This window comes from Macrotis lagotis, chromosome 1 (genome assembly GCF_037893015.1).
Source record: "Macrotis lagotis isolate mMagLag1 chromosome 1, bilby.v1.9.chrom.fasta, whole genome shotgun sequence".
Lineage (NCBI taxonomy): Eukaryota > Metazoa > Chordata > Mammalia > Peramelemorphia > Peramelidae > Macrotis > Macrotis lagotis.
In genome coordinates, this window is record NC_133658.1 from 865,069,049 (window position 1) to 865,211,602 (window position 142,554).

The 142,554-nt window shown below is 43.2% G+C and overlaps 7 protein-coding genes across 15 annotated transcripts; 2 read left to right on the forward strand and 5 right to left on the reverse strand.

Moving 5' to 3' along the window:
• Window positions 1–16,251: 16,251 nt before the first annotated feature.
• On the reverse strand, window positions 16,252–36,308 carry CATSPER4 (cation channel sperm associated 4). Its single transcript, XM_074191632.1, has 11 exons — window positions 36,189–36,308; window positions 35,933–36,007; window positions 35,509–35,652; window positions 31,646–31,747; window positions 29,891–29,988; window positions 29,465–29,585; window positions 28,950–29,083; window positions 26,937–27,102; window positions 21,514–21,734; window positions 20,437–20,584; window positions 16,252–19,539 (listed from the first exon to the last, which is right to left on the reverse strand). Exons 1-11 carry the CDS (start codon window positions 36,255–36,257, stop codon window positions 19,498–19,500), a joined length of 1,320 nt encoding a protein of 439 aa, XP_074047733.1. The 5' UTR covers window positions 36,258–36,308; the 3' UTR covers window positions 16,252–19,497.
• Window positions 36,309–41,835: 5,527 nt separating this feature from the next.
• On the reverse strand, window positions 41,836–53,081 carry CNKSR1 (connector enhancer of kinase suppressor of Ras 1). 6 transcript variants are annotated; one of them, XM_074218040.1, is made up of 13 exons: window positions 52,968–53,081; window positions 47,917–48,074; window positions 47,083–47,264; window positions 46,470–46,554; window positions 45,327–45,368; window positions 45,082–45,201; window positions 44,238–44,297; window positions 43,969–44,037; window positions 43,413–43,514; window positions 43,272–43,333; window positions 43,102–43,178; window positions 42,648–42,778; window positions 41,836–42,176 (listed from the first exon to the last, which is right to left on the reverse strand). In XM_074218040.1, exons 1-13 carry the CDS (start codon window positions 53,017–53,019, stop codon window positions 42,123–42,125), a joined length of 1,194 nt encoding a protein of 397 aa, XP_074074141.1. In that variant the 5' UTR covers window positions 53,020–53,081; the 3' UTR covers window positions 41,836–42,122. The 6 variants fall into 6 exon arrangements, with proteins under 6 accessions (XP_074074141.1, XP_074074140.1, XP_074074139.1 ...); XM_074218039.1 differs by having other exon boundaries at window positions 44,238–44,333; XM_074218038.1 differs by having other exon boundaries at window positions 41,836–42,778.
• A 3,937-nt stretch (window positions 53,082–57,018) lies between these two features.
• Window positions 57,019–57,693, forward strand: ZNF593OS (ZNF593 opposite strand). Its single transcript, XM_074191642.1, has 2 exons — window positions 57,019–57,063; window positions 57,406–57,693. The coding sequence occupies exons 1-2, from the start codon at window positions 57,019–57,021 to the stop codon at window positions 57,550–57,552; spliced, it is 192 nt and encodes a 63-aa protein (XP_074047743.1). The 3' UTR covers window positions 57,553–57,693.
• Window positions 57,694–57,922: 229 nt separating this feature from the next.
• On the reverse strand, window positions 57,923–59,270 carry ZNF593 (zinc finger protein 593). Its single transcript, XM_074191654.1, is given in 4 exon segments — window positions 57,923–58,213; window positions 58,532–58,594; window positions 58,862–58,896; window positions 58,898–59,270. Coding segments are annotated over 4 exon segments (399 nt in total). The 5' UTR covers window positions 59,057–59,270; the 3' UTR covers window positions 57,923–58,071.
• A 4,277-nt stretch (window positions 59,271–63,547) lies between these two features.
• On the forward strand, window positions 63,548–68,554 carry C1H1orf232 (chromosome 1 C1orf232 homolog). The gene is made up of 4 exons (XM_074218043.1): window positions 63,548–63,948; window positions 66,141–66,224; window positions 66,421–66,518; window positions 67,620–68,554. The coding sequence occupies exons 1-4, from the start codon at window positions 63,865–63,867 to the stop codon at window positions 67,897–67,899; spliced, it is 546 nt and encodes a 181-aa protein (XP_074074144.1). The 5' UTR covers window positions 63,548–63,864; the 3' UTR covers window positions 67,900–68,554.
• Window positions 67,668–72,352, reverse strand: FAM110D (family with sequence similarity 110 member D). Its single transcript, XM_074218042.1, has 2 exons — window positions 72,255–72,352; window positions 67,668–69,646 (listed from the first exon to the last, which is right to left on the reverse strand). Exon 2 carries the CDS (start codon window positions 69,577–69,579, stop codon window positions 68,776–68,778), a length of 804 nt encoding a protein of 267 aa, XP_074074143.1. The 5' UTR covers window positions 69,580–69,646; window positions 72,255–72,352; the 3' UTR covers window positions 67,668–68,775.
• Window positions 72,353–112,300: 39,948 nt separating this feature from the next.
• On the reverse strand, window positions 112,301–121,425 carry PDIK1L (PDLIM1 interacting kinase 1 like). 4 transcript variants are annotated; one of them, XM_074218047.1, is made up of 3 exons: window positions 121,237–121,425; window positions 118,025–118,326; window positions 112,301–113,150 (listed from the first exon to the last, which is right to left on the reverse strand). In XM_074218047.1, exons 2-3 carry the CDS (start codon window positions 118,307–118,309, stop codon window positions 112,410–112,412), a joined length of 1,026 nt encoding a protein of 341 aa, XP_074074148.1. In that variant the 5' UTR covers window positions 118,310–118,326; window positions 121,237–121,425; the 3' UTR covers window positions 112,301–112,409. The 4 variants fall into 4 exon arrangements, with proteins under 4 accessions (XP_074074148.1, XP_074074146.1, XP_074074147.1 ...); XM_074218045.1 differs by lacking the exon at window positions 121,237–121,425 and adding an exon at window positions 120,660–120,951; XM_074218046.1 differs by lacking the exon at window positions 121,237–121,425 and adding an exon at window positions 119,642–120,198.
• Window positions 121,426–142,554: the final 21,129 nt, after the last annotated feature.

Sequence of the window (142,554 nt, forward strand, 5' to 3'; positions counted from 1 at the left end):
TTATAGCCACAGAAGAGACAGGGTGGGGACTCACAGAAAGCTTAAGTCCACATTTGCTCTCATTTCTCTTCAGCACGAAGGTGATGGCTCTCCAACCATGGATGATCTTGCTGATCCCAGTACACCCTGGAAAGAGGTCATTTCCTTGGATCCAGCCATGTGTCTCCAGGAAGCATTGACTCAGGGACACTTCCATCTCCCAGGGCTGGCAGGATAGTGCCACAGGCACATTATTTAAATCTGGAAAAGGAGGGAGGGGAAAGTTCCAGAAATCTGAGTAGGCAATGGTATTAGAAACAGTGTTAGGGGTCAGGGTTCTACCCAGATGACTGGGCAAATGCTCCTGTCAATGACACAAACTTAAGATTCTCCTAGTATAACTTGGACTTTCTGGTTCTCAATTCTTGTGTTCATGCAATGATTGGAGCCTGAGTAGATTTTCATTCATTCATTCAATAGAGGCAGTAGCTACATGGCGCCATACAAGCATGGAACATTGGATTTGGAGTCAGGAAGACCTGAGTTTAAATCCAGCTTCAGACAGTGATTTGTTGTGTGACCCTGAGTAAGTCAATTCACCTCTATCAGTTTCATTTTTTTTCAAACAAAACATGGAGATAATAAAATCTACTTTCCAAGACAACCATAACGGTAAAATGAGATACTATTTGTGAAGTGCTTTGCTGCTATTACTTCACAGCACTGGGGCAGTTACAAAATCCTTTTGAAGTTTCCAGTTGAGATCAGACAGAAAAACATAGAAAATTCTCAAAATACAACAATAAAAAAACTTGATTTCTGCTGTCATCAATAAGGGGACTCCCAATGAAGAAACCTCCTTCTTTAATAAAGCAACTCATTTGTTGCTTTGGATCTTGGAGTGTTGACTCAGGTACTGAGAATTTACATGAAGTTTTCTTGGGGATTTTTTTGGTTTTTGCTGCCCCTTACATGACTTGTTTATGGCCATATAGTCAATGTCAGAGGCAGGATTTGAACCCAACTCTTTTTCATTCTATGGTCAGTGCTCTACCACCAAAGTAGACTAGACTACCTCAGACACCTAGGGAAAGGTCTTCAGGGCTTATGGTGAGGATCAGTGTGGTACCAACACAGGGCTATATAAAACCCTTCTCTATGGAACAGCTTTTCTCCCTGCCCCAGGCATGGTCTATGGAAATTGTACTCATAACAGAAAAACTGAAGAAATTCATAGAGACAGTTGACACATGCTTCCTCCCTCACAGGCAAAAAAACTGGGGGACTACCAGGGCAGTATATTGTACAAGTTGTCAGATAAAAGTATCTGTAGTGGAAATTTCTGCTTCATGGTATTGGTCAAAGGCTACGATGTAAAGAGCATTGCTAAAACAGATTTAAAAAAGAAAGCAAATAATCCTGTTCTTCCTTTAGGGCCCAGTTCAGTACCCAGCTTCTTCATGAAACCTTGTCTAATTCTTTCATCCATCATTCTTTTTTTTTTTTTTTTTTGCAAGGCAGTGGGGTTAAGGGGCTTGCCAAGGCCACACGGCTAGGTAATTATTATTAAGTGTCTGAGACCAGATTTGAACTCAGGTACTCCTGACTCCAGGGCCGATGCTCTGTCCACTGTACCACCTAGCCGCCCTGCCTTGTCTAATTCTTAACCTTCAAAAGTGATTCATTAGGGTCCACAACCCTCTTTTAATACATCTTATCTTGGGGCAGCTAGGTGGTGTAGTGGATAAAGAACCCGCCTTGGAGTCAAGAGTACCTGGGTTCAAATGTGGTCTCAGACACTTAATAATTACCTAGCCGTGTGGCCTTGGGCAAGCCCCTTAACCCCATTGCCTTGCAAAAAAAACCTTAAAAAAAATCTCTGTGGGATTCTAGATTTCATCTTGAGGTTAAAGACTTTACTATTGGGGCACCTAGGTGGCGTAGTGGACAGAGCACCGGCCCTGGAGTCAGGAGTACCTGGGTTCAAATCCGGTCTCAGACATTTAATAATTCCCTAGCCGTGTGGACTTGGGCAAGCCACTTAACCCCGTTTGCCTTACAAAAACCTAAAAAAAAAAAAACAACAAAAAAAACCCTTTCCTATTCTGCAAAAAAAATAAGTAAATTTTTGTTGTCTGATTCTTCATGACCCCATTTGAGTTTTTCTTTTTAGGTTTTTGCAAGGTAAATGGAGTTAAGTGGCTTGCCCAAGGCCACAGGGCTAGGTAATTATTAAGTCTCTGAGACCGGATTTGAACCCAGGTACTCCTGACTCCAGGGCCAGTGTTTTATCCACTACGCCACCTAGCCACCCCTCCCATTTGAGTTTTCTTGGTAAAGATACACAATGGTTTGCCATTTCTGTCTCCAGATCATTTTACAGATCAGAAACTGAGGGTTGAGTGACACTTCCAGGGTTACAGTTAATAGGTATCTGAGGTCAAATTTGATCTCAGGTCTTCTTGGTGCACTGTCTCTGCTATGCCACTTAGCTGACAGAAATAAATAAATACCTCCATATGACAGGATGCAGGTTCTAATCCACACTTTTTTTGCTGATTCATCTGTGTACCATCCAGCAATTCCTATTGTTGACTGTTATGAAAACTTAAGGGTGAACAGAGCCTTTTCATAATTTACTCAGTTGATCCTCACCACACAGCCCAGTGGGGGAGATACTGAAGGCTATTTTACAGATTTAAAAAACAAACGTTACAGAAATTTAGAGAGATCCCAAACCCAGGTCTCTCTCAGTTCTCAATCCAACACTTTTTCTCCTTATCACACTAGGCTAGGACTAATTTGTTTATCTGTACAACAAAAGGATTAAACTATGCTCTGCTCTCCAAAATTCCTAACCAACTTTAAAATCCTGTGACCCTATGATAAATTTGTGATCAGCCCCAAAGGAGGGAACAGAATCAACATCTCAGACCCCATTTGGTTCCTTGCATCACTCACTTCAAGGGAAGATTGATGGAAAATTTTGGCTTTATTCCCCCCCCCCATGTCATCCCCAAGGGCTCTTGATTCATCCCTAATTGCCATTGGCCTCTTTCATCCCTGAATTGTTATCAAAATCCCTCTGGGAGCCTGTTGAAGCTGTTCTAGCTCCTGAGGGAGGTGTAGAGGAAAGATCACTGGTTTTGAAGGTGGGGTGGAATGCTATTTTCTGCTTTCTGCTTCCCTTCCCACTCCCTGTTTAAAGTTTTGCTCAGGTATCCACATTATCTACTAGTCTTTCCCTGAACCCTAAGCTGCAATTTCTACTGATTTCATAGTACCTTATATTCCTCATAGATGTCTGTTACTTCCTAATTTGTATCATACTCATGTTCATCTTCTCTCCCTTGTTCTTATCTCCCACTGTTTGCACATAGTAAGAACTTAATAAATGTTTAAGGAATGATGAAGTCAGGAAGCCTGAAATGGAAACCCAATCTAGCCATTTATTGAATGAAGGTGGTCTGTGGCCACAAGGTCACACACTCAAGTGCCTAACAAGCCTCAGGTTCTTCCTCTAGATAACAAGATATCTGAGATAATGGATGAAAGCACTTTGTAATTTGTGTTTGTAAAGTGCCATACAAATTTGAGTTGGTATTACTAAGAACATTAACACCAATAAAGTTATCCCCCTCTCTCTGAAAAGCAAGATGGCCATTGCTTAATCTTAAATGTACTTCTTTCAGACTTGGAAAGAGCCCTCTAATTCTGTTTATCTTCATCCTCCCTTTCATTTGAGATTTGTTCAATTTTGATTATCCAAGCCTCAAAATCATTCATCTCCACTTGGTGGAGAGGGGAGCAGGAAGGAGATTAGAAATAGTCATAGGTTCATGGACAAAAGAATCCACTCATGGCCAATTTAGAATTAACCTCATCTTGTAGCCTACTCTACCCTGAGGCAGACCCCTGCCCCACTTTTTTTTACACAGGCCCCATACTTACCTGGGTGATTATAGTGGTTGCTATTGCACATGCAGCCTCCCTCTCCAGTGGTCCTGGGGTATTCATCTGATGCACAGGGACTGCTCATTGCTGGCAAAGAGCTCCTGGCCATGGACATAAATGGGGATGAATTTGTCCCAGAGGAACCTGTACTGAGTGCTGTGGGCAATGTGGTTGTCTTTGGTGATGCCGTGGAACTTGTGATTGCTTGTGTAGTGGACCCTCCTTGGCTCTTGGACTTAGAGCTTATTGTGGCTACTGAAGAAATCATTTCCTTCCTTGAGTCTGCTGTTGCTGGGACTGTGGTTGTAGCTTTGATTTCAGACATAGTCATCATATTCAAGATTGCTCCAGTATTGGTGGTGGTTTTCCACACAGAATGTGAGGGAATACCTACTGAGGTCCCTCCTGGGGTCTTAGACATAGGGACCATCATAGATCGTGTTGCCTCAGCTGTGGAGGCAGCTGTTGTTGAGGCTATAGACACAATTGGGAATGCCCCCCCTGGGTTTTTAAACAGAGAGCTTGTTGTGGATGTTGGTTGAATCAAGATTTTTTCTGTTGTTGCAATTGTTGAGGCTGTGAGTGTAGCTTTGATCATCCCATTCACCCTATCAGAGGCCATCTTGGTGGTTAATGAATTTGTGTTCTCACCAGCTGTAGTTATAAGTGTAGCTTTTGTCTCAGACATAATATCCTCACCAGTTATTCCTCTCCCAGTTGTGTTGGCTGCTTCCATGGGTTGTGGGGATGTAGAGTGAGTAGTCACTATCTGATTTTTGAATGTAGAGTTCATTGATGGAGTCAGATCCTGCCCAGTTGTGGTGACTGCAATTGAGGGTGAGGTTGTAGTAATCCTCCCTTCTTGGGTATCAGCCATCACCCAAGTGGTTCTTCCAATGGTAGTGATCACCGTTGAGGCTGTAGCAAGAGTTATGTTTGCCCCAGGGCTGCTGGTTTGCAGAGCTGAGTTATGTGATGTTCTAGATCTAGTAGACTGACCCATTTGCTGGTCATTCTGTCCTGGAGGATAGAGACACAAATCTAACTTTATTCTCATAGCTTGGTACATGGAGGAGAAAAGAAGGGAGGAGGAAGGAGGAAGAGAAGGAAAAGAAAAATGAAGACAAGAAGGAAGAAGGGGGGGAAGGAGAAAAGATATACTCCCCAAACTAATACCTTTCTCCCTCATCTTAGCCTATAAGTCATTCATGAATGACTTATAGGATCATGGGATTTGAACTTTAAACTGGTGTGGTACTTCAACTCCCTCATTTTGTTAAGGAAGAAACTAGAACAATGAGAAAGAAATACTGACTTCTCTGGTATTTAAAAGATCTTTACAATCTTTCCATAATTATTAGACTTTCCTTCTCTTTCTGCTCTGTCAAACTGAAGCAACCTCCCATCTCTCAACCATGTGCCTTTGCTTGGACTGTCTATCCATCTGTGGAATACATTCTATCCTCATCTCCACCAGAATCTGTCTTCAAGACTTAGCTCCTGATTGATTCAGGGTGAGTATTTCTCTTTTGAGAATGTTTCTCTTCTTCCCCTTCCAGATTAAAAAAATTTTTTTGATTAACTAAAGGAGTTCATTCTTTGCCCCATTTCATTTTTACCTAGTGCTAGTCACTGAGTGGGTGTTGCCTCAAACTGTTGCTGTTTGCTTCATTCTTGAAAAGTATCATGACATCAGGAAGGTGATGCCATGACTTGCAAGTGAATTAAGTGATGTAAAGCTGTGTAGTCACCAGCCTCACTTTCTCCTCCAGAGTCATCTGGGTTCAGTGGTCAGATATAGATCAGGATAACTGAAATTGGCCCTCATGCACTGAGTAGGAGACCTTGATCTTTTTAAATTATGATCTTTAACAGCTCTTAGACTAATCTGAAACCCAGGAAAGACCTTAGCTTAAAAAGACTAAGGTCAGCCTCTGAATCCAGGGAAATGTTATTACTCTGTGACCCTTCACTTTGAGGTTCAGTTTTCTCTTTTGTCAAATGAGAGGCCTACACTCTCTAGTCTTTAAAAACCCTTATCTGATTATCTTCAGAATTCTCCATCTTTCCTGATAAAGCTGAAACAGTTAAAGGACATTACATAGCAATGCTGGGAGTAGGAAGTATGGGTATTTTAAAAGCAATGATTCACATTTCTTTGTCACTTTGTGACTTACAAAGTATTTTCCTCAAGAGGCAATTTTAGGGGCAGCTAGGTGGCATAGTGGCTAGAGTACTGGCCCTGGAGTCAAGATGACCTGAGTTCAAATCCAACCTCAGACACTTGTGGTGAGTGCAATTGAGGGTGAGATTGTGTGACCTTGGGGCAAACCTCATTGCCTTGCAAAAAAGAAAGGGGGCTAGGTGGCGAAGTGGATAAAGCAACGGCCCTGGAGTCAGGAGTACCTGGGTTCAAATCTCAGACACTTAATAATTACCTAGCTGTGTGGCCTTGGGCAAGCCACTTAACCCTGGTTGCCTTGCAAAAAAAAAAAAACCTAAAAAAAAAGGAGGAGGAAGGAGGAGGAAAGAAGAAAAGAACCTTACCAAAAAAAAAAGCAATTTTAATGTGATTATCCCCATTTTATAGATAACTTGTCCAACCAGTAACTTTTGGAGTCAAGACCTAAATTCAAGGCTTCTGTCCCCAAGGCAATCACATTTGTGGTTTTCAAAGAGAGCATGCTCTACTTTTGCTCCCCAGTGCAATTCATTTCAATGAAATAAACCTTAATTAAATGTCTACCATGTATCAGGCAATATAATAGGCAGGCATTAGACACTGCAAAGCTAATGTTTCCATCCTCCTGCCAGTCAGGGGGAATTGGAGGTCCATGCTTGGGAAGAGGGAGCAATAATATCCTGTGAGAACTTCTATAGAAGGAAGAAAAGGGATTGCATCTATCTTGAGTCCCTGGACCTCCTCTGGCCTCCACCTCCCCACTGCTGTATGGAAAGAGGGTGCTCTCAGGCTCACTAAAATCCAAAATCCAAATTAGTAAGAGAACATCCAAAATAGAGAGTCGAGTGACCATCCAAATGGTGGGAGAAGCAAATCAATTGCAAAAGGACAAAGGAAAAAAACAAGAGTCTTTCTGAGAATGTATGGCCATCAGTCTATGGTCAGATGAAGTGCCTCTGTAGGCCTCAGTTTCCCTGATGTAAAATGAGCAGCCTAAATAGACACAGAATCATGATCTTAGAGCTAAGTCATTTAGCCCAATTCACTCATTTTACCACTGAGGAAACAGACCCAACTTCAGAGGAAGGGGTTGATATACTGTGGCATAGGGAGTGGAGGAGAATGTACTCACCAGAAGTTTCAGAGGCTAGGGTCAGCTGAAGCAGCAGCAGCAGCAGCAGTGACCCCCAAAACTGTTTCTCCATTACTTGACTGGATTGGAAAGGACAGCAACTGAGTATAGAACAGGAAACTTTGGAGCACAGGGAGGGAAGCTCTACCAGCTCTTGACTCTTAAGTTTCCACTGCCTGCCCAGCCTTACACGCTCAGTCCTCCTCCAGACAGACCTTGGGATGTGCTCAGGCCCAGGAATTGGCAGAAGGGATGGGGATGGGCAAGTGGTGGCAGGTGGAATTTCCCTATCAGTGGCAAACATTGTGCATCTGGGGAGCCCCTCACCTGGTAACTACATCCCAAAGGCAGCTGTAATTGGCAGGAGGAGCCACAGCTGTGTGATCAAGGAGGCTGACATATGATCTTGATTTTCCACCCCTTAGGGTACATCAGTGCCAGAGATGCAGGAGATGTGGAGATCATTTATTCAGTGTTGAGGAGACCCTTGAAAATCATGGATCCCTTTAGAAATTTCTAGAAACCTCCTCAGAATAATGTCTTTTAAGTGCATAAAATAAAAATATAGGTACCCAAATATTTTAAAAACAGAAATTCATAAATCTTCAGGTGAAGAACCCCTGAGCTATTTCAACCTTGGAGAAGGCATTAAGACTCACCAAATCTTAGGATTCATTTAGTCCAACCCTTTCCTTATGTGACAAGATCTGAGCAAGGTCTTATGGATCCAAAGACAAAACTGAGACAATTCTTTTCCTCAGGGGGATTCCTGGGGCCATAGAAATCAGATGGTAAAAAATTTCAAAATGACTTCAGACAAGAGAAAGTGTTAATGATTAGAGTACCTTAGGGAGGATTCCTGGAGAGGGGTCACCTGAGCTAAAATTAGGAGAAAAAGATTGTGAAAGGGGAGAAAAAGAGGAAGGGTATTCCATCATGAAGGACAAAGGAATGGCCAGAGATGAGAAATTAAAATGACAAGTCTGGAAAGTAGCCAGCTGTCTAGTTTGAAACACAAGGGGTAGGAAGGGTAGGAATTAAAATATGGCTAGAAAGAGAAATTTAAGCAAGATTATAAAAGCTTTTAAAAGCTAAGCTGAGGAGTATTTTATCTTAGGAGGGGAAGGAAAGGAGAAGAATGAGTATTGATTCAGCTGAGTGCCAGGTAATGAGGTTTACAAATATTTCATTTGATCTTCACAACAACCCTGGAAGGTGCTTTATCATCCCCATTTTACAGTTGAGAAAACCGAGGCAAAGAAGTTAAATGATTTGCCTAGGATCACAGGGCTAGTTAGTGTCTGAGGTCGAATTAAGGTCTTCCTGACTCTGGTTCCAATGCTCCATCTATCATGACATCTTGCTGCTTAGGAGAAGAATTTTCAACTAGGTATTAAAGAAAACTTTCTTTTGATAAGTCAATATTGATAGAATTTGTTTCTTTAATCGTCTTATGGATTTTATTTTATGCATTTAAAATCACTTTTCTTAGAAAGGATCCATAGATCTCACCAGACTAAAGTGAATGAGGATACAAGTAAAATGAAGAATCCCTGCTCTAGGGAACTAGGGAACCACAGGACAGTAATGGAATGGTCAAACCTATCCCTTCAGAATAGGAACTGGACCTGGGAGACCATTCTTATCCTTAGAGTATAGATGAGGATAGACAAGGATGCAAGTCCAGAGAGCATAAGGTCTTTTTTGCCTCTAGCTTACCAAGCTATAGGAATTTAAGATAACTCAAGAGTCTATGGTCCTGATTGGATATTCTCTTCTCCCTACACTCTGGGCCCTCCCTCTTCTCTAGAATCTGGGTCATTTTACCTTTTCCAGTCTTGAAAAGGTCTCAGATCATAACTGCTGCCATCCAGAAGCCCCAGTTCCAAAGTCAGCTACTGCTCAGCCACATATCGGCCCTCTTGACTAGCAAAGATCTTGGTCAGATTGAGAAACATCATATACAGATTTTTGTTCCACTCCTGGTATTTCTCCTGGAGTCCTTGAGCAACAAACACCATATCAACTGTTCCTTGGCCCTTTCTAAAACCACAGTGGCTCTCAGGTAGGTGACCATCTTCCAGGAAGGTTCCATTAAGGACATCTCTGACAAGAATCTTAGCCAATTCCCTTCCTTTCTCAATGTCACTTGTGCTCCTGCCATGCCCTCTTTCAAGTTACTGCTTACCTCAAGACTTGGAATGATGATGATTTAGGGAGAAACAAAGAGATCCTGGATACCTCAGGCTTGAAGGGAAAGGAACAATGAGTACAATCAGGTGATAAGATAGTAGGGAAAACAATTAGTTACCCCTATTCCCTCTGTTGACTTTGAGACTAGAGCTTCCTGGTTACTTTGCAAAGTACCAGCAGAAAGCTGTCACTGTAGACAGACTATGGAATATGAACTATCAGATTGTGGTCACCACAAGTGGTAGAAGCCTGGACTTCACTTGCCAATCATCAGGAGCAGGGAACTAAAAACCAAGTCTATAATTGCATGCCTTCAAACAGTTCCCAGAAATCCAGATAGCAAAGATGCCAGAATGGGCTGCTCTTAACAGTTCTATTAGACTCACTACTGTTTCCCTCATTGTCCTTCAGAAGTCTTTCATTCTGAGACAGGGTCTCAGACATTGAATTTTTCCCTATAATACTTCCTGTGACACAGGACAGTATTGAGGGGACTATCCCACAGTATTCCAAGATCTAGGAAGATGTCTTGATGTCTGGGTATATCTGATTCCATGTAGGAATACTTTTTTTCCCCATTTTTTTTTTCTGTTCAGGAAACTATGTTGCCACAATTATGTCCCATGGCCTCTGAATGGGGATGGGCGGGTATTAAGGGAAGGTTTTTGTCTGAAAGAAGAGATTCCAATTGTGAGGTGAAAGCTCTAGAGTCATAGATTTAAATAATTTTAAACACTGAGCAATGTGGCATAGCATCCTTTGAATGACTTCCAAATCTGACCAACCTGGATTTTAAACTGTCCACTGCCACTACTTGAAACTATATACTCTGGTATTGGAAAGGAAGGAATAAATTGTTTGCTGTGGCCTTTTAGGATGCCCTCTCAACTAGATACCCAAATAATTCTGATTAGAGCAACTCCGATTGTGGCTCTGACAGATTGACATTTGGTGAATACATCGGATCTTGCACTCCCTCTTTGGAGTGGCGCATCACCTTGCTGGAGCTGAAACAGTGTTGTGCCTCCACTTCAGTACCTCAAGAGTCATATGCCATACACAGAGATGCATAGCATCTGGTTCTCCATTTTCCTCTTTACCACAACCTCTGTCCTCATAGGAATCCTCAAAGGGATTTCAATATAGCCACATGAATGTCAGTGTTGTATTAAGTATGCTAAAGGCTGGAGAAAGATAGGCCAAAAAATCGTCCTTATTCAAGAGGTACAGAGTCTAATGGGGAAGTCACATGTAAACCATGATGTATAAACAAAATATTTACATAATCAATTGGGGTAGTATCCAAGAGAAGGTGGGACTGGGAAAGACTTCTTGCAGAAGCTAAGAATATAGCTGGAACTTGAAGAAAGCCAAGGCAGGTAGAAGGGACAGAATTCTAGACATGGGGAAGTGTCAGGGAAAATACCAGGAGCTGAGAGTTGAAGTGTCTCATTCATGGAATAGCCAGGAGACAAATGTCATTGGACAAAGAGTGTGTCTAAGGTAGTAAAGTATAAGAAGTCTGGCAAGGTAGGAAGGGGTTGATTATTGAAGGATTTAAAATCCAAGCACAGGATAATAAGGTAATCACCTTTGATCCTAGAGGTAACAAAGAACCACTGGAATTTACAAATGGGGATGGGTGGCATGGTCAGACTTTCAGAAGATCAAATTTGACAGCCAAGTGGAGGGTGGACTGGAGGAGAGAAAGACTTGAGCCAGGCAGATCCAGCAGCAGAGTCCTGCCATAAATCTAAGTATCAGGTGATAGGGGCTGCACCAAAGTAGTGGCAGTGTCAGAGGATAGAAGGAAGATATATAAAAGGGATGTTACAAAGGTAGAAACTATAAAGCTTGCAACTGATTATGTGTTAGATGAGAGTGAGGAGTCAATACCACCTCAGTTATGAGCTTGGGTGACTAGGAGGATGGTGGTAGGCAGAGATGTAAGGTCAGAAGAGAGAGGTTAGGATAAATAGATTTGAGAAACATCAACCTTGAAATGGCCATGGAATCCATGGAAGCTGATGAAATCACCAAGGGGTGTGGTACAGAGAAAGCAGCAAAGGGCCTGGGACAGTGCCTTGGGGGATCCCTAGATGTGCATATGGTTGTGGGTGTGACCTAGGTAAAGGAGACTACCAGACAGGTGGGAAGAGAACCAAAAGTTTGTGAAAATCTAGAGAGAAGAGGATTAAGAGAACAATGTGATTGACAATGTCAAATACTGCAGAGAAGTCAAAAGGAATGAGAAATAAGAAAAGGTCATTGGATTTGGAGATTTAAAAAAATCCACTGTAACTCTGGAGAGAGTAGTTTTAGTTGAATGATAAAAGTTGGAATCTAGAAGGTAGAGGATTAGTCAAGAAGAAAGTGATGAAAAAGGAAGGGGAGGCATAGATTTTAGATGGTCTTCTCTGTCTGCACTACAGTGAGGATTCAGAGCCCTGACATTTCTCTCTTAGGCATACTGATTAATAATAATTAAAAGAAAAAATACCTTTTCATCTGGATTTTCCTAAACCTGTTGACATTAGGATAGAGAGAAAAATTCCTCTTCCCTGAACAGAAAAAGATGTTCCACTCTGTTCAAGTGTTTGACTAGTATAGGGCCAGTTTTCAGCTAAGACATCTGGGTTGCTTAAGATGTATAATTAAGAGAAAACTCCTTGTTTCAATCTTCAGATGTTCCTGGGATTCTATCTAGCCTAATGCAGGTCCTTAGATCTCTAAGCAACAGGTAGAGGTGGTCCAGCTTCTGGCCATGAAAGGCTAGGTCCAAATAATGCAACAAAGTTTACTCACAATTCCCATAATTGAATAAAGTTTTCACACAAGAAAGAAATTGGACCAAATCCACATTTGAAAAGAAAGGGAGGGGGCGGCTAGGTGTCAGTGGATAAAGCACCAGCCCTGGAGTCAGGAGTACCTGGATTCAAATCCGGTTTCAGACACTTAATAATTACCTAGCTGTGTGGTCTTGGACAAGCCACTTAACCCCATTTGCCTTGCAAAAACCTAAAAAAAAAAAGAAAGGGAACCGAGCTAGTTCCATAAATGAATCACAAGATGGAGTTAGTATGGTTCAATCAATGCCCACAATTTCCCCCTTTGATTCTTGTAGGATTCTTGTCCCATGAATCACTTAACAATACTTAAACCATTATAAGATTACAGGAATCAATTTGGAAAAAAATTTAACACATACTTTTTAAAAATTTTTATTTATTTAAGGTAATTTAAATGACTTGCCCAAGGTCACATAGGTAGGCAATTATTGTCTGAATGAACTCAGGTAACTCCAGGGTTAGTGCTCTATCCATTGTACCACATACTTTTTTTTTAATTATAAAGACTTTGAGTTTTACAATTTTTCCCCTAATCATACTTCCCTCCCCCCCACCCCCCAGAAGGCAATTTGCCAGTCTTTACCTTGTTTCTATGGTATACATTGATCCAAATTGAGTGTGAGGAGAGAGAAATCATATCCTTAAGGAAGAAACAAAGTAAAAGAGATAACAAGATCAGACAATAAGATATCAGGTTTTTTCCTAAATTAAAGGTAATAGTCCTTGGTCTTTGTTCAAATTCCACAGTTCTTTCTCTGGATACAGATGGTATTCTCCATTGCAGACAGCCCAAAATTGTCCCTGATTGTTGCACTGATGGAATGAACGAGTCCATCAAGGTTGATCATTACCCCCATGTTGCTGCCTAACACATACTTTAGTGCTAAGATGATTATAATACATAGGGAGACCATTTGGCTATGATGGCTAATATACCATTACTCTGTAGTCAAGTAAACTATCAAAAGGGATCCCTCCATATACTAAGTCTGGCTACAGATCAAATACTGGACTAATTTGAGAAGGGAGAGATTTACATGTCATCAAGATAACCAGAAAAACTCAGCAAATATAAACACTATGAATCAAAAGATCAAAACAATATGAGTATCATCAGTATTAACTAACATCAAATCTCCTTGCATCCTAGAATCATTAATCCTTAAACAGTCTGGAATAGTATCATTCTCAGGACACTTCCGAAGGGGACTCTGCTTTTTTGATTCAGTGTCACAGAGATTATTCTACGAGTAACAAAACTTGTTATAGTTTATTACTTCCTAAATTTGATTTTCCAAAAATGAATTCAAATCTTATGATACTAACAACAGAGCTAGAAGAAGTATATCAAATTAGGAACCATAATTCAGTTGAAACTTCAGAGAATTTCAATTTTTACATACTCTTTATTGTTTGTTTTGCAGATAGAATCACGTACCTAAAATGGCCCAAGGTGTCAATGGATTAAAGAAAGTATCTTAAAAAAAAAAGCAAGGGGGGTCTTTTTTGTAAAATAAACCCTTTTGTTTTTTTAAATTATCAGTTACTTTAAGATGGGAAAATAATTTCAATTTCTATACAATTATTGATGCAATTTTATATCTAAAGTCTTTAATCCAATTTCTAGAACTAAAGCCTGCATTTCATTTCTAGATACATTTGTAAGTCAATATATACATATGTATATAGTTCTTTTTGGGGGGGGTGGTTTCAAGGCAATGGAGTTAAATGGCTTGCCCAAGGCCACACAGCTAGGTATTTAAGTGTCTGAGGTTGAATTTGAACTCAGGTCCTCCTGACTCCAGGGCTGGTGCTCTAGCCACTGTGCCACCTAGCCGCCCCCAAGATGTATATAGTTCTTAAAGAAAACTGTCCTATTGTTTTCTCAAAATTTACTATTCCATTTAATTTAATTTTTGCTTTATACCTTTATCTTATTACTTTGCCTAATTTTCTTCCCCTTTAGGAGGATATTACTCCTCTATAATAATCTGATCACAAATGCAGATTAAAGTTATAAGATTTTTCATACATATGTCAATTGAACCTGAATTTCATGACCTCTAACCTGTGAGTGACTGGAGCCAAAACAGAGCACATGTGTCAGGACAAAAAGAATTTTAATTTCAAAGAGAGGAAGATGATGCCTTCAGGAAGCCCCCCACCTAAGAAAGTGGGCTTAACAAAAGCAAGTGGACTAGACTATGACATAATTGTTTTTAGGTCTTAAGTTACGATTCTCAAGGTAGGCATTTCTTGGGAACTACTGGCATTCTTGAATCCTGTAGGAAAAGTCATTGTCTCGAGTCTTGGGGGTCATAATTACTTTGTAGGGTACAGATCCAGAGTTCTATGATGGAACAGGAGTACAATACAGGAACAGGATTTGTGAACATGTGATATGCCCTCAGTGAACACCTGGTGCTAGTCCAAGTAATTTACTTTGCCGGGGGTGAGATCATTCCAGAGTACAAAGGATTATTGCAAACTCAGGGGACAGTTTGCTTGCTGGGTTTTAACTCTGGTAAACAAGGTATCTCCAAAATATTTTGACACTTCCTATTATGATAACTCAGAGATGTTCCAGTATCAATCTATTAATAGATTCGGTATTATACTTCAAAAACTTCATCTGCTCATCTACTTTGAGTATAGAAATTTGTTATAAAAGGAAAAGGAAGGACATAGTTATAACAGTATTAAGATTCATTCCTTCAAGGGCACAGACTGAATTGATGCATACTTGACATATCATAATAGGATATTTTCAAGTAAATTTAATCAAGGTAGACTGAGGTTTAGCCTCTCTAAGCAAGATAGTTTATTAACAATGATGTTTATAATTGTTAACAAAGTGAGTCACACTGGCAACCTCAGCAAAGCTCCAGAGAAGGAAGAGACCCTCTTTATTAACACATAACAAAGAAGGGGTCTTGCTTTGGAGAAAAAAAAAAATGTGTAAGTTTGGGGCAGGAATATCACAATACAATGAAAGGTGGGTTGACATTTAAGTGAGGCTAATCTGCCCCACTCTAACAATTAAGGAATGTGCATTATTTTTATGAGACCCATCTGCATCTTGTAGTCTTTACTAGGAGATCACAACTGACAGATTTGTTGTCTCCTTGGAAGAGATTTTAAAAAAAGAAAACTTCCTTAACTACACAAAGACAGGAAAAGACAGATGACGTATCTTTTTGGAGTTGATAACTTCAGAAAACTAAACAGCTATCTACGAAATATACTAGGGGATCCTGATATGAGAGCAACTTTTCTTTTAAACCAATGAGCTCCAAAACAAGGGAAAAGGAATTTGAGACTGTTTCTTGGAACCTCAACAAAAAACTTGAAAGCCTTAGGAAAAAAGAGGTGGGGACTAGATTATGAATACTAAAGGTGTCAATTTAAAAGCATACTCTTCCTCTGGTCTCATGACCCTTAAGAAATTTTAACTGAAGAGAAATAGTTTGGTGTTTTACTATTATCTGAACCCATTATTCCCTCAAAAGGAGTATTTTTTTTTGAGATTTTGCTTTTACCAGAATCCACTGTTTGCTTAAAAAGATTCTCTTAACCCATCATTCCCTTAGTATCTTTTCCCCATCAGGGTGGCGGTAAACCTTCCCTAGTAGTGTAGGAGGGTAAACCTTACCTTAGTTTGAAGAATTTGTAATTGGGGGTGGGGGGGAACTCTAGGGCAGTCTTCTACAAAGAAGTCCCATGGGGGAAAAAAGGGAGTTTTTCTGAAAGTCTGTTGATCCAGAGATCACAGTCTTGATTCAATCAAGTTTGGTTTGACTAAGTGAAATCTGAAATAACCGAATAGAGGAAATAAAAGGTTCAAATTTCCAAACATATCAATTTTTTAAGCAATGCATATCAACTGTGTAACAAATTTGGACCAGAACTTCTCATTTAAAATTTTTTTCCCACATTTTTATTTAAAGTTTTGAGTTCCAAATTCTATTTTTCCCTTCCCTTCTTCCCTCCCTGAGATGGTAAGCAATTAGATGTTATACATGTGCAATTGTGTAAAACATACAAATCACTTTGTACAAGACGACTCAAAAGAAAAAAAGTGAAAAATAACATGCTTCAGTCTGTATTCAATCATTGTCAATTCTTTCTCTGGAAGCTGAAAGTAATATTTTATCATTAATCCTTTGGAATTGTCTTGGATCATTACATTGCTGAGAATAGCTTCATGGAATAATATTGCTTTTGCTGTGTACAACATTCTTCTGGTTCTATTCACTTTACTATGCATCAGTTCATGTAAGTCAACCAGGATTCTTCAGCTTGGCACTGGACCCCAAATATGGGAGAGGACAGATTTTTTATGCATTAAGAGAAAACAGTTAATGAGATATAAACTAGGATACAAGATTAGGTTATCTGAGTTTTAAACAGGAACTTTCCAAGTTGGGAGGGCACCTGAAAACAGAAAATGATGTGTCCCATTTCTTCCCAAGTATCTGTATTCAATCAAAGGAACAGGGAATCAGTAACCTTTTGGATAGTATAGGACCAGTTTTTAAATAAGACAACTGGATTGCTTGAAATGTATAATTGTGTGGGGGGGGTTATATACAAGGAAATGGGGTTAAATGGCTTGCCCAGGGCCACACAGCTAGGTAATTATTAAGTGTCTGAGGCCAGATTTGAACTCAGGTACTCCAGGGTCGATGCTCTATCCACTGCACCACCTAGCCACCCCTGAGATGTATAATTGTGACAAAATTCCTTGCATCAATCTTCAGATCTCATTGGGTTTCTGATCAGCTTAACCTAGGATCCTTAGTTAAGGGTCTCTAATCTTAAGATAAAGGTGGTCCAGCTTCCCAGTCAAGCAAGGCTAGGTTCAAACAATGCAACAAAGTTTTCTCATAATTCTCATAACTGACTAAAGTTTTCTCACAAGACAGAAATTGGACTAGATTCATAACTGAATAGAAAGAGAATTGAGCTAGCTCCAGAATTGAATCACAAGATGAAGTTAAATATGGGTCAATCAATTCCCACACTTCAGAACACCTTTCTGTCATTCCCTATTCTCTCCTTTTGCTTTGGTCTCTAGTACAGAGATAATCAGTCTTCATCCTTACCAAGGTTAAGTCTTCTACTTGTATCCTTCATCCCATATCTATAATCTCCTCCAAGAACTTGTTACTTTGTCTACTCCCAATTCTCTCTCTCCTTATCCATTACTACTTCTCTGTTGTTTACACACATTCCCAGTTTTTCTTCATCTTAAAAAATCCTTCTTTCACCTTTCTATCTCCTCATATCACCCTATATTACTCCCCTCCCCCATTTCACAGCAAAACTCATATAAAAGCTTATTGGTTTACTTACCTCATTCATATCTCAAGCTTATGCAATTCTGATTTCTGGCCTCAGAGTGAGACTGTGGCCCTTGATCACAGGAATCACCAAAGGCATTGCTAATTTCATGGCCCTTCCCCTGCCTTCATCCCTCTTGAAATTAAACTTCTAAGGGCATAAGAGTGGCCATTAACTCCCTTACAAACAGACAAGCAGACAAAGCATCAAATGCAGGCTTTCTATAAACATAGTAGAGAACCAGGGAAAAGTCTTATATAAGAGCCCACAGGATGGCAGAAAACATACTTTCATTTTCTGGCAGTCTGCCATCTTAAGGCGCTAATACAGTAATGGAATAGTACTCTTAGAATAATACTTCTTTGGGGGCAGGTCATCATCAACAAGGTGGAAGACCCTGGGATTGCTAGAAAGGCAAACAATCTTCCATCCTTTCTGGGGACCTGCACAATCCATGGTGTCCCCTGCAGGGGAAAAGAATTAAGCGTCCCCTAGAAACAAGAGACTCTACTCTGAACTTCATAGAATTTCATAGAATCAGACATTCAGAAATGGAAAGGATTTTAAAAGTAATTTAATCTTTGTCTTCGTTTTTTTGGTTTTAAATGTTGTACTACTTTTTTTTTAATTAAACATATTACTTCCCAATGACTTCTACCTTCCTGAAGAATTCCTTTGGGTCCTAGGAAATAAAAGTCATTAGGTAAACTAACTCATCTTGACCAGAACCAAGCCAGCACACCACTTCCTTTGGTCATCTCCAAAGCATGCAAACATACTCTCTACTACCCCCATTTACCACTTCTTTTTCAGATCCAATTCCTTTATATGGATTATCTTCCCTGATTAACCTATAAACTCCCTAAAGGCTGGGACTACTGGGGTTTGTTTTGGGGTTGTTATTTTTTTGGTATTTGTAATCCCAGAGTTTAGCACATAGTAAGCATATTAAGTTTTTTTCATTCATTCATTCATTCATTCATTCATAGACTAAGCCTTCTACTTTTGCCCTGATCCCCTTCTCTCATTTGTCTCAAAGTGACAGCTGCAAGAAGAAAAACAACAGTGAGCAACCTGGAGCTGTAGTATATCTGCTGGAAAAGAATGGATAGCAATGAGATAGATCCTAATTCAGAGTTGGAAGGGACCTAGACCAATCCTTTATGTAAAGGATCGAATCCAGCCTCCTCACTTTACAGTTGAAGAAACTGAGGCCAATAAAGGTTTAAGTAACTTGCCTAAAATCCCATGGGCAGTAAGTAGCAGAACTGGGCCTTCAACCTCTAAAGCCAGCATTTTTTCCCCTCTATATGAGTCCCTCCACCTCAGACCAGGGTTTGCCCCATAGGCTGGTGAAGGGGAACAAAGGAGATAAACACTCACCTCAAAACACTGCACTTTATTCTTAATCCTATATACCCTGGTAATGTTCAGAGTCAGGCTCTGAGGTGTCCCATATGGAAGTGGATATTCACACTTCCTGGAGCCAGGTCCATCCCATAGTGCTTATCTCCCCATCTCCATCCTAAGGTAGCTGTTCTCTCCAACCCCAAAGACCTGGCTGGTCTCTCCAGATCCAAGGCCTAATCCAAGGTTCAGGATCCTTCAATGACCCTTCTCCTTGGCACCTGGGGGAATGGGTGTGGGACCCAGGTATCCTGCCCTTTCCAAATGCAGGCTTCTGTTCCCATTGGGAGCTTAGGAAGAAATTGAGTGGTGGAGCAGCAACTTCCAGGATGGGGGACTGGGGGTGGGGGTGGGGGGGTAGGAGGAGCAGGAAGGACTTTCCTTAGTCATGCCCAAGCCTAAGGCAGATCCAGGAGGTCAGATGGGAACAACTGCTCTTGTCATGGGTCCTGCCCTTTTCATCGATTCTTCTTATCATAAGTGTTGCCGGTATCTGAAATCTGACAAACCAAGAAGGGTTTGTGTGAGGATGGGTAGGTCTTCATCTTCTCTCCCCACCCTCACCTGCCTTTAGCACTGGGGCAATCACCATGACCTCCTAAAGGAGCCATAGTAGTATATTTAGTATAGGCTTTATACATTGCATCTGAGGTGCTCCTTATAGAAGTGAATAATCACACTACCTGGAGCCAAGTCCATCCCATAGTGCCTATCTCCCCATCTATCACTCCAGCCCTACAAGCCTGGCGTCACCCAGGGTGATCCTTTATTGACCCCTCTCCTTGGCCCCTGGGGGAGTGGGGGGAGTAGTGGAGCTGGAATTGGACCTCTTCCAGTGATAGTTTTTTCCCTTCAACCTGTCTTACTATATGTTCCCAGGAACTGACTTGATCTTCCTGGTAGTTCCCACCCCCTTACAAATACCATCTGACAACTAGGTTACAAGTGAGTGCTTTGAGATTGTTTGACTGAAAGCCTTCCAGTACTCCAAGGATCCAGATTATGTAACCCTGGGCAAATCAATGGAATTTTATGCCTCAGTTTCCTCATCTGTAAAATGGGAGGGGGGGGGGGGGTTGGGATCCATGGTCAAGTCTCCTTCAGCTTTCAGTCTCTGAAGCCAGTTGGGAGGTTCCCTCTTCCCCTAAAGGATCCAACACAATGTAACTGCGGCCGTGAAATGTGATGGAGAGGGGCGGCTAGGTGGCGTAGTGGATAGAGCACCGGCCTTGGAGTCAGGAGGACCTGGGTTCAAATTCGATCTCAGACACTTAATAATGACCTAGCTGTGTGGCCTTGGGCAAGCCACTTAACCCCATTTGCCTTGCAAAAAAAAACTTATAAAAAGAAAAGAAATGTGGCGGAGAGGGAAGCCCCGAGTCAGGATGCCCACCCACCTTGTCCTTGCTCAGGAGCTTGGAGAGGATGTCTTGGCTCTGCAGCGATGCAGCGCTGTTCTCGGCAGTACTGAGGTGCCGCTGCCGGTGCAGCGTCAGATCTTCTTGCTCCTGGTTGAAGCGGATGGAGCGAACTTCCTCCACAATTCTAGAAAGAGGAGGATGGTGGTGGGTGTAGGGGACGGCGATGAGACAAAAGTGCAAGAGGGAGACAGAAACTGAGGCAGTCGGGGCCCGGCCCAGCATGCTTCCGTGGCGAAGCTAGCGGGGCTTGAATAAAGGCTAGAACTAGAGGAGCCCTTCCATCGACCTTGGGCGCACCTGGCCCATGCCAGCTTCCCTCCTCACCCCCCATCAAGGAGTCTCCACCCGCTAAAGACTTGGCCCCCTCCTAGGTTGCCCACCCCCTCCTCTTCCAAAGCTTTCCCCATGACTTGCCCCTCCAAGATGAACCGTCTCAGAAAGCTCTCCTCCCAGCTGGGACCTCCCTCTCCCTTCCAGGTCCTCTCCCCCTCCGCCTCCTCCAGATCCTCTCCCCACCGTTCCCCTTTCCCCTCCAGGTCCCGGTCCCCCCTCTCCCCGCCTTTCCCCTTTCCCCTCCCCGCCGTTCCCCTTTCCCCTCCAGGTCCCGGTCCTCCCTCTCCCCGCCGTTCCCCTTTCCCCTCCAGGTCCCGGTCCCCCCTCTCCCCGCCTTTCCCCTTTCCCCTCCAGGTCCGGGTCCCCCCTCTCCCCCCTTTCCCCTCCAGGTCCCGGTCCCCCCTCTCCCCGCCTTTCCCCTTTCCCCTCCAGGTCCCGGTCCCCCCTCTCCCCGCCTTTCCCCTTTCCCCTCCAGGTCCCGGTCCCCCCTCTCCCCCCCTTTCCCCTCCAGGTCCCGGTCCCCCCTCTCCCCGCCTTTCCCCTTTCCCCTCCAGGTCCCGGTCCCCCCTCTCCCCGCCTTTCCCCTTTCCCCTCCAGGTCCCGGTCCCCCCTCTCCCCACCTTTCCCCTCCAGGTCCCGGTCCCCCCTCTCCCCGCCTTTCCCCTTTCCCCTCCAGGTCCCGGTCCCCCCTCTCCCCGCCACCACCCCGCCCCGGCCTACTTGTTGAGCTCCTCCCGGATCTCCTTGTAAGCCTGTAGGTTTTCCTGGATGGCCTCGAGCACCAGGCAGAAGTTGTCACAGGTGGCCTCGGACAGGTTCTGCATGGGCCCCCCCGACAGCGGCTCCTGCTTCTTCGACGAGCCCTTTTCCATGAGGCATTCCTTACAATGCACCAGCTGAAGCTCCGGCGTCTCCTCGTCGGCGTAGTCCTCTTTGCTCACCTAAGCACAAAGCCACCCAGCGCACATTGCTGCAGCATCCCTTTCCTCCCCAAAGCCCTGGCAAGGGAGCAGTGCACTGGGGAATTTTATCCCCATTTCAGAGGTATGGAAACAGGTGTAGGGAGGAGAGATTTGCCCTATGCCACGGGGGGGGCAGAATGGGGGGAAGCAAAATCACCTAGGCTGGAAGTCATTTACAAGAGGTCACCCTAAAACCCTATCCTCATCGAGAGTATCCCAGATTTGTGGTCATCGTGCCTTGGGATAACTGATTGTTAGGAAGTTTTTCCACTGGTTAAGTCAAATTCAACCTCTTTGTTATGTTTTTACCTATCAGGTCTAATCCACAGAGCAAAAGGAATCCCTTTTCAAAACGGTGACACTCCCAATATTTGACTACACTTATTTGTGACCCTTATAAATTTTCTCTGGATTATACCTCTGATTTCCAGTTCTTTACACCCCTCCCAGTAATCATAATGATCAAGATAGTAAGTAATAATCGCTGGCATTTAGATAGAACCTTAAGGTTTACAAAATACTTCAAAGATACTAATCTTCACATCTACCCAAGGAGGTAAGATGCTGCTACTATCCTTATTTTACAGATGAAGAGGGGGCAGCTAGGTGAAGAAGTGGATAGAGCCCTGGAGTCAGGAGGATCTGACCTCGGAAACTTAATGATTACCTAGTTGTGTGACCTTGGGCAGGTCTTTTAGCCCCATTGCCTTGCAAAAAAAACCAAAAAAAATCATTTTACAGAAGAAGGAACTGAGGCATATTGAAGTTGTGACTTGCCCAGGCACAAATATCAAACAAATGTCTAAGGCATTCAGTTCAAGTCTTCCTGTCTCCTTTGCCCAGTGCCTCTAGAAATTATAGCTATATATAACAGGATCTGGAAGGAGGAGGAGGAAAGGGGACCTGGAAGGGGCAGAAAGGCTTATAATGACTCCCTCATTACTGACCTTTCTAAAACATGGCACTCCAGTTGTGGTCTAAGCTGGCAGAAGACAAGTCATTACTGCCTTCTTCTACACTACTCTTGCTTCTATTAATATACACTGTGATTAATTACAAGTACTTTTCTCACTCATCTGCTATGTCATTCAGTTGACTAATATTGAGTTTATAACCCAGATCTTTTTCAGAAGTGCTATTTAGTCACTATTCCCTCACCAGTATTCTTGTGAAATTGCAGTTTTGAACCCAAGTGTAAGACTTTACTTTTATCCTTTTAAAACTCAGCTTGATTAAATTTGACCCATAGGATGTTCTAGCCTTTTTAGCTACCAGTCCAATTGCCCAATCTATTAACTATACCTCCTAGTTTTGTGAATCATCTCATTTTATAAGCCTGCCACTTTATGCCCTTATCCAAGTCAGTGATAGAAATATTGAAAAGCAAAAGGCTTAATATTAATGATCACAGATAGGGTCACTCTGTTGTGACCTTTTTTCAAGGAATTTTAAGCATAGAAAAAGCCTTATTGGAGAGGAAATTTGGAGGTCATATTTTGCACTTTAGAATTAATTTTTTTTAGCAAGGGCCATAGGATCTTGTATGCTCTGTACCTGTCAGGCCAGTGACAATCCATTAGTTACTTCCTCCAAGTTGATATTGTGATAGGATGTGATCACACCAATGTGTGCACTCCTACCAATTGTGCAGTTAACACCCATGAGGACTCATCATGTCAACAAGTTTATATTCTCCCATAACTTCTCAGGAGTTTCACCTAATCTATCCACTTTTGGTATTACATGAATACCAGATGGACTTTGTTTATCCCTCTGTCTTGCCACATGGCTTGCCTTCTGTGGTCATGCATCTCTGTAATAATGTCCTTTAGAATGCTTCTCCTATAAAATTCATCATTGGTGGCCTCAGACATTTAATAATTACTTAGCTGTGTGATCTTGGGCAAGTCACTAATCCCTTTGTCTTGCAAAAACCAAAAACCAAAAATTAATCTTTGGCAATAAGCTCCAGTTTACCCAGATCTACCATGTACCTTCCCATTACTCTTCAGATATTCCATAACTTAAATTCTTTGTAAATTGTTACATTTATGATTTGCAATTATGTAGCAACATTGGAAGTTGTTAATACTTTTGTTTTGGGATCTTTTGTTTTGGAGAGAATTTTGTCATTATTAGCACTGTATTAATAGTACTACAATTTCCAAGTGCAATCTAGGCCCCCTTTCACTACTCTTCATTCAGGGCCAATCCTGTCCTTTCAATGTCCATCCTAATACTGTCAGTTCAGGAGAAATGCCAAATGAACCAGCTCTTTGGGCTGGCTATGTAACTGTGTATCAAATAACAGGAATTCTTTATCCCCTTGTTTTTTTTTTCCTAGTATGGATGGTAGGTTGAACTCTTGAGAGAGTCTGGATCTCATTTAGGTCATCCATATTTCATCTACAGGCAGGACCATCTGGAAGATCTCATCATCTATAGGGAACCCCCTTCAATCTAGATAATATACTAGAGATCCTTCTAACATATAGGACCGATACATGATTGGGAACACAGTCTAGAACACAATGATCATTTGTCTCCTGACTAACTCAGATCATGTTGCTGTATTTGATTTGGGGAACTCCATTTTAAGATATATGACCTGGGGGGCAGCTAGGTGGCATAGTGGATAAAGCACCGGCCCTGGAGTCAGGAGTACCTGGGTTCAAATCCGGTCTGAGACACTTAATAATTACCTAGCTGTGTGGCCTTGGGCAAGCCACTTAACCCCGTTTGCCTTGCAAAAAAAAAAAACCTAAAAAAAAAAAGATATATGACCTGACAGGTGCAGAGCATACAAGATCCTATGGCCCTTACTATTTGTTAACTGTAAAAGAAAATTAATTCTAAAGTGCAAAATATGACTTCAAAAGTTTCCTTTCTAATAAGGTTTCTTCTATGCTTATTAAGTAAGATTCCTTGAAAAAAGGTCACAACAGAGATTACCTTTCTCAATGACCCTATCTGTGATCATTAATATTAAGAAAGGCATAATACAGAGAAATATGTGGTTATCAAGGAGTTTTGCTCCTAAATGGTCATAATTCCTGCCCTCAAGGGGCTTACATTTTAATGGGGGGGGGGGGGGGCGAAGATCATACATAAAGTAGAGCTGAAAAGCCGAGGGAATGTGGCAGCATGGTGCAGAGATGACCAGGGAGTCTGTGGGAGGTTTCTGGCAAGAGGTGAAAGTTCACCTATAGCATCCCCAAGGGCAAAATTAAAGAAGGTTCTGATAGGAAGAGGATGATGACTGGAGTATTGGCATCATAGTATGGAATATGTCAGTTCAAAGGTCATTCAACATTGGTCTTTGAACATTTAGAGTCGGCAACTAAAGTAATGTTTATACACAGTTCTCAAACCATGGGATTCTCTACTTCCTTTCCCACATTTTTGCCATCATTACTGCAGGAGCAGAAAGTAGTTAAATCAAATTAAGTATCATTCTGTATTTCTCTTTGTTTTTCTGGGTTGTCATGGCTAAAGAATTCATCCCCAGATGAAATGAGCCTTTCTAGACTTAACTAGGCTAATTTTCAGAAAGAAGTCTCTCAATAGAAAGCTTCCCTCATAGTAAAATCTACCAGATTTTACAGTTCAGCAAATCTTCTGAAAACCTGAGATGGCTTCCATATTGTGATGTGGCATTGTAGGTTATGATGTGCTTTCTTTTTGTTCTATAGTCTTTCATCAATATATATTTTTTTAAATCAGTCATTCAACCGATTCAAGAATCTAGTAAGTGTCCACCCCGTGATTTGAACATAGGTCTTCTAGTCCAATGTTCCCTTCCACTACACCATGATGCCTCTTAACAGAGGGTTTGCCAGGTACTGTAGCCAGAGGGAATTCTAGGCATCAGGATAAGTCCTAAGGACCTTAGTTTTCTCCCTCCCCTGTGTCCCAGACAAATATTTGTTCCTTCAATTGTTAGGGAAAAAAATGATGGCTAAAGCAGCATCAGCAGATATTATCCATACATCTATCTACCCTCCAGAAGCCTTGCTGCCCCAAATTTCCACTCTACTGGAAGACATTTATAGCATTAATTTGTTTTTGGTTTTGAACATAAAGTTTTATTCTTTGGGATTTACTATTAACCTATAGGTGGAGGCCATTCTGATGATGAGGTAATGACCACACTAAGTTGAAAGATGATTAGAAAATTTATTACCTGAGCAAGGGGAGGGGAACAAAATATATATAACAAGAGTAGATAAAACCTTAAACTTCCCTAGATACCATTCTATTATTTGATATCAAACAGAATCATCCTTCTATAATGCTTATCTTGCCTGAGGGAAGTAACTTTTTTATGAGTTTCAGTACTAGGAGGTCAGGACAAGTCTTCCTTTCAAAGTCTAAAGGAGGACACATTCTATTCCTCACAATAATTAAGAAAATCATCCTTTGATCAGGAAAATAGTTGTAAAATCTTATAGTAATAATTATTATTATTGTTATTACACTTTGGCATTTCCTCCATTTTTATCAAAGATGATATCATTACATTATAGAAAAACAACAAAGGGCATATTGGAGGGAGAAATAGCATATCTAGGAGACCTAGGGAGCCAGAAGAATAGGTGAGCAACAAACATAATGTCTATCTATGAGGGGGGTTATAAAGATGGATGACACATTTTCTAGAGTTAAGGGCTAGTTACAAAGATAAAAAGGGGGGCAGTTCCCTTTGATTGAATAACTCCCACAATCAAAAAGCATTAGAGGAGAGAGTAAATGACATTTATGGTATTTATAGATAGAAGGGACCTATCCCTAAATTCATTTTTAACTCTTAGTTTTATAGATTAAAGTTGAAAATAAGTGATTTGAATAAAGTCACACATCTACCTAGTAGAGAGAAAAGCAAGGATTTTAAATCTCAAAGCTAATTCTTTGACTATTAGATCAAGCTTTCTCTCAGGTCCTATCTCCTCAGAATTTCTCCTTTCCTTTGATAAATCTTACCCCTGAAGGTCCAGAATATCAGAAAATAAATTCTTTGGAAAATAAGACCCTTTGGTCTCAAGATTTCAAACTTTCTTATGACCTACACCTCTAGTATCTTGGCTTCTGATTTCAAAGTGCAGGATTAGTGACTTGCTTATGGTGCCCTCCCAAGTAAGCCTTAGTGCCCAGGTCAGGGCACCATCAATAATCATCACTTACCTCCACCTCCTGGTGTTGCTCCCTCTCCTTCTCCTTCATCATCTGTTCCAGGTTGGTAGTTACAACAACGACCAACAGATTAATGCCAATAAACGCACCAAGGGTGATGAAGATGGCCAAGTAAATTGCACCACCGACATGTAGCCCAAATTCCTTCTCTTGTGTCCTAGAGACAGCAGGGACCCTTTGTCAATTTATGCTCCTTCCCTGAGAAAGAGACTGGAGATTCTGATGAGTCTAAGCTTGAGGGAGGGTCAAAATAACTCAAATCAAAGGAAAGTTTTCGAAAGAAGACATTTAAACCTCTCATAGCCTTATAAAAGAATGCCCTAAATCACTACTTGGATAAAAAAAAAGAACTTCAAGTTCTCACCTAATACTTGTCATCCTGACAAAGATGGCAAAATAGAAAAAAGGTAAATGTTAAAGGGACTGTGGGAAGACAAAAATACTAATGTGATGGAACTATGAAATAGTTCAACTCTGGGAGAAAAACACTTCAGAATTATACTAAAAGTCTCATGAAACTTTTGTGATTTTGACCCAGCAGAACCTCTACTAGCAAAAAAAATTCAAAAAAAGAGGGAAAAGGCAGCTAGGTAGCACAGTAGACAAAGCACTAACCCTGGACCTGGAGTCAAATTTGACCCTGAGTTCAAATTTGACCTCAGATACTTTATAATTACCTAGCTGTGTGGCCTTGGGCAAGTCACTTAACCCTAATGTCTTACAAAAAAAAACCCTAAAACAAAAACAAAAAAAAAAGAGGGAAAAATCTCATATGTACAAAAAATATTAATAGCAGCACTTTTTTTGGTAGTAGCAAAACATTTGAAGAAAAGTTTGTACCCACCAATTAAGAAAAGATATAAATTATGGCCTATGAATATATAATAGAATGGATTACTAGGTTGTCAGAAATAATAAACATGGATAATTCAGAGAAACTTGGAAAGGCTTGTGTGAAGTGATGCCTAACAAGGTAAACACAACCTGATCTTAATGATCTTAATAAAGTAAAGTACTCTCATGACCTTGGATAAATTTCTTTTTTTTTAGGTTTTTACAAGGCAAATGGGGTTAAGTGGCTTGCCTTAAGGCCACACATCAAATTTGAACTCCTCCTGACTCCAGAGCCAGTGCTCTACCCACTGTACCACCTAGATGCCCCTTGGATAAATTTCTTAACTTCCTTGAGTCTTTTTTTCCTTATCTGTAAAGAAAGAGGATTAGCCTAGATATTCCTCGGAGGTCCCTTCCAGCTCAAATCTAAGTTCCTATTATTCTAGAAGGGTTGATGAAGAGGCCTACCTCCCTTCTCTAAGCAGAGAGATGGTTGCCAAGAAATATAGAATGAGGCGTTCATTTCTAGCCATGACCAATGTGTTGATTTGTTTTGCTTGGTGGTGTTTATTTGTTATTCTTTTTGGGGGGGCAGGCATTAATGAAGCATTTTTAAAAGAAAATAGTTTAGACATTAGGGTCAATTGTGCTAAAGATAAATTGGTTCATATACCAACACAAATTATGCAATGGAATGAAAACAAAATAACTAGCAGGAATGCAAAAGAAATTAGCCCTCCCACAAAAAAGGTAGTGGACCTGGAAGAAATTTCAAAAGGTTCCTTCATTCCTTGGAAATTAGACATGTAAGTGGCATGCATTCATGTTGAAAGTCAACTTTAGGCCTCTAATCAAAAATCTCTCATCTTTCAGTAGAAATGCCTTATTCCCCCTCCCGTATTAGGAGTCCCTAATTCTCCACATCAGCAGCCCCTCTTCCCCTCTATGAAAAGCCCCCTATCTAGCCCCCTATCTAAAATAAAATTTAGAGCCTTCCTATCTGACTTCCCCTAAGACACTCCTCTTCTCCAATCAAAAATCCCTCACCATCCCTCATCCCATCAGGAGACTTTCATCAGAGCTTCTGGAACATCTCTCTTCTCAGGCAAGAGATTTTTGACAAAGCCCATTCCCATTCCACATCACAAAGGGGCCCATTACTTTACTCACTGAAAATCTGCATAGATGTCAACCCAACCATCCTGGGTGATGCAGATGAAGAGGGAATAAAGGGCTACTTTCATGTTCTGGAAATGTTCAGGGACCATGGAGCCAAAGAGGGTAACTCCAAAAACAGAGAAAACCTATAAGGAGGAAAGGATTTGGAGCCAGAATATACTCAGATCATCTGTTCCAAATCCTACATTTCAAAGAGGAAAAAGTCAAAACCTAGAGAAGGTTACAATAACATATTTGTGTGGTACTTTAGGACCTAGTGTTCTCACAAAACCCCATGGGAGTTGGGTAATGTAGGCATTATTACCTCCATTTTGTAAATGGGAAAAGGGAGGCTGCAAGAAGTAAGGGGATTTGTCTTTTGTCAATGCTAATGTCATATTAGGGATTTGAACCCAGGTCTCTTGACCCCAAGGACAAGAAATAGTTTTGGTAAGGAGGGTAGGGAAAGGGTTCTAGAGTGGAAGATAGTCCCCCACCCCCAAGAAGTCCCCAAGGAGGAGGCTGACCAACATGAAGAAGAGAATGAGCGCCATGATGTTGGCCATGTCGGGCACAGATTGTATAATGACACGGAGAATTCGGGCCAGCGGCTCCACTGCCATGCATACATGCACCAATCTCAATGCTCTGATGTGGGGAGAGGAGAGGATTGCTCAGGTTTCTCCATTCTCTCCTGACTAGCTCCCTTCCAGGAGAGGGTTCCCACTCTCTCCATTCCATTCTCCCTGGGGTGGCCCAATAAGCAGATGATCCTCAGCAGTTCAGCTCTCTTCTCCCCCCCCCATCTCTTCTCTACCCCAGACATAACCTATCCTCACTCCCACATGCAGCTGCCCCACATTTAATGCCTTCCTATATAGAGCCCTCGTTCTCAGTATTTAGAGCAGGAATCCTGGCTCAGGAAGACAGGCTGGTCCTTTCACCCCACCTACCTCAGGGTGTATACGATGGCAATGGCACTGAATACATTGAAAAAGAGGGACAGGACCAGGATCAAGACAATGAAAAAGTTGAGTATGTTCCATCCATCCTGAGAAACACATGAGGAAGGAGTCAGTGATCAGAGGCAATTACCTAAAACCCAGCTTCCCTATAGATGTGTTATCCCTGACCCAGTCACCACCAGCAGCAGTCTGGATCCCATGCTGCCATGATCCACAATCTCAAGTCCCCTGGGGGAAGGCATCATAATTCTGATAACCATTGAGAAGGACTGATTATTCTCAGATATTCATACAGAACCAGTATCAGAATAAAGAGTTGGGGCAGAGGACTCTGAAAGTAGTGAGCACAATTCCATCAACACTTTCTTATAGGTCTGTTCCACCCAGTCTCATGAGACCCTACACAGGGACAGATAGAAGGGTAAAGAATGAGCATATGAAAGTCTAATCCATTCTTTCACTCAGCTGTCAAAGTGATCTTCTCCAAGTGCAATCTGATTTTGTGTTCCATCTATTCAAAAAACTCTGATGGCTCCCTATTGCTTCCAAGATCAAAATCCCTTTAAAGCCTTGACTTTTAAAACTACTCTACCTTTCCTTTCTTCCCATACCTTCCCCAAGCCCCCTCTTGTGACCCAGTAACACTATCCAACTTGCTGTTCTTTAAACAATCTACTTTATCCACTGTGCCAACTGGCTGTAAACAATTAAAAATGTGGTACCAGAACAGGTCATTATAATACATATAGATGCCCCTGTGTACCCAGAGATTTCAGGCAATCATAGTCCACTGCTGGTGATCCACAAAGACAGTCCCAGAGAACAAATCTCCAGATATCCCATTCTTCAGAGATAGGTACATTGAAATACTAATGTCTATTTCCTTTAACAGACAAATTGTGCAAATTTTCTCCATGTAAACATACTCAGGAAACCAATAAGCATTCTTCTACCTCACAGGCATGCACTGACAGACAAAAAGGCATAGTAACATACATAGAACTCCATAGACAGGCATATCCACACAGAGTTATACAGATATATATATCCCAAAGATGCCAGACCCAAAACATACACAAATACACCCAAACCCAACTATCTCTAAGTAGGGAGATACAGAGTCAGAGTATTGGAGAGACATTATTTTGAATTATGGTTTGTCTTAGACCATATTGGTTCAACTTTCAAGCAGTGTATTTTGCTGTCAGTCCACTCACATTGGTGTCCAACAGGTTCTACCTGCTCATCAGAGAGTCCAATCATAAATATTAAACACATACATACATAACACACACAGACACACATGCACACACACACACACACACACCTCAGATAAAAGGAAACTGAACAGACTGACCATTTCTCTCTCTTTTTCTCTTTCTCCCTCTGTCTGTGTCTGTCTCTGTCTCTCTCACACACGTATTCCTCAAATGCAACAAAACACAGGCTGATCATCTCTGTCTCTCTCTCTCTCTCTCTCTCTCTCCCTCCCCCATTCTCTCTCTCTCTCTTTATATAGACATATATGTGTTTTGTATATGTATTCACCCTTCAGATAGACAGAAACATACATCATCCACTCACACACATAACACTCCATAGGCAGATACCTACCCTCAGACATACAACCACCCCTCTGAGAGACATACAGCCCCCAACCTAGAAATGTACATTTGTCTGGGAGCAGAAGCATGGTGGAACAGGGAGCATATTGGGGGGTTGGAGGGATAGGACTAAACCCACCTTCCAGTAGATCCAGAAGCCGTTAAACCAGCCAAGCAGAACCTCACATAAGAGAATTGTAAGCACAACGTCATCTATGGCAGAGAATAACTCATAGTATTGCTACATGGGAAGGAGAAAAAAAGACACAAAGACAAAGAAAGAGAGGGTCAGTTGGGCAGACCTGGGAATAAAGGGAGCTGTGACTCTTGGTTCAAGGGTATATAGATGACAGGAATGGAGATGACAAGAATTCTGGGCCTTGTTTGTCTGGTTTGGGTGAAAGAAGAGAGAAGAGTGAGTTTGTCTCTAGTCATTCCCAACTCCCTCCCTTCACTACATATTTCTCAAGACTTAGCCTTTAGATGGCATTGTACAGGACAAAGGGATAGACTTCAGTCAAGTTCAAATCCAGGCTCTTCTACTTATCTCTTGCCTGGGTCACTTAATTTCTCTGGACTTCAGTTTCTTTATAAAATGGTGGGACTAGAGAGGTCTTTCCAATATTCTATCATCCTAGCACTAAAAGACAGCTCAGATCTCACTGGATCCAACTTCCCCCCTTCTCTCCCATTTAACAGATGAAGGGAGGGAGGCTAGATGCAAACTAAGTTTTTTAGCCACGGTCACACAGCTAGTGATGTTTGCCCTTCGTTCTTGAAGAAGATGATGACATCAGAGAGGTAATGCCATGACAAGCACATGAATTGGATTTGAGTGAGGGGGTGCTGCGCTTTCCTCCAGAGTCATCTAGACTCTGGAGTCATCAGTGGCCTGATATGAATCAGAAAGCCTGGAGATAACCCTAGATGTGAGGCAAAGGGTTAAGTGTCTCGCCCAAGGTCACAGGACTAATAGGTGACAAGTATCTGAGGCTGTATTCGAACTCCCAACTTCCTGACTCCAAGGCCAGTGCTCTTTCCACGGCACCACCTGACTACCTTCACATAGCTAGTATGAAACAGAGCTCAGGTTGGGACCCAGACTGCCAATACAGTGGTTTTCCTCTCTGTTCTCTCTTCCTTGATATTACATTCATCTACTCTCCCAGCTTCAAGCATTTCCGGAAATAGGGAAATGCCAGACTCTCTCACATCCCTGACTTTTCTCTGAGCTCCCGACAGACCTGTATCTCCAGTGCTTCATGAGGCATCTTCACATCTCTACCCACATATCCAAAGCTAAACTTATCACTGTCCCCCACCTGAACTTTCCTGTTTCTGTCTATGACACTACTACTACAGTCACCTGGGCTAGACACCCACCTTTGGCTCTCTCTTCCTACTTGCCTCTCCCTCCCCACCAACCCCGACCCTTGCCAGAAGGCCATCTCTTCTTGCCTTTTTCAAGTTAATCTGGTCTGCTTCCTGGCCTACTCCTTAACTCATGTCTGTGATAAATGTGATTAACCGATTTTCTGGAGGAAGATAAAAACAAAGCCAAGCATTGAAAATTCAATGTAAATTATTAACATTTTCTCCATCACTTTCTTAATTCTACACAACCAACAAAATAAGAAATCAAGCAGTAATTTGTTGTGATTTCCTAAATGGAAAGGCTCACATTGATCTCTCCTGCATCAGCACCCCTTGACCTTCAAATCATTTTCTCCATTCTCCCATTCGCCAGGAAACTGTTTGGGGATTGGAGTGGGGAGAAGCAAGAGGTTAATCAAACCTCCCAGGAGGTACATCTGGCAACTGGGCAAGATCATAAGTTATGAGCTGGTTGCCAACTTGCATTGGTAGATGGTGTTTCAAAACTAGAAGTTCCCCACAAAATCACAAATCCAGACCAAAATAAAAATGTTGGAGTCAAGATATCTGAAGGGGAAATAGGAGGGAGAAGAAAAACCATAATCCTTTGTCTCTGGAACCACCAGAAACTGGTAGAAGCAGTTACAAAAAAAAAAGTCTTAGGGATTGAGAACCAGGGACACCAAATCAAGGTAACCAGAGAATAAACCTGGGGTACTGATAAACAAATACTTTAGAATAAGCAGAACTACTCCCAACTTGAACTTGGACTGGCTAATTAATACATGCTAATGATGATATAATGAGAGCTAACAATAGAGAGGATGCATACAACATCCATGTCCAAATGACACCTGTGAGTACTATGGGAATGGGAGAAGAGTGGAATGTTGCTTCCTGACCATGAGATGTTGTATCCAGCAGGGACTATGGACAAGCCTGGAATTTGCTGTCTCTAAAGCTTTTATCCAGAGACATATCGGTTCAATAAATTACTTTTCAAAGTAATTGGAATATAGATTCAGAATGATAAGGGACTGTGAAAGTGCAACAGATCCACTCCCTTCATTTGATATATAATGAAATTTAGGGCCAAGGGAGTTAAATGACTTGCACAAGATCACACAGCAAGTTAGTATCTGAGGACATAATTCAAACTCAGGTCTTCCTAACTCCCACTCGAGCTCTCTTTAGAGTTATGTGCTTTCCAGTTCTTATCTTCCCAAAGTGCATACCTTCTCTTTCCTGGTAGTGCAGAATTGAAATTGGAGGGGTCCTCAGAAACCATCTGGTCTAACCCCGTTATTTTTATTGTTGAGAAAATTGCTGTCCAGAGAGGTTAATAACTTGCCCAAAGTCACATAGGTAGGAAATAGATCTGAACCCAGGTCATCTGAATCCAAATGCAGTTTTCTTCTCACTCTACCATACTGCCTCTTCTTGGTCTCTCCAAATTCTACCTCTTCCATAAGATTCATTGTGGAGCCTCTTCTCCGGAAGGCCTCCTCTATCTCCTTCGGTCTGTCTCTGATGCCCTACAATTTTGCCTAACAATGATTGTGGCCACTCAACAGTCATGCTTCGTGGGGTTCACATGCCTCAGTCTTGTCTCTCCTATGGGATAGGGAATTTCCTCTAAATAAGAACAGACCTGGCCTTCTCTTTGTCCTTAGCCAAAAACAGTATACACAGAAAATACTCAGTGAAGTCTTGTTGTTAATTGGAAGGATGGGAGATGAGTAGATTAAAAAAAACAAAACCACCTCCAATCAATGGGAAGGAGGGCTAAATGCAAAGAAAAATAAATGGAGAATGATAGATGAGGAAGGAGAGATGGAGGAAAGAATATGGAGATGGATAGATGAAAAGATGGACTGGGAGAAGTAGATGTAGGATTGAATGAATTGGGAAGGAAAGAATGGAAAGATGAATATGGATGGATTAGGGGAAAATAGATAATATGACTCCAGAGGGATAGATGGAAGACTGATTGGAGGATGGAAAGGAGTGATGGATGGGGAAGGGATATATGAAAATATGAATTGATGAGAGATAAATAGATGTTAATAGGAAACGATGAATGACTAGATGATTCTATGAATAGGGAAAGAGATGAATGGAAAGGAATGGATAGGGAAGGATAGATGAAAAAATGGATAGATGATGAGAGAAAAGGATGGATAGATGACTAGAAGATGTTATGGGTAGGAGTAATAGATGGGAATATAAAGACAAGAATAAATGAGTAAAGGAGCTCCAGAGGTGCTATATGGGAACGGAATGGAATAAAGAAATAAGCATATGTGCCAGGCACTATATTAAGCAATTTTTACAAATATTATCTATTACTTTATCTTCACACTGACTCTGGGACACAGGTACTATTATTACCCCTCATTTTACAGTTGAGGAAACTTTAGGCAAAGAGGGGTGAAGTGACTCATTCAGGGTCACACAACTAGTAAGTGTCTGAGGCTGGATTTCAACTCAAGGCTTCCTGACTCTAAACCCAGTGTTCTATCCACTATGCCACCTAAGTGCCTCATCCAGAGAGGGACAGAAAGGGAATGGAGTAAAGAGGAAGACCATGGTGAGGGGTAAAGGTCAGGAGTGAGCCCTTGGTTTCACCTGGCCAAGGTAAGTGTTAGTACGCGCTGCAATGGTGAAGGCGTCAGCCAACAGAAGTAAGGCCAGTGATATCTGGAAGGCTGGATGTCGAAGGAATTGCTTGATGTACATAAAAGTGATGAATTCCTGCATGTCCCATGCATCCTGGGGAGAAGGAGAGCAAGAACATCACTGTGAGAGGAGAGGACAGTCACAACACCATGGAGGGAGACCTAGGGAGAGGCAAGGTTACAATGGACAAGGTCACTAGGGGGGGACCCTGGGGTACCACCAGGGTTGGGAGGTTACTGCAAAGGGAAGAGGACTCAAATGGGGATGTCACTACAGAAGAAAGCAGGGTGGAGAATCTCTAGCAAAGGAAATGCTGGCATGAGAGGGGAAATTTAATTGCAGGGATCCTGGTCACTTTAGCCCAAACTCTTACTCTGGTAATTGTGATTTCATGACGATTGATGAGCACTTTTTCCTCTGGCCTTCCAAAGGAATCTCGAATATCACCCTAAAGGTAGGAAAGGGGAAGTTTCACTCAGTACCCAGACAATGCCAGGGGAGTTATCCTTCCCATGGGAGGTCCCCTGTATCTTCTCTCCTTCTCACATCCTTCTTATTTCTCCTCTTCTCCCTCAACCTCCCTCTTTCCCAACCCAGGACATCCAGCCTTAGGAGTTAAAACCACTTACCCTGACAAAGGTCAATGGTCTAGGTTTTTCCTTTTCATTCCAATGTGTCCATTCAGCTTTCTTGTTCATCTTGCCAGCCTGACCCAATGTCCAACCTTCACAGAATCTTCATTACAAGAATTCTAAGCCAGCCTTTCTAAACCATCTCACAAAGAAGCCCCAGTAACCATGGGCATTCCAAATTCTTCACAAGCACCCCCCAACCATACAGGCTTGTCTGAAGGGACATATGGTCACCTTGGAAGTTGAGAACTCCCAGATCAAGACAATTCAGAACACAAGACAACTTGTTAACTCACTTCCAAGAGCTAAATTAGAAGAAAATAGGGTCCTTTCTTGCATCTTATAAGACTCAGAATAAACATAGGATCCTATCTAGAACTAGAGATAGAAACTTCTATCTTGAGATAGAAGCCTCCTTAGAAGGATCATATGGAAAAATGAGCCCATTTTTTAAATGAGGAAAGTGATGCCCAGAGAGAGAAAATGGCTAATCCCCAAACCAAGTATGAATAATATGTATGTGGATTCAAACTATGATTCAAGACCATTTATAGTCAATACTATCTCAGTGCCACTATTAGAGGTCAGATCCAGGCCACCACTACTCTCCCTTCAGCCTACCCAATTTCTGTTCAAAAGGAAGAGCAAAATGAACTTCAATACCTCACTCTCACTCACCCCCATATCCAATCTGCTACCAAGTCTTATCACTTCTTGTAGTTCAGTCATTCTAATTGACTCTTCATGACCCCATTGGGGTTTTTCTTGGCAAAGAAACTGGATTAGTTTACATTTCCTTCTCCAGTTCATTTTACCAGAAGTTTACAATCTTTTTTTTTTTAGGTTTTTGCAAGACAAATGAGGCTAAGTGGCTTGCCGAAGGCCACACAGCTAGGTAATTATTAAGTGTCTGAGACCGGATTTGAACCCAGGTACTCCTGACTCCAGGGCCGGTGCTTTATCCACTATGCCACCTAGCCACCCCTAGAAGTTTACAATCTTATGGGAGACATCATACAAAAGGAAGCTGAAAAGTGTAAGGGAGAAGACTTTGGGAGGGGAGTACCTGTTAGGGGCATAATATTTTGAAAAAAAAAAAGCAGAGCTGCTGATGGAAAATGAAGAGTTGCTTGGAAAGTTTTAAAATCTCTTTAAATGATGGCTGTGTTTTAGTCATGTGTCCAACTCTCTATTTGGGATTTTCTTGGCAAAAATACTAGAGTGATTTGTCATTTCTTTCTCCAGCTCATTTTACAGATGAGGAACCTGAGGCATTTGAATTCATAAAGATGAGTCTTCTTGATTCTAAGCCTAGAGTTCTATTTACTCACTTCACCACCTAGTTACCCTCCAATCAGAGGGAAGAAGTAATTAAGGGAGTTAAATAGGGTTTTTTAAAAATTTTTGCTAGGCACTTGCCCAAGGTCACACAGCTAGGTAATTATTAAATGTTTGAGCTCAGATTTGAACTCAGGTACTCCTGACTCCAGGGCTGGTGCTCCACTCCTAAGTAGATATTTTTGATCAATCAACATGCTGATGAGATTTCTGGTACTCTCCTTATGGGTGGGGTAGAGTGGGGAGAGGCATGATAATCTTCTAATAGAAAAGGGAAGACTTTTCTTGGAAAGTCTTGGAAGACTATGAGTGGCTCTCCTGAAGAAGGGAAGGCTGGTGGAAGAATGTGCTTCTCTCCTTCAAATAACTGAAGCATTTATTATGCATCAGACACTGTGCTAAGGGCTAAGGATGTAAAGACAAAAATGTCTTTATGACCAAAAAGTTCACATTCTACTAGGGGGAGACAAAATACAATCACCTCTGTGATAATATTATATAATCTAATTACATATAAAATATTTATATATTAACAAATTAGATTAATTTCTTATAATATGAATATACTATATAATACTAATAAAATTAATATCATATAATAATATGAATATATAATATATGGTATATATTGGGGGTAATCTTGAGGTGAGGCACTAGCAAAGTTGGGGGGGACAGTACTTGGAAAAGCATCTAATTAAAAGAAGATTTCAACAAAATCTTCAAGGAAACCTGGAGGTAAAGGTGAAAAGGAAGTTCATTCCAGGCATGGGAGATAGCCTGAGAAAAGAAAGTCTAGGGTAGTTAGGTGGTAAAGTGGTTATTCAGGAGGGCCTGAGTTAAAACCCAGTCTCGGACACTAAACACTTCCTAGCTGTCTGAGCAAGTCACAGCTTTTATTGCCTTCCCCCCCACCCAAAAGGAACTGAGGGTCTTCCAAAAGTAAATGAATCAAAATTATAAAGATCACCCACCTCTCTGAGGAAGTGGCAGGGTCCACAAGTGTTACACTTTGCTCCTGTTTTTAGACTTTTTCAATATGTTCATCAGTTATGCTGGCTTTTTACTGTCTCCAAGAAATATGAGTTGTCATTAGGATGCCTCTTTGAGAAAGAAAAGGGAGAGAGATATATAGGATACTATGATGATGTAAGAAAAAGAAAGTTTCAATAAAAATTTATTAAAATAAAAGGCACCAAATTAAAGCATCTCCGAGATACCACCTCACACCTCTCAGACTGGCCAATATGACCAGAAAGGACAATGATCATTGTTGGAAGGGGTGTGGGAAATCTGGGACACTATTGCACTGTTGGTGGAGCTGTGAACTCATCCAACCTTTCTGGAGAGCAATCTGGAATTATGCCCAAAGGACAACAAAAATGTGCAAACCCTTTGATCCAGCAATATCACTTACTGGGTTTATCCCCTGAAGAGATGATGAAAAAGGGTAAAAACATCACTTGTACAAAATATATTCATAGCAGCCTTGTTTGTATCTCCTGATTCCTTCCTACTACATTCAAATGTGCCCCAATCTCCCTCATCCTTAAAAAGCCTTCATTAATGTCCTTCTATTTGAAACCAGGAGGGATGGGAATTCAGGGAAGCCTGGAAGGATTTGCATGAACTGATGCTGTTGTGAGATGAGCAGAACCAGAAAAACATTGTAGACCTTAATAGCAACATGGGGGTGATGATCAGCCTTGATGGACTTGCTCATTCCTTCAGTGCAACAACCAGGGACAATTTGGGGCTGTCTGCAATGGAAAATACCATCTGTATCCAGAGAAAGAATTGTGGAATTTGAAAAAAGACCAATTTTACCTTCAATTTAGAGGGGAAAAAACCTGTTATCTTATTACATAATTTTGTGATCTCTTATACTTTATTTTTCTTCCTTAAGGATATGATTTCTCTCTCATCACATTCATTGTAGATCAATGTATACCATGGAAACAATGTAAAGACTAATAGAATGCTTTCTGGGGGGGGGGAAGCAAGAATGGGGGGAAATTATAAAACTCAAAATTAATAAAATCTTTCTAAAGAAAAAAGCAAAATAAATAAAATAAAATAAAATAAAAGGCACCAAGTAGAGGGATAGAGTGTCATTTTTAAGGAACGAGATGAAGGCCAGCGTAATTCAATGATAAAAGATAGAAAAGGCAGGAAGAGGCCAGATTGCTTTATCCCAGAGGTAATAGAAAGCTACTAGAAAATTTTTAATAGGGAGGGGACATGGTCAGGTCTACACTGTAGGATGATCACTTTAGCAGTTAAGTGGAGGAGTGGAAAAAGGCAAAGCAGGGAAAATGAAGATCTGTACCAGAATGGCAGATGCATCAGAGGAGAGAAGGAAGCATAATCAAAATATTTGAAGGTAATAAAATTTGGAAACAGATTGGAAATGGAGAGGGGTACAAATGAGAAAATGCAGTTGTAAACCTGGGAAACTGGGGAGGTGGTGATGACCTCCTCCTAGAAAAAACATGTTGGGGATCCTGTATAGGGGATTTATGTATTTCTTAGACTGAGCGTTAGGTAGACTGGATGACCTCCTTTCTAATCATGCCACATAAGGACAGCTCTGATAAGAAGGGAAGAGGGGAGGCACAGAACAGTGGGAAGAGTTGGGGTTGTGGTGCTAAACATTTTGCCCGGTCTTCTCTCTTGAGTAATCACCTGGGTCATTTGAGTTTTAGAGATGAAGAGACCTTAGAATTCACCTTTTGCCCAGGATCATTTGACAAATAAGCCATGAAGACCTGAAGTCATTTGGCCAAGCTTATCATACAGGTGATAAATAGCAACATTGAGATGGGACCCCAGCTCTTGGGCATCCAAATCCCTTTGTATCAATGACCTATGCTGCTCCCCATAGTGGAGAGTGCTGGTACTGTTCCTCATCTCTCCCTGTTGGGAAAGACCTCAGGCAAGAAAAGTTGGATAGGTTGTAGATGAAGGAAAAATATATTCCAGGTCCTGTTGTTGTTCAAAGCCAGAGGTGAATGAAAACAGTTCAGACAGGCTCAGGTGTTAAATTTTCAGTGTGAGCATTTTTTGTTGTTGTCATGTCCAACTCTTCACGATCCATTTGGGTTTTCTAGGCAGAGATATTAGAGCGGTTTGCTATTTCCATCTTTTTTTGCAAGGCAATGGGGTTAAATGGCTTGCCCAAGGCCACATAGCTAGGTAATTCTTAAGTGTCTGAGGTTGGATTTGAACTCAGGTCCTCCTAACTCTAGGGCTAGTGCTCTATCCACTGCATCACCCAGCTGCCCCATTTTCTTTTCCAGTTCATTTTACAGAGGAGGAAACTGAGGCAAACAGGGTTAAAGTGACTTACCCAAGGACACACAGCTAGATAGTGTCTGAGGTCGAATTTGAACTCAGGTCCTCCTGAATCTAGGTCCTTCATTCTATCCACTATACCATATAGCTATGCTAGTTAATACCTTGGAATTCAGCAAATGCTACAAACCAGAGCTTGATCTATTGTTTTATTCATTTCTAGACTTAAGAAAGTAATGAAAAAAAATGTTCATAAGGAAGGTAGAACTTAAAAGCATGCTACAATACATTTTTCTTTCTTTTTAAAAAGCTATTACAATTTATTCAGTTTAACATTTGTTTTTTTTTAAATTTGGAGTTCCAAGTTCCCTCTGCTCCTGTTACCCATCCCTCACCCATCGAGAAGACAAGCAGGAGGCAGCTAGGTGGTGAATGGATGGAACACTAGGTTCTGGAGTTAGGAGCACCTTGAGTTCAAATCCAACCTCAGACACATAGTATACTTAGCTAGCTGTGTGACTGGATTTGAACTCAGGTCCTCCTGAGGGTCTGTCTTCTATCCACTGCACCACCTATCTGCTTCTAGTTCTCTTTAAGTCTTAACTAAAATCCCACCTTCTACAGGAAACCTTTTCTAACCCCTTTTAATTCCACTACTTTCCCTCTTTTAATTATTTCCTATTTATCAAATATATACAACTTGCTTTGTATATATTTGTTTGTATGTTGTCTCCATTAGGTTGTAGCCTTCTTGAAGGCAAGAACTTTTTGTGACCCCATGGACTATAGCACACCAGACCCTTCTATCCTCTGCCATTTCCCAAAGCCTATCCAAGGTCATCAGCTATTTTTTTTTTTTAGGTTTTTGCAAGGCAAGTGGGGTTAAGTGGTTTGCCCAAGGCCACACAACTAGGTAATTATTAAGTGTCTGAGACCAGATTTGAACCCAGGTACTCCTGACTCCAAGGCCGGTGCTTTATCCACTACACCACCTAGCTGCCCCTCAAAATGTATTTTCCTTCTCCAATTAAGTTTACAGATGAGGAAACTGAGGCAAACACAGTGAAGTGACTTGTCCACAGCTAGTAAGAAACCTGACTTGAACTTGGGTGTTCCTTACTCCAAGCCCAATGCTCTATGCCCTATGGTTCCAATTAATTGCCCTTAAAGATCATCTAGTTCACCCTTCCTGATTTTACAGAAGAGAGGATCAGAGAAGGCAAGGGATTTTCTCAAGAACACACAGCAAAACCATATCCACCAAAGGAGCTTCCCTGGCATACCCTACTCAATCCCTAATGTTTAGAAGGCTCTTGTACCTTTGGATTTTGACTTCTTCCGACTGCAGGAAGGACTCTGAGGGCAAAAGAATTGGAGAATGTTAAGAATTGGAAGAGATCTTGAAGGTTAACTAGACAACCCACACCTGAACAGAGAATCCTTCTTACAACTGATCCTTCAGTCCAACCGGAGGCTATTAGTGACCCTTGTCCTTCTATAGAACCCTCCCTACCCCAATCTGGAGACCTCTCATCTCCAAGAAGTTTTTCTTATTTTGAGTCAAAATCTTTCCCCACCAGTTTCCTCCCATTGCCTTCCAGGGCCAAGCTGTACAAATCCTTGTCTAGGTGATTGCTCTTCAAATAGCAGGGGAAAACTGCCCCCCTCCTTCTATTCCCTGGGATGAACAGATCCAGTTCCTTCACCCTGCTGTCATCTGGCCTCATCTCTAGCCCCTTCTCCATCCTCATTCTCAACTTCTGGATACATGTCTACTTCTGGGAAAGGCCAGACCTGGGGGCTCTTCCTCCTCAGCTCCCTGCTCACCTTGTCCAGGGACTCTGGGGATCTGTGAGTCTCAGTTTCTTCTGTGACTGACGGGGCTGCTGGGTAGGGATCTGCTGCACTGGGGGAGTTGGGTGCCCCGTCAGAACCCCAGGCCAAAGGTATGGTTGGGCCTAGGAAGAAAGCAGCCCTCTAACACATGCTATATAAGAGAACCAGGAGAGAAGGGTGGCCTGGGAAGGGTCTGTGGTCTGGAGCACCGGCAGTGGGACCCAGATGTTTAGACATCTGTGCTAACGATGCTGCTCTTCTTGTTTGATGGGGTTGGCGGGGGGCATCCTATCTGTGTGTGATATTGTGGTGGGCAGTGCTAAAGTACTAGAGACAGAAACAAAGAACGTTGAAGTCAGAGCTTTAGAATTTGGAATGTCAGAACTAGGAGGAAGCTTAGAACATAGTGTTTTTTTCCCTGATCTCACAGTTTCTGTTTTCCTACCTGCCTCAGGTGAGCTGGGGAATTTGGGGTCTGGGCTCTGGTCAAAGACAAAGGCAGTAGCTTTGTCTTCTGAGGTTCTGTGGAGGACAGAGAATGCAGGGATAAAACAGTCACTCCTCCCCAAGTGCCTTTCCCAACCCATGATGTCCTCTGCTGGTACAGTCCATTACCTAGGAGATGAGGAGGCCAAGTCTGGTGACTGGCTCTGCGAGCAGGAAATGTCCAAGGGACTCTGAGGAATAAGTGGGGGAAATCCTGAGTGAGGGGCAGGAGGATGGTGAGCAAGGGTGGGGAAAGGGAAAAGAACCCACCTGAGGGGCAGTCTTAGGAACAGGAACAGTCTTCAACACCAGTCGGAGCCAGGCAGGGTCCTGGAGAAGCTGCCTGTCCAAGCTAGCCCTGGGCCAGCCCACCTCCAGGACCAAGGCAAGGAGGGCAGACTTTACAAGAGGCTCCTGGTAAATCACCCCACCCCCACCTCCCCTCCCACCACAGTCCCCTGATCTATAGGTGAGAGGCTCTGCTGGACAAATCTGCTCTCCCTTCCTCAGTTTGACTACCATCCAGGATATCTCCTGGAAGTCTTCCCTAACTAACCCCACTCAACTCTATTCCCCAATTCTCCCCACCCATGTCTAACATCTAAGGGTCTTGTACCCATGTGTGCATCCCCTACTATCTCTCCCTAGTCCAAGGACACCAAAAGGCTAGGGATTGAGTTTCTACATGGAAGAGGGTTCCACCAAAAGGTAGGATTCCCATTTCCAGATCTGGGTCCCACTCCCAGAAGGTCCCCTTTTCTCCCAAGCCAACATTAGGAGAACTGTCTAGAGGGGCCATCATTCCTTCCCTCCCTGGGGGACTCACCACCACTTGCCCATTGACCTGGACAATCTCGTCTCCAAGCAGGATCTGGGAACAGCTCTCAGCAGGAGACTGGAGGGCCAAGGGAGAGAAGAGGATGGGGGATGGCAACTGAGTTCTCCCCACAGCTTGGAGCCCCGATTAGCCCAAGTAGCTGAAGAGTTCTGGGGAGCAGGAGGAACTTGCAGGCAGGGATTAGAGCTCTGCATTCTTCCCTCATGGGAATGGGATGGGGCAAAGAGAGGACAGGCAGGACCGGGAGGAGCTCTTACCTCTGGAGTTGTTCCAGATACAAAGTGGTGGCAGCTGCTGGTGGTGAGGATTTCCAGGCCCTGGAAACACAGACACACCCAGATGCATACACCAAGCTGGGTGAACAGGGGAAGGGAGAAGCATCAAGGTGCCTTCAGTCATAAGGGCTCACCCTAAAGGAGTCCAGCACTGGGCTAGGCTATGACACTAGGAAGGCAAGAGCATGCTTCCAAGGAGCCTATGAGGCAAGGCCCTTGGAACACGGAATGTCAGAGCTGGGAGGACCCTTGGAACACAGAATGTCACAGTCCTGGGCAGGGAGTCAAGACTTGAACTCTACTCCCAGATGATTTACCTACTGGGTGTTTAAGCTTGGGGAAATCATTTAGCTGATCTAGGCTTCTACAAAAAGAGGCTGTTTTAGGGGAGGGAGCAACTAAATATTGGATCCCTAAAACCCTAAAGCCAACACTGACATCCTGTATTCTAAATATTCTGGGTTCTAAGCCCACTCTCAGCTCTGACATTCTATGTTCTAAACCCTTTCCCAGCTCTTGACACTGTGCTTTAGCTTTCCAATTCTTTGCAGGGTTCTCCAACTGCAGGATCCAGGATCTCAACAGCTCATATTTAGATACAGCTTTCCATTCACTGTGCCGTGTGACTGACAATCCTGGGAGGTGGAAGTAAGCATTATTGTCCCCCTTTTAACAGAAGAATATGAAGCTCTGGTTCATCTACTTGCCTAAGGTCCCAAGGGCAGTGTCAGAGAGAAGGAAGTCAAGGCCAAGCCCTGTGTCTCTCCCCTCCCCTCTTTTTCCTAAATAAGATCAAGGTTTGGACAAAGGGTTAGGACAGGCTCACCAGGGGTTCCTCTGGATGCCTGGCTCTCAGCTCCACTGGTTCCAAGACAGCTAACTGATCCAGAAGGTCATCAGGGCTAAAGTTCAGAATGGCATCACAGATGCTCAAAATGTTGTCCCCCTGGCAAAGTTGCAAAGGCAGAAGGGTGACATGGAGGGAGAGAAAAGGGGAGAGAGGTGGGGGGTGTCTGGTCAGATTCCTTGTAGCCCTCCCATCTCTTCCCCTCCCTCTTCCAAAACACTCACAAGCCTCAGGATCTGGGCCTCCTTTTTTGCCACTGGGTAATCCTAAAAGAAAAGACACAAGGCCCAGATGGACTCCCAATCTTCACAAGGAGACCTGACCAGCCTTTGGGTGGGAAATTTCTTCCACATCTCTTCTAGAAGGGTGACCATAGATGAGACCCCTGGTGGATACCAAGGATCTCTGTCAGTATCCTATTCTCTAACTTCAATCTGGCTTCTTTCTTCTTACCTTGACCTGTGGCTCCACATCATGCCTACAGACAAAATTATCCCCTGTTCTCTGCAGGGGACGCATACCCTACCCAAGATAGACATGTGTCTCTGAAGGTCCTGTACTACTATTCTCAATGGGCCATATCTAACCTGTTCTCAGACATTCTCTCTCTCTCTCTCTCTCTCTCTCTCTCTCTCTCTCTCTCTCTCTCTCTCTCTCTCTCTCTCTCTCCCCCTCCCCCTCCTTCCCTCCCTCCCTCCCTCCCCACTGCCCCAGGCAGGGTCACACTCAACTTCCCCATTCCCAAACACAAACTGGATCCTCAGAGCCAGGCTTCCCATACTGTACAAACTTCTCAAGCAGGATCCTGGGACCCTGGACTCTTCTCCTTGCCCTCAGCTCATTCTAGCTATTCCTAAGCCTGCCTCTATGACCTGCCAAATAGAAAAACCGGAGCCCCTCTCTCTCTGGCTGCTCTTTCTTCCCACTACCCAAAGACGAAGCTATTAGGGTCACATTCACAGCTTCCTCTTCCTCCTGACCCTAACTCCAAACCCAATCCACCCCCTGGCCTAGACACATGAAAGTCAGGAAAGAAGGAATGTGGAGGAGGGATAGCTGAGTCCCTAGAGGGAAGGCTGGATGGGGGAGGGTGGTAAAGACCAGGAAAACCCATCCTTATCCCAACACCAGCTCTCTCCTCAAATCCCAGAATGGTAAGTCTATTCCCCTCCAGTACCTGAAGCCTCTGGTCTTCCTCAAATAGCCAGTCACCCCTCTCCAGGCTGTCTGACTCCCACACCCGATCCCTGTCTGATTCATAGGTTATAAAAAGCATAGACAAGATCCAATTCCTCCTGCCCCACCCCTTGGGCTGAGCTCCGTTCTTCATCTCAAGCTTGGGGGTAGGGGGGGTGGAGGGCACTCACCTCTTGCAGGGCCTGGGCCAGCTCCCTGCACAAATCCCCAATCTCCTGGCAGGCAGAGAAGTCATTGACTTGAGAAAAAAGGTACCTGGGGGCCAGGGAGGATGGAGAGACAGCGGAGTCTCAGGGCTGGGGTCAAAGTTGTTTTGAAGCAAATGACCAAAGACCTCCCCCAACCAGAGGTTAAAATTCTAGGCATCCTATCTACCCAATTAGACATCAGGGAGGCCCAGAGTCTGCTGAAGTCAAACTTAGTCTCACAGTCTGAATCCCTTGTCTTCCTTCTCTCCCAGGAGTGTCTCACCCCCTGTGCTCAGCTATAGAAGCAGGGGTGACAGAATGGAAAGAATAAAAGACTAGAAATCGAGAGGCTGAAGCTTCAAGTTTTGGGTCTGCTGTTAATTCATTGGAAAAACCTTGGGTAAGCCATTTAATTTCCAGAAGCCTGTTTTCTCAGTTGCAAAATGGGGCCTATGGTCCCTATTTCATCTAATCCTTTTGAGGAGTAACCAGGACCTGGAGCTGGTAAGAAAGCCCTTTGCAAATTGTCTAAGAGTTAGGCAAACAGGATGGGTTATTATGGAGAATATTAAGAATAATTCACAAGCCACATTACCTGTTGAGCCAGCAGAGAAGGGCCCAGGCTGCTCTGACCAGCTCAATAGCTTTAGTTAGTAGGTCTGGGGCGGGTTCTCCACTGGCCCCAAGGCAGGCTGGAACAAGACTACAGAACTTGTGGGTGAGGGTCCGCAGCTGCTCTGTTAGCTTCCGGAGATTTTCAGTCTCTAGCCCAGAGCTCTATGACCAGTGACAGGAAAACAAGGGTCACTCACCTCCCTGTGACTGTCTCCCACCCTCCTCTGTATCAGGTCCTCCCAATGGGAAGAATGTATTAGGAGGGAAGAGCCTTGGGCTTAAACTCCAGTTTAACTATCTGTGTAACTTTGGGCATCCAGTTGGCTCAGCTGATAGAGTACTGGACCTGCAGTCAGGAAGACTTGAATTTAAACCCAGCCTTAGACATTTCCTAGCTGTGTGACCTTAGGCAAGTCACTTGACCTCTGTGTGTCTTAATCCATGGGAGGACTACAGTATCTTTGCCAAGAAACCCCATGAATAGGGTCACTGAACAACAACAAACTTTGAACAAGTCCCTTAACCTCTCTGGGCCTCAGTTTCCTCATCTGTAAAATGTGAGGATTGAACTTGATGACTTCCAAGGTCCCTTCCAACTCTAGGTCCTAAGAACTTGTGTCTCAGCCCCAGCAAACAAAACAATGGAAAGGACAAGGCTCCAGAACCCTGACCCATCAGAAGACCTAGGTTCTTGGCTTGGTTCTACCATACCCTTGGGTAAATTGGCTGTATTCTATAAGCCCCTACCCACCTCAGACAGTAACCCTGGTGAAAAGCTCTCCAAGAGAGCTCAAAGGCCCTGGTGCCTACTCACCAGAGTCCGGAGTTGTTCCACTCCATCAAGGATGAGTTCCTGATGGCCAACATGCCAGACCCCCAGGGCCTCCAGGCTCCGAGGACAGAGCTGAAGCAGATAACTCCCGGTCAGGACCCAATCTTCAAAGGGGTATTCCTGTACCAGGTCATCCAGGCCTGGAGGAGGAGAGATTCAAGGCAGCATGAGGTAATAGGACCTCTCCCCAGCTCCCCTTCTTGCTCCAGTCAAGAGAGAGGTTACCGAGGCCAGCTCTCTCATCTGAGCCCCAGACCCATGATTCCTCATGCTTCCATGTTTGACAAATAGGGGAGGGCCTTCTGTCTCTTTCATCAGCCCTTGATGGTCCCCAAGGGTCCCTAGGTAACCCAAAATTTCACAATGTGGATATAGACAAAACGGCATCTAGATAGCAATGCTCAGTATTAGATTTGGGAGCCAGGAATGCCAGAGCTCAAATCCTAAAGCATACACTTACTGGGTGGTTGACCTTCAGCAACTCACTTAGCTTCTCGGACTCCTCGCTTGTAAGACAGGGGTGATAATAGCACTGTCTCCCAAGTTGTGAGGATCAAATGAGATAATAAATATCAATCAATCAGTATGGTATCTGGCACAAAATACGTGCAAAATAAATGTTAGCTATTGTTATTGAGATTCAAATGAGATAACATATAGGGTGCTTTACAAACTTCAAAGCATCATATAAATGCTAATGGTTATCATTATTATTTTAGGTATTTTGCAAGGCAAATGGGGTTAAGTGGCTTGCCCAAGGCCACACAGCTAGGTAATTATTAAGTGTCTGAGACAGGATTTGAACCCAGGTACTCCTGACTCCAGGGCTGGTACTTTATCCACTGCACCACCTAGCCGCCCCTTATGGTTATTATTTTTAAATTCTTTCCTTACTCTACTTGGGACAAGGGAAAATTTCACCAGGAAGCAGCTTGGAATAAGGAGAAAGGAATGCTGGATTTAAGACCTCAGGCAAATTATTGATTTGCTTTGGACCTGTTTTCCCATTTACAAAATAGAAAATTGGATTAGGTAAGTTCTAACCTTCCAGCTATGACATCCCATGCTCTAAGGACCTTCCCAGCTCTGACATCCTGTATTCTAAGGGCCCTCCAAGATCTGACACCCTGTGTTCTAAGGGTTCTCACAGTTCTGACAGTGTTCTAAAGGCCTTCCTTTTTTTCCCTCCAGTTCAGCCTTCAAAGACTGCTTGCAGCTTATCCATCTCCTGTCTGGAATGCTCTCCCTATATACCCTAATCTCTTAGGATTCCAAATTTCCTTCAAAGCTAAGGTCAAATTCTTTTTCCAACATGAGATATTTCCTGATTGCTGCCCCACCTCCATCACAAGGGTTTCCACTCTATTCCCCACCTTACCCCTCACTTTGCCTAGTATTTTGTAAATAACCTACTTGTGGTGATTATTGTTGGTGGTAATATCATTATGATAGTGACAATTAGGTGGGACCTTGGCCATATCAGGAATATTCATCTGCCTGAGTTCAAATTCAGCCTCAGATACTGGGCAAGTCACTTAATCTCATTTGCCTCAGTTTTCTCATCTGTAAAATGTGCTATGAGGCAAACCACTCCAGTATCTTCTGCCAAGAAAATCCCAAGTGGGACCATGAAAAGTCAGACACAACTCAAAATAACTAAACACAAAATGACTTGTGGTTAGGTTGTTTTCCCCAGAGGGGCAGGGGTATTCCCAAACTATCTTTGGGTCCCCATCACTTAGCACAATGCCTGGCCCACAGGAGGAACTTTGTAAATACTTATTAATGGGTCACTTGTAAGGAACACTAAGAGACATAAAGCTCACAGTGGTCAAAAGTTTACCAAGATGCCAATCTATGAGCAGTCTCTGACCTCCCCTCCTAAAGGAATATTCCAGATAGAGCTGATTGTTAAATTTTCAGTGTGAGTATTTGGACTTCAAGAAAAGTTATATAAAGCAGCTGATTTATTGCTTATTGTTATTTAAACTTTATTATTAGATTTGATTATTTTAATTGTCTAGACTCCAGACAATAAAGAAAATGTTAATAAGATTAAAATATAAAATTATTACATAATATTATTGAAACACTATATGGCATAAAATATGTTAAACACTATATAATATGAAATAAAATATTATTTAAATGTTAATAACATAAAATATAAGAAGAGGTTTTTTGTTTTGGTTGACTGCTGAGGGAAGCTAAGAATCTTAGAGACTGGTAAGGGAATGATAACAGCTTTATCAAAGAGCTGAAGAGCCCCAGGGATAACAAGGGAGTATTCTCCAAATCTCTCCCTTAGTGGGATTTGAGAATTAGGCTTCTGCTTTTTTTACCCAACCAGCAAGAGCACGCATGGGAGCACTCTCTCTCTCTCTCTCTCTCTCTCTCTCTCTCTCTCTCTCTCTCTCTCTCTCTCTCTCTCTCCTAAAATCTACTACAAATGGCTCTTCCTGAACTATGAACTCCTAATTTACTGAATGGCCTTGAATAAGTTGTGGGTCTCAAAGTTTCTTCTCTGTAAATGCAAAGGTTGAACTCGGATCAGGGATTTTTAACTTTTTTTTCAGGGGGAGGTAGTCACGGATCCCTTGGGCAGACTGCTGAAGCCTAGGAACTCCTCAGAACAATAAATTTTTGAAAACACATAAAATACATAAGCATATGAAGGAAACCAATTGTAGTGAATTAAAGCTATCAAAATGTTTTAAACATATATATTCACAAGTTATTCATCTCTGGCTTAGATAGTTCATATGAACTGACAGGTCATCTAGTCTAACCTCAATTTGCAGATGTGGAAACTGAGGCCCAGGGGAGGTTAAAAGACTAACTTCACAGATAGTAAAGGGAAGGAAGAAGTATTTATATAATACCTACCACATGCACACAACCCTCTAAGGCAGGTGCTATCCTCATTTTAAAGTCTGAGAAACAGAGGTAAAATGACTTGTCCTGTTCACTTATCTGTAAGGTGTCTAAACAGAGACTTAAAAATCAAGTCTTCCTGACTCCAGTCTTATTCCTCCATCCACTGAATCACCAACTTGCTGCCTTTGAGGTGATGCTCTTCCCAGATTCTAAACTTCTTCCTAGTACTAAAATAAATGAATTCTGTTTCTCTTAGATTCATCTCCTCAGTTCCATTCCTATTGCCACCTGCTTCTCCATCTCCCAAACTTGCTCCTGATGATTCCCTTCCCCTCCAACCCCATTCAGACTCTCCAAGATGGTGACCATACCACACAAGTGAATGAAAAGAGCAATGACTTGAGTCCCTGTATGACTTTGGGCAAATGAGTTTTTCCCCTCTACAGTTTCCTCCTCTATAAAATGACAGGGTAGGCCTAGATGGCCTGTAATTTGCTTTCTGGTTCCAAATTTATGACTATGACCACTAAGCCTGCACAAAGGCTATTTCTGTGGCCCTTCCCCAAACCTGTTCCTGGTTCTCCTCCCCAGGAATTCTTTCCTGATCTACCTTACCAGGTTTCTGCTCTCTACTTCCTCCTCACTCTTCTTAGCATGGGTTTCTAGAACATCTACAATTGGGAGTTATAGTTATTGGTCTTTGTTTTGGGTACACCTTCCCTTTCCTAGATGACAGGATCCTTCCTACAGGTCAGTCCAGGAATTCTTTATCTGGGCTCCATTGAACTTGTTCATTTTTTTTAAAGTATTTTGATAATTTTATTTTGATATGTTTCCTTTGTAATACATTTAAAACCATGACTCTGAGAAGATGTTTAATCTGGCTTCACTAGACTGATAAGAGTCCATGACAAAAACTGGTTAACCTGCTTGAGAAACTTTTTCTTTAACCGAATTATAGCAGCCACTAATAGCTAACAGCATTTTTATTGTGCATTAAAATTTCCAAAGCACTTTCCAAATATTACGTCACTTTTATCCTCACAAAAACCCTGGGAGATAGGTGCTATTGCCATTTTACAGTTGAAACTGAAGGCAGTTGTTGAGGGTCCCACAGCTAGTATCTGAGGCCAGATTTGAACTTGGACTTTGCAGAATCCAGTTCTGGCCCAATAGTGAGCAAAGTGGCTGATTTTTCTCCCACAGCTCTGAGCTAGTCACTTCCTTCCTTCTCAGTCTCTCTAAACAAGAAATGGGACTAATGACAGCCTCCTCTAGATCCCAGTGGCCTTTTGAAGATGGAGATAGGATTATATCTATATATTATATAGGCTGTGATTATATAGCTCAGCTTCCTTCCCCAAGCCCTCAGTCCCAGAAGCTGTAAATCCTCTGAGGGGTAGGCAGCCAGAAGAGAGTAAGGCTGCATTCTGGGAAGTCTTAACCTGCTACAAGACCCTTCACCAATCAAAATGTCAACAACAGTGATAAAGCTAAAAGTCTCTGCCCAAAAGGAGCTTACATTTCCCTAGACAGACCACAAGAACACAAGTAAATACCTACAGAAGGAATACAAGGTACATTTCAAGAGTATCACCAATTATGGGGATTAGGAAAGACTTCCCATAGGAGGGGACCTCGGAATTAAGCTTTGAAGAAAATGGGGCAGAGATGAAGCCTCAATTTCCTCACCGGCAAAATGGGGGAGGGGAACACTTAATATTGCCAATCTTACACATATCGCTCTAGAAAGGAATGATTATTCTAGAAGAATGTCTTGCTGTCTCTTTAAGAAGGGAAGGGGTGTGGGGTGGGATGGGCCAGAGACTCTGAAACTGGAAGTACCCCTAGAAGAGTTTCTGGCGTCCATCCCCGGCCTCCCTAGGGGGACCCCCTTCTTCCCCAGGAGGGTTGGAGCCCCGGATTCCGGAGCCCACTTCTTCAAGGCTTCCCACCTTTGGGAGGGCAGTGTAGACAAGGCACCTCCCCCCAAGGGGGTGTAAATGACTTCTCTGCTCAGGCCAGTGTAGACAAGAGCCCTCCCACCCCCGACTCCTGGAGCAGGACCAGCGCAGGGGCTCTCCTCCCTTCCCTCCCCCCCAAGATCCGGGCCGATGTAGCCCCCCACCTCTCAGCCCAGAGCACCCCCTACCCACCTCTCAACCAGGCCACCACCGTCCCAGGACCCCAGGATGCCACCGGCTCCATGGCGAATTCCGGACCGTCCCGCTGGGAAATTTTCCGGCCCGAAACCCGGAGTCTTCCCTGAGGTCGGGGCGCGCGGGCGGGGCCGGGCGGGGGGCGGAGCCGGCCACATACCTGCGCCCACGTGGCCCGGGCCAGGTGAACATCCCGGCACATCCATTGGCCGGGGCTCTGCCCGTCAGCCCGGAGAGTCCGCCCCCTCCTCAGCCCCACCCCACTGCCAAGTCTAGCCTCGGGGGGCGGACGCGGGTGGGGCGAGACTCTTGGGGCGCTCCTGCTGGGCGGGGCCTTTGGAATCCGCCCCCCTCGGGAGCCCCGCTTCCCTCCGTTGGGCAGCGCGGGGGAGGGGCGCAGAGTCGGGGTCCCTGACCCCCAAGGATAACTCCCTCGGGCTACAAAACCTTTACAGGACCATCTCATACTCTCCCACTAAGCCCAAGAGGGAGGAGATGGGGGTCCGCCAAAAGCAGCGCGTGGCCCCGAGTTCACCAGCAGAGCCGTGGCAGGAGCAGCTGGGCGCTGCCCGCTCCCTACCCCGCTGCCCACCCACCCCCCAAGAGGCCACACCACTGAGCCCCGGCCAGGCGGAATCCAGGACCAGGGCCAGAGGTTGCTAGGCAGCCACCGGACAGGGAGGGCCGCCTTGGGGTCAGGCAGGATCTGGAGCAAGAGTAGTCAAGCCACAAGCATCTCCTGAATGTCTGCTATGTGGCCCCGGCCGAGGAGGTGGTGGCTGGGGAGCCGGCTCTGGAATCAGGAAGGCCTGTATCCGAGTGTCCCCTCCGACACCCACCAGCTGAGTGATGCTGTGACATCGCCAGGCACCTGCCTAAGACCTGTAAAATGCCAAGAAAGCGGGCTCTGCATAACTAGGGGAAGCTCCTCATTTATAGGAAATAAACCTCACCAAGGAAATCACCGTCTACAGGAGACAAAAATGTTCCCCTAATCACAGAAACCATAACAGAAAGTGAAAAATCCCTTATGGTGGGCCTTACATTCTACCAGGACAGAGGCTCTGGGAAATTAAAAGATGTTTGTTAACATACATTTCAGAATAATCCTGTGAGCTTGGAGAATTTAACTTATGCTTTTAAACCCATTCTGGTTCTCCAAGATGTCAAAGAGGTCCGTGACTCACTAAGATTCCCAGAGTAGGGTGACCCAGAATGTAAACACCAGGTGTTGAGACAGTGGATTGATCCCCAAACTCCTGGGTTCAAATCATACTTGATTCTGACTTGTGTCTATTCTCTGGGCTTCATCTCGAAAACGAAGGGGGGGGGTGGTTATGACCTAGATGACATTTTCCAGGTATCTGAATTTCATACACTAAATATGGGGAGTGGAGACCAACAACTGTCTTTTCAAGGAATGGACATGAGCCAAGACTTAGAAGAGCTAACCTTTTCAAGCTCCTGCTGTTTTTCCCCCTGGCCCCAGACAGTATGGACAGTGTAGAAAGATAAATCCCTAGCTTTTGGATTGTTGATCAATTCAGGTGAAAAGAATAATGTCAGGCATGCAGGTCCCTGGCAAATGATGCTGTCTTCCTCCTTCATAGAATGGGGATGTTTCTGTAGCTACTATAGCTTGGGTTGAGTGTTTGAAGCAGCTTTCTATGCCTAAAAGCACAATAGAAATAGGGACTCTAGACTTAACTTGGTCCAAAAAACGAATTTCCTCTCCTTTCTAAAGCAAGGGCTGTTCTGTATTTACCAATCTAGTTAGGAAAAAAATTCAATTCAGCATTTATTAAGGGAGAGAGGCTGTGATATAAGGAAAGAGCAGGATGTGCAATCAAGAGATCCAAGTTCAAACCCTCAGGTGGTCTTAGGCAAGTAATTTCCCTTTTCTGGACTTATTTCCTCTTCTGTAAAATGAGGTTTGAATTGAACAAATTTGGAAATCAGCCAGTAAGTATTCACTTCACGCAAGGAACTGTACTAACCACTGGAGTTGCAAAGAAAGGAAAAAAATAAAAAATAAACTACCTTCACAGTGCTAGTTTTTAAGTAGCTTCATTCTAATGGATACCTGAAAGATATATATAGGGAAAAGATGGAATGTAATCTGAAAGGGTACAGCATCAGTAACTAAGGGAACCAGGAAAGGGCTCCAAGAGAAGTTAAAACTTGGGTTGAGTCTTGATGGAAGCCAGAGACACTAAGAAGCAGAAGTGAGGGGGCAAAACATAGCAGGTATAGGGGAGGGGGACACAGCCAAAGCAAAGGTCAAGGGGTGGGAAGAGTAGTTCAAGAGGTTATGACCAGACTTCTGGTTTGTAAGTGGATATAGATGGGGAAGAGTAAGGTGTAAGAACGCTGAAAAGATAAGAACGGACTGTTATGGTTTTTTTTATTTGATCCAGGAATTAATAGGGAGCCACAAGAGCTCATTAGTGGGGTGATCAGTTGTTCGTTTTAGATGAGGGAATGGATTGGGATGGGAGCCCAATTTGAAGGCCACTGTAGGAGAGAAGTGCTGAGGGCCTGAACTCAGCTATGGCTGTGGCAATATGAGTGGAGAGGAAGGGATTCTTCCAGAGGGGTAGTGAAGGTAAAAACAAGATTTTGTGACTGTTATGTAGAATGAGTAGAGAAGAATACAGATTTTTGACTGGGAGAAAGGTGGAAGATTTTTTTTTTAAGTTTTTGCAAGGAAATGAGGTTAAATGGCTTTCCCAAGGCCACACGGCTAGGTAATTATTAAGTGTCTGAGGCTGGATTTGAACCGAGGGACTCCTGACTCCAGGGCTAGTGCTCTGTCCACTGCGCCACCTAGCCACCCCAGAGGAAGATTTTTAAGGAATCATTTTGGACATACTGAGTTTTGGCTGCTTATGAAACATGCGGTGTGAGATACTCGATGGTCTCTTTAGAGACAAGAGCTGTGTATAAATTTGAAAATTGGTTCCATAAAGATAACCCATGGGAACTAAGGGGAACACCAAATGAGGGTACAGAGTAAAAGAGGCTCTGCCTCGGGGGACAACCATAGTTAGAGGGTATGATGGGAATGAGGAATCGGCAAAGGAGGTTGAGAAGCAATTGGACAAGCAGAAAAACCTAGAGAAGACAGTACCTGGGAGGTGATGGCCACTATCAAGACAGCAGAAGAGAGGTTAAGATAGACAGGAAGTGAGAAAAGGCTATTGGATGGGGCAAGATGACTGCTAACTTTGGAGCAAGCAGGCTAGGTTGAAAGGTGAAGTCAAAAGCCAGATTGCAGGTTTAGAAGAATAGGAGAGAAAATGAAGGAACTGATTAGTCAAGGAGAGGGGACAGAGAGGGTCTGCATCTACACCACAGTGTCAAAGATGGGGTCCGAACCTCTGACTCCAGATCCTGAGTTTCCTTCCACTGCATCACTGCCAGCTGCCTCTTGGGGAGCTTGGATGTTCCATTGCCCCACCCAACGGAGGTCCAGGACACCAGCACAGGCAGGATCAAGGAAGTGTTCCCGCCAGTGGAAGGCCTTCCTCCCTGTATCCAGGTGCCCGCCTCCATGGCAGGAAGTGGGGTGGGCATAAAGGCCTGATTCCAGTCTGATGCTGATATATCTTGACAGCTGCCGCCCAGGATGACCCAGCAAGGGGAGGGGACCTGACTTAAAGGGCCCCCTTCCGCCTCAGCTGCCTGGGAGTCGTGGGCGGGCAAGCGGAAGGTGAGCATCCTCTCCAGGCATCCATGCCTTTGGGTTGGGGGGAGATGAAAAGATGGTAAGGGGTACGGAGGAGGGTTGGGGAAGATATGGGGCTGAGCACCCTGGAAGAAGGAAGTGAGGGAGACTGTGCAAGTATTGGGACATGGGGATGGGGCGGAGAAGAGATGGGTACATAGCAAGATGTAGCCCGAAGAGCTCCTCCCCTCCCCCTGACCCAATTTCTAGTCAGTGGCCATGGAAATGCCAACCAGGTTTCATTCCCTTCCTGCCCTTACCAGACGGCCACCAGGAAGCCATAGCCGCCTCCTCCCCGTGCCCCCCGGGCCTGGGCCAGCCATGCGCTTTGGACGACTGACCCCTAGCTATTTTCGAAGGCTAGAGGTAAACTCTCCCATTTCCTCCCCAAAACATTTCAGAATCCCTTTTCCTCTACCCCCAACCCGCCACAGTAGGAGCCAGCCAGGCACGTTGCAGGCCGCCTGGCAGCTGGGCCCCGCATGCTAGCCCTGCAGCACTGATGCGAGAGAGCATCGTGATGGAATGTCCCTGGGAGGGAGGCCACCCTCCTGCCCTTCCCAGCCCCATCCTTTCTCTGGGGCACACCTCCCCTCCCAATCTCCCCAGGCTGGATCCATTGGGCCAGAGGGAACACCCTAGGAATCTGATGGACTTCCTGGCTGTTCCCCTCTTCCAATCCCGCTCCCTTTCTACCCTGTTCCCCAGATGCAAGTGGCTGGGGACCTGGAGGTTGAGCCTCGGAACCAACTGATGGGGGCCCTGGCCACACTGCTGGCTGTGCTCGGCCTTGGAGTCTCCTTCTACAGTGTACGGCAACTGATCGATCAAGGAAAATCCCCCAAAACCCCATGACAGGGCAGGGAACCCTGGAGGTCTGGGGGGGGCATCCACCTGTCAGTTTCCAAAGGAGGAACTTTTCCTGTCTTTCTACCACCCCACTTCCTTCTCCCCATCAGATGGTGGCCCCAGCAGGCTGGGGAAGGGGATGGGGAACAGAGCGCAATCATGCTGACCTAGGCTGGAAGGAATAAACCTTGAGAACTGCAAGATGCAAATGCAGAAGATTCGCCATTACTGGGGCTCCAATGGTGACATGAATCCAAAGCAAAGTAACAGGGAGGGAAGGGTTTTCATTTTCTTGACCTCAGGGTTCAGCGGGTGGCCCAGCCTGTGGGCAAGCACAGAAGTCTTGGGCTCTGGGGATTCCGGAGCTCCCGGGGGAATGTGCTAGGCAAGCAGAGAAAATCAGACATAGGATGGAGACACAGCAGCTCAGCTCCTTTATTGGGAAAGTGTTGGGGGAAAGAGTCAGTCCAGCCAGTCCAGTGTTAGGTTCTGTCCAATAGTGGTTTGCTTTGCTTTGGGGCAGCATCAGCTGGCCACCTCCATATCAGAAGTTGCAGTGGACACATCTGTAGGTGCTGCCAACCACTTGGGGGGCACATAAGAGCCCATGCCTGCTGCTCGCTCTGCTTCTTCCTGACTGTAGGGTTCTACTCTCAGTTGCTTTAGCCTGTAGGAAAAAAGAGACCAGGGTTAAAGAAGGGTTTGGGGGGGGCTAGCTAGGTGGCACAGTGGATAAAGCATTGGTCCTGGAGTCAGGAGTCCCTGGGTTCAAATCCAGCCTGAGACACTTACTGATTACCTGGCTGTGTGGCCTTGGGCAAGCCACTTAACCCCAATACTTTGGGGGGGAAGATGTAAGAGGAAGAGGTGGGAGAAAGAAGAAATGCTGTGGGGGGGGAAGGTGAAGGTGAGAAGAGGTGAAGGGCCGGGGAGGAGGTTAAGGGGGTCTTACAACAGTGGAGGGGCCACCCAGTCGGCCTCTCACCTTTTTTTGTGATCTTTAGACTTCAAGTGGTTCTTCAGGCTGGCGGCATCAATGAAGTACCTCCTGGGGGTGGGGGGGGGTGGAGTGAGGTGGGGGTGCAGGGCCCTTCTCCCCCCCCACCTGAGGAGAAGACTGGGGAGTGGGGCATCCCCTCCAGTCCGCGGCCTCAACACTTGACCTTCGGCCTCCCAGCTTCCTCTCCCTCCTCCCGGCCTCCCCTCGCCCCCAAAGCCTCCGGCCCCGGCTCTGTCTCCCCAAGCTTCCGTCCGGGTCCTCGATAACCCCCTGCACCGAACCCCGGGCCCCCACTTCCCCGCCCCCCGGGCTCACGCGCAGGCCAAGCAGCGGTGGAGGCCGCCCCCCGGGCAGGTCGGGGTCCGGCTCGGCGTCGGGCCGGGGCCGGCGGGCGGCGTCGGGCCGCAGGTCCCGGTGGATCTGGTCCAGGTCCGGCCGCCGCCGCTTGGCCTTCAGCTGGCGGCCCAGGGAGTGCGCGCGGTGCGCGCCGGTGCGGCGGGAGCGGCCCATGGCCTGGCGGGGCCGGGGAGCGCGGGGCCGGGCCGGGGCTGAGCGCGGGGCCGGGGCCGAGGAGCGCGGGGCCGGGGCCGGGGCTGAGTGCGGGGCCGAGGAGCGCGGGGCCGGGCCGGGGCTGAGTGCGGGGCCGGGGCCGAGGAGCGCGGGGCCGGGCCGGGGCCGAGTGCGGGGCGGGGGCCGAGGAGCGTGGGGCCGGGCCGGGGCTGAGTGCGGAGCCGGGGCCGGGGCTGAGTGCGGGGCCGGGGCCGAGGAGCGCGGGGCCGGGGCCGAGGAGCGCGGGGCCGGGCCGGGGCTGAGTGCGGGGCCGGGGCCGAGGAGCGTGGGGCCGGGGCCGAGGAGCGTGGGGCCGGGGCCGAGGAGCGTGGGGCCGGGCCGGGGCTGAGCGCGGGGCCGGGGCCGAGGAGCGCGGGGCCGGGCCCGGGGCTGAGTGCGGGGCCGGGGCCGAGGAGCGTGGGGCCGGGCCGGGGCCGGGGCTGAGTGCGGGGCCGGGGCCGAGTGTGGGGCCGAGGAGCGTGGGGCCGGGGCCGGGGCCGGGGCTGAGCGCGGGGCCGGGGCCGAGGAGCGTGGGGCCGGGCCCGGGGCTGAGTGCGGGGCCGGGGCCGGGGCTGAGTGCGGGGCCGGGGCCGAGGAGCGTGGGGCCGGGCCCGGGGCTGAGCGCGGGGCCGGGGCCGAGGAGCGTGGGGCCGGGCCGGGGCTGAGTGCGGGGCCGGGGCCGAGGAGCGTGGGGCCGGGCCCGGGGCTGAGCGCGGGGCTGGGGCCGAGGAGCGTGGGGCCGGGCCGGGGCCGGGGCTGAGTGCGGGGCCGGGGCCGAGGAGCGTGGGGCCGGGCCCGGGGCTGAGCGCGGGGCCGGGGCCGAGGAGCGTGGGGCCGGGCCCGGGGCTTCCGGCCGGGCACCACGCGGAGCGGGGCGGGGCCCCAGGGCGGCGCCGCGCGGGCGCCCCCTGGCGGACCGGCGGGCTCTCGCTCCCCGCCCCCGGCCCGGCCCGGCCCCGCCCGGCAGCGATCGGCCATCTCTGCCGATTCGTGTGGGTTCTGAGGAGACAGAGGGCAGGGAGCCCCGCCTGCAGCCGACCAGCCAATCAATCAATCAATCAATCAACTTTCGTTAAGCACCTTCTGCGGCCCGGGCGTCTGTGAGCACTGGGAACACAAAAGGGGCAAAGGACAGTCCCGCCCCCCAAAGAGCTTCCACTCTGGTGGGACAGACCCCCCCACACACACACACACGCCCGCGCGCGCACACACACGGACACACAAACACACGGACACACACGCAGACACACGTGCACACACAGAGACACACAGTCACATGCACACACATACACACACGCGCGCGCGCGTACACAGGCCCACGGACACACACACACACACACACACACACACACACAGCTACACCCGTTGTCTTGTCTGCTTGTTTGGGAGGGGTCACACCGCTAGAGAGTGTCTGAGGTCGGATTTGAACTCCAGTCCTCCTGGCTCCAGATGTGCCACAGCAGGAGATCATTAACACAAGGAAGGCACCAGAACTGAGAGGAGGGTTGCGGAGGGCTTCGGGGAAGCCAGCCAGGGGAGGCTGCAAGGGCATGAAGGAGGGCGGTCATGCTGGGGCCCAGCGGGTGCATGGAGCGCCCAAGGTGGGTGGGTGGGGAAGTGAAGGGAGCCTGGGAGCCAGAGTGGTCCTGGAGGCCCACCGAAGTTGACTGAATGGTGGGTGACATGAGCACCGGTTCTTTAGGAACATCACTCTAGTGGCTGGACGGAGGATGGGACTGGAAGCAGGAAAGGGAGAGGCAGCAAAGACCAGACCTGTGGTTCCACCTGCTGGGTGACCCTTTGGATAGGGCCTGGAATTGGATGCAAATCTGGTCTCAGACATTTAGTACCTTAGTAACCTCTACCTGCCTCAGTTTCCTCATCTGTAAAAGGGAGAATAATAAGTCCCCCTACCTCCCAGGAGATAACAGTTATAAAATGCAACTCCAACTATAATGCTAGCTATTATCATATAGAAGTCCTAAGGAAGAAAGTCCCGCAGAAAACGCAGATCAGCAAGTCAGATGCAATGTATTGTCCAGGGCACTGTCTGGCAGCTTCGCCCCCTGGAATATGTGAGCTGGGACTGTAACAAGTACTGCCTGCTCAGATATCTAGGACTTACCGAGGGAATGAACACAGATAATGGGGGGAGGGATGTGGAAGGAGATAAGGATGAACTAGTCACTCCTGGTGCTTTACCAGCCTGGAGCCCTTCCTGTCTGCTCCTGTTCCAGCAAATCTACCTTTCTGATTAAAATCTGCCCCCCAACAGGCCCAACTTAATTCAATCCAACTAACATTTATTAAGGTCTGCTATATATAAGTGAGACCCAGAGAAAAATGACCTTCAGTAAAGAGTGCAGGACTTGTGGTCAGAAATGAATGAATGAATTTTAAAAATACTTACTAAACATTGTATACTAAGCCCTAGGAAAGCCCTAACTTTCAATTCTGCTTCACTTACTTCTTAGTTTCATGACCTTGGACTCATCACCCAGGCACTCAGAGCTTCTTGGAATGGCCTGTGGGTTATGAAATGCCTCTGTGGAGAGAATTCCCAGCTCAAAACCCATTTGTATTGACTTTGTCCCTAAGTCCAATGGCCCCCTGGAGTGGGAGGGGTTGAGAAGAGGGTAGATGCCCACTTGCTTGGTATGTTGTTCTAGGTCTGGGTTGGACTAGTTGCCTAGGTCATCAAGATCCCTTAGCACACTTAAATTCTCTGATACACACACACACACACACACACACACACACACACACACACACGGCTAGGTGTGCTGGTAAGATAAAGACTAAGCCAAGGTCTTTCTCATAACTTGTTACTGAAGACGTTGTTGTTTGTTTGTCTTTTGTTCTTGGAGATCATGACATCAGGGAGGTGATACCATGCCATTGCAAGTGAATTGAATTTGAGAGTGCGGGAGGTAAGGCTGTGCTAACTCAACAGCCTCACTTTTTCCTCCAGAGCCATCTGGGTCCAGTGGCCAGATATGGATCAGAATGAGTGGAGATGGTCCTGGATGCAGGGTTAAGTGACTTGTCCAGAGTCACATAGCCAGATTTAAAATCAGGTTTTCCTATCTCCAGGGCCATTGCTTATTCACTGCAGCTGCCCTTGGATGGGTAGGGGACAACCAGGGTTAAGTGACTTACCCAGAGTCACACAGCTAGTAAGTGTTTCCAGGACCAATGTCTGTCCACTGCTCCACCTAGTCACCCTAGGGCAGCTAACTGACACAGTGGGAAGCGTCTCTGAAGTCCTGGAAGTCAGTGAGTTCAAATCTGACCCCAGAGACTTGATACTGTGTGATCCTGGATAAGTATCTTAACTTGATGGTTTCTCATCCAGTCGTCCTGATCCATATTTGACCACTGGACCAGATGGTTCTGGAGGGAAAGTGAGGCTGAGGACTTAGTACAGTACTCCCCTCCCCCATTCCAAACCAATTCATGTGCTTGTCATGGCATCACCTCCCCAATTCAAGATATGGTCTCATCAGGGGAGAGATCAAGTAGAATTGTCCCCTCCCCCTCTTAATTACAGTTAGTTGCCATCCCCCCGGCCAAGTTAGGCTATCAGACTGTAATATACTTAAAGGGAAGGCCTGGATTGTCCTGTTCCCCGCCCCCCCCCCCCCAATTCCAAGCCCCCAGCCTTGCTCCAGACTCAGGTGCTTTATTCAGGTTTATTGAATTGAATGGGACACGGTCCAGGCATTGGAAAGTTTGAAGTCCATGAAGATCCCCAGGGGTTTTTCCCATAACGAGTTGTCTAAGTCTTCTACCTTATGCTTGTGTAGGAGTTGTAGGCTAATGGTACACAGGGATGGCCCCCCTGAAATGTTCAGGGTAAATGAGATGTGGGGGAGGGTGACCTTGGTCTCAGCCAGGATAAGGGGGAGGAGAATTCTCATGGGAGAATCCCTCCCTGGAGCCCCAGGAGCTGAATGTTTCCAGGGATGAGGTCTGCCTCATGTATCAGTCCCAACTTGGAAGACAAGGGTTAGGGAAGAAAGGATGGGATGGGGGGCTGGGGGAAAGAGCCTCACTGGCTCCAGCCCTGTGTCCCCAGGGCCCAGTTCCTCCTAGACTGGGAGAAACCAAAGCTGTAGTAAGCTGCAGTCAGGGACTCAGCAATAATTCAGGGACTTGGGCTATTTGGAGCTGGTTGCCAGGAGACAGGGTCACAGGGCTGAGTGTCCCCACTCCAGGAAGGGAGAATCAGTTACGGTTTGGTTCCAGACAATGCTGTGAAATATGAGACCAGGGCCTTGGGGGCTCCGGGGCTGAGGGGCTTACCTGGAGCCCCATCTCCAAATATCAGCCAGGTCCGTAAGGCTAAGCAGGGGCAATAGACAGGACCCCACTGAGGATGCAAAAAGTGTATCTATAACCATCAGGTTGGATTTTTTTCAAGCAGAGTTGTTGCTCTTGTCCTGGGGGTGGGTGAATGGGAAGAATTAGGGGACAGTTTCTCCTGACCCTTCCTTGAGGGATGAGAAGGAGCCTTGAGCCATCTTGGGCCCTTCAGCTCCCATGGTTGAATAGAAGGAAGGTAGGGGTCCCTACCCCCACCTTGGATTCCTGCAGATCAGATTCCTGCCCCCAGGGCCCTGGGCCAGGCAAGGAAAGCTGGTTTATCTTTAATGATGTCACCTGATCCCAGAGGGCAAGAGCCAGGCCCAGCTAAGTGGCCTAGTGAGATGGACACTGGTACCCACTGAGCCTTCACCATCCTGTGCCTGGACAGTGCCCCTACAGCCATGAACCAGGCCTTTTGGAAGACCTACAAGTCAAAGGTACTGCAGACCCTGGGCGGAGAGTCCGGGGAAGAGCTATCAGAAGAGGTGGGTGACCCTAGCACCTAACAGGTGGCATAGTCTGGGGAGGGGGCAAAGGTGATAGGGAAGGGTTGGGGAGGAACATGGGGGAAAGGAAGCTAGTGATGCTGTGGAAAGGACAGTGGACTGCGACTTTGATTCCTGACTTGGCTATTCACCTGCTGTGTGAGCTTAAGCAAGCCTGACTACCTCTGGCTTGGTCAGAGTTAATGATATTAATGCCTTTTATTATGTGTCTACTATACCAGCTACTGAGCTTTGTCTAAAAGGGAGGGGAACCAGACCAGAAGTTCTCAAAGTGTGGCACCAGAACCTTGGGGGTCTCCAAGAGCCTTCTGGGAGGTACACAAAGTCAAAACTATTGTTATAATACAAAGATGTTTTCATTTGTAATATAGAAATAGTGACACAGATAACCCACATACACAAAAATATGTTGTGGACAGTCCACAATAATTTTTAAGATGGCAAGGGGTACCTAAGATCTGAAGTCTGCAAATCCAGGGCTAGAGAGTCTTAGGTCGCTCTCATTGTTCTCAGTTCTATTCTAGCTTTGGCATTCATTTTTCTAGGGGTCCTCCCAGCTCTGACATTCTATGTTCTAAGGTCTCTTTTCAGTTCTGGTATTCCATGTTCTAAGGGCCCTTCCAGCTCTGACATTCTGTAACAAAAGGATTTGGAAAAGGGCCAGAAGGGAACTAAGGAGAGGAAACAGGTGTAAGACAAGAGAATGAGGAGAAAGCAGGAAATAGGGAGAAAGGCAAAGATGGAAAGGGAACAGGCAGTGAGGAGAGAGGGATCTTGGGCCCCAAGGAGACAGGTGTCTTCCCAGGGGACTTGGGATAGGTGCCAGATTTGACTTGGAAGAACATCAGATGGCGATAACAGAGACCAGGTGTACCTTTAGTTTCTAATTAAGCTCTGACCCAGACTATTTGTCCTGATATCAGAGATGGGACACTCCAGTCCTCCTGTGGACATATTATCTCACCGATGTGGGCACTCCCTTCAACAACTCATGCCTCCTGCGTGATTTTTGTCCATGGTCTCCCATAAATCTTGTCTCGTCAAGAATGTTTCTAGGGGAGGGGTCCAAGCTTGCCATTGCTTGGAAAGCATAAAGGGATCCTGGGTAAAAATAGGATGCTACCCTGTAATGGGGGAAGAACAGTGAAAGCTTCATGTGGAATCTGGATTTATCTGGGGTGGAGCTAGGCAAGTAAGTATCTGTGAACCAATTGCAAATGGACAGAGGGGAAACCTCTGCATGAATTTTTAAATCAGAAGACTTGGGTTCTAGTTTTCCTTCTGACATTAGTTGTGTGCCTCTTCCTGAGTTCAAATCTGGTCTCAGATACTTACTAGCTGTGTGACCCTGGACAAGTCACTTCATCCTGCATCACCTTGCCTCAGTGTCCTTCCTTGTAAAATGAGTTGAAGAAGAGAATGTTGATCCACCTAGCTGTGTGACCCTGAGCAAGTCACTTAACTTTGTCTCCATTTCCTCATCTGTAAAATGAGCTGAAGAAGGAAATGGCAAACCACCCCAGAATCTTTGCTAAAAAAAATAAATAAAATAAAAAGTAAGCAAACCCAAATGGGGGTCACAAAGAGTCAGACACACAATCAAGCAGTGTGTTTTTGCTAAATGCTGGGGAAGAGAAGAAAAGTAAAAGATAGTCCCTGCCCTCAAGGAGCTCTTAGTCTAAAGGAGGAGACAACATGTAAACAATTATTCACAAACAAGATATATACAGGGTGACTGTAGCAAAAAAAAGTCTTAAGTTTATGAAAGCTTAAAATTGTACTAAGACACTTGGGACACCTTGGACAACATAAACTGGGGATAATCTAGTATCTGTCCCTGTGTGTCTACTGCAGTGGGGTAAGGTATGTAGGAGAGGGAGGCAAAGGTAGAGGATGCAGGGGAATGGTCTGTGTGTTGTGGTATATGAGGGGAGAGATGAGGTGACAGAATGGGAAGGGAAGGTGTGGGAGGGGGACACAGCTGTGAGCACAGATGGGGCCCTGGCGGGGCAGGACATGGATGTATGAGAGGAAGAAATGGACTTTTGGAGCTAGGATTGTGAGGGGAAGACAAGCATGTGTAAGATTGAGGAGCAGGGGGAGGAGAGGTAAGATAGGACTGTATGTGGGGGGTCCCCCTCTCACAATTGGGTTTGTGGCTTGTGTCACAGACAGAGAGTCCAGTGCTAGCTGAGCAGGAGGATGTGCAGCTGACGGAAGAGGCCAGCAACCCCGTGTCCCAGCTAGCCCGAAGGGTGAGGCTGCCCAGCTCAGGGAGCAGAGCTTCCATCCATCTAGGGAAAGGGAGGGAAGGGCAGGGGAGGGGAGGGGAGGGGGGAAAGAGAAGGCCAGGGAAAGGAAGAGAAGGAAAAGCTAGGGAAGGAACCTGATTTTGTGTGGGGAGGCCATTTGTGGCTGGTACTTCTTTTATTGCCTTCCATCATCCCCCAGGTCCAAGGTGCTGGGGTGAAAGGCTGGAGGACAATGTCATCTTTGTTCAACAAAGAAGATGAGGACAAGCTGTTGCCTTCAGAACCCTGTGCTGACCAGTAGGAGGGGGTTGGGAATTGGGTGGATGTCTGGGCCATACATCTCCTGATCTCAGGCTGGGGGTGGGCAGAAGGGAGACTGCACCTCAGCTTCTTCCTTCATTGTCCTGTCCAGTCTTGCCTGAGTCTGGATTTGGGACTGATCTACCCTGTTTCTCTGTGCTTATGATTATGTCTATGAGGCCTGGCCCAAGCCTGGGTGCATGTTTGTTATTTTCTCTCCGAGTAGCAAGTGGATGGCTGCTCTTGGGAAGCTCATTCCACTGTTTATCCTTGCTGAGGGGCGGCCTGCTGAAGTCCGGCTGGGCAGCCTTTTCCCTCAGACACCTAGAAAAGGGCCAATAAGTCCAGGACCAAGGGATAGATCCACTGGAGGCCTCTGTCAACATCTGTCCATCCTTGGACACAGACCCAGCTCAGTCTCACAAACGGCTCCTCCTAGACACACACACACACACACACACACACACCATCCTATACCTCCGCAACCATCCTCATCTCAGCTGCCCCCCAAACCCAGTCCCCATCTCTCCCCACAGAGATATCCCTGCCTCCCTCTTCAGACCCGTCCCTATTAGTCTTCACCCAACTAATGCTCCACTCCTTTAACCCTAACCCATTCTGCCCTTCCCCATCATGTTCTCTTCTCCTGGGCTGTAACACCTCCATCTCCGAGTCCCCCTTAACCCTCTCTCCCTTCAAATACTCTTCTCTTCCTGCTCTGTCCGCAAAGACCCCTTTCCTTTGACACTCACTCCCCACTCCTCTCTCCTCTCTCCTCTCTCCTCCTCACACCCCATCACAAAATCACAGAAGGCATCTCAGTGACCACCTAGTTCTTCCCTCTACAAAAGAGTAAGACATTAAATTTGGAAACAGGAAGATTTGGGTTTAATTTCTGCCTCAAATATTAAGTAGCTATGTGGCCCTGGGCAAGTCATTCAATATCTCTGGGTCTCAGTTTCTTCATATGCAAAATAAAGTTTCTTCCAGCTCCAAATCAGATTCTAGGATTCTTTATTTCTCTTCCCCTTCTCCCTACATCCTGTCTCCCACTGGCACATTTTCACTTTACCCACACAGCCTTTCTTTCCCCTGCAGCCCCCTAGCAGCACCGCCCCCCACGGAGGATGCCCCCAAGGGACCAGGCTTCTGGGATGCCTTTGCCAGCAGATGGCAGCAGCAGCAACAGCAGCAGCCCCCACAGGAGGCCGAGGCTGCAGCGGAGGCCATGCTCAGGGGTGAAGGGGCAGCTGAGCCAGACCAGGAGGATGGAGCTGAGGACCGAACAGAGCCTGACCCAGCCGCTGGCTTCAAGTGGGGCTTCCTAACCAACAAACTGGCTGAGATGCGCAGCAAAGCCGCCCCCAAAGGAGATTAGATGTCCCCCAACACCTATGCCCCCTCCTATTTACACCCATCCCATCAGAGGTCCTCTAGGACCTGATGCTTCTGTCCCCTCCCCAGGGCCCCAAAACAAGGTGTGGATGAGGTGCTGGGATGGGGGTTCATGGATACTCATAATGACCTCCCATCCCAGGCAGATAGTTTCTCCTTCCTTAGCCTTAAACCTCCCCAAGCACCTGTAACAAAAGGACACGTGGAGAGGAAAGGTCCATCTCCTTCCTAGATAGGGCTGAGGGCAATTACAGGGTTTAGGCTTAAACTTCAGGATGAAGCTCCTTTGGCAGATTTGGGGAAAGATATCCAGCTATCCCCTCTCCTTCATTTCTCCTCCCTGCTCCCCCCACCCCGAAAGTCAAAGAGGAATAGCCTGCCACCCTCTCATTATATAGTGAGATTCTATCAACAAGTGAGATTATGTATATGCAGCACTTTGAAACCTTAATTCAATATACAAATGTACTCTATCATCATCATCATTATCGCCCCCCCCATCTCTTCCTGAGTGGATTAGACATGAATTCTGGGATCCTCAGCAACTTCTTTTTCACCCTACATCCATCATGCCCTCTCCCCCAAAACAGAACCAGACTTAAATAAAGTCTATTTTATTCAGCATGTCTCCCGGACACAGCCCCAATACCCTATCCCATCTCCTCCCATTCCCTAGATCAAGCCTCCACAGGGGCTCCCCAATTACTCCAACCTGGGTCCTGCCCCCTTGGCCAGAGCTTAGACCTGGGGCATCAATGCCTTCCCAAAGACAGTGCCCCCTCCCATGACTCTCAGGGCCTCCAATGGTCAGGAAAGAGCCCAGCTCCTATGCCCACTGGTTCCTTCCCTTCCCACCCACTCATACTTCTGACTCCAGGGGGGGTGCCTGAGCCCGCTGGCACCCATAGAGCCACTTGATGACCCTGGCGTTTCGTTCCACCACAGATACAGGGGGTTGCCCATCTCTAGACATGCCCACCTCAGAGTCTCCACCGCCACCATCACCCCCACTTGAATCCCACTCACTGCCACCCTCAGAGCTTGGCCGGCCCAGTGGAGGACTGGCATCTGTCTCCCAGGTCTTAGGTGAGAATCTCTCTGCACCCAGCACCTCTACCAGTGCCCGCTCCAACCCACAGTAATTGAAGAAACGTTCTTTTTCAGACAGGGGCAGGGAGCATGTGGGACAAAGGGCTCTCTTGCCCGACTCAGGAGATGTGGGTTGGGAGGTTCCTGGGCCTTTCCCACCTGTGGCCCATCCTGCTCGGGTCACTGGGGCCACACGCTCCACTGGACTGGGGGTTCTGGGAGAATCGGGAGAGGCCCCCTGGAAGAGGCGTCGCACCAGGCTCTGCCCCTTGGCATTTTCCTTATTTACTGCTTTGCAGTCCCTCTTCTGCCGATAGATGATAAGCGAGTCAGGCCTCAGAAGCCGCTTGCCGCTACCTCTTCGAGCTGGTCCAAGGGGCCTTGGTGAGGGTGGGGACTCCAGCTCATTGCAGGAGTGAGGGGTCAGAGGCCCTGCTCCCCCTCGAAGGGCTGGCTCCTGGCGCCGGGCGATCACCTGCTGGGTCTTGACATACTTGGCCTTGTCTGCCTCTAACCTTTCTACGGCGCTGGGGGTCCGGGTGGGGGATTGGGTGGTCAGTGAAGTGGAATGCATCTCAGCAGGGAAGGGGTGAGCAATGCCCCATGGGCCACCAGAGATGAACAGTGCCCCTCGTTCAGGCCTATGAGAAAGACAAAAGGTTCTATCAAGTGGCAGATATGGCAGCTTACACTTCTAAACTCCAAAAGAGAGCAGCATGGGGAGATAGAAAAATGCCTCATTTAACCCAAGCCAAGTGATTCTGCCCAAGTGAGTCAATGGCAGAGCCAAGGTTAGAACCTGGTTTTTTCCAAGACTTTCCAGTGGCATCTCCTATCCTGCCCCCTCTAAAAACAGGAAGTCGGAGACAGGCTAAAAAAGCTAGGGTGCCCAGACATTGATCCTGGGCCAGGTGACTAGGGATCTAGACCACCCTGACTCCTTCCAGACACCCCACACCAAGCAGGGTCTTTCCAGGTCATCGGGGGCACATTCCTGAGCTGGGTGGAAGGCTTGGGCTCAGTGGGAATCAAAAAGGAGAGACAGCTCCCATCCTCCAAGGCCTGACCCAGCCCAAATCCCGAAAGTGGCTTCAACCGGAAAAAATACCTCTTCCCAACCCCAAAGCTCCAGAGGCCAAGACAAAGCTGTCCATCCAGGCTCCCAGGCCCAGCCAGGCCCCTCCTGCCTCCCGCCTGTAGCTTCTCGCCTCTGCTGAGGTCCAGGATGTGACCACAGGGCGGGAGCCTGTGGTAATCATAGCTGGCCCTTCCTGGCCATTTGAAGGAGGGGAGGAGAGCAGTTCACCAGGGTCAACTCGTACAGTCTCCTGCCTCTAGACAGACTCCTCATTCTTCCTCACTCCAGCCAAGGGGTAAATGGTTTTCCTGTTTAGACATCATATCCCATATCTCTTTCCTGTTGGAAGTGAAGCCCCTAGCTCAGACTCATTTTCCTCACCTACAAGATCCTCTCTAGGTCTAAATCCTTCCATCCCCAAACCCTCCCTAGCACCTTGTATCCCCCTCCCCATATTCATCCCTTACTGCTCTCCTTATTCATCTCCAATTTTTATCCCTGTTAGTCTAACACATTTTCCTCTTTCTGGATCCCTTGTACTAACAGTCCCACGGAGATCCTATCCATCTCCAGCTCCAATATTCATCCTTACTACCCTAACTCATTTTTCTTTTTCTGGATCCATTGTGCTAGCAGTCTCTTGGAGATCCTATACTCAATTGGGAACCCCTCCATCATGTTCCCATCCTAAAGTTATGCATTCAGAGCCTGTTGTCTCTCTGAGAACCACAGAACCCCTGTGACCCCCTAATCTGACCTCCCAGCCACCCTGCTTCTCTTTGGGCTCTTGCAGGGGGAAGGCAGCTGGGCAGAGGGCCTGTAAATCAATTCCTGACAGGTCCAGAAGCAGCTTCCTGGGCTCCAGAGCAGGACAGGGACCCGGCCACCCACAGGCTTCAGATCCTCACATCCTGCCCCTTCACCACCAACTTTGGAGAGGAGGGGGCAGATCAGTCTTAGAGAATCGAGGGGGTAGCAAGGGAGAGGCAGGAAAAGAAAGATTCCTAGCCCAAACAGGGCCTATGGGGAGAGTGTCCCCGCTCCACGAGCACCCTTCCGGCTGCCCCACCTTTCCCTCTTCAAAGCTGGCAGCCCCTGACCCCAACAGGAGAGCCAGCAGTGGGTGGAGGGGAGGGAGGAGGGAGGGAAGCGGACTCACACAAATACAGAGCAGACAAAGAAACACAGGGTGGGGGGGCAGAGAGTCAAGTGGTTGGGGGGTGTCAGACAATGAACTGAAGTGGGACAGGAAGTTAAGCCCTCCCAGTCCAGCGGTCTCTAATTCCCACAGCATTAGAAAGAGGGCACTTCAGACTCACAGGGAACAACCCCCCCCACTCCCAGAGTGAGTTGGGGGAGGGGAAGGTTACAGGACACAATTCAGCACCAACACACACACCCAGCAAATGTAAACTCAAGATTGATCTTGGGGGGTGGGATGAAGAGAGGGGGCTGTGCATATAGTTCAACACCAGCACAGAGCCCCAGCAAATCTAAACTCAAGACTGATCTTGGGGGGCAGGGGGTAAGGGGGGGCTGCCAGACGGCTCAGCACCAGCACACAGTTCAGCACCAGCACACACACAGCAAATCTAAACCCAAGACTGATCTTGGGGGGCAGGGGGTAAGGGGGGGCTGCCAGACGGGTCAGCACCAGCACACAGTTCAGCACCAGCACACACACAGCAAATCTAAACCCAAGACTGATCTTGGGGGGCAGGGGGGTAACAGGGGCCTGCCAGACACAGTTCAGCACCAACAAACATACAAAAAAATCTAAACCCAAGATTGATCTTGGGGGGGGCCCTAAAAGAGTTCGGGCACCTGGAACCCAGGATATTTGACCAGGGCAGACATGTATCTCCCCTTCCCCTTCCAAGACCTCTCCAGGGAGCTTCTAAGGCTAAAAGCCCCAAACTCCCAGCTCCTCTTAATCACAGGACCCAAAAATAGCTTGCCCACTCCCTCTCCTTCCAGCCAGTCCTTTCTTCTGTCCCCAGAGCCAACTGCAGACATAGCGTAACAGGGGTTATCTAAAAGCCCCAGGCTCCACATTACTCCAGATCCATCCAGAAACTGGACCTGACTAGGCAGCAGCTCTGCCTCCCCATCTCCCAGACAATGTCCAGTAGTCCTGCTGCTAGGAAATGTGGGCAGGGTATGATTCTCACCTCTCCGAAGGAGATTAGGAGTGGAACAGGGGTACCAGACAGATACAGGCAGACTGGAAGCACAGAGCTAACTGAGGCAACAAGTAACCCATCCCGTACTCCCCTCCCAGCAGGAAAGGTTTGGTCTTCAGAGTCCTTGAATTAACCCCTCCTTCTCCTCTAGCCCAGCCTCCATTAACCCCTGCCTTCCCTGCTGTTTCCTTCTCTTGTTTAGAATCGGATCAAGAACTCAGAAGGGACCTTAGGAGTGTGTAATCAAAAATACCCATTTAATAATTCACAACTCAGCAAAGTTGCAGGATATCAACATAAATCATCAGTATTTCTATATATTACCAACAAAGTTCAGCAAGAAAAGATATAAATTTTATTTAAAATAACTGCAGATAATATAAAATACTTGGGCTACCTGCCAAGACAAACCCAGGAATTATATGAACTCATTTACAAAACACTTTTCAGACAAATAAAGTTAGATGTAGATAAGTGGAAAAAATTAACTGCCCATGGGTAGGCTGAGTGAATATAATAAAAATGATAATTCTACTTAATTTATTTAGTGCCTTACCAAACAGAATACTAAAAAAAACCATTTTTATAGAACTAGAAAAAGTAACAAAATTCATCTGGAAGAATAAAAGGTTAATAATATCAAGGGAATCAATAAAAAATGTTAAACAAGGTAGCTTAGCAGTAACAGATGTCAACCTGTATTATGAAGAATAATCATCAAAACAATCTGGTACTGGCTAAGAAATAGTGATAAATCAGTAGAATAGATCAGGTGCACAATGACCAGTAGGAAATGACAAGAGTAGCCTGGTGTTTGACAAACCCAAAGATTCAAGTTTTTAGGGGAAGAACTCACTATTTGACAAAAATTTCTGGGCAAACTGTTAAGTAGTTTGACAGAAGTTAGGCATAGACCAAGATCTCATAATACCATATACCAAGATAAGGTCAAAATGGATACATGATTTAGATAAAAGGGTGATAGCATAAGCAAATTAGGGAAGTGTCATATAGTTTACCTGTCAGATTTATGGATAAAAGTAGAATGTATTACCCAAAATAGATATTTTGATTACATAAAATTAAAAAGGCTTTGCAGAAACAAAACCAATGCAGCTGAGATTAGAAGGAAAGCAGGCAACTGGGGGAAAAAATCACAGCAAATTTCTCTGAACAAGTCTCATTTCTCAAATATATAGAGAACTGAGTCATATTTATAAGAATGAAAGTTATTCACCCACTAATAAGTAGTCAAAAGATATGAACAAGCAGTTTCCAGAAGAAATCAAAGTTATCAATAGTCTCATGAAAAAATACTCTAAATCTCTATTGATTAGAGATATACAAATTAAAATAACCTTTAGGAATCATCTCATACCTATCAGATTGACTAAAGGAAAATGAGAAATGTTGAAGGGGATGTGAAAAAATTGGGACACTAATGTATTGTTAGTTAAGTTGTGAACAGATCCAGCCACTGTGGAGAGCAAATTGAAACTATTCCAAAAGGACTATAAAACTATGCATACTCTTTTTTTTATTGCAATACTCTTTAATCCAGCAATATCACTACTAAGTCTATACCTCAAAGAGAAAGGAAAAAGGTCTACGTGTACCAAAATATTTATAGCAGCTACTTTTGTCATGGCAGAGGATTGCAAATTGAGGAGATGCCCATCAATTGAGGAATGACTGAACAAGTTGTGGTATATGTTTGTGATGGAATATTATTGTGTTATTTTTAAATGACAAGCAGGATAGTGTCCAAAAAAAAAAAAGCCTGGGAAGATTTACATGTACTAATGCAAAATGAAATGAGCTGAACCAGAAGAGTTTTGTATAAAATAACAGCAGTATTGTGCAATGATCAAACTGTGAATGACTTAGTTTTTCTCAGTCTCTTCAATGATCCCAGACAATAAAGAGGGACATTATGAGGAAAAATGCTATCCATAGAGAAAGAACTAAGGATCTTCTGAATGCAGATTGAAGTATACTTTTATATATTTTTATTTTTATATAAATATATATATTTTTAGGTTTTTGTAAGGCAAATGGGGTTAAGTAGCTTGCCCAAGGCCACACAGCTAAGTTATTATTAAGTGTCTGAGACCAGATTTGAACCCAGGTACTCCTGACTCCAGGGCTGGTGCTCTATCCACGGCTCTATCTATCCTGAAGTATACTTTTTAAAAAAAGTTTATTATTCTTGATTTTTTTTGCAACATGGCTAATATTGAAATGTTTGCATGACTACAGGAATAATCCATATCAAATTAAAGGGGAGGAAGGGAGAGAATTTGCAACTCAAAATTAAAAAAAAGGAATGTTAAAAAATTGTGTTTACACATAATTGAGAAAAAATAAAATGCAAAAAAATTCATTTATAGAAGAAAAAAACTGAGACCTAGAAGAGACTTGCCAAGTACACAGGTGATAAATAGAAGAACTGATATTTGAATTCAGTATCATAGGATTTGGAGCTAGAAGAGACCTTAAAGATCATCTAGTCATATGACAGGTGAGGAAACTGAGATTCAGACAAGGCAAGTGTCCAAAATCATGCTGACCATTGGACAAATTTAGCTTGGAACCCAGATCCTTAGATTCCAAGTAGGATTTCTTTCTTTCTTTCTTTCTTTCTTTCTTTCTTTCTTTCTTTCTTTCTTTCTTTCTTTCTTTCTTTCTTTCTTTCTTTCTTTCTTTCTTTCTTTCTTTCTTTCTTTCTTTCTTTCTTTCTTTCTTTCTTTCTGATATTTTGCAAGGCAATGGGGTTAAGTGATTTGTGCAAGGCCACCCAGCTAGGTCATTATTAAGTGTCTGAGGTCGGATTTGAACTCAGGTACTCCTGACTCCAGGGCTGGTGCTCTATCCACAGCGCCACCTAGCCACCCCTAGGATTTATTTCTAATGTGAATGTAGATAACATAGATTTAGAGAAAGGAGAGGTGTCCCTAGTCTAGTCCTGATTTTATAGCTGGAAAAATCGAAACCCAATGAGCACAGAGTTCTCCAGTTTCTCTCCTTCCCTCCCTATCTCTTGCCAACTGGTTCCGTTTCCTAGAGAACTAGAAAGTGTGACTGATTCCAGGTAGGCTCTCATTGCTACCATTTCATTCTTTTCAACAGGTATGTATTAAGGACCTGCTGGAGAGAGAGCTAATCTAACCTTTGGGAATTTAAGATTTAATTTTATTTTTAGAAATAAATTGATATTGATATCTTTTGTCTTTGCATTACTTCTATTTCTCCTCCTACTGAATCATCTCTTTTGGACCATCTCAAGATATCCTGTTCCATATCAGGTCATTGGACCCAGATGGCTCTGGAAGAAAAAATGAGACTGATGACTTTGTACAAAACCCTCCATCACTTAAATAAAATTCACTCACAAGTCATGGCTTCACCTTCCTGATGTCATGGTCCTCTTCAAGAATAAAGGACAACAGCAACCATCCCTTAGAACAAAGAATGAGAGATTTAGGGAGAGGGCAAAGGAAAACAATCCATCAAAATGAATTGGGCAACCAAAAAGTCTAATACTGTGTTCTGTGTTCACATCCATAGTCCTGTACCACTGCCAAGGAAGGGAGGAGTGGGGAGATGTTCTCACATCTCTTCTGAGGGACTAAATTTGATCATTAAAATAAAATTTGTTTTGCTATTAAGGACTATTATGGATATGTTTAGTATGACCTCATTTATAACCTAAGTCAAATTGCTTGCTTTCTGAATATGGGGTGTGGGGGGAGGAGGAAGGGAGAAAATTTGGAACTCAAAGTTTTAAAAATGAATGTTAAAAATTGTTTTCATGTGTAACTGGGAAAAAATAAAATACTAAATTAAAAAAATGAAAATTCATCTTTTTAACATCAAAGTTTAACCTGTTCTGATGTATGGTTGGTTGCAAGCAGGACAGTCTCAGAAGAACTAAGTCAAAGGGTAGAGAGCTGTAATACAAAAGAAAAGATTTATAATCAAAAGGAAATAGAGTTCATGCAGCAAGGGAAATGGAAAGGATGCCATCAAAAGAATGCACAATCACAAAAATCAAGATTGAAAATCAAGATTGAAGGGATAACTAATGAACAGCCTCAAAGCTCAATGACTATCTCCTTGTGAATGTTATATTATTTGATCCTCATGGTCCCCCATTTTATAGTGGTTGATTGTTTAAGTGACTTGCCCAGGGTCACATAGTAAGTATCTGGGGCAGGGGAAGGGAAGGGAATAAGAATTTATACAGAGACTACTATGTCCCAGATAAATGCTTTAAAAAAAAACTTATATTATCTCATTTGATTTTCACAACAATTCTAGGAAGTAGGTTTATTATTATAATACCCCTCTTAAAATTGAATAAACTGAATCAAAAGTGATGAGCCCAGGGTCATGGAAGTGTCTAATATTAGATTTGAACTCATATCTTCCTCACTTCAAGTAGATTTAGGGAATTCTAGCAGGGATACTTAAATCTGGGGTTCATAATTAGATTTTGGGACAAATTCATGTTATTTCATCATTATTCATTTTATTTTATCAAACATTTCAATATCAATTTCTCTAGGATGTCATATTTTGTGCATATTTAATTATGCATATTTTATGTATTTAAAAACATTATTCTGAGAAAGGGTCCATAATAATAAAATGGTTAACAGTCCCTGCTTTAGTGTGAGCAGGGGGGAGAGAGAGGGGGGGGGGAGAGAGAGGGGGGGGGGGGAGAGAGGAGAGAGAGAGAGAGAGAGAGAGAGAGAGAGAGAGAGAGAGAGAGAGAGAGAGTCTCAAAGTCAGGAGTACCTGCTTTCTTAACTCTGCTGCCCAGCTGTATGACCCTGAGAAAGTCCTTTAACTTCTCTTTGCTTCATGCAATTTTCTAAAATGTTCTGTAAAGCAGGTACTGATCTCATTGGTGAAGGAAGTTTCCTTACTGGGAGTTCTTTACACCAAAGAAATCAGAAGTTCAGACAATTAAAAACACTATTTTTTTTTTTAAGCAAGGAACAGTGACATGTTCTACAGATCCTTCAGGAAGTTTACATTCCAGCTTGGATCAGGTCAGTCAACAAACATTCATTAAGTACAAACTTTGTCCTAGGTACTATGTTAAGTCTGAGGATACAAAGAAAGGCAAAAACAAAGCCACCCTCAAGTCATTTACATTCTACAGTTCAGGAAATGGCAAGTAAGAAAACTTGTCTAGAGTCTAGACTATATATGGAATAGTCTTAGATTATCAGTATGTTTGTGTGACCTTTTCTAGGCTGAGGATACCTCAGTGGAAAAAAAACTATCCAGGGAGGACTGCTAGAGGTCTCCCATTTAAAGCCATTTTTTAAATGGTGTACCTGAGTATAAAGATGTGTTGGTAGGTTTTAGAGGTGTTAGTTGATTCTGAAGAAAGTTCTAACTCCCTCTGCCTTTCCTTTTCCCTTCACTCTAATCCTCTCACTTGGAAACATGAAATAGCAGCTGTTTTTCCTTCAATGCCTCACATAGTGGAAGTATGAGAATTCTATTCTTTCTTCCCTCTCCAATCTAGGGAAACCATTTGGATTTCCTTAAAACATTGCCGTCGCCAGATGCCCTCTAGTCATTCCAACATCCTGCTTGACAATGAGGGCTTTGTGACTTCAAACAGGTCATTTACTCTCCTTAGGCCTCATTTTCTTCCTTGTAAGAACTGAATTCACATGAAAAGGTTGGACTAAATGATGCATTCTAAAGGACCTCCCAGCTCTGACACCCTGTGTTCTAAGGACCCTCCCCTCTAAGACATTCTGTGTTCTAAGGTCCTTCCCAACTCTGACAATCTAGTGTTCTAAGGCTCCTTTCTACTCTTAATAGTTGATGTTCTGAGTGACCTTCCAACTTTTTAACACTCTATGTTCTAAGATCTCTTGCAGCCTCACCATTCTATGGTCTTATAGTCTCTATTTTAGACTAATGTTGTCAAACTCAAATAATTATAGGGGCCACTAAACCACACACAAGGATTCCCACAGGTCAAATATCCAACTTAGTCTTTAAATGTAATGCAATCTATATTTTATTGCGTTTTCATATATTTTGTTAAATATTTCCCAATTAAATTTTAATCTGGTTTCAGCAGAGGGTATGGGTCACCTCTGAGTCCTAATTCCATAATTCTAAGAGCACTGAGGAGTTTCCCCCGCCCCAATCTCCTGGAAAGGGTCCTTAGACTCTTTCAAGATTGAAGACAGGAAACATGGGCTTTAGCCTGCAATTGTCCCTATTTGACCTCTGGATCTCAGTTCTTCAATGAAGGCCATGATTCACTGCCTTGTCCTATTTCCTTGTTGGGATCAAATGAGAGAATGGTTAGTTGGAAAAGTGCTTTGGAAAGCAGAAGGCATTCCCAGAGGTGTACATGTTTTCATTATCAATAATTCACAGAGAATATTCTAGGAGCAAAATGGAACACCCATAGATATCAAGAATAAGAAAGGACTTTGAAACAAAAAAATATCAGAGCTGGAAGGAATCTAAGTATAGAATCCCAGAGAAAGAAGGAACCCCTTCCCCATTTTATTTTATTTTATTCTATTTATTTATTCATTTAGGTTTTTGCAAGGCAAATGGGGTTAAGTAGCTTGCCCAAGGTCACACAGCTAGGTAATTATTAAGTGTCTGGAAAAAAAAATTATAAAATGTCTGAGACTGGATTTGAACTCAGATACTCCTGACTCTAGGGCCTGTGCTCTATCCACTTTGCCACCTAACTGCCCCACTTTCCCCATTTTATAAATGAGGAAACTGAGGCCTAGAAATGAAAGGATTTTCAGAAGGTCACACATATATTAAGTAAGAGTAAGAAAGCAGGGATTTGAACTCAGTTTCTCTGGTTTCAGAACCACTGCTCTCTCTTCTGTACTACATTGCTAGAGCTAGGAGCTCTGTCACCTTCAGGATCATTTGAATTCAGCCTATTGAATTTGGAGTCAAAAGAACTGGATTTGAATCCTGAGCAAATTCTCTAGCCTTAGCAATTTCCTCAATCATAAAATGGTAGGCAAAAATCAGCTGACTCCTAAGGCTTCTTCTAGACCCAGATCCCATCAATAAACTATTAAACATTTATTAAACACCTACTATATACCTGTCAGAATATGGGTCAGGGTACATATTCAGCTTCCCTAGCTTCATCCCATAACTAGGAAGGGGCCATAAAAGATCATTTTGCTGGACCCCCCCCCCCCCAATCTCCATAGGAAAAGCAGGCCAGTTTGGGAAGTAATCTCAGATCTGGAGGTAAAAGGGTTAAATTTCAGTGGCCACAGAGGTTGGGTTGGGTCCAGCTGGGACATTGTCTAAGGCAGGAAACCTCTCTCTTCTTGGGGGGGTGGGGGGGGAACAGCAGGAGGCTGCTGTTGTGTCTGACTAGAGCCCTGCCTTGGTTTGCAAGGACTAGGTGGGCAAACCCTTTAACTCCACCAGGAGTCCATGTAACCTCATCCCAGGCTTGGGGGGGGGGGGCAGAGTCCTTGGGAGAATGGGAGATTTCCTACCCTTGGGCAGACTCCAATTTTGATAGGGGAAGACTTGGTCCCTAATCTTAAGGAAGGGGCTGTCTAATGGGGGGAGTTAGGACACCTACTTTTTGTTAAGTGAAATTTTATTTTATTTTTCCAATTACATGCTGTGGTAGTTTTTCAACATTTATCCATTTGCAAATTTATGAGTTACACATTTTTTTACCATCTTCCCTTCCCTCCCCCCTCCCCATAGCAGTAAACAGTCTGGTAAAAGTTATACACATACATTTGTGTGTAATTAGTCATTTTATGTATGAGAAATTAGAACTAAGGAGAAAGAAAGAAAAACATGATAGAGGAAGGAGAAACAAAAGAAGTTTTTTTGTAAAAAAAATGAATATAGTTTACATTCAGATTCTATGATTTTTTTCCCCTCTCTGGATGAGTATGGCATTATAGGACATCTACTTTAAGGAGTTCCCCACTTTGGGAGGAAGAGACACCATTTCTCCCTCTGAGAACTCGGGATCCGAGGGGACAAAACAAACAGGAGCAGGGACAAGAGCAAGCTGGAATTAATGGAGAATGAAAGAGCCAGGTGGGATTAGTCAAGGAAGGCTTCCTGGAGGAAGAGGCAGGGATCAAGTGAATAGTTCAGAGGGGGTAGGAGACCCAGGGATCTCACAGGGATCATTATATCTACCCTATACCTCAGCGGATGAAACCCCTGGTTTCCTTCAAATATCAGTTTCTGAGAGTAGCCTTTCCCAGGTCTCAGTCCCACGGACCCTCACCTGTAAGTAATTTTTTAAGGTTACCTTTTATCCTCCATGGTAGTTCCTTTGTAACTATTTGTTATCCCTGTGAAGATAGCAACTGCTTCTCCCTTTTCTTTGTATCCTGTGCCTAACCCTGGGACCTTCACACCCTAAGCACCAGCTAACACAGGCTTTCTTAACCTGTTTTGGGTCATGGCCCCCTCTGGAAGTGTCTTGAGAAGCCCAGGGAACCCTCCTAAAAACTATGGATTTTTGTTTCTTTGTTTAATGCATCAATAGAACACCCAGGATTAAAAGGAAACCAATTACATTGAAATACTCCAGGTTGAGGTCTCCTGGTCACCCATCTAAGGAATCTGTAGCCCAGCCAGGCTATGAGTCTCTGAGGGTCACACAGAGCTTGGATTCTTACCAGACTCCACATGGGTCCTCTAAGTGACCAGTGACCAGTGTTTCTCCAGTCTCTGTCCCCTCTTTCCCACCTCCCCCACTTTCCCTGAACCGGATGTTCTTTCTTCCTCTTCAGGTCCCCTGGGAGCTCCCAGGAGAGACTTCTTCCTGTAGCAGTTACCGGAACCTCGCCCACAGGGCAGTCAGGATGGAGAGGGGGAGAGGGGCTGCAAGGCCCGAGTCCGAGAGACGTTTCCTTCCTCTGCCCGAGCCTCATTCTCGGATCAACTCTAGGGTTCGGGAAGGGGCCTGACTCATGATGGTTCCTTGGGGTCTGGGGGAGGTTACACTCCAATGAACTTCAGAGCTAAGGAGATGGGAGAACAGGTGATGAGATTTCAGTAGGGTTTGGGCAGGAATGAGTCAGGTCAACCAACATTCATTAAGCAGTCACTATGAGTGTGTTTACACTACTCTTAGCAAGAGATATACAAAAAAAAATGGCAAAAACATGGCTCTTGTCCTTGAGGAGTTCACTTTCTAATAAGAACAATGACACACAACTAACTACCTGCTTATGAGCTCTAGATGGAGTAGACAGAAATAGGCAGCTGGGAAAATGGGCAAGGCTTCCTATAAGAGTGGGATGTGAGTAGGCAAAGAACCTTCCAGGCATGACAGATGGTCAAGGCAAAGCAGTGGGCTGATGGGGTCATTGGTTTTAGAAACTGCAAGAAAGCCACTGTTTCTGAATCAAAGGCATGTAGAATACTTAGAAGAGAGAGTAAGGTGTGAGAAGTTTGCTAAGATAGGAAGAGAGCAAAGTTGTGAAGAGCTTTGAACGCCAAACAAAGATCATTTATTTGTCTGGAAATAATCGGGAGTCACTGGAAAGAATTGGAGGGCAGCAACATGATCATCTCTGTACTATAGGAAAATCACTTTAGTTGCTGAGTGGAGAAAGGACAGAAATAGGGAGAAATTTGAGGTTAGAACACCGGTTAGAAGGCTATTATAACAGACTAGGAAAGAGGTAATGAGAGTCTGAACTAGGATGGTAGCTGTGTAACCCTGGGCAAATCACATAACCCTGTTTGCCTCAGTTTCCACATCTGTAAAATGAGCTGGAGAAGGAAATGGCAAATCATTCCAGTATTTCTGCCAAGAAAACCTCAAATGAGATCATGAAGAATTGGACATGACTGAACAATAACAAAAATATGTGTGAAGAGAAGGGGGCATATTGTGAAAGTAGATAAATAAGATGGGAAGACACTGGCTCTGTGGGGTGAGTGAGAGTGAGGAGTCGATGATGACATGGAGATTTGAAGCCTGGATGACTGGGATCATGATGATGTAACAGAGAAATGGGGAAGAAGGGAAGTTTTGATGAAAAAGATAACAAATTATTCTATGGACATGTTGAGTTCAACATACAATTTTAGATATCCAAAAGGGAGAGATAAATGACTAGCTCAGGAGAAAAGTTTTAGATATGGGAAACATCAGGGCAGCTAGGTGCCGTAGTGGGTAGAGCACTGGCCCTGGAGTTAGGAGTACCTGAGTTCAAATCCAGCCTCAGACACGTAATAATAATTACCTAGCTGTGTGGCCTTGGGCAAGTCACTTAACTTTGCCTTGCAAAAAAACTAAAAAAAAACAAGATATGGAAAACATCTAAATAAAAATTAATTGAACCCATTTGAAAGAAGGGCAGATCATCCTGATCCATATTTGGTCACTGGACCCAGAGGACTCTGGAGGAGAAGGTGAGGCTGGTGGCTTTGCACAGGTCCCTTCATTCTAATTCAGTTGATGAAAATGACATGGCATCACCTCCCTGATTGTCACGGTCCTCTGAGAACAAAGGACAAGCAGCAGCAACAAGTCCAAGCAAAGGCATGACAATGGAACAATGCACATGGAAGATAGGAGGACAGCATATTTGGCCTGAACCTGGAGCATTTAATACAAACACAAACCATACACACACACACACACACACACACACACACACACACAACAACAGTGAAAAATTAAGTTTAGATTTGCAGAGGACTTTGGATAATAGAGATAAGTCTTCACTAGTAGGCAATAGGAAGTCATTGTAAGGTTTAAAGCATTAGTGGCTAGAAAAATGACCTTGAAGATAGGAAAATCTGGATTTGAGTCCTTCTGAAACATGCTTGCTGTGTGACCCTGGGCAAGTCATTGAACTCTTTGGTATTCCAGGTGACTCTTAAGCCTATAAGTTGCAGAGAAGGTATTAACCTGCATTAGTATAGGGAATTTCTTTACCTGGGAGAGCTCCATACTAGAGAAATCTCAGGTCCAGCCCCTGTTCCCATCCCCAATTATGAAACCCAAGTGTGGTAGCTAAGGCAAGATATATCAGAGGGAAGAAAGAGCACAGGTGGAAAAACAGGAGCAGACATGTTGGAACACATGCACTCTTGAGCCCATGACCCTATGACCTTATAACCAGATGAAAAGAACAGAAACAATGCCAGTCTCTGTGTGTTAAATATTCAACGAGTGAAATAGAAAGTGCTTACTGACATCCTGCCCACCCCAAGATTCCTTCATCCTCTGCTCAACACTGCTCTTTGCCTCATTCTCCCTTCCTACACCACCATCCCTCCCTACCCTATTCCCCAGGTCCATTTCTAGACATACATTATCTCATTTGATCTTCAAGACAACCCCCTGAAGCCAGTATATTATCCCCATGTTGCGGATGAGAAAGCTGAGGATGACTCCTTTGCCCTTGGCCACATAACTAGTGTGGATTAGATGTGGAATTCAAACCAAGTTTCTCCCGGTGCTTCTTTGAATTTCCATACTTCCTCCCTTTGTCGTTGTTCAGTTGTGTCTGCCACAAAGAGAACAACAACAAATGGCACAGATATTGGAATGGTTTGTCATCTCATTCTCCATTTTATAGCTGAGGAAACAGAGGCAAATAGGGTAAAGTGACTTGTAAGTGTCTGAGACTGGATTTGAACTCAGAAAGATTAGGCTTTCTGACTCCAGGTCCAGGAGCCTTTTCACTTTATCACCTAGCTACCCCTTCCCCTCTGCTACCTCCTTGCTAATTGAATCCAAACCCTGCCACAAGTATGTTTACAATAACCAGTCACTGTCTGAAGACCTCTGGTGAGAGGGAGAATCCATTCCATTTTGAGACAGCTCTAATGGTGAGGAAATGGAACTATTTCCTTATGTCAAACTAAAATCTGACTCCCCGCGTCTTCCACCCTGTTTCCTGCTCTGGAGACAAGTAAAGCAAGCCTAATCTTATTGTGCATGTTCACCTTCTAGATATTTGAAGACAGCGATCATATCCCACTCATATCTTTTCTTTTCCAGGCTGCATATCCCCAGTTCCTAGAATGGCTCCTTGTAGATGTGGTTTTTAATTCCCTTCACCATACTGGCTGTCCTTTTCTAGAGGGCTCTCACTTATCAATATCCCGTCCAATTCCCAGAATTGGACACAAGATTTGGAACTGGACGACCAGGTCAGCACCAAAAATCTCCAGTCCTTTGGGTACCCTAGAAACCCGAAGGACAAATGTAATGATTCTAACTGTGGGATAACAAACCAAGTGTTTATTTGTTACATAAGCAGTTTTGGCAAAATGACCCCATTCAGACTCTATAGGAGGAGGGCTGAGCCTGCCATATGGGACTATCCTCTTTGAACTAATTATTCTTACTAACTTGGAACTAGGCTCCATTCTTTCTACAGAGTATAAATTCTATTAGTTCCTTCTCAGTTTGGATGCCCTGGAGCATGAGTTGTCCTACCCTAGTTGGCATCTAATGGAATGAGTTCATTCTTCTAGCCTGGATTATCTTTTAGTCCTCATTTCCTATTTCACGGCATCTACAATTTTAATAACCATTTCCCTTATGCCCTCATCTAAGTCATTGAGAAAAATATTGACTAGAACTGGACCCAAGTTATCATATTTTGGTGTTCCTCTACTGGTCTAGTATGTGACCAACAGTATATAAGGGAGAACTGTGCAGAGGATGGGGGGGGGGGATCCTGGAATGGAGTTTTAGGACTTTGAGAATTTATTCACTTAGCATTTATTAGACATCTCCAATGGGTTGGACACGGTGGTAGGTGCTGGGTATTCAAAGACAAAAGTGAGACAGTCTTTCCCCTCCAATGCCTCAAAGAATTGACATTCTAATATGGGGAAACCATACATAAAAGAGTCCTGGAAGGGGCAGCTAGGTGGCACAGTGGATAGAGTGCTGATCCTGGAGTCTGGAGGACCTGAGTTCAAATCTCACCTGAGACACTTAAAGATTACTTAACTATGTGACCTTGGGCAAGTCACTTACCCCCATTGCCTTGCCAAAAAGAAAAAAGAAAAAGAAAAGAATCCCAGAAAGGCCACAGAGTATGTATGCTTTACTCAATGACTTGGATGAGGACAAAAGTGAAATGTTTATCAAATTTGTGAATGACATGAAATCTGGAATGAGAACTAAAATATGATCCATCAATTAGAAAAGAATGAAATGATCCCTGCTCTCAAGAAGTTTGCATGTTATCTGGGTAAATAACATGCTCGTATATAAGAATACAGAATACATTTTGTTCAATAGTTTTCAGTTGTGGGGCAGCTAGATGGCACAGTGGATGGAGCACTGGTCCTGGAATCAGGAGGACCTGAGTTCAAATGTAACCTCAGACACTTAATAATTGCTTAGCTGTGTGATCTTGGGCAAGTCACTTAATCCCATTGCCTACAATAAATAAAAATTTAAAAAAATAGTTTTTAGTTGTGTCTGCCTCTTCATGACCCCATTTGGGGCTTTCTTGGCAAAGATAATGGAGTAGATCATCATTTCCTTCTCTCAATCATTTTACAGATGAGGAAACTAAGACAAACAGAGTGAAGGGACTTGCCCAGGGTCACAGAGCTAGTATGTGTCTGAGGTAAGATTGAACTCAGGTCTTCCTGACTCCAGGTCCTGCACTTAATTGCCCTACAGAATAAATGCAAAAAGAATAATCACAAAAAAGAAAGTAGGTAGATAGGGTGACCACTGGGGAAGAGAGATCAAAGAGACTTCTTTGTCTCTTTAGCTAAACTTTCTAGTAAGTTAGGGATTTAATGCTGGGAATGCACATTATATGTTCTGGGAATGAAGAGGGAGGGGAAGCTCAATATCAGGCTTGGTGGATATGCTCAAAACATCGGAAAGATCACTGCCCAGGCCCCAAGACTATAAATCTCCTCACTGATATAAAGTTCCCCTGGGAGAAGGTTTTCCTCTGGAAAAAACTGCCAAGGGCTCAGGCCTCAACAATAGCCTGGCTCCTGATGTGGGGCGTGGTCTCCTGGCAGGGCAGCCCACCATCATCTACCTGGAAAGGAAATGTCAACACCTCCCACTTTATCATGGGCAGGGGTGGAGGGAGGGCACAGACATTAGGCCTCTGTATTCAAGGCTTACTGGTATCTCTGCCACACCCAGCTTCAATCTCTTGGGCCAAAGCAGGGAATGGAATAATAACAATTAACTACAGCCTAGTCTGGCCACCACCACCATCCACCACTCTATCCTTATCATCTCCATCATTGTTTCCACCCATTTCCCTCATTATCAGAAGCAGTCTCTAGACCTGGAGTCTGTGGTATAGCTTGATTTACTGTCAAAGAAACAGAGACTCATATTTCACTTCCAACACTTATTACCTGTGTGACCACAAGCAAGTCACTAAGCTCTCTGAGCATGTTTGTAAAAGGAAAATAGCAATTTTCCTTCACACAGTTGTTCACGTCACTCAGCTTAATGTACCCTCTTCAAAGTTCCTAGGGATCTCTCAATAACACATCTACTTCTCAATCCTGCTCTTTCTGGACCTGAAGCCCTTGACCCTTGCTGATCACCTCCTCCTTCTGGACCCTTTTACCTCTCTTGTTTTTTCATAACCTTAATGTGATTTGATTCTCCTCTTCCCAATCCCATTATTCTTTCTCAGTTTCTTTATACTGGATCATCATTCACAGTATGCCCACTAATTGCCTTGGTGACCCCCCAAACTTCTGTCCTGGGTCCTTGTCTCCTTTTAAAATACTCTTTCACTTTTTATACGGTCTCATCCATTTCTATGAATTTAATTTTTGTCTCTATGCAGATGACACCCAGATTCAAATATCTAGCCTCTGTCTCTCAAGATCCAGTCCCTCATTCCTGGTTGCCCATTAGGCATTTGGAAATGAATGTTCTTCCAGCTATCTCAGGCTCAATATGGCCAGAACTTATTATCTTTTCCTCAAAATCATTCTGGGAATAGAGAGAGGGGAGACCCAGGACCAGGGGCAAGGCAAACACTCAGAAACATTGGGAAGAGACACACAGACACCCCCCACACCATAAATCTTTAGCTGATCATTTGAGCAGAGTCTTCTGGGACTAGGCTTTCCTCTGGAAATAACTGCCACGAGCTGAGGTCCCAACAATAGCCTGGCAGTTGTTCCCATGAACTTCCCTTTATTTAGGGTACAACCATCTTTCTGTTTACTGAGATTCAGAACCAGTGAGCCATCTTCAAAGCCTCACTCTCCTCCCACATGTTCAATGACCAGATTTTATTGTTTCTCTCTCTACAACATCTCTCCTCTATGTCCTTTCTCACCAACACTTTGCTGTAGGCTCTCTTACTTGGACAATCCCAGCAACCTTTGACTTGTTCTCCCCATCTTGAGTGTCTCCCCACTCCAAACTATCTTTCCAAAGTGCAGGTCTTATTTGCTATGTCATTCCACTACTTAACAAATTCCCTATTGCCTCCAGAATCAAATCTAAATACTAGTGGAACATTCTGAGCTCTTCCTAACCTGGACCCTTGGGACCCCACTGGTCTTCTCATCACCTGGTACTCTGTGCATCAACTTTACAAGCTCTTACCCCCCCCCCCCCCATTTCTGTACCTCTGCACTGGTTATTCTCCATACCTAGAATTCTACAATGCCTTCTTTTCTCACTTCTTCCTCTTTGAATTTCTGGATTCCTTCAAGTCTCAGTCTGAGCCAACACCTTCTACATAAAACCCTTTTCATGTCTCTTGGCTGCCTCCCCAAACTGCCTCCTTCTAGTCATTGTGAATGTATTTGTGTATTGTCCTTCCCTTTAGGGTATAAACTCTGTGAGGGCAAGAACTGTTTTCTTTTGGCAATGCATCCCCAGCATTTAGCACATACTGTTATATCATTTTCAGCTGTGTCTAACTCTTTGTGATTTCATTGAGGTTTTCTTGGCAAAGATACTGGAATTTAAAAAAAAATGAAAAAGATACTGAAATGGTTCATCATTTCCTTCTTCAGATTACTTTACAGATGAGGAAATCAAGGCAAACAGAGTTAAGTGACTTGTCCAGGTTCACACAGCTAGTAAGTGTCTGAGGTCTGATTTGAACTTAGGTCTTCCTGACTCTAGGCCCAGCACTTTATCTATTGAGCTACCAGTGGCACATAGTAGGCACTTAAAATTTGATTGATGGATTAACTAATTAATTAAAGTATTCTGGAACTTGAATGTGATATTGGTCAATTCTTATTATCAGCACCAAAACTAACTCTATCAGTATCCCCACTACTCATCTATCCCTATCATAATGACCTCATTCCTATTACTGTTATCCATCCTGTTCCCATCCCAATAATCATCCCCTTCTCAACCATCATTACCGCTACCCTCCCTCCTACTGATACCATCATTATGTTTACCACTTTCTCTATGACCATGACTACCACCATAACCCCCACCATGTCACCAGCAGTCAAAATCTTCATGATTGTCTTAATTATCAGTACCATATCCAATGCCATTTTCTTCCATATATAATAGAATCACAGATTTAGACCTTGGAAGGCCTCAGAAGGAAGTTTAAAGTTTACTCAGAGTTTATTTAGTTCAAACTTGTCATTTTTTTTAGAGTGCAAAATAACATGGATTGGATTTGAACCTGATTCTTTCTTCAAATCCAGTGCAGCTGCATGAAAAAATTTCTTTCATGTTTCCACATCTAATAGGATTGTAGAATGGAATGTCAAAGCTGGAAGGGACCTTTGAGATCATTGTGTTTAAACATTTCATTTTATAGATGAGGAAACTGAGGCCCCAAGAGACCAAGGATTTGTGTTATTTTGTTAAATTTTTTTGGTTATAATTTTGTTGGCATAAATAACCCTATGTTAAGGAAATCCCATGTAGAATCTTATATATTCTGCAATTTATAGTTTGAGAGGCTTATTTGCAATACCCAGAGTCTCTCACAGACAGTGAATACTTCACATGACTCTGGGTCTTTCAGACTTCAATATCTTCTATAGTATACTGCCCCTAGATTTGTTAATATGGCTATGACATATGGATAGCATCATGGACTTAGAAAAGATTATCTTCTTTTCTAAATATATTCCTCCATCCTCCCCTACCCAGAGTCATCTCTTTTTTTTTAGCTTTTTTTTTTTGCAAGGCAAATGGGGTTAAGTGGCTTGCCCAAGGCCACACAGCTAGGTAATTATTAAGTGTCTGAGACCAGATTTGAACCCAGGTACTCCTGACTCCAAGGCCAGTGCTTTATCCACTATGCCACCTAGCCGCCCCATCATCTCTTTTTTTAAAGATTTTATTTATTTTGAATTTTACAATTTTTCCCCTAATCTTGCTTCCCTCTCCCCACCCCCACAGAAGGCAGTCTGTCAGTCTTTACATTGTTTCCATGGTATACATTGATCTACTTCGAATGTGATGAGAGAGAAATCATATCCTTAAGGAAGAAATATAAAGTATAAGAGATAGCAAAGTTACATAATAAGATAATGGTCATTTTTAAAATTAAAAGTGATAGTCTTTGGTCTTTGTTCAAACTCCATAATTCTTTCTCTGGATACAGATTGTATTCTCCATCGCAAATACCCCCAAATTGTGCCAGATTGTTGTACTGATGGAATGAGCAAGTCTATTAAGGTTGACCATCACCGAAAGTCATATCTCATAATAAAAAAGAGAAGGGGATAGAGGGGAAAGCTGTTTGGAAAACTAACCATCACATTAGTAGATTCTGGCAATATATGCAATGTTCCCCAACCATAGACTTCTACCTCTGCAAGGAATGAGAAAAGTGCAGCAGTACTTAGCATTTAAATACCATAGCAGGTGCTTAAAAAATGTTTAGTGACTGATTGATCTCTTCTCAAGGGCCATGCTTGGGCATTATAATTATGCAGCATTCTGTTCTGATTTTTATGTTCTATTTTCACTATCTTGGTCCTTGTATATTATATTTTCTTGGTTCTGTTTACTTTGTGCTTTATCACTTCAAATAAGGTCTTCTTGTGCTTTTCTGAATCCTTCATTGTTTCTTATGGTTCAGGAATATTCCATTACACACAGACACCACAATTTATTTGACAAACAACATTCCCAATTGATGGGCATGTGTTTCTAGTTCTTTGATTTCTTTGTGTTAAATGTCTAGCAGTGAGTCTCATGGTCAAAGAGTGTGGATTTCTTTTTGGCTGATTTCTTAGCATAATTCCAAATTAGTTTCCAATCAATCAATAAAGAAACATTTATTTAGCATCTGTTATGGATCAGTCCCTGTGCTAAGTGCTAGGAAAAAATACAGAGGCAAAACTGTCCCTGATCTCAAGGAGTTTATAATCTAATGGGGAAGACAACATGCAAAGAAATATATACAAACTAAATACAGGAAAAAAAGAAGATGATAGAGGGAAGGCACTAGAATTAAGGGGGTTTAGGGAAGATTAGTGTTGAAAGTGGGATTTTAGTTGGGATTTAAAGGAATACAGGGAGATCAGCAGTCAGAGGGAGGAGGGAGAGGATTCTGGTTATAGAGGATGCCAGAGAGAATTCCCAAAACTGTGAAATGGAGTACCTTATCTGTTTCCCTGGAAGGAAGGGGATGTGTTGGGGATGATGATGCTTGTCCTTCATTCTCAAAGACCAGGAAATCAGGGAGGTGATGCTATGACATGCACCTGAATTGGATTTGAATGAGGGAGTGCTATGCTAAGTCAACAGTCTCACTTTCTCCTTTGGAGTCATTTGGGTCCAGTGGACAGATATGAATCAGGAAACCTGGAGATGGCCCTAGTTGTGAAAGAGTCAGGTTTAATGTCACACAACTATTAAGTATCTCACACTGGATTTGAACTCAGGGCTTCTTGATTTCAGGGTCAATGCTCTACCATCTACACCATCTAGCTGCCCTACGTGTTGAGTGCTAAGATGTAAGAAGACTGGTAGGGTGGAACAGACCTAGGTTATAAAAGGGCTTTGAAAGTCAAATACAGCATTTTGTATTTGATCCTGGAGGCAATAGGATCCCACTGGAGTCTAATGAGTAGGGAGGGAGCATGATCAAACTTTAGAAAAATCCCTTTGACGACTGAATGGAACATGGATTGAATTGGGGAGAGATCTGAGGCAGACAAACCCACCAGCAGCTATTACAATAATCCATATGTGAGGTTAGGAGGAACTGCACCATCCTCAGAGTGGTGAAAGTTTAAGAGGAGAAGAGGCATGTTTGAGAGATGTTGCAAAAGTAAAATCCAGCAACTTGGATATAGGATATGAGAGACAATGAGAAATCTAAGATGAGATACTGAGGGAATGGTACTACAGTCATAAGGAAGAAGTAATTAAATTCAAGACAGTTGACGATATTACCAAGTGAAGTAGTATAGAGGGAGAACAGAAGAGGGCCAAGGACAGAATCCTGAGGAACATCTGTGGTTATAGGACATAATCTGGAGGAGGATTGAGCAAAGGAGACCAAGGAGGTAGGAGAAAAACCAAGAGAAAGAGGTGACCCCAAAAACTCGAGCGAAGGGAGTATGTATATAGGCGGTAAGAATGATCAATAGTGTCAAAGACTTGCAGAGAGATCAAGAAGAATGAGGACTGAGAAAAGACAATTGGATTTGGCAACTAAGAGATCATTGGTTACTTTAAAGAGCGTGATGTGGTGGAATGATAAGGTTTATTTTGTGTACTGTCTTTCCCCTTTAGATTATAAGCTCTTTGAGGGCAGGGACTATCTTCTTATAACTTGTATTTGTACTTAGTACAGTGTCTGGCACATAACCTCATTAATTTTTATTGACTATTAACATGAACTGGATGAAAAATCAGCAAAAGAGACTGAAAAAGAGTAGTAAGACAGGGAGGAGAACTAGGAGAGTGTCATGGCAACCCAGAGAGAAGAGAGTGTATGGGAGGGAAAAGTGGTCAGCCATGTCAAAGGCTGCAAAAGGGACAAGAAGGAAGAGGACTGAGAAAAGGTCTTTGAATTTGAAATTCAGAAATTTTAGTTGACTAAGTTGACTTTGGATAGAGCGGTTTTTATGGAATGATGAGGTCAGAAGTGAGACTAAAGAGAGTTTAGAATCGAGGAAAAGGAAGTGAAGGCAATTTAGTTAGTGCAGAGGTGATGACTTGAGAAAGAACCAAGGAGTCAAGAGGACTTAGAAGTTATGGGAAGAAAGAAGAATAGGGTCAGCCCATGGAAACATGGTTTTAAAAAAAGAATATGATCAGATAAAATAATTTCAGAGTTCATGAACATGGAAATAGAACCCCAAATGGGTGACCACAAGCGAGTGTGCCTATCCTGATGTGCAGCTGAGGGAGAGTAGAGGAGATCATGAGAGTTCAGTAGATTGAAGAAAAAGGAAGTCAGGGCATTTGAGGGAATAACAATCTATCTATTGAAGTCTCTTAATACAAGGGTACAAGTTGAGGAGGAGAGAGACAGACAGACAGACAGACTGTGATTTGAAAACTGAAAGAAGGAAGGAGATTGTGCTGGGAGTTGATGGATAATAGCCACTAGGATCTAGATTGGGTAATAAATTTGGTAAACCTCAAAGGTCTAGAAGTTACTGAGTGATCCTATAGAGAGGGTATGAATGGCAGCTCCAATGGGCTGACCATGTTACTTGAATGTCAAATGTATGTTTGCTAAAGGACTATCAGAAGGGCAGCTAGGTGGCGTAGTGGATAAAGCACCAGCCCTGGAGTCAGGAGTACCTGGGTTCAAATCCGGTCTCAGACACTTAATAATTACCTAGCTGTGTGGCCTTAGGCAAGCCACTTAAGGCCAGTTGCCTTGCAAAAAACCTAAAAAAAAAAGGACTATCAGAGAACTCACACAAGGCAGAAGGTCAGAAAAAGCAAGAAAAGAATTCTTTCAAGGTCTCTCTGAAAGACTTTGGAATCAATTGCATGACATGGGAAACAATGACAAAGGACTGCCCGTGACATGCTGGGTCTCTTTGTGCTATGAGTGAAGCAGAATTGCAGTAGCTCAAAAGAAATTTGAGATGTTCAGATTTAGAGACCAAATGTTCTTATGGAGTATTTTTACCCAATCTGTGCTAGAACCTTCCAAGTTCATATTCACCTGATCAGCCACAGTCAGACACACCATACCTTGATCCCAATATAGTGACGTCATTTTGGTCCTCTTTAAGAATGAAAACCATTAGTTTTCAGTTCTTTGGGAAACTGTCCATATCCACTTTCAGGTGAGGAAGCTGAAGCTAGAAATATGTAATATATTGTCCAAGCTAATGAACATCAGAGTTGGGATTCAAACCCTTCCCTGACCCCAAGTCCAGCTCTCTTTCCACTGCCTCCCCAAGAGCATATATACTTGAGTAATAAATAGGATTACTTGCAAGAATGTGCTCAGTGAAATAAACAATTGAGGTGTTATTGATAGAACTGAAGTCCTGAGCCAAAATAGAACTCGTGCTTGCCTCTCAAAAGACAAAAAGGAGAGGAGGGTTACGGTTAAAGTCGGCCCATGTAAGGACTGGGTTAAGGGATGCACTGCATTCTTGATCCATTGGGTGGGTACCTGTGGCTCCATTCCATAACTGTCCCCACAACAGAGGACCGCAACATCTTCTTGATCCAATGCCAGGCCCTTGAACTAATACTCTAATGGGCAATTTCCTAAAGTTCACAACTTCTTTCAAACATTTTCAGTTTCCTGTGTTACTAATGTCCTCAGTTTGCAAAACAGCAACAGGATGTTGAGCCTGGAGAATACTCAGGACCTGGGAGATGGGGGAAGGGAGGATGACCTCACAACAATGACCCCAAAGGTTCAATCTCCAGCCAGACCTTCCCCATGCACTCTCACAAACCCTCGGGGTTATTAGTGGGATGCCATAGAGGTTTTTCCTTGACTCAGTTCTCTTCAATATTTTTATCATTTATTGACATTTACCACTTAATATGTTAGAGACAACATAGAATAATGAATGGCATGCCAGACTTGGAGTTATAGGAGGATTATTATAGGAAACTTTTTGAAGGAATGGGGTAGGTTTAGCCTGGAGAAGAGAAGACTCAAGGAGGACATTCAAAGCTTTCATGCAAAGTTGCTCCACAAGTGGGCAATGCAAAGAGGCTTATTTAAACTTGGTGTCAGGAACCAGAGTTGTCCAAAACAGAAATGATTCACCTAGAGAAATGATGACTTCCCTCTCTTTGGAGATCTCCAATCAGAGACTAGATAATCATTTGCTGAGAATGCTAGAGTGGGGATTCCCTGGATGGTAGCTGAGGCCCCTAATGACTCTGTGATTCTTTTTTAATTAATAGACATTCACCTTCTCTCCTTCACATTGGAAAAGAAAAACTCCTACAATAAATATGCAGATTCAAGCCAAACAAATCTCCAAATTGACCGGAACCAAAAATACATGCTTATTCTCCATCACCTTTCTGTTAGAAGGTGATAAGCATGCTGATTCATTGGTCCTTTGGCATCACAGTTTGATCCCTGAGATGACAAGAGTTCTTAAGTCTCTGAAAAATGTTTATTTTTACAATATTATCATTATAATGTTCTCCTGGTTCCGACTTCAAATTCCCTGATTGCAAGTCAAGAGAAACGTGATGGCAAAGAACTGGAAATTGAGAGGATATCCATCAGTTAGAGAATGGCTGTACAAGTTGTGGTATATGAATGTAATGAAATGTCATGGTTTTATAAGAAATGATGAGCAGTCAGATTTCAGAAAAACTGGAATAATCATGAACAGATGTTTAGTGAAGTGAGCAGAACCAGAACACTGTACACAGTAACAGCAATGCTGTGTGGATCACCTGTGAAAGACTTAGCACTTTTCAGCAATACAGTGATCAAAGAATTCCAAAAGACTTGTGATGGAAAATGCCATTCACATCCAAAAAAAGAATTATGGAAACTGAATGCAAATCAAAGCACTTTTTTTTTGCTTTTTACATGCTTTTTGTTTTTTCTTTCTTGTGGTTTTCTCCTTTTGTTCTGATTTCTTCTTTCACAGTATAAGTAATATGGAAATATGTTTAACATGAATGTGCATGCATTGTTTATAGCAGACTGCTGACTTGGGGAGGGGGGAGGAAAGAAATGGAGGGAAAAATTATGCAAAGATGAATGTTGAAAACTATCTCTACATGTAATATGAAAAAACAACAACAATGACTTAGGGGCAGCTTGGTGGTACAGTAGATACAGCACTGACTTTGGAGTCAGTTCAAATCCAGTCTCAGACACTTGACACAATATTAGCTGCGTGACCTTGAGCTAGTTACACCATTGCATTGGAAAAAAATAAAAAAATAAAACTTCAATGGCTTTAAAAGTTAAAAAAAATGTTTTAAAAAGAGAGAGATCTGAGTTCAAATTCCCATTCTAGCAGTTCTTAGTTATCTAATCATGGGTAAGTGACTAAAGCTCTCAGGGCCTTACTTTAATGCCTATAGTACTGCTTCATGACATTCTATAGATCATAATAATAATTAATAAAAGAAATAAGAGGAAGAAGAGGAGGAAGGGGAAGGAGAAGGGGAGGAGAAGGAGGAGGAGGAGGAGGAGGAGAATAATTATCATTTACCTATTGTTTTTTAAGGTTTACAAAATATTTAAGAAACATTTCTCAATAATTTATTAATAGGAAGTCAAAAAAAGATAAAGCTGTTTAACATGACTATGTCATTTCAACATTCCTGTTCTTAATTGTTTATTGCCAATTAACACACTAGACTGAGCTATTAGATCATTGTTTCAATCAGGAATGTAGATATAGATATGTTTGGATAATGGTTAAAAAAACTCACATGGCTAAGTTCTCTACTCAAGGTATGCTGTATGTTTTACAAAACATTTTAGATAAATTATCTAGTTTGATCCTCACAACACCCATAACAAAGGGATATTTGTCCTTATTTTACAGATGTTATTATCCTCATTTTACAAATATGGGAACTGAGGCAAACAGGTTAAGTGACTCATTCAGGATCACACAAGCTTAAGTGTTGGAAGCTATTTAAACTCAAGTCTTCCTGATAACAGGTTCATCACTTGTATCCACTGTGCTACCAGTCCATATTATCATTTTTATTTTAGAGTCAGCTCCTATAATTTTGTTGAACCCTCTACAGTGAACTTATAGAAGGACAAGGGTCAAAGATGGGACACAATCTGCATCTCTGGAAGGAACATCCTCAGTGAGGAGATCATGGATTCATGGTAACCCTCTAAAGTGCTCCTTGTAATCTATTATTGTGAATGACTTGAGGAAAGGCCCAAGTGGCATACGGAGAATATTTATGGATGATAAAAATGCCTGGTGGGCTCTCTTATGGTTATAGGTTGCACCATAGGGTATAGAGTGCTGGCTTGGAGTCAGGAAGACTTGAGTTCAAATTCAGTCTCAGACATTTGCTCCTAACTCCAGATTTTACAACCAGGCTGCTTCTGTGTCATCCTGGAACTTCCTCAGAACCTGGGACTTCTTTCCCTGGAATTTCATAAGCACCAGACTGACCCCTCTCCTCCCACCGGAGCCAGCCAGCCTCCATTCCTCCCTTGGCTCTGCTGCTATCCTCACAGGATACCAAACCAGGTCCCTAAGCTCAGGACTAGTATCTTTCCCCCTTCTACTTGTTCAACCTCTTTGGGCATTTTCTTCCTCTTCTACCAAGTAAGCTTCTTGAGAGCAGGCACTGTCCTTATGCTTGCTTCTGTTTGTATTTCCAGCACTTCATACAGGATCCAGAACATAGTAAACACTAATATTTCTCCCTCTCTTCCTTCCTTCCTTCCTTCCTTCCTTCTTCTTTCCTTTTCCTCCTTCCTTCTTCCCTCTCACCATCCCTTCCATCTTCACTCCCTCCATTCCTTTCTTCCTTCCTTCCTTCCTTCCTTCCTTCCTTCCTTCCTTCCTTCCTTCCTTCCTTCCTTCCTTCCCCCTCTCCCTCCCTTCCTTCCCCCCTCCCTCCCTTCCTTCCTTTTCCTCTTTCCCTTCCCCCTTCCTTACTCCTTCTCACTCTCCCTTTCATCTTCACTCTTTCCATTCCTTCCTTCCTTCTTACCCTCCCTCCCTTCTTTATCTCCTTTTCTGCTTTTCCTTCTCTCTTCCCTTCTTTTCTTTTTCCTTTTCTTCCTTTCTTTTATCCTCACTCCTTCCCTCCCTCTCTTTCCTTTCCTTCCTTCTTTCTTCCTTTTTTCTTCTGCTTTCCTTCTCTTTCTCCCTCCCACTCTTCTTTTCTTCTATCTCTGACAAGTCATCTAACCTCCCTCATTCTCAGTTTCTTCCTCTATAAAATGGGATAATCTTCTTCCATTGTTATTGTGAGGATCAGATCAGATAATATTTGTAAAGTGCTTTGCAAATAAATGTTAAAGTGATACATAAATACATATATATATATATATATAATGTTGGCTATTATTATTAATAATAAGTCAAAGGGGCAGCAGGATTTATTGAGCATCAAATGTATGCCAGGTTCCAAGCTAAGTTCTTTCCAAATATTATCTCATTTTGATTCTCACCGTAACCTTGGGAGGGAGGTTCTGTTATCATTCACATCTTATAGATGAGAAAAGTGAGTCAGAGGCTATGACTTGCCCAAGGTCACACAGCTAGGTAATTATTAAGGGTCTGAGGCTGGATTTGAACTCAGGTCCTCCTGACTCCAGGGCCAGTGCTCTATCCACTACACTACCTAGCTGCCCCAATTTGAGCTAGTCTTAATAAAAGCCAGGGCAACAAAGAGAAAGGACTGGTCATTGCAGACTCAGAGAACTGCTAAGGCAAAGGTATAGGACAGGAGTGACAACCTTGAGGCTCTGCAAGCAGGGATACTGAACCATAGAGAGCAGAGAGGGGAGGACACAGTGAGAATGCTGGAAAGGTAGGCAGGGCCAGGTTGGGAAACCCTTTAAATGCCAGAGAAAATAGGAAGTCAATGGAGCTCATTATGGGGGTGGAAGGTGGCTGTGATGTGACATGGTCAGACCTGAGTTTTAGGAAAATATCCTTGGTAAATGAATGAAAGATGAATTGGATTGGGTGGGGACACTTGAGGCAGGAAGATCATTTAGAAGTCTAGTGGCATAGTAGATAGAGCACCTTCCCTGGAATCAGGAAGGTTTGGGTTCAAATTGGCAGTAGACTCTTATTGTGTGACCCTGGGTGAGTTATTTAACCCTGACTGTGGAGAAGAAAGAAGAAAGAAGAAGGAGGAGGAGAGGAGGAGGAGGAGGAGGAGGAGGAGGAGGAGGAGGAGGAGGAGGAGGAGGAGGAGGAGGAGGAGGAGGAGGAGAAGGAGAAGGAGAAGGAGAAGGAGAAGGAGAAGGAGGAGGAGAAGAAAGTCTATTGCAGTGAACCAACTTTGAGGTAATAAGGTAGCTTATACCTAGGGTTGTGACTGGATATATTGTGAAGGTAGAAAAGGCAAGATTGGCAACTGACTGGATGTGTGGGGTGAAGGAGTGTGAAGCATTGAAGATTAGACCTAGGTCAGAATGCTGCTGCTCTGAATAGTAATAGAATATTTGGAAAGGGAGGAAGAGAATGAGTTTTGGATCCACTGAATTTGAAAGTCTTATAGAGCAGCCAGACTGTGCTCAAGGAGATGCATGAGGGATCAGTCTGACTCTGTTTGGCCCTAGAGGCCAGAATTAGAATCAATGGGTGGAACTTGTAGGAGGCAAATTTTGGCTCAGTATAGGGACAACCTACCTAACAATCAGAACTTGCTAAAAATAGATGGCCACCTATTAGGGAGGGATGTTCCTCATCAGTAGAGGTATTCTGGGGGACTTGTCTCTTTCAACTCTATGATTTTCTCTTTAACCCTCACCCTGAGCACATACACTAATGTCTCAGACATGCTGGGTAAATGTCTCAAATTTTGCTATATAATTAAGCTGCCAGAGCAGCAGAATTTCCTGTGGGAAGTTAAAAAATCAAGAGATCCTCATCACTAACTTCTTTCTAACTTTTCTAAAGCAAGAAGAGTTGGATTTGAAACTGTTAATAACATAGACATTAAAATTTCCTAAAAATCAGAGAAATTCTAATAGAAAACTTTCAATACCACTTGAAACCCACTAGGATGTTAAAAAATAATAAAAGCTGAGGTTGTTGGTTGTTGTCTTTTGTTCTCAAAGAGGACCAAAATGACATCACCTTGTCAGGACCAGTGTGTCCAGCTGTGGCTGATCAGATCAATATGAGGCTCAGAAAGCTCTACTATAGCTCTAAGGTTCTGATTCTCTTGGCATGTCAATTTTATCTTCACCATGTTTCTGGCATATACTCCCTTCTCTCCTCTAATACCACCATTCTGGTGTAGTCCCTCAATCCCTCATGTGGGTGGGTCTGCCTGCCTCATGTCTCTCCCCAGTCCAATCCATCCTCAAATTCAGTTACTACAGGTGATTTTTGTAAAGTGCAGGTCCAACCATGTCATTCTCCTACCCAATAAACTCTAGTGACTTCCTATCATTAATGGGATCAAAACAACAATCCCTTGTTTGTTAGTCAAAGCCCATCATCATTCCCAGTAGTCATTCTGTCCAGTGACAATGACCTCCTGGTTTTTCCATGAACAAGAAACTCTGTCTCTTGGTCCTAGGCAGGCTCTCTGACTGTTCCTCATGGCTGGACTGCTCTTCCACCTCATCATTACTTCCCGGTTTCCCTGATTTCCTTCAAATACCAACTAAAATCCCATATTCTACAGGAAGCCTTTCAAATATTCATTACAGTGCTTTCCCTCTTTAATTATTTCCTACTTATTCCTAATATATCTTGTTGTTAATAATTGTTTGTTTATTTTCTCCCTCACTGGACTGTACGCTCCTTGAGGGCAAGGAGTGTCTTTTGCCACCATATTTAGTACAGTGTCTGAAACCTGGTAGGCATTTAATATATATTTGTTGAATTTATTGCCTGACTATTGATTTAAAAAAAGTGATTTGACATAGTGACATAGCAACAAAGAATAGCAAATGGCAAATTACATTATGGTAACATTGATTTAATAGAATATAATGGTGCTCTGAAAAATAATTATGTGAGAATGAGCAAGACCATAACTTTTGATTAAATGAGCTAGAGAAGAAAATGGCAATCCACTTTGTTATCTCTGCTAAGAAAACTCCAAATGGGATTCCTAAAAGACAGACATGAGTGAAACAACTCAACAACCAGAGGAGCCTAAGATTAACCTGGAAGGGAGCACAGAACAAATCACTTGCTTTACTAAATGCAAAGAAAAGGGTTCATTCTTATTTTGTTTTTTAAATGAAAAATTTGTTTTTGTTGATATGTAGTTATCAAAAAAAATTTTTTTTTTCAAAAAGGTCCACCAGGACTTGAACCTAATTCTAATTCTAGCTGGAATAACATGGTCAGGTTATTTTACCTCTCTAAACCTCAGTTCACTCACCTGCAAAATGGGATTTATTAGAACTGCATCGTCTACTTCAGAGGGATATTGCCAAGGAACATTTTATAACCAATCAAGGAAAATGTGACATTATTATAATTGTCGTTGCTGCTGTGGTTAGGCAAAATATTCAGTCCCTCAAAGTTTCAGTTTTCTTTAGGGGAGGAAGGACTTAGGCCTTAGTTTACTCATTTGTAAAGGGAGACAGTTGGACAAGATAACCTTTAAGCTTCCAATACTTAATCCTTTGATTCTGAGCTTTTCTAAGAGGAGGGAATGCTATGAAACTGTCTGGCCAACAAAGTCTGATTTGAAAGCGCCACCTCCTGTCCACATTCTGAATTGAGAAACAAGGCAAGACAAGCAAAGAATGGAAATGCTTCCTCCTGGCTGTTTGGACCACATGGATTGCAGGAGGTGAGCAGCACCAGGTTTGAAGCCAGTATGCTGGGTCCTAGTTCTGGTTTTTATCCAGAGCTAGTTCATGGGACCTCAGTTTCCACATTCAATTAGGTGGTGATGTTTTGTCCTTCATTCTCAAATAAGACCATGACCTCAGGGAGATGATACTATGACAAGCTAGTAGATTAGAGCTGTATGAGGCGGGGCTGTGCTAAGACACCAGTTTCACTTTTTCCTCCAGAGCCATTTGGGTCCAGTGGTCAGATATGAATCAGGACGACTGGAGATGGCCCTGGATATGAGGCAATCAGGGTTAAGGAACTTGCCCAAGGTCATACTTAATAGCTGTATGGCACCATCGTTCATAGAGGACTGGGCCTAGAGTGGGAAAGAATCATCTTCATGAATTCATATCTGGCCTCAGACACTTACTTGCTATGGGATTTTGGACTATTCACTTCACCCTGTTTGCCTCGGTTTTCTCTTTTGTAAAATGAGCTGGAGAAGGAAATGGCAAACCTCTCCAGTATCTTTACCAAGAAAACCCCAAAAGAAGTCATGAAGAGTCAAACATGACTGAATAATAAGGACAAAAATAAACACCATCCCTGCTCTCTTTCTGGGCTGTTTCTGAGGATTAAATTATATTACAGATTGTTCTAATGCTCTGAAAACATTGGCAATTATCTCATTCTCATCCCTTTTGCATTTCTTTACTGACCTCTTTTGCTCTGGTCCTCTTTCATAATTTCTCATGTATAACTGTTCAGCCCGTTCACACACACCTCATGTCCTCTCTTACAATACTAACTTTTGGTTCTTCTAAGAACATCATGTTTCCTGACTCACACCACCATCATCAGTAGAGTTTTGATATTAAAATGGTACCCCATTGCTACCCAACAAAGACACATAACAGAGAAGTCCTCTGTGGCCTGGATCCTTTTTCTGGTTCTCCTATTGTTATGGTTCAGTAGTGTCTCATTCTTCATGACCCCATTTGGGGTTGTCTTGGCAAAGATACTGGAATGGTTTGCCATTTCCTCCTCCAGCTCACTTTTCAGATAAGGAAACTTGAAGAGGGTTGAGTGACTTGCCCAGGGTCACACAGGTGACTAAGAAAGTCGGAGGCCTGATTCACACTCGTCTTCCTTTCTCCAGACCCAGCGCCTCTATTCACTACTGCACCACTTCCTAGTAATCCTGTTTCTCCTGTACCCTTTCACATAAGTTCAGATTTTGCCATTTGATTAGGAAAAAAAAGAAAGGCCAATTAATTCCATCAAAAGAAATGTGAATTTCCCTCTCTATTGACTCTCTGACTTAACTGTACATGTCTCAAGGACTTCCTGCTTAGCAACATTGCAATTTTCTTCTTGTAGACAAGGACTGTTTTCCTTTTAATTTTAATACTCCAGGTAGTCAACACAAATGCTTAAACCTAGTAGGTTCTTTAAAAGTATTTGTTGAGGAGACAGCTAGGGTAGGGGGCAAGAATTGATTTTTCTTTATTGTATGAATACTTTTAAGAATCTAAATCCAGGGTCAACTCAGTAGTTCAATGGCTAGAGCAGCAGACCTGGAGTGGAGAGATTCTGAGTTCAAATTTGGCCTCAGACACTTGATACTTGCTAGTTGTATGACCTTGGGCAAGTCACTTAACCTCATTTCCCCACCCACCAAAACCCCCAAAACAAAACAACACATACTTGTTGAATTAAAAGAAAGACTACTACTAAAAGTTTGAAAAGCATAAAATATTAATGGTTCACATTCAGGAAGGATCATTGTCATCATTGTCAGACCTCTCTTAATGACATAGCTTCTTCATAGCTGCTCAAACTGATTTCCCCTCAAAACAACTTCTAATCCTATCAGGTACAAAATCTCCTGCCTGATTTTCAAGAAGTTCACAAGTCTAAACCCTTCCTCCCCTCACCTAAAGTGCCTGCTAGCTCAATCAGTAAGTATTTCCTATGGGCCCATCATTTCCATGCTCTGCTCCAGGTCCTGGGAAGAGTGCAGAGTCTTTTGTGTTCCATTTGAAACCCTTTCCTTCTTCACTTCTCTCGGTTTTTCTGGCTTCCTTCAGGACCCAGCTCAAAGCCCACCTTCTGTGGGAGGCCTTCCCTGATACCTCCTTCCCTTTGAGATCCTTTCATCTACTCTTTATATAAGCTGATAGAATGGCTGGGATGAGAGGAAGAGAAATAACTAGAGTACAAGCAGTTCAGGCAGAACTGACATCTTTGTGTGAGGTGACTCTTTCATTAATTCATCAATGGAGATGAAGTATCCACGGCAACAGAGATCATTGTCCTATTTTCTCTCTCTCTCTCCTGCTTGGACCACATCTGGAGCATTGCCAGGGTCCCTCCTGACTCATCCCAAGGGACTTTCTCTACTTCCTCAACTCTAAAATGTCACCCCACCTCTATCTAGATTTCATACACATTATCTTCCATCTTGGCACTTTCTGATTGGCTGATTGCTCCCAAACCTTTCATTTTAAGAAGCCCAGAGGGTAGGGACCACCTCTCTTTCTGTGATTTCATATTTATAACTCTGTTGCTTAGCACAGTGTCTAACTTGACTAGAGTATTATGTTATAGGTATATTTTAAGAGACACCAACAAACTGAAGGGAGAACCTCCAGAAGAGTCTTATCAGAAGGCCATAGGAGGGTCATAGATTAGAGGCAGAAGGGACCTCAGTGGCCATGCAATCCAAACCCTGGGAGTCCAGGAGGGTCAAATGATTTGTTCAAAGTCACAAAGAGTCAGCCCCACAAGCAAGATTTGAATCCATGTATCCTATCTCCAGGATTAGAGCCCTTTCTCTTCTACATGTTGGCCCTCCCAGCTCCGATATTCTGTGTTCTAAGAGCCCTCCCAGTTCTACCTTTCTGTACTCTAAGGTGCCCCCCAGTTCTGACATCCTTTGCTCTAAGGGCCCTCCAAACTCTAACATCTTGTGTTCTAAGGTTCCTCAAAGCTCTGACGTTCTGTGTTCTAAGAGCCCTCCCACTTCTGCTTTTCTATGTTCTAAGATCCCTCCTAGTTCTGACACCCTGTGTTTTAAGGGCCCTCCCAGCCCTGACATTTTGTGCTCCAAGGATCCTCCCATCTCTAATATCCAATATTCTATGATTTTATTAAGTCTTTTCTCTGGAAGGGGTGAAGATGAGAGAAGAGTGTGGCACATTCTGAGAAGTGAGCCAGGTGAGATGGAACTCTGACTAAGTAAGCATTTAGCTGCCTCCCCTCCTCCCCATAAGTAAGCATTTAACTGCTCCCCTTCTGCCAAGGAATGTAATATACTGGTTTAGTTTGCAGAGGTCAATCTGCTTCTTTCTCCAGGATAGATAAGAAACAATTTCATGTCACTACAGAAGATGATAGGTTGGAGGGGCAGCCCCTAGGTTAAAGAATGGGACTTTTGCTATTCTTTTTTTTTTAAGTTTTTTTTTCAAGGCAATGGGGTTCAGTGGCTTGCCCAAGGCCACACAGCTAGGTAATTATTAAGTGTCTGAGACCGGATTTGAACCCAGGTACTCCTGGCTCCAGGGCCGGTGCTCTATCCACTGTGCCACCTAGCTGCCCCTAAGAATGGGACTTTTGCAAAGAAACCAGACAACCTCCAGGCAGCCCTTGCTTCAACAAAATCCTGTCTGCTAAAACAGATGGATTAAGACCCCAAATAAATTTTTAATCTGGCTGGAAAGTGGTCAGAAACCCACCAGACCTGATCGGGTGACACCTGAACCTAGACAAGGACAGCTGTCAGCCTCTAGCTTATCCTACTGTTCCAACTCCATTCCTCAGCCTCTCTCTTCAGTGCCATGCTATTTGAAATATTTATAAATATAAATGTCAATATCCTTTTTATAATGGAGAGGCTTCCAACACTCCTATTTCCATTCTGCTTCTTAGCTTACAAGATTTTGAGGAGTTGGTGACTTGATTCTAGCCACCACCAGGTCACTTTTGGCTTTGGGTGGATGCCTCAATCTCCTGGGCCTATTTCCTATTCTGTCCAAGGGACCTTAACCAAATGACCTCTTAGCTCCTCCAACCCTGGCAGGCCTAACATTCTATTTTGAGAAAACATTCAATTAGTAAACCTGGAAGAAATTACAAATGAAGCTTTTCCAGCTGGGCTTTTGTCCACAAACCTATTTTGCATAATTTCTGCCAACTGTGGGCTAATTAACTAAACATGCAAAACAGGAAAAGAGAGAGGTGCAGAGGTCAAATACTCAAGTACCTGAGCAGTAGCCTCTCTGGCCAATGAAAAACCATTGCTAAGGGGAAGGGGTGACTTTAAAAGATGCACTTCAGTCTTCTTCCCCACCAACTCCTCCCATCAGGAGCGTGAGCACTACCACCAACAAGAGTTCACTGCCTAACCACAAGCCAACTGTCTATCATTACGCTGCATTTTAGAGAACGCCTCTGATTGGCTGATTCCAAAAAAACCTATATTCAAATGTAAAGACCAGTCCCGGAAGATCTAAGTTCTTTACTTCAACCTGAAAGATAAAGGTTTAAGCAAGTTCTGTGTCAAACAGAGACAGAGATTAAGCAAACCACCCAGCAACACCCTGAAGGTGAAGGCCCCAGAGTTCCAACAGAGAATTCTCGAAGGTTGGGGAGGGATTTTGACCTTTGATCATAGAAGAACATGAACTAGTCGTCAGAGCCAGAAAGAACCACTTCTCCACTTTAACCATGATGCTTCTTGAACCATTTTACAATTAAGAAATCTCATTCTGAAACCCACAACTCTCTCATAGAACTCCTTGAAAAGTACATAAATGCTCATTTTGTATAGTTTATGTTCATGCTCATATTTTATATTCATTAGGTGAGTGTGTTCATTTGAATATAAACTGTTTTGTTTTGGTTTTTGCAAGGCAATGGGGTTAAGTGGCTTGCCCAAGGTCACACAGCTAAGTAACTATTAAGTGTCTGAGGCTGGATTTGAACTCAGGTCCTCCTGACTCCAGGGCCGGTGCTCTATCCACTGCCCTAGAACCCCCATGGAGATCAACTCTTACAGGTAGTGGCAGGCATTGTTGTTCAGTCGTGTCTGTACTAGGCTTGCCACATGGTAAATGCTTAAAAAAATTGACAGACAAGAGTCCTGGAAGGTGGATGCTATATAAATATATATATATATATATATTATTGAACCTCCCTCCTCCCTCATCTTAAAGATGTGGGAACTGAGGTTAAAAATTACTGTGACTACTTGGTTGGTATACCAGAGAGATCATAAAAAAAGGGGGAAAAGATCTACATGTACAAAAATATTTATAGCAGTTTTTTTTTGTGGTGGCATAGAATTGGAAATCAAGGGAATGCCCAGCTATTTAATAGGGGAATGTCTGAACAAATTATGGAATGTGAACATAATAGAACGCTATCATTCTGTAAGAAATGATGAACAGTTGGATTTCAGAAAAACCTGAAAGGCTTATATGAACTGATGCAACGTGAAATCAGAACACTGTATATAGTAACAGCAACATTGTATGATGATCAACTGTGATAAACTTACCACTAGCTATGTGAACTTGGGCAAGTCACTTAACTCTGATTGCTTCACATCCAGGGCCATCTCCAGTTGTCCTGATTCATGTCTGGCCACTGGACCCAGATGGCTCTGGTGGAGAAAGTGAGGCTGGTGACTTAGCACAGCACCCCTTCTCACTCAAATCTAATTCATGTACTTGTCTTGGTATCACCTCCCTGATGTCATGGTCTTCTTCGATAATAAAGGACAAATCATCTTCTCAGCAATAGTGATCAAAGACAATTATAAAAGACTTGGGATAGAGAATTTCTTCTACATTCAGAACTATGGTATCGGAATGCAGATCAAAGCATACTATTTTCACTTCTAGAAATGTTTTATATTTTTTTCTCTTCTCATGGGTTTTCCCCCTTTTGTTCTTGTACTTCTTTTACAACATAAGATGGAAATAAATAATTGTATATGTATGACTGTATCAGTCACTGTCAAGGGAAGGGGGAAAGGGAGAAAAATATAGAACTCAAAATTTTACAAAAAAAGAATGCTAAAAACTATTTTTACATGGAATTGGGAAAAATAAAATTAAAACTAAAAACTATTTTTACATGGAATTGGGAAAAATAAAATTAAAAAATATTTAAAAAATAAATAAAAACGGGGCAGTTAGGTGGTGCAGTGGATGGAACACCATCCTGAAGTCAGGAGGACCTGAGTTCAAATCCAGCCTCAGACACTTAATGCCTAGCTGTGTGACTTTGGGCAAGTCACTCAACCCCACTGCCTTAAATAAATAAAAATTAAAAAATAAATCAATAAAAATATAATTGAACAAATATACACACAGAAATACTGTGGCTTGTTTAAGACCAAATATCTAGTAAACGGCAGAACCAGGGTTGATTCACACATATACCTCTTTCCACTACTTGCAGTCTTGAAGACTCTTTTAGACTTCCTACTTTTTCACAGATTCATAGAAAGCCAGTTAGGTGGGCCCTCAATAGCCCTAATTGAACTCTGCAATCATACAAGACACTGGACAAGTGGTCCTCCAACTTTGCTTGCAGATGTACAGGGAAATGATAGTCAGTTCACTTCATTAGAATTTTGGTCAGTTTTAATTGTTAAGTTTTCTTACATCAAACCTTAATTTGTTTCCTTGCAACTATGACACATTTTGTCACTTTCAACTGTCATGAGCCCAGAACAAATCTAACCCCAGGTTTATATACCTTCTGAGTTTTGGCTACTACCCCCATCATCTTCCCCCTTCCTTTAGTTAATCTTAAAACACTTAGTGCAGTGGATAGAGTTTGGGGCCTGTAGTCACAAAGACCTGAATGCAGATCTAGCCTCAGACACTTTACCAGCTGAGTTACCAAGGACAAGTCACTTCACCCTGTTTGTCTCAGTTCCTCATTTGTAAAATGAGAAGATTGGAGAAGGAAATGGTAAACCACTCCAATACCTTTGCCAAGAAAATACTGCCAAAAATGGGTCTCGAAAAGTCAAGATGTGACTGAACAACCACCAGTTGTAAGCAAATTCTTTTCTCATCCTTTACTTATGCATGAGAAAGCAAAGGCCTACAAAGGTCATACCAGAAGATGGCAGTCAGAAAGAGATGCCATCATCCTCACATCTGCTATTCTACTCTAACCACTGGATTTGGTATGCAGTTTTTCCCTAGGTGGTTTCATCAGCTCACCAATTATCTCTATGTACTATATTTCCTTGTGGAAAGGATATGCTACCATATCCCATAAATGAAAAAAAGACAAATGGGCCACATGATTTATTCAATCTCATGCGTAGGAAGTGATCATTCCATGTTAGAGAAGAAAAATATATTTTCAGTGCTCTGTGTCTGGAAAGCTTTCAACCTAAAAGCTGAGCGGGGGAAATTCTTTCATTTCAGACAACACAATTTCCCTTAACAATATATAGACAGAATAGTAAGATGAAACACTTTTCCCCCATTGTTCTCAGGGAATAGGCACTATATAAGTGAGTACTGAAGTTTTTTCATATATTTTTGGGATAATCTGTTTCTCAGAATACTTCAGTCAGCTTCCAGTTCCACCAATTAGCTGCTAAATTCCCTTCTCTGAGACTCAATTTTCTTACCCACAGAATAGGGATAATACACTACTTTCTCCATCCCTATCCTCCCAGAGTTGTAGCCAGGATCTAATGAGATGTCTGTGGAATTCTTGGTACACTATAGATTCAATAAACATGCTACCTGTAACAATAGTGCTCAGAGATACCCAAAGCACCTCCAGACAGGAAAAGGCAAGTTAGCATTTTTACAAGTTTTTGTTGAAATTCACACTTTATTTAAAAAACTGTCATGAACAATAAATTACAATCATTTCCCACCCCTTTTATAAATTCTTCATAAAATATATTTGACAATATTAAAAGAAAATTTTAAAAGTTTTGTTTCATTTTTGAAGTGCTGATGACTTTTTTGACCATGTGTCATGCTGGTGAATTATTTTGTAGCTGCTACAATAGTTTTATTGATAGAACATCTTACAATAAACACAAAGAACCGGACACCAGAATTATTCAGTGTGCTACTCTTCCACTGTTAACACCCACTTCATCATAATGACAAAGTGTCCCTTAGCACCAAGAATCTACAGTGGCCCAGTCTCTCAACATGATAGTAAGAGCAAAGCTAACTGTAAGACTCCATATTTTCATTGATTTAAGTTAATATCTCTGCCACTGCTGTTAAGAAACTAATTTGAGGGGCGGCTAGGTGGTGAAGTGGATAAAGCACCGGCCTTGGAGTCAGGAATACCTGGGTTCAAATCCGGTCTCAGACACTTAATAATTACCTAGCTGTGTGGCCTTGGGCAAGCCACCTTAACCCCGTTTGCCTTGCAAAAACATAAAAAACCCCCAAAAACCCTAATTTGAAACATTTGGTCTTTAAAAATTGTAGTAATTCCTCTTAAAATGCATTTATCTTGAGTTCAATTAAAAAGCTAAAATTCCTAACTGGTCTGTTTTGTTCTTTTCTTGGGTATACTTTACAGGAATTTTGAAGTACTTGGTTTGGGATTTTTGCTTTTTTCCTTATTCTTAGATAAAAAGGCATATGACTAATTGTCATGTAAGCACTAAGATAATCAGTGTAATCATAATGCTGGGCACAGTGATTTTTAAGTAAAGAATGACCGGAGCAGCTAGGTGGCACAGTGGATAGAGCACTGGCCCTAGAGTCAGGAGTACTTGAGTTCAAATCTGGCCTCAGACACATAATAATTACTTAGCTGTGTGGCCTTGGGCAAGCCACTTAACCCCATTGCCTTGCAAAAACTTAAAAAAAAAAAGGGGGACGGCTAGGTGGCGTAGTGGATAAAGCACCGGACCTGGAGTTCAGGAGTACCTGGGTTCAAATCCGGTCTCAGACACTTAATAATTACCTAGCTGTGTGGCCTTGGGCAAGCCACTTAACCCCATTTGCCTTGCAAAAAAATAAAAATAAAAAAATAATAAAAAAAAGAATGACCTAGACTTTATCTTGCCTATATAATGGAAAGAAATATTTTGAAACTAAAACAAGATTTTGAGGAAATCCCAGAAATGATTTCCTGCAAAGAAGTTCCATTTTACCAAAAAAGTTTTCCAAAAGTGATAATCATTGACTACTTTTAGTCATTTACCATGATCTCAGGGAAAATTGGACACTAGCACAAAGTAGGTGAGCAAATAAAAATGAAGCCCTGATTGATCACCTTGGACTCTGGCTGTTCTTTGGTGAGACAATATTGCTCTGCTCTTCCTCTCCTAGTGACTAAAGGCACATCAGAAGGATAGAGTTGTCTCTGCGATATTCCAAATGTTGTGGCTGGCCTTGTGGAAGAATCATACTATTGTGATGGATCCAGTGTATTTCCATCTTCAACTTCCAATGCTTTTTTCCCCCCTTCTAAAAGTATGCTTGAAATTTTGCATTTATCAGCTTCAAAGAACCTAGTAAAGTGGTTTTATTTCAATGAAACTTCAGTTTCAAATTTTTTCAAAGCCAAGTCGCTTAACTTTTAAAATTTTATTCCCTAGCTTAAGAGTCCACTACTCCTTATACTTTGGACTATAAATAAAAAAAAAAGAATAACAACATTTAAACTTTTGAAAGTTAAAACAAATGAGAAGAGACAAAAACATCAATGATTTTCATTACTCTAACATGACTTTGACTGTTTACCCATGGATCCAAATACTCCATATAGATCAACTCAGTTATGTCCTAGAAGGCTAATCCAGAGAGCTAACATTCTGTTTCAGGAAGCTCTCCTTCATTAGATGTTAACAAACTGACTGACCTTACAGACAACAAAACAGAGAAAGCAATCCAGGGTTATAAAATCAAACCAACTCCTCAAAGAATCCTCATAGTACTTGCTTCAGGCACAGCAAAATAACTGCACCAAAGAGGTCAGTTTATTCACATGAAGAGAGATGCAGCCAACGCCACATTTCATTTGCTTACTAAATTGCATACACATTATCTCTCACATTAGAAAAAGGTGATCAACATTTAAGACAATCCTATGGCTGCTATCACGATCTCAAATTAAACAACAGAAAACAACATCAGTGCCAAAATGGAAGGGACTCCAGTGATTCAACAAGAGACCATTATCAGGCCAGGCAAACAAGACTATAGGGCTCCTTTGGGCTTCTACCTCATAATTTCGAAAGTTCAGACAACTTCTCCAGACCCCAAGTCACTGAATAAAGTACTGAAACTTCATTAATGCCAAGTTTCCAGAATTACAACCTGTATTCAAGTTTATACCAGATTATAGATGCACCAAGTACAGACATGTCCTGATGCCATGGCCTAATTGGTTAACTGCGCGCCTGGTTACCTAAAAGAGTGTAGGACTGAATGATTAACGACCTTGCCAGCCTGCTACCACACGACAGCTTGATGCTGTAATTAACTCCTTCAGCTACAGGGTACTAAACTATGAGAATTGATCTTCAACACATCTCAACAGCTCTGCATGTTGTTTAAGAGCACAGATGTTCTTTTAGGCCCAAATAATTAGCCCCTGCAAATAGTGCTTTTTTTTTAAAAAAAAAAGTCTGAATAATACAAAAATAAAAACTTAGCACAATTTCATCAGAGGGAGGGACAGATGAAGGGGAGGGGGGAGTGTCTCATTTATTTTTCCACCATTGAATTCACCAGCAAATCCCAAACACCCAAACCCACATCAAATAATTTAAACAGAAGTGGCATTTTCTTCATATGGAATGCAAAATGCACACATTCACATACTTACATATACATAAATATATACATATATGTCTACTTTACAAAGCCTCACAGTTTGCATGACCAGCATGTAAACCACTGTTTCTATGGAAGTTCCTAATACTGACAAGGAATGTCTAAAATACTTGCAACATATTCCCAGAAAAGCTGGACTCTCATCTTTTCTTGGCTCTTACAGAATTTTCCTGTCAAATTTCTACCAATGGTCATTTTAAAAATTTACACACACATTGGTAATACACATTTAAAACATACTAACAAAATGGCTGACTCAGACTTAAGAAACCTTAAAAAAACACAGTAAAATCTAAACCCTTTAGGTAGAGGTTTAGCCTTATGTTTATTCCTTTTTTTTTCTGCCACAAAATGTTGCATCCCTGTTCAGACAGAAGCAGCATGTCATCCAAGGGGTTTCCCAGCAATCCATGTGTCACGTATCCCAGCCACTATCTTTAAAAGCAATTTGGACTAATCTAAGTTCTAGCTCAAATGCGTCAGGACGATCCTGAGGGTTTGCAGCCAACATTTCCTTAATGAGTTGTTTCATTCGACCATTCATGGACTTCTTTTTCACAGGGATGAGTAGTTCCATCTTAGGATTTTCCAAAAGGGCCTCTCCTACAGGCACAATTTCTGTTCCTTGTTTCACATAACTCCCCAAGAGTTCTTTCTTGGTCTCTGTGTCAATGAAGGTGATCCTTTCCAGCATGGCCCAGATGATAATTCCCAGAGCAAAAATGTCTGCTTTGGCCGTGTAATGGCCCTCCCAAACCTCAGGAGCCATGTAGAAATCTGTTCCACATGCAGTGGAAAGGAAGCATTTATTTACACTGACAGGTTCTTCTGGGTTCTGCCCAGAAGTAGAGCACACTTTACTCAAACCAAAATCAGCCACTTTCAGTGTGGGTTCCAAGTCACTTGTATCCAATCGGCTTTGAGAAATCAGTATATTATCCGGCTTGAGGTCACGGTGGATAATCTGATTCTTGTGCAAGAAAGCCAGAGCACTGCTGAGCTGCAGCATGAAGCTTGTGTTGGTTTTACGGTTGGGTTTCCGGGATAACAGGTATTCATTCATGTCTCCTCCATCACAGAAATCCATCACAAACCAGAGATAATAGGCGCTTCTGGGATCAAAAGCGATCTCTCCTTTCAATGAGGTCTCGACAAGCTATAACAAGGGAAAGAAATAGTTCGGTCATCTTTTGCATAGGCTATACAATACTATCGCAGGAAAAGAATAAAATATTTCAAAATTTTTATTTACAAAGAAAGTTTATAATGATGAATTTAGTCTTATTAAATATGATTAATTTCAAATATCCATGGTCTGGCATGGTACATTTTTTCCCTTAATAAATATAGACCAAAACACTGGCTGGCACATTTCTGCCCTTCACTGGTGCTGAACTCCATTCATCCAGGACACAACTTTCTAGAAAACTCTGAATTTCAGAAATTACACTTGAAAGCAGACTGCCAGGTAGGGCAAAAGACCTGCTTAGGAAACCACTATATAATAAAATACTAGCATATGCTATGCAAGTTCTAAGACTACTTTCCCATAAAATTACCTGTTGTAGCAATAAAGTGTTCATAAATTCACTGATAATGTAAACAAAACTAACAGCAATATATGGGGAAAAAACACAAGAGTTAGGAGACTAGGATTTATAACATAGTCCTGCTATTTACTAGCTGACTTAGCTGGGAGGTCTTAGACAAGTCATCATTTCTCTCCTTATCTAGACAACCCAGGAGGCTATCCTATATGGTCTCTGGTTCCATTCTAGTTCTGACATTATATCACTAGCATGTTTCAAAGGCAAAATGCAAACATTGTCATTTTGCCTAGAGTTAATGAATAGTTTTTAAATCTATTTATTAAAAAATCAGACACATTACAAATTCAAATAAAGTTATTTAGACCAGTAAATTTTTTCTTAGACTGAATTCTTTTCATATAATATCTAGCAACTTGAGCTAAAACACAAAAATACTTCCCTTCTATTCCCATGTCCTGTTTCCTCACCTATGAAACAGAATGATGACCTATAAGCCACTTTAGAGCTCTTCCGAAGTGCTTTCCAGCTGTTAGCTCATCTAATCCTTCTCACAAAAGCCCTGGAAGGTAGCTGTTATTATCACCCCTATTTTACGGTCAAGAAAGCTGAGTTAGAGAGAGGGTGAGTTACTTTCCCAGAGTCACACTGTCAGTAAGTGAGGCAGTATTTAAACACTTGAATCCAAGTCCAATGCTCTTTATCTGCTGTGTCACTTAACACGCTCAACTTCTATATACTGGGGGGGAGGGGAGAAGGATGACAGGGACTATGAAAGGCTACCACCGTATAATATGACTACTCCCAGAACACATCTGAACAAATATGCTCCATGTTGTTCTCCACAAACACATATATTGATTAGGAAAGGAGAAGAAAGTTCAAGAGTTTAAATAAGTGAACTAAATGTACTGCCACTTTTATTTTAAACAAATATGTTCTCAATCAAGCAACTTTTATTAAGTGCCTACTATGTATTAGGCACCACACTTAATAGGTGGAGGGAGAGAAAGAGGAAAAAATACCCTGACCTCAAGGCTCAAGGAGTTTATAATATAAAGGAGACTACCAGCAAACAAAGATAAATTAGATAGATAGATAGATAGATAGATAGATAGATAGATAGATAGATGGAAGATACAAGGCATCTAGATGGTATTAGTGACCTGAAGTCAGGAAGACATGAGTTCAAATCTGACCTCAGACACTTACTATATGACCCTGGGCAAGTCATTTAACCCTATTTGTCTTAGTTTTATCATCTATAAAATAAGCTGGAGAAGGAAATGGCAAACCACTCCAGTACCTTTGCTAAGAAAATTCCAAATGGGGTCAAGAAGAGTAGGACATGACTAAATAATATACAAGATAAATAGGAAATGATGATATTTATTCTTCATTCTCAAAGAAGACCAGGATATCAGGGAGATGATACCATGACGAGTACATGAATTGGATTTGAATGACTGGTGCTGTCACCAGCTTCACTTTCTCCTCTGGAGCAGCTGAGTCCAATGGCCAGATATGAGTCAGGGCAAGTGGAGATGCCCTGGATCCAAGGCATAAAGGGTGAAGTGACTTGCCCAAGGACACACAGCTAATAAGTGTCAAGTATCTGAGGCCAGATTTGAACTTAAGCTCTCCTATTCACTTCACAACCTAGCTGCCCTAAATAGGAAACAATTAAGAAAATAAAGATACTAAAATTAAAAGGGATGGGGGGGAGTTTCTTTTAAAGATGGGATTTTAGTTATAACTTAAAAGCAATCAGTAGTTGGAACAGGGGAGGGAGAGCATTCTAGGCAAGGGAATCAGCCAGAGAAAACTACAGATCTGAGAGATGGAGTATTTTAAACTCCTTTGCTCCTGTAGAAAAGCAGAATTCCCACCCCATCCCCAAAATGGGACTCTGTAGATGACGTAAGCACAGTGTGAAATCACAAAATCTTAAGAGTAGAAAGGACCTTATAAGGCATCTAGTCATATCTCTACTTACGTGAATAAAAATTTCCTCTACAAAAGGTAGTCTTCATAGAAAGTCTAGTATGTGTTTTCCTGCAAATTCCAAAGAACGATAAAACCAATAGGAAGAAAGGTAGAGTTCATGTACTGAGGCTGGCACAGGGCAAGCACTATAATAAATGCTGATTCACTTCCCCTTTGCAGCTGTATTGTTTTCACCAAGGCTGTGCCAAGACTCAAACTCAAGGTCCACTTTCTCTTCTGATTCACATTCTGCACCTGGGCCCGTGCTGCCCCATGGTAAATTCCCTGGCGAGAAGTGATCATTCTGAAGCTGCCTGTTCTCTGGTGCTTACTCACCTAGGATGTGACTGAGTTAGGACCTAAAACTGGCTCTCCTCTAGATCCAGTACACATGCTACTACAATGAGTTAGACTGGACTAATGGGATTAGGAAGGGTCTTTGGTTTGAAGTAGTCCAGAAGAAAATGAGCATACTGAATTTTCCAATAGATTGCAAGGTTCAGTCTGTCTCTACCCACTCAGGGGAAGCAGACAAGAATACTTCCAGTACTCTCTGTCTGAGACATCCAAGAGTCAGCCTACATAATCAGCACAGTTCTAGAATAGTGACTAATTCAGTTCAACCAACACCTAACATGTACAAAGTCCTTTGGCAGACTATGGAGACAGACAAAAAACAAGTGTCCTGCCCTCCAGGGGCATATATGCCATGTACACAAGGAAGTCAATACCAAGTCTCTCTAGAGAGCTGGTGTGAGGGGTGGTAGGACTAGAGAGTAAAAGAGAGGATCAGGAAAGGAGGTGGTACCTAAGTTGTGCTTTAAAAGAAGGGGGTAAGGAAGGGAATAAGCATTTATACAGTGCCTACAATGTGCCAGCCTTGTGCTAAGCACTTTACAAATACCTTACTGGATGCTCACAATAACCCTGGGAGATAAATGCCATTATTTTGCCTAGTTAACAGTTAAAGAAACTGAGGCAGATGCAGGTTAAATGGCTTGGTGAGGGCACAAAGTAGGAAGTGTCTGAAAAGTTAGGAATTCTAGAAGGTGGAAGTAAGAAAGTGAATTCTAAATATGGGGACCACTTATGAAAAGACAAGGCAGTAGGAGGTTTAAGCAGTTTTTGTTTTATCCATTAATTGCCATCTAAGAAAAAATTGCAGGCCCCTAAGTGTTGAGCTAAAGGGGAAATTTACTTCTCTAGATTAATATTCTCTCATCTGTTAACCATACAATAAGACCTGCAAGTTTCTATTTACACAGGTGAATGTGTTTGTTTTTCTCCTTTGCTCTGACTCCAAAGGCTCCCAGTGAGCCATTTGTACCCTAGCAGTAAATTCTGCATTTACTGACAAAATCCTAAGCGCTCAGTTTACAAAGGAAATCACTCCTTTTACCACCCTAACCATAGCCTTTGGAGAACAGTCTTTGAATCTTAACTATTAGTGCCTCCATTAATTCTTGTGACTATTTGGCAAGCCAAGAAACTCCAGTGAAGCTTTGACCTCTGATATATATCGGCTTATAAATCTTTTTCTGCCCTTTGATTGTATTCACATGACCCTTCCCACTATAAAAGAGAAAATTCTGGTCTATGCTTGTACAGAATTCATTGAATTTAATACGGTTAAGGGGCAGCTAGGTGGTGCAGTGGATAGAGTACCGACCCTAGAGCCAGGAGTACCTAAATTCAAATCTGGCCTCAGACACTTAATTACTTAGCTGCATGGCCTTGGGCAAGCCACTTGATCCCACTGCCCTGCAAAAAATCTAAAAAAAAAAATTTCATATGGTTTAGATTCCAGTAACTCTCTGAAATAGGGTTCATGTTTAAATTAGTGACACAAATCAAGGGTACCCAGTTTCCTAGAGCTGGGGCTACTACTTTCTAGAGCCTCTCCCTTTTTGGCTGCTCCTAGTTCATCAACGCCACTTTCCAAAGAGTGGACCTGCTGAGCACTCAGCTCTTCATCTGGTACAGGTTGGCAAGTACTATAGGACAGCAGGTGGCTAAGTTATTCTTAGGTGTCTGCATCACAGGTTTAAATAGAACTGTGTTTTTAGACAGCTAATGAATTCTTGGCAAACCCCTCCTACTTGATTATTCCAAACTATAAAGACACCTGTATTTAAAGGGAGAAATTCCTTTTAGTTTTTTAATTCCTCTCATTCTTGTTTCCCTTTTCAACTTTAATACTTCCAGGATTTATGATTTTCTTAGGGGAAGATCTCTCTGTCTCTCTCTCTCTCTCTCTTCATATATATATATATATATATATATATAGAGCTATATCCTCCACTGATGCTTATCAAAACACTCTCTGCTTCAGTACTAAAGGATTGTCTTTGGACAAAAGACCCCATAGATTGTGGAGGAGCTAGTCCTCATAGTCTTCAGCAGAGTCTTTGGACAGCAGAGTCTTTGAGAGCACAGGTTCAGTTCAAGTCAAGTTATGGCCTTGGAGTACAATTTGAGTGGAAACCCCCATACCTACCTGTAAGTAAAGAGATGAGTTGGAGCCATGAGACATCTTCTGCACCATGCCATCTTTTTGTAAAATGCATTCCTCCAAGTGAATCACATTAGGGTGCTGGCTCTTGATACTACTAAGGGCCCAGAATTCACGAAGAGCTAGCTCCACATTCTCAGGGGCATGGCATCGAATCTTCTTCACAGCAACCCGAGCAGAAGTCTTTCTGATGACTGCTTCATAAACCACACCATAACTGCCTCGGCCAACCTCCCGTATTAGATCGTACTTTGGCTGGCTACTCACCATCTTCAATGTCAAGGTTTCTGGAAAAATCAAAAGAGGGCTCATATGAAATCTATATTTTCAGGTCAGTTTTTCTTTTCATTATTTAATAACCACATAATTTTCATAAATTTTCATAATTTAATAACCACACAACTAAGTTTGAAAATATCAACAGCTCCTACAACATGTAATTTATATAGAATTTTAAATGTTTACAAAGCACTTCATAAATCATTGATATATATATATTATCCTCACCAAACTCCTCTGAGATTTAAGGTATTTTTAGTACCATTTTATGCATGGAGAAAGAGAGGTCCAGGGAAGGTTTAAGTAGTTTGTCAGAGGTCACAGAAGTTGTGCTGGTATATTCAAAACCAAGGCTTCAAATTCACTGCTCTTTCTATAAATCTGAATCTCCTGATTCATAACAGTAAAAGAATACTAACAATAAATGTACTGATTTGAATTAAGCTTGATTTCTGACATCCAAAAGAAAGTCATCCTCAAAACTGCTATAGAATAATAATATCTTACACATCCACAATGAAAAAAACTTCTGAGTAATTTCATTTGCTCCTTATAACAATCTTGTAAGTTATCATACCCATAGTTTATAGGTGAAGAAAGCTGGGATCAGGGTTGTGAAATGACTTGTCCAAGGTCACAAATAATCACTGGTGAAGCCAGGACTTTGGTGCTTTTTTACTCAAGGAAGCTGCAATTTGCTCCCCTGCTTTCCTCCTCTCCCTTCAAGCCCAGAAGTCAAAGAAGCAAAAACAATTCACTTTTGCTTCAGAGTCTTCAAGTGAAACTGGCTGCTCTGGCAGCATGGAAACTCAATTGTTTTCATTTTCCAGCAACAAAGACAGTAAGTGTGGAGAAGTCAATCTGATTTCTCAGTTTTTTCTTATATTTCTGGTTTAAGAGAGGAGTGAGGGCTATTCCCCTTTAAAGTGAAAGTTGGGGATCATGGAAAGATAATGAATCTCTCCAACTTTTTTTTTGGTGAAAGATAAGCACTGATTTTAGAGCACTTTTTGGCAACATAGAATCAATTTGAAATAAGAGAGTTTTTGGAATTCTACTTGAAGAATCATTTGAAGGCAAAAGCAGGAACTCTACATTGAGATTTCTGTGCGATGAAATAAGGAAAATGCTATTTAGGGAAGATGGAGATTATCCAGAACAGAATTAAAGTCTCAGAATACCAATCTTCCTTTCCACAAGCCCTTCAAATTCTGAGTTTTCCTTATGGTTGAGCCACAAAGTAACCTGATACAGGATTTCTTCTCATACTACGCAGTTTCTACTCCTCTTCCTGGATTACCTAGAAATCCACCTGGAACTTACTTCTCTATTTGAAGATGTTAAACAGTCAAAAAGCAATTTCAAATCCTTTGTTCGTTGGTATTGCCGTGTCAAATCTTAACCTATTACCCAGTCATGAAAAGAACCCTGGCTTTGACTTCAGGAGGGCTGGGTTGCAATTCCTGCTAGACCACAAACCACCTGGCAAGTCCCTTTCCCTCTGTGATCTGCAGTTTCTTCTTCTTCTTCACACAGATTTAGAACTGGGAAGAATCTAATCATATTTACACTACTACTTAGCATGGCTGGATTTAGGGCTGCAAAGGACCTTGGTCCGACCCCTCGTTTTAAAGATGAGATTCCTAAGTCAGATTCTCCGAGGTGCCGGAGCCACCAGACGCTGAACTTGGGGTCTTCTGGGCTGGTTCCACTCTCGGCGAGTAAATACCGACTTGCTTGTTCCGAAAGGTGCGGTTTGCATGGCACCTAAAGCAACAAGTCGTTAGGCGCTGCCCCGCCGTCTTCATCGCGGGCTCCTCTCCCGTCTCGGTGCTGTTACCCACCAGTCCTCAAGTCCGGCGGGGCCGCGGCCCCCGACATGGGCCCCCCGAGGGGCGGCTTCCCGCGAAGCTCCCCGGGCATCCACGACCTCGGGGGGCAGCGGGCACCTGCCCGGCGCGCCCCGCGCTTCCGCACTCCCCGACTCCGCGCCGCGCTCATTGGCTGAGGCGCCCGGCCCCCTCCCCTCCCCCTCCCGCAACTCCGGCGACAGGAGGGAAACTCCGGGGCCCGGCGCCTCCCGGCCCGCGCGGGGCCGCCCGCGGGCGCCGAGCCCCCCCACCGGCCTCAAGCGCGGGGCGCCGAGGCCCAAGGTCACGCGGGCCGCTCGGACCCGGGGCCGGCCCGGCCGCGGAGGCCCGCGGGGCCGCAGGGCGCGCCGGCTCCGCGCAGGGGGCGGGGAGGCAGGGCCCGGCTGCCCGGGGCGGGCCGGGCCGGGGCCGCCCGAGGGGCGCGCCCGGAGGCGCGAGGCCAGCTCCGCCGGCGCGGACGGCGGCTTTACCTCAGGACCGCCGCCGCCGCCGCCTCTGCTTCTCCCGGGCTCTGCAGGCCGCCATTATCGGGCTCCTCGCGCCGCCGCCGCCAGTCCGAGGCCGGCGCGCGCCCCCGCGTGCGGACACACCCCCTTCCCCAGCTCCGGGGCCCGGCCTGGCCCCTCCCGCTCCGGCCGCGCGGGCGCCTCCCGCGATTGGACGAGCGCCTCCCGGGCGGCTGCCCTTATTGGCCAGGCGCGCGCACGGCGCCCCGCCCCTTCCCCTCGGCGGCGGAGCGCCCTGGCGGCGGCCGCTCTCCGCCGGAGCCGGGCTCGGGCTCCCCGCCGGGCCCCGCCAGCCGGAGCCCGGCGCCGTGCACGCGCCGAGGAGCGCACCACTCGCGCCCTTCCCCGCAGGGGTGGCCGGGCCCGGGCCGCCCGCCGGGCTTCCGGCGCTTCCTCGGCCCGGAGGCCGCTTCCCGCCGGCGTCTGGCGGCCCGCGGCCCGAAGCCGGAGGACGGCCCCGGCCTCCACGGCCGTGCGGCGGCCCGGGCCCCGGGCTCTGGCCGCGCGGAGCCGCCCGGCCCGCCCGCGCCCGCGCCCCTACCGTGCGGCGGCCTTTCCGCTGCCTTCGGCCCCGTCGGACGCCTTTGGCATTTTCCTCCTCGGCGGGGTGCGGGGCCCGGGGGAGGCGAGGCCCGGGCCGGCGGGAGCCGCGTCCGCCCCGCCAGGAGGCCAGCGCCTGCCGTCACCGGGCCATGCTCCCCGGCTCGGGCCCGAGGCTGCGGCCGCAGGCCCGGGGCTCTGGAGGAGGCCCTGCCCCTCCCCCCGGCGCCGCGTTGGTATCGCCCTTAAAGACGCAGGGGCCTCATTGTTCTCGGGCTGAGGGGGCCGGAGGGACCCTCCGAGCCGGGCCAGCTGGGCTCCCCGCCGCGGCCGGGGCCTGCAGGTGCCGCCGGGCCTGGAGCCGCCAGGGGCCCATCTGTGTCTCTGACAGCGGCTCCGCCCCAGCCTCCGGGCTGTTGTTCCCAAAGGCCAAAGGGATGTCTGCCTTCCGGGGCTCGCCGTCTCGCAGACAGGTGTGCGCTAAGCCGGGACAGCCTGGTGATGTGGACGGCAGGTAGAGGGGAGGCACCAGCCTGGAGGGATCAGGAAACGTTTCTCAGAAGAAGAGGGATTTTAGCTGGGACTTGACAACCAGCAATTGGAACCAATTCCATCAATCAGGCAGAAATCCGTAAAACCAGTAGTCAGTCTATCAGAAATCAGCAGGCAGAGCCGATAGTCATTCTATCAGAAATCAATAGGTAGAGCCGATAGTCAATCTATCAAAATCAGCAGGCAGAACCGATAGTCATTCTGTCAGAAATCAGCAGGCAGAGCCGATAGTCATTCTGTCAGAAATCAATAGGTAGAGCCGATAGTCAATCTATCAAAATCAGCAGGCAGAGCCGATAGTCATTCTGTCAGAAATCAAAAGGCAGAGCCGATAGTCATTCTATCAGAAATCAATAGGTAGAGCCGATAGTCAATCTATCAAAATCAGCAGGCAGAGCCGATAGTCATTCTGTCAGAAATCAGCAGGCAGAGCCGATAGTCATTCTGTCAGAAATCAGCAGGCAGAGCCGATAGTCATTCTATCAGAAATCAGCAGGCAGAGCCGATAGTCATTCTGTCAGAAATCAGCAGGCAGAGCCGATAGTCATTCAGAAATCAGCAGGCAGAGCCGATAGTCATTCTGTCAGAAATCAGCAGGCAGAGCCGATAGTCATTCTGTCAGAAATCAGCAGGCAGAGCCGATAGTCATTCTATCAGAAATCAGCAGGCAGAGCCGATAGTCATTCTGTCAGAAATCAGCAGGCAGAGCCGATAGTCATTCAGAAATCAGCAGGCAGAGCCGATAGTCATTCTATCAGAAATCAATAGGCAGAGCCAATAGTCAATCTATCAAAATCAGGCAGAGCCAATAGTTATTCTATCAGAAATCAGCAGGCAGAGCCATAGTCATTCTATCAGAAATCAGCAGGCAGAGCCAATAGTCATTCTGTCAGAAATCAGGCAGAGCCAATAGTCATTCTGTCAGAAATCAGCAGGCAGAGCCGATAGTCATTCTGTCAGAAATCAGGCAGGCAGAACCAGTAGTCATTCTGTCAGAAATCAGCAGGCAGAGCCAATAGTCATTCTATCAGAAATCAGCAGGCAGAGCCGATAGTCATTCTGTCAGAAATCAGCAGGCAGAGCCGATAGTCATTCTATCAGAAATCAGCAGGCAGAGCCGATAGTCATTCTATCAGAAATCAGCAGGCAGAGCCAATAGTCATTCTATCACAAATTAGTAGGCAGAGCCAATAGTCATTCTGTCAGAAATCAGCAGGCAGAGCCAATAGTCATTCTATCAACCAGTTGATCTAAAAGCCTCAGCTGCTTAGGAGCCAATAGTCATTAGCCAAGGACCAACAGTAAATCATCCATTACTCAGGAACTAATATAACTGGCTTTGCCACTGAATCAAGTTAGCCCACATTTATTAAGCTCCTACTGTGTGCCTGGCACTGCAAACTCTGAAAATAAGTCTTTGCTCTCAAGGAATTGATAGTCCAAGGAAGATGATGCAAACCACAACATAATATTTATGAAATGCTTTGCAAAACCTTAAATTGCTTATCAAAAGCTTGCTATGTTTCTGTGAAAACAAAATTGAGATGGTAAAATTGGAAGTGATTTCAGAAGGAAGGCCCTGCTTAGTTTAAGGAGAACCAAGAAAGGTTTCTGCAGAAAGTTGTTTTTTAGCTGAGACTTGAAGAAAGAAGGTGGAGATGAAATGGGAGAAGGTTCTCCTTGGGGAAAAAACCTGGGAAAGTGCAGTCATGTGGGACATGAAAGAAGGCTGTGTCAATGGAGCAGAGTAATTGTAGGAGAATGAAGTGTAAAGTGTAATAAAGTGTAAAAAGGCAATCAATTAGCCCTCTAGACCAATAATCAGCAAATAGAAGCTTAGCTTCTCATAGACCCCAAAAGATATTCATCCAAAGGATATGGGGGTCATTTCATATGTGTCCTCAATTTGTCCTATATATCTTATATAAATGCTACTTATTTTGTCCTCCCCAAGGATTGTTTTGCTTTTTATTTGTAGGCTCCAGAGTTTAGCACAATGGCTGGCATCTAGTAAGTAACCTTTTAATAAATGTCTTTTGATTGACACCTGCCTAAGGGAGATTAAATTGCTCTAAACAACTCAACTAATCCCTCAAGATCTCTTTCTGTACAAGTTACTGTCCTTTTCTGAAGGACTTATGAAAAATGTTATCAATCTTCAGAGAAAGAACTGATAGTCTGAATGCAAATTAAAGCATACTTTATTTTTACTTTATTATTTTTGCTGGTTTCATCTTTATTTTTGTTTGCATTTTCTTTGACTTTATGACTAATATGGAAATGTTTTACGGGACTGCACATTTATAATATATACTAAATTTTACCTTCTCAAGGAGGGGAAGAAGGAAGCGTGGGAAAGAAAGAATTTGGAACTCAAAATTTTTAAAAATGTATAAAATTTTTGTTTACATGTAATTGAGAAAAAAATAAAAATTAAATGTTAAAAAAAAGTTAATTGTCCTGAAAACCAGAACTTCTTTCTATTCATGGATGAAGTCAGACAATCAACCAAGAAACACTCTGGAACCATCCTCAGAGTGTTCTCAGCTAGCAGGTGAAATGGATATTTAACCCTGGACCTGAAAACAAGAAGACTCATCTTTCTGACTTCAAATCTAACCTCAGACACTTATTTGCTGTGTGACCCTGAGCAAGTCATTTCACCATCTTTGCCTCAGTACCTTAATCTGTAAAATGAGCTGGAGAAGGAAATGTAGTAAATTATCTTTGCCAAGAAAACCCCAAAAGTGATCATGAATAATTGGAAACAATGAAACAACTGAATGATAAAAATATTTGCAGATCCTTTCCACTTTCTCCTGAATGTTGTCTTCCTTCCAGCTGTGAATTTCCTTGAGATGACCAATTTTAGTTGGATCTGTTGCTGAACTTTCTTTAAACTAATTTTACCCTCCACTGTTTTTCTCTGAATCACAGGGCAAGAAATATAATATTAATTTCATAAATATAATCCAAAGATATACTAGTACCAGTTTAAATTGGAGAGCCAGTAGTTACATTTTTAGCATGAGCATTTACACTTCTGTAATCAGTGAACTGCTAAAAATCCAGGTTTGATTTATTGTTTTGTTGATTATTTAGACTTAAAAGTGATGGGAGAAAATCTTACTAGTGTATTAAAGTTAAAAGTGTAGCAGCCTTGGGGTACATCTCCTAGCCAGTTGTTAATCGCTTTCTTCTCACCATTGCCCATAATGATCCATCTACTTCTCTGGAAGGTTTTACAGAGGAATTTCTATTTTAATTAGTGTTGCTGGCCTTTGGTCACCTCTTTGTGCTTGACAAGAAAGTCAAACATTTGCTAAAGTGTTTTTAAGGCTCTCTAGGTCTTTTCATGGCATTTAATTTACATCTATTAAGCCTCTGTATGAAATTATAATCTGTCATTCCTGATGTCCATTATCCACTTTTCCCAAACCATCAATAGCTGTTTAAATATTTCAGGATTGAATTGTTCAGTGTCATGCCATAACCTTTTCTCGTTATTAGTCCAGCTTGTTACTCATTCTGATCTTTGCTCTAAAAAGTCAGTGGTCTGACAACTGCTTTAGGATGACTTCAACATCAATACTGAGGTTTTTTTTCCCCCTATCCATCAAAATAGAATCAGTTTTTTTTTCCTTTCTTTCCTTTCTCTTCTCTTTTTCTTTTCGTGGTTATTCAGTAGTTGCCCTTACCAGTTACTAGAAATTCTGGGAAAAAGTATTCATCATATGAAAGGACAAGGCCTCTGGATAATCTATGATCCCTTGTCCTCTTTCCTGATCAGCTCTTTCTAATGAATCTCTCCCTTACTGGTTCCCCTCTTTATGCTGAAGTCTTGTCATTTGTCCAACCATCACTGCTGTGCCACTTCTCTCCACATGAACCAGCTCCCTGTAGAAATGTCCATAGGCCCTGAGGAAATGAACTCACTCTGCTTTGCAATGCCCACTTCCTTTGGGGCTGAATCTTCCTGAATGAACTAAGTCTTACCTAACCCCCTATCTAACCAGCTCCAAACCTGGTTGTGCTTCATCTGCCAAATACAAGTCCTCCACCAAGATCTACTTGTTATCTGCCCTGGTGCCTGTGGTTTTGGAAAAAGTTTGCTTAGGAAGTAAGCATCTGAGGCTGGATTTGGAGTCAGGTCTTGACTCCAGGCTCCACTATACCACCTAGCTAGCTGGTGTTAATGGATAGAGCTATATTCCCCTCCTCCAAATGCATAAATAAAGCATTTTCCCAAAATGCACAAAAGAAAAATAGAGAAGGGTAGGTAGAACAATTTTTATTGATATACGTATATGTACATATGTAGAGAGAGATGTAAATACTTATGTATATATGTATTTATATGTATTTATATATATTTTTTCAGAAGAAGAAATTAAAACTATCAATAATTATCTGAAAAAATATCCAACATCACTTGATTAGAGAAATACAAATTAAATAACTCTAAGGCACTATCTCATATCTCTCAGATTAGGTAACATGACAAAAAGAAAATGATAAGTATTGGAGGCAATGTGGGAAAAATTGGAATACTAATATTCTGTTGGTGGAGTTGTGAACTGTTCCAAACATTTTGGAGAACAATTTGGAACTATGCCCAAAGGGCAGTAAAACTATGTTTACTGCTTGGCCCAGAAATACTGCTGCTAGGTTTCTATCCTCTCCCACCCCCAAAGGAGGGGTGGGGAAAGAACTTATATATACAAAAATATTCCTAACAGCTCTTCTTGTGGTAGCAAAAAATTATTAAATTAAGGGAATGCCCGTCAATTGGGAAATAGCTGAACAAATTGTGGAAGAGAATTATGATGTAATTCTATTATGCTATAAGAAATGATGAGCAGGGTGGTTTTAGAAAAATATGGGAACTGAAGCAAAGTCAAATGAGCAGAACTTGGAGAACATAGTATATAGTAATAGCAATAGTGAAATAATAATCCAACAATCAAATGTGAAAGGCTAGGCTTTAATGATCAACACAATGATCCAAGATAATTCCAAAGGACCCTCAAGGAAAAATGTCCATCTCCAAAGAGAGAAATTACTATTTCTAAGTATAGATTGAAGCATGCATTTTCACTTTATTTTTCTTGCTTTTTTTTTAACAACATGGCTAATATAGAAATATATTTTGTATGACTTCACATGTATAATATTCTGTTTGCCTTCTCAATGTGCAAAGGAGTAATGGGAGGAAGGGAGAACTTGGAACTCAAAATTTTTTAAAAATCAATTTTTTAAGTGAATAAAATTTTAAAATAGAGATGTATAAAGGTGTTGCTACTAATACAAAATGTTACATGCCTTGTTAGATAACAATTGTTAGATAATTTGTATTATTAGTTTTGTGAACTGTTTTACTTTGTTGCAAGCACCTTCTCACAGGTAATCTAAATATAAAGTTAAAAAATCAATAAAATGAAAGAAAAAAAGAAAATTAGCTTCTGACTAGGGATCTCTTTTTCAGCTCTCCAAGTAGGAAATGTGGTTCCAGTTCAAATTGGGCACCTTTTCTACTCATGGAGTGTAGACTTAACTAGGTAAATTTGCATGGGGACCCTAGGGGCCTTTACTCCTTTTCTGTTGTTTTGTTTCCTGATCTTAGGTGACTAAGTACCCCAAGATGGAAGTGTCTAGGTTCCTTGGGCCTCCTGGCCAAGGAGAAAGGTCCAGAGTCCTTTAGCTTGAATTAGAGCTGGCTGAGAGCCATGGTAGTGGGTTGTGACAGGTGCAGGAGCAATTAGTTTACTGTGGAATTAGCTGAACACAAAGTTCAGGGAGGATTCTGTTTGAAATGAACCAGAGGCAAAATGTAAAATGTCTGTTCAGCAATCTCACAGTCTGCTTTATGGTCTGATAAAACCTAAGTGTGTCTTCTCAACATATTTTACCAATGATTTAACAAATTGAGTTATTGAATCCTATTCTGTTAATGCACACTTAAGAGGTTGAGGGTTTTTTTTAATGTTTAAACTTGTCATTGGTAGTAGCAATATATTGCATGTCTCACCCCTCATTCATAGTATGTGTTGAGTAGTTTTTTCACTTTGTCCCTTTTGAGGAAATACTAGACTTGTAACCCACAATCTAAATTACTATAATTAAATCATCCCAGGATGCTGGGAGGAAGGAGGGAGACTTAAAGAGACAATGAATGTGAGAAAAGCAAGCCTCTTCCCACCAGAAGCCAGGTTCCCGAGATCACATATTTGATTTGAGAGCAGGAAAAGAAGCCTTACTCCAGGCTTTATTGGCTCAACCTTGGTATCTTAAGGCTTACTGTATTTCTGAGACAAATGGACAAGGGGTTGGAACTCTGAATTGAACAAGAGAAGAGTGGTCTTGGCTGCCCTCAGGAAATTGCAGAGCTCCATTAATGATCCCAAGCATTGCTCAAAAGCAAAGATTTGTCTTTTTAATACCAATATTCTGTCATTATTGTAGTATGTCTGTGGGACATTGTAAGACAATATCTTCAAAATATTGAAGATGGGTATTAGTCACACAGAGGGCAATAGAGAGGTACAATGGTAGAGTGAACATGTTACAACATATAACCAAAAAGGAACTTCCAAAAAAGCATAAGAGTGAAAGATAAGTTCAGACAAATACATAAAAGGAAAGCCTGAAGGGCTGGTCACATAGCAAGTGTGAGGGGTGACAAGTGAACTACGGTAGTATTCTATTGCTATCTTTGTAATAATGGGAGAAAGTGGAAAAGAACTCTATTATGCTGAGTGAACACTCTAGAACAAACTTATGGCACAAGGATGAGTTGTTTTCTGCACCATTGGAAGGGACAGTCAGGAAAAAAATCACATTCCTTTGAATATTTGAATATTTTACATGATTAAAAACTTCAGGCTTTGATAGATCAATTTCCTGGGACTAACATGATTTCTTAGAAGAATTAGATGAAGCAGTCAAAGTTGAAAGCAATGGGTCCTTTTATTTGGAGTATTTATGGAAACACCCCAATGAAAAGACTTGTTTAAATGGAAATGATAATTGAATGGAATGGGAGGAAGGAGCATCAAGGGAATGCTGATAGTTTCACACATTTCCGGTCTCCCTCAGAGATGATCTCCAATTTATCCTGCACATTGCTTGTTTATAATGTAGTTGTTTGCTCCTTGAGGACAGGGACTGTTTTGGCCTCTCGACATCCCTAGTGCTTGGTAAATAATAAATGTTGATTTGAGTTCACATTAGAGTTGGGACTAACACTTCCAAAATGATAAACATGATTGAATAATGATAAATAACTAAACAAATTACATTCAAATATGGGGAGATGGTACATGTGTCCCCTCTGAACCCTATTATTATCTGAGACCATAGAGGGAGTTTAAATAGACAAGACCTGAGAATTGTTCTATTATGTCTTTATGATCTTAAGAGAAGACTAGAAAGATAGAGGAAGAGGTGCATTGGGGAACTGGGGAGAGAAAGGAAAGTTAGGATATTTTATCTCGCATAGTTGGGTATGCAAATAGACATCTGAGGCAAATGGGGGGCAGCTGATCCTTCAGTCTCACTCTCACACGAACTGCTCAAAGAAGAGTGAAAAAGAGAGAGAGAGAAGACAGAGAGACAGAGAGAAAGAGGGAGGGAGGGAGAGAGATAGGGAGAACAGAGACAGACAGGGAGAAAATACTGGGTACACAAATACATTTCACTCAACAAGGAACTAGGAGGGAATAAGGGGGGGAGGGAATTAAAGGGAAGTAGATTAAGAGAGGGATTAACCCTCAGCAAAATAACAATAAGGATGTACCAAAATATTTATAGCTCTTTTTGAGTAAAGAATAGAAATCTGGGAGGCGGGGGGCTGCCCCTAAACTGGGCAATGACTGAACAAGGGATGGAATGTGATAGAATATTATTGTGCTCTAAGAAATGATGGAAAGGATTTAAGAAAACCCGAGAAGACTCATATGAACTGATGCAAAGAAAAGGGAACCAAACTAGGAGAATTATCTATGCAATGATAACAGTTTGTTAGGGGCAAACAACTTTGAAAGAATTAGGAATTCTCATCAGTGTTAAAGTCCTAACCATAATTCCAAAGGATTACATGATAGTCAAGTTCTGATAAAGACAGGATAGATTCAAAGAACAGAATGAGCCTCCCCCCCACTTAGTACATGGCCATTGTGGACATTTATTTTGATCGATTAAATTTGTTTGTAGGGCAATTAGGTAATGCCATAGTGGATAGTGTGCCCAACCTGGAGTCAGGAAGACTCCCTTTCCTGAGTTCAGATCAAGCCTTAGACTAGCTGAATTACCCTAGGCAAGTCATTTCGCCCTGTTTGTCCCAGTTTCCTCATCTGTAGAATAAACTGGAGAAGGAAATAGCAAACCACTATAGTACTTTTGCCAAGAAAGCCCCAAATGGGGTCATGAAGAATCAAACATGACTGAAATGACTGAACAACAACAAGTACCATTAGCTTTCTGTGCCTTGGTTTTCTCCTTTGTCAAACAAAGTTAATAGCAACATCTAATAAATGATGGATCAGTATTCAGGAGGAAAAGGGAAAGTGAGAGCATTCAAACTATTAGGAACAACTCGAGTAAGGGAAGAGAAACAGGGCAGGGGGCAAGGCACAGCACTATCCAAGCTTTGGTGAATTGTAAGATGCATTGAGGAAATGGTAGGAAATAAGGCTGGAAACAGGTTGGTGACACATTATAGAGAGCCTTGAATACCAGACAAAGGAGCTAGAAATTTACTTAGTCATAGAAATTTTTGAGCAAAGGAATGGCATGATAAAATCTATACTTTAGAAATTGCAACAATAATAGATAGCAATTAAATAACACTGGAAGGTTTACTAAAAAATTTACAGGCATTTTCTCATTTGTCCTTACAACAACCCTATGCTATCATAATTCCCATTTTACAGCTCTGGATACTGAGACTAAAGTTGGGTGACTTGTTCAGATTTACCTAGCCCATAAATCTTTGAGGAAGAATTAAATTTAGGTTTTCCTAACCTCAAATCCAGTCCTTTATCCACAGCTCTACTGGTTGGATAAGAGAAGAGGAAAAAGAAGAGGTGGCAATAACAATTTTCTCTCTCTGTCCTTTGATGATGCATAGTAAAGGAGACAAGCTCTGCCCTTGAATATATGGCCTATGGTATTTCACTTTCTTAGGATCATAGAGACCCCAGAGGACCAATCCCCTCATTTTACAAATGAGAAATCTGAAATCAGTGGAGATGATGATTTGCCTGAGATCACCCAGAGTCAAGATCAGAGGCAACACTGGTCCTGGCTCCCTTGCTTCCCGGGTGTCAGTTTTCTCCTCTGTAAAATGAAGGAGGAGGTGTAAGCCATATAATCTTAGACCTAACATGATTTAGATCCTGAGATGAAGGAATTTTACAATTAATTCCAGTCCTCCTCACCTCTCACCTGGATCCTAACTGAAGAATTTTAATTGAACTTTTTCCCTCTCTCCAATCCATCCTCACAGATGTCTGCTTAGGTCACACCTCTACTTAAAAGCTTCCAGTGGCTCCCCATTGGTCAGTTAATAAAATATGAATGGCTTAGCTTGTGATTTAAGGCCCATCATAGTCTAGTTTTTAACTACGAAAGTCTAGGTGTGACCTTGGACAAGTCAATTAATTTCTCTAAGCTCCATTATCTTCACCTCTAAAATTAGGGGCTCAATAATTACCTAGCTGTGTGGCCTTGGGCAAACCACTTAACCCCATTGCCTTGCAAAAAACAAACAAACAAACAAACAAGCCTAAAATTAGGGGATTGGGCTCTGAAGTCTCTTTCAGACTAAAACATATAATTCTGTGACCTTCTAGCTTCAGGCTCCCTTTCTATTCTTTTTCACATTACTCCTCTTTATATCCTCCTTGGGCCAACCAAACTATACTTCTTACTGTTGCCTTTTTCTAGGCTTGTCCTTCCCTATCTCTGGACTTTGCTCATGTGATCCCCCATTCCTAGAATGGACAACTTCCCTCCCCCATCTCTACCTGTTGAAATCCTTCAAGCTTCAGGTCAGGTGCCACATCACCACGATGCCTTTCATGAACAGTGTGCAACAATAGGCAAGTTCTGGGCCGACAAAAAAGAGGCATAAATAGGCCCTTGCCTAGAGGGGTTCATATTCTAACGGGGAATGCAATATGGAAACAACTAGGTACAAATAAAATATTCAGCATAAACTAGAGATAATCTCAGAGAGGAGGAGGCGGTCTGGATTTGAAATTAGATGATTTGGATTTGGATTCCACCTTTGCCATTTACTGCTTGTGTGACTCTGGACAAGTCAACTGATCTCACTGACTCTCAATTTTCTTAACTTTTAAAACAGAGAGGGGCAGGCTTTCACCAATGACTTCTAAGCTACATTCAAGTTATTACTGTATGGTCCTGTGGTTAAAAGTGATCTCTCCCTCCTTGAATTTCTCATAGCTTTGTTGGGATCTTTCCTGGGCATTGTTACTTTATATATTATCATCCTATTAGAGTTATTTCTGGATCTGCCTTATCCCCACTTGTAAGATAGTAAGCTCCTTAAGGGCATTTGAGTGACAAGTCTCTAATGCCTATTCCAGTGCTGTCCATGGTAGTTTAAAACAAACCAAAACTGCTGAATTATATGAAAATTGGTCAAGAGTTAAGCAGATCGGTAGCTCCTCTTAGCCTGAACGTATGAACTGGTGGTGGCCAGAAGGGGGCACCACCTTTGGTTAGCCAGTCCATCATATGTTTATGGTAGGCACTAGCATGAAACAATACTGACCTCTAGTGGCATATGGCATTAATACAAGAGCTGGGTTCCAGGTTTTTGGATTAATGCTATATTTAAGAGCTAGAAGGGTCTGTATTTTATTTTATTCTAAATCAATAAACATTGGGGTAGATAGAGCATCTGCCCTGGAGTCAGGAGAACCTGAGTTCAAATCCGGCCTCAGACACTTAATAATTATCTAGCTGTATGGCCTTGGATAAGTCACTTAACCCTCATTTGCCTTGCAAAAACTTAAAAAAAAGAATCAATAAATATTTATTAAGGGATAAGGCAGATCCATAAATAACTCTAATAAGATGATAATATATAAAATAACAATGTCCAAGAGAGGCCTAGACAAAGCTGTGAGAAATTCAAGTAGGAAAAGATCACTTTTACATAGGACTGTAGATTTATTGGCTGAATGTGGCTTAGAAGTCATGAAATGACTCCTATGCTAAACTTTGGGCTATAAAAAAAGAGGGAAGGATCAAGTCTTCCCTTTAAGTTCCTACAATCTAATGGAGAGACAATATGCAAACAAATATATGTAAAGGAAGCTTATACAAGATGAATGGGAAATGTGTATTTTTAAAACTGTTAATTCTATCAAACACCAATTAAAACAAGTAATTCCATTTATATTATAGAACAGGAGGAGATTATTCATGCAGCTGTGAATCTATTTTCTAGGGCTTTTCTTTTTAAGTAAATGACAAATCCAATATATAATCTTCAAAGATGTCTCCATGATTTCTAGGAGAGACTTTAGAGTCTCATCCAGTCCTACCCACTCATTTTACAGACAAAGAAATTGAGGCACTGGGAGGCTAAATTATTTACCCAAGGACAATTTCTTGGGGAAGGGTAATGCCCCACCTTGGAAGTCTTAAAGCAAAAGCCAAATGAGCATTTTTGAAGGATAAAGATTTCCTTCATGTCTGAATTAGACTAGATGCCATTCTTCCCATTCTTCAGTTCTGCAATTCTGCAAAGTAATGGGTCTAGGATTCCATTATTTGTTCTCTGACTCAAAATCTAATGCCCTTTTTTAATATGTCACCAGTCACTATTGATTATAGACCTCAAGTTCCCCATATGAATAAATGGTTCAGCTGTGAAGAAACAGGGCTGGCCCTATAATTTAAGTGGGTCCATTTCAAAAGATCAGATTCAGATTCAAAGACCTGTGTTTCAATAAAAGTGAGGTAGAACACTGTGAATAGTGAATAAGATGCTGAATTTAGAGTTCAGAAAACCTGGGTTCCAAGTCCATTTCTGATACTGTGTGGCCATCAGCAAGTTGCTTAATCTCTCTGACGTTCAGGACATCAACTCTCTAAAGCTTATCTCTTAAGGAATAGAAAGGTTCCAGTTTTCACAAGTGAGAAGTTCATAACCCCATAACCTCATAACCCCAGGAGTTCCATGATTCCACAGAACCATTCTATAGTACCATGATTCCATAGAATCAAAGTTCATAGAACTTTGATAAATTGATGTAATGATGACTCACGTCCTGCCTCTCATATCTAGCAGTTGTGTGACTATAGACAAATAATTTAGATGGTCTGAGTCTTAGTTTCTTCATGTGTAAAATGGGGATAATATCAGTAATAAGTATTCACAGGGTTCTTGAGATTCTCATGTGCAACTATGTCTGTAAAGTCTTTTGCAGATCATATTGTTGCTAGGGTGACTGAGCCCCAAGTCAACTTGATGAAATAAAAGGGCATGATCTTCTGTCTGGAGGCAACCAAAGGGCTCTTCTCATGGAGGTGGATATATTCCATGGTACCTTGCTGAGAGGACACAAGGAACTCCTCTGGAGCTACCTCAAAGATGATTAGAAAATGAGACAAAGCAAGGATGAATTCCAGTAAGAAGCATCACCACTCCCCCCCCCCATTTATGGTCTATAAAAGGCAACTGGTGGAACCCTACTACTTCTTTCTCTTAGAGTTCAAGTCTAGAGCTCAGCAGAAGGGACCTGCAAGGGAGACTACGGATGGAAAGGTGAGAAGAAATTTGTACCTATGAATGTTTGCTTACCACCCTCCTCTTTTGAAAATTTAATTGTCCATGTCTAGAAATGTATGTCTTATTCTGAATGTTGAATACATTACCGCTCTATCAGGAAGTGAGTATCTTGCATCCACATTGGTTCTTTACCTCGTTTTATATCCTCAGCACTTAGGACAACCATACATAGTAGGGACTTAAATGTTTATTGATTTCTTACTACTGCCGCTATTATTATTATTACATATTAATGTTGACAAAGAGTTTGCATCATCCTTACCCCTTGGTTCCTAGCTTGAGCGCCCAATCCTAGAGAAGAAAGTTCCTTAGATTTCAGGCCCTGAACTTTGACTCCTCTTTTATTTTTTTACAAGACAATGGGGTTAAGTGGCTTGCCCAAGGTCACACAGTTAAGTAATTATTAAATGCCTGAAGTTGGATTTGAACTCAGGTCCTCCTTACTCCAGGACCAGTGCACTACTAGCTACCCAGATTCCTCTTTTTTCTTCCCCAGAGTACTAAGAGGACAATGACATTATTCAAGACTCAAACAACTGACAGTTGATCTATTGATGCATTTGAGAGGAACAAGTTTGCTTATGGCTCTGTTCTTGCGTGCTGGGGGAATCTTGGTCATTATGTCAGTGGATGATGAATTTTCAGGTGTCTCCCCAAGGAAGGGCTGAGAATAGATTCAGCAGCTGCTTCCAGCTGCTACCTAAGAGAGGCTATCCCTTCTCTAAGTGTTTTTTTGGGTCAGAGGCAAAACTGTTTCAGGTCACCCTCAGATGAGGGTACCTGGACTTCACTAATGAGCCCATCCCACTCACACCCCAACCCTCAAAAGATCAAGAAGCAAACTCCTCTACAAACCCTGAAAAAATGAATCTGGGGCCCTTCATCCTGCCCTCATGCCCCTTTCTGTGGTGAGTCATGTAAAATGGCAAACTCTCAGGGAGCTATTTAAGATACTGACCCTACTTCATCACAATGGCAGAAATCTTAGGAGGCAAATACATCATGTACATAAAGGAGGGCAGATCACAGCTAGGCAACCCAACTGGAGAACCCCAGCTTTGATCAGTTTAACACACTGGCATTTCCCTTCCAAACTGCTGTACCTCCAGGTTGCTTAAACAATATCTCCTAACTTCTCCAGTCTTGGAAGAAATGTGAAATTGAGGAGTCTGAAGAAAGCCCAGATTAGTATGGGGCTCAAAACACAGTTCAACACAGGCTTCTCATTTTAATATTTTTCATGTCAATCAATAATAGTCAAGTACTTATTAAGCACCTAGTATTGCTAGGCACTATGCTAGGGTCTAGGTTCTCATAAAAATGAAACAATCTCCAGAAAAAAAAATCTATATTTATTGCCTCTACTTTTACCTCCCACTCATTTCTTAATCTCTATCAGTTTGGCTTCCAAGTTCCACTACTTGACTGAAAAGGTTCTCTTTGATGGCCAGATCTAAAGGCCTTTTCTCAGTGCTCAACCTTGACTGAAATTGCTGACATCCCCAGCTCCCATACTTCCTCCTTCCTTAGCTTTTCTTACACTTTTCCTTTTGGGTGTCCTCCCACCTGTTGGACCTGTTCTTCTCAATTATTTTTCTGGATCATCACTCATGTCCTGTTCCACTTGTGTGGGTATACCAAAGGTGCTTTCCTGGGCTCTCTTTTCTTTCCACAGCCTTGCTTTTGATGATCTCCTTGGCTCTCCTAGATTCAATCTCATCTTTGTGGAGATGATTCCCAATCTAGGAATCCAACTAATCTGTCTCTTGAGGTTCACTATCATCATTTTATTCTCTTTAAGATAGATGTTATTATTTTTCTCTATTTTGCAAATGAGGAAATTGAGGCAAATAGATGTTAAGTGACTTGCCCAGGATCAAGGCATGAGGTTAAAAAAATCAGGATTTAAACTCAGGTCTTCTTGACTCCAAGGCCATACCAATAGAAGACAGATCAAAAACTGAGGAATCCTAGCCTGAATCAAATGGGATTATTCTGCAAATACTTGAATTGCAAGAAAAGAGTGGAATGGGAAGTTCTCACCACAATAGGTCAAAGCAAGACCCCCCAAGAAAAGGGCTTTGGTGGAGGTCACAGTAAGATGTTTACAGTATTCATGGAAGTCAGTGCCAGAGAATGCAACAAGTTGCTGTGCAAAAGACTAGGCAGAGGCAAAGACAGCAATGGGAAAGGTGCCCATCTTCTTGCTTTTATTTTGTCCAAGTTCCAGGACATGGGACAGGATGTCCAGACATTCAAGCCACTGTTGTTTCCTTCAAAAAGAATGAGTGGTGCAGTGAAAAGAACTGGGATCCAGGGGCCAGATTCACAGAATCTCAGGGATAGAAGGGTCTCAGAGACCATCAAATTCAACCTGCATCTGAACAGGAATCCTTTCTATAATATCCCAGTCCAGCCTCTTTGGGAAGATCAGCAAGTGTTTCCCTCCTTCTTAAAGCATCCCATTCCATTCTAGAACTGCTCTAATTGTTATGAAAGGTGTTTGGATTTTTTGTTTTCTCTTTTCATACCAAACTTAAATCTACCAATCTGTAACTCCCATCCATTGCTCCTCTGGAACAAGCAGAACTAGTCTAATTTTTCTTTCACATGCTACTCCTACAAATATTTGAGGACAATCAGTCATGTTTTTCCCATCTTCTCTTTTTTAAGTCAAACATTCCTGGTTCCCACAAGTGATCCTCATGTGGGATGATCTCTAGGATTTTCACCATCTTCCTTGTTCTCTTCTTGATGCTCAACCAATCAAGCAATAAGCATTTATAAAGCACCAATTAAGTGCTAGGCAATTGGCCAATAAAGGCAAAAGCAAAACAAATGGTTTCTGCCCTCAAGGAGCTTCTATTCTAATGAGACATTCTCCACTTTGCAAATAAATAAATGTCTTTTTTCTTTTATTTATATATTTTTTCAATTAAATGTAGAGATAATTTTCAATATTCATTTTTGTAAAGTTTTCTCCCTCCTATCCTTCCCTTATCCCACCCTAGAATAGCAAGTAATCTGATATAGGTTATACATGTGAAAATTTCCATATTTAGCATGCTGTGTTAGAAGAATCAGTACAAAAAGGGAAAAATCATGAGAAGGAAAAAGCAAAAGACAAAATTTAAAAAGGTGAAGATACAATGAATGTCTTTTCCTAAAAAGTTTGGCCGAATTGCCCTCCAGATATGTTCTGACCAGGGCAAAGTACAGTAGGACCATCACTTCCTTTTCCCTAGACACTGTGTGCCTCTCTTAATGCAGCCAAAAATCAAATGAGCTTTTCCAGATACCGTATCCAGATGCTACTGTTCTTTCATGTGGAGTTTCTTAAATGGAAGTTTTGGAAGGAATTTTACCACCTCCAATTTGAGGGAGGACTCTCAGGAGCAGATGGAGAAAGTAACCAGGTGCATCAGACTTAAAAATGAACCTTGGAAGTCAGCTGGTCCAGATAACAGAGAGCAAAATATAGACTCCTCACTAGCAGATCTGCTGCTGTGACCTTAGGCAATCACTCATTTTGTCTGATTTAAGTTCCTTAGCTGTGAAATGAAAAGTTTGAAGTGAATGATCTTTAAGTTCCTTCTCAGCTCTGATATTTTCTGTTCTCTAAAGCCCTTCCCAGATCTAACATTCTGGGTTCTAAGATCTTCCCAGCTCTAAGACATTCTGGGTTCTACAGCCTCTTCCAGCTCTTCTATTCTGTGTTCTAAAGACCCTTCTAGCTCTGACATTCTGTGTTTTAAGAGTTATTCTAATTCCAAAATTATATCACTTTTAGGAGATGGGAGCAATGGCAGAGAGGTCCTTCACTAAACAGCAGCTGTGTTTTTCCCAGGCAGGAGCAGATGTTACTGTCACTTGATTCCCTCAGCCCTAGGGACCATGGGAGAGCCAAAGACCAAGCCAGAACCCCCTAGCTATGTTGGCCTTTGGCCCTACACCCCCTGAGGCCATCACGAGGCCTCAGTGAGCCAGCAAGCACGCTAGAGTCTCACTAGAGCAGTCACTGGGTTCAACTTCCTGGAAGCCCCCACCCATTAGACTTAACACTGTTCTTGGAAGCTCAAAAAACTGGGGCAGATCATTTATCTGGCAGGCCAGTGCTGGGCTTCTGGGTTCTTTGTTTGTTCCCAACTGGGAATTTTCCCTCAAGACTTTGCCCTTTCCCTCTTCCCCTTCAGAGCAGCTAGAGGCCTTCCACTGGGGACTATAAAGGGTCTATAATGACACCTCCAGGACTTCTGGCTGTTAGGACAAAATTCTTTTCTTATCAACAGTGGCCTCAGAGGATAGCTATTAATACTCGGTGGCTCTATTCTTTCTGAGTAGTCGGACCCCTTGCCTTGGATTGAACACTTCCAGAGGAGAGCAGAATAGGTTGGGGAAATAAAAGCAGGGTGGGATCCTAGGGAAACAAGTGGCTGTGGATTCAAGACTCCAGTCTCTCTCTCTCTCTCTCTCTCTCTCTCTCTCTCTCTCTCTCTCTCTCTCTCTCTCTCTCTCTCTCTCTCCCCACTCAGGGTGTCTGTGTCATTTCCCAGCAGCAGGAGGTCTGTAGTCTTGGCCCCTTCCCCAGGTCAGATGAAACCCAGGCCTGGGTACAGTGTGAAATTCCTCCCCAAAATCACCAATGTAGTTAGTCCCACTCCTGGATACCTTAGGGTACCTCCAGCTACCCAACTTGGTGGAGATCTCTTAAGGATCTAGCATCTGATCTCCTTTGGCCTTCTTGAGACCAGAGGTATATTCATAAGTTCACAAAATTTTAGATCTAGGGGACCCCGAGGGTCATCTAATTCAAACTATGGGGAAGGAACTGAGTTCCAAGAAGTGATCTGCCCAGGTTCATACAATGAGTTGATAACAGGCCTGGGACCAAAACTTAGTTCTCACCTCCAGTTCAGATCAATGGAAATATTGTATCATAAAGTTTAAGTCAATACAATTCACAAAGTATTTCTTGAATCCATGTGTGTCAAACACTTTTTTTTAACCTACCTGTTCAGCAGGGTAGGAAAGACCTTGGAAGGAGTTTTCACTATCAGTGCAGATGAACTTTCTTTCCTGTAGTCAGAAAGCTGCTTGGGTCACTTAGAGGTTAAATGACTTACCTCCAGTGACATAACCAATATGTGTCAGAGTAAGGTCTTGAACCCAGGTCTTCATCTTACACCAACTCACTATCCACTAAGTTAGGCTGCCTAAATGGTTATAGGCGTGGGGAAGTTCTTTTTTATGAAAACTTCTGGGGTAGCTAAGTGATGCAGTGGATAGAGCACCAGCCCTGGAGTCAAGATTACCTGAGTTCAAATATGATCTCAGTCAAAATTACCTAGCTGTGTGACCTTGAGTAAGTCACTTAACCCCCATTGCCTTGTAAAAAAAAAGGAAACTCCCTTCACTAATGCCATTCAGCAACTGATGTCTAGTTTTTTATTTTATTTTATTTTGTCTATTAAATATTTATTTCCTCTTCTACCCATTCTCTCCTCCCCATCTCCCACTGAAAAGGAAAAGAAAAACAAAACTCTTGTAATGAATATGCATAGTCTGTCAAAATAAATTCTTACATTATCCATATTAAAAATATATACATCATTCTTGAGCCTTCACCTTTCTATCAAGAAATGGGACTTCAATGTTTTGAAATTATTGTTGCTTATTGCAATTGATTAGAATTCTTAAAGTTGTTTGTCTTTACAAAGTTGTTATTGTACAAATTATTCTCCTTATTCTATTCATTTCACTCTGCATCAGTCTATATAAGTTTTTTAAGGTTTCTCTGAACTACTGATTTTATCATTTATTATGATGCAATTTTATATATATATATATATATATATATATATACCATATTCATTCCCCAATTGGTGGGCGCCCCTTTAGTTTCCAGTCTTTTGCTATTATATAACTGCTAGAAATATTTTTTAATATACAGGTCCTTCCTCTCCCCCCCACCTCTTTTTAAAGACCTATTTGTTATAGTTAGGTATACATAGGGTAGTAATTTGGGGGGCATCATTCCAAACTGCTTTCCAGAATGGCACAATCAATTCATAGCTCAACCAACAGTGCATCAATGGGCCTTTTCTCCCACAGCCCATCCAACATTTGTCATTCTCCTTTATCCTCAACTTTGCCATTCTGGTGAGTATGAGGTAGAATTTCATGTTATATCTTTAGAGTCTTTAGAGAATTGCCTAGAAACCCTGACAAGTTAAAATGACTTGACCATGGCCCCACAGCCAGTAAGCGTCAGAGACAGACTGGGAACCAAGTATCTCCAAACAGAGCAGTTAACAAAGCAGAGGGAGAGGGGCAGCTAGATGGCGCAGTAGACAGATCACGGGCCCTGGAGTCAGGAGTACCTGAGTTCAAATGTGACCTCAGACACTTAATAATTACCTAGCTGTGTGGCCTTGGGCAAGCCACTTAACCCCATTGCCTTGCAAAAACCTAAAACACACACACACACACACACACACACACACACACACACACACACACAAAGCAGAGGGAGGCTCCACTCTAGGAAGTATGTGTGGTGGGTGGAATGTTTAATTCAGTGTCCTTGATTTACCTTGCTACTTATTCTATTTTCATTAAATAGCTTTTACTAATGATTTCATGTGTCAAAATGGTTTGATCTGCATGAGAACACACTGGATGTGGGTTCAAACCAAAAGTCAAAAAAGCACCTCAACCCCAGAAAGTATTATGGGGTCCCAGCATTGAGATGGAGGCCTGAGAAAGTACTGAAATTTGAAAAAGTACTAAATTTGTTCTTTCTAGCTCTAAATCCTGTGTTTTTCTCACTACAATAAACTCCAGAAAGACTTGCAGCATATAACCAATCAGGGCTGTGAGCAGTTAGAAAGGGGGGAGATCAGCATCAAATTCCAGTTATCAGGGAGACTTCTTGAGGTGGAACCTGTAATAATAACACTTTATATTTTTATAGTCATTTTACACACATATTCATCCATTCATACAACCAGAATTTATCCAGTGCCACCTAGTGCCATCCCAGACTATATCTCAGACACCAGAGATAAAGGAGGAATAAAAATTGAAGTGCTTACATTTTCCTCTGTTTTAAAACAGACAAATAAATACAACAGAATAGTCCTCTTTTAAATAAAAAAGTTTAAAACTACACTAAAATTTTTGGAATACTATATATTTTGAACAAGGAAAGGATACTTAACAACTGAGGGGAGGGGGCTGCCAAGAGAGTTGTTTTCTTTTGTCCTTCATTCTCAAAGAAGACCATGAGATCAGGAAGATGATGGATGCCATGACATGTACTTAAATTGGATTTAAGTGAAGGGGTGCTGTGCAAAGTTACCAGTCTCACTTTCTCTTCAGGAGTGGGACAACTAGAGATGGACCTGGATGGGAGACAATAAAGGTTAAGTGTCTTGCCCAGGGCCACACAGCTTGTAAGTGTCAAGTGTCAGAGTGGATTTGAATTGGGTGGATTTGAACTCAGGTCCTCTTGACTTTATTTCACCATCTACCTTGCTCCAACTTAACTAATGATGAGAGGGGATTGTCAAAAGAATGGACAAAATTTTAATAAGTAGTGTATTAAGATTGGTAAAGTGCTTTACAAATATTATCTCACTTTTTTCTAGGAATACTGGAGATGTTATTATGGATGGTGGATGTTATTACTTTCATTTTTACAGATGAAGAAACTGAGGAAATAGAGTTAAATGACTTACTCAGGGTCATACTGCTAGTAAGGATAGCTAACATAAAGCAGCTATTATGTGAACACAGAGACTTTTACAATTACTATCTCATTTGATCCTCCCAACAATCTTAGGAGGTAGAGCCTATTATTACTCCCATTTTACAGAGGAGAAAACTGAAGTAAACAGAGGTTAAGTGATTTGCCCAGAGTCACATAGCTAGGAAGAGTCT

Bases quoted from the DNA above. Each gene is read 5' to 3' on its own strand.
- PDIK1L (XM_074218044.1), bottom strand. The intron at 113,151-118,024 runs GTAGGTATGGGG...CCCTTGTTATAG, and splicing joins ACTCATCTCTTTACTTACAG to CTTGTCGAGACCTCATTGAA.
- FAM110D (XM_074218042.1), bottom strand. From the start codon at position 69,579: ATGCATTCCACTTCACTGACCACCCAATCCCCCACCCGGACCCCCAGC.
- CATSPER4 (XM_074191632.1), bottom strand. From the start codon at position 36,257: ATGAACAAGAAAGCTGAATGGACACATTGGAATGAAAAGGAAAAACCT. The intron at 20,585-21,513 runs GTAGGCCGGGGC...TCCTCTTTCTAG, and splicing joins ATCCGGGAGGAGCTCAACAA to AATTGTGGAGGAAGTTCGCT. The intron at 19,540-20,436 runs GTGGGTGGGCAT...TTGGTTTGTCAG, and splicing joins AGCTCCTGAGCAAGGACAAG to ATTTCAGATACCGGCAACAC.
- CNKSR1 (XM_074218036.1), bottom strand. From the start codon at position 53,019: ATGGAGCCGGTGGCATCCTGGGGTCCTGGGACGGTGGTGGCCTGGTTG. The intron at 48,075-52,967 runs GTGGGTAGGGGG...CTCCTCCTCCAG, and splicing joins GGTGGTGGCCTGGTTGAGAG to GCCTGGATGACCTGGTACAG. The intron at 45,369-46,469 runs GTGAGTGCCCTC...CTTTTCTTTTAG, and splicing joins TGGCCCAGGCCCTGCAAGAG to GATTACCCAGTGGCAAAAAA.
- ZNF593OS (XM_074191642.1), top strand. From the start codon at position 57,019: ATGCGCTTTGGACGACTGACCCCTAGCTATTTTCGAAGGCTAGAG. The intron at 57,064-57,405 runs GTAAACTCTCCC...CCTGTTCCCCAG, and splicing joins GCTATTTTCGAAGGCTAGAG to ATGCAAGTGGCTGGGGACCT.
- C1H1orf232 (XM_074218043.1), top strand. From the start codon at position 63,865: ATGAACCAGGCCTTTTGGAAGACCTACAAGTCAAAGGTACTGCAGACC. The intron at 63,949-66,140 runs GTGGGTGACCCT...CTTGTGTCACAG, and splicing joins GGGAAGAGCTATCAGAAGAG to ACAGAGAGTCCAGTGCTAGC. The intron at 66,225-66,420 runs GTGAGGCTGCCC...ATCATCCCCCAG, and splicing joins TGTCCCAGCTAGCCCGAAGG to GTCCAAGGTGCTGGGGTGAA.